This window comes from Lates calcarifer, linkage group LG11, assembly GCF_001640805.2.
Source record: "Lates calcarifer isolate ASB-BC8 linkage group LG11, TLL_Latcal_v3, whole genome shotgun sequence".
NCBI lineage: Eukaryota > Metazoa > Chordata > Actinopteri > Centropomidae > Lates > Lates calcarifer.
In genome coordinates, this window is record NC_066843.1 from 19,359,140 (window position 1) to 19,483,762 (window position 124,623).

General features: G+C 38.9%; 9 protein-coding genes and 1 long non-coding RNA gene across 15 annotated transcripts in view; 6 read left to right on the forward strand and 4 right to left on the reverse strand.

Annotated features, from left to right (window-relative positions):
* LOC108898592 (NACHT, LRR and PYD domains-containing protein 12-like) overlaps positions 1 to 1,606 on the forward strand; it is a 14,910-nt gene extending 13,304 nt beyond the window's left edge. Inside the window, 1 exon segment of the mRNA XM_018698523.2 lies at positions 1 to 1,606. This exon segment is cut by the window's left edge and continues 837 nt beyond it. The gene's annotated coding sequence lies outside the window, so the exon portion shown is untranslated.
* A 12,966-nt stretch (positions 1,607 to 14,572) lies between these two features.
* LOC108898597 (protachykinin-1) lies at positions 14,573 to 17,731 on the forward strand. Its single transcript, XM_018698530.2, has 5 exons — positions 14,573 to 14,860; positions 16,640 to 16,736; positions 16,917 to 16,949; positions 17,102 to 17,155; positions 17,369 to 17,731. Exons 1-5 carry the CDS (start codon positions 14,735 to 14,737, stop codon positions 17,401 to 17,403), a joined length of 345 nt encoding a protein of 114 aa, XP_018554046.1. The 5' UTR covers positions 14,573 to 14,734; the 3' UTR covers positions 17,404 to 17,731.
* A 1,104-nt stretch (positions 17,732 to 18,835) lies between these two features.
* On the reverse strand, positions 18,836 to 40,028 carry LOC108898595 (histone acetyltransferase KAT7). 3 transcript variants are annotated; one of them, XM_018698529.2, is made up of 15 exons: positions 39,687 to 40,028; positions 37,611 to 37,755; positions 35,832 to 36,050; positions 33,717 to 34,001; positions 33,526 to 33,608; positions 33,033 to 33,119; positions 32,108 to 32,206; positions 31,915 to 32,004; positions 30,773 to 30,964; positions 29,055 to 29,144; positions 27,945 to 28,085; positions 27,384 to 27,477; positions 26,974 to 27,120; positions 24,398 to 24,504; positions 18,836 to 24,197 (listed from the first exon to the last, which is right to left on the reverse strand). In XM_018698529.2, exons 1-15 carry the CDS (start codon positions 39,699 to 39,701, stop codon positions 24,099 to 24,101), a joined length of 1,893 nt encoding a protein of 630 aa, XP_018554045.1. In that variant the 5' UTR covers positions 39,702 to 40,028; the 3' UTR covers positions 18,836 to 24,098. The 3 variants fall into 3 exon arrangements, with proteins under 3 accessions (XP_018554045.1, XP_018554043.1, XP_018554044.1); XM_018698527.2 differs by having other exon boundaries at positions 31,894 to 32,004; positions 39,687 to 40,025; XM_018698528.2 differs by having other exon boundaries at positions 31,894 to 32,004; positions 33,717 to 33,998; positions 39,687 to 40,022.
* Positions 40,029 to 40,319: 291 nt separating this feature from the next.
* Positions 40,320 to 51,263, forward strand: aldh16a1 (aldehyde dehydrogenase 16 family, member A1). The gene is made up of 17 exons (XM_018698536.2): positions 40,320 to 40,639; positions 42,584 to 42,683; positions 43,072 to 43,198; positions 43,313 to 43,470; positions 43,584 to 43,661; positions 44,034 to 44,221; positions 44,337 to 44,495; positions 44,586 to 44,744; positions 45,014 to 45,170; positions 45,317 to 45,392; positions 45,556 to 45,661; positions 46,479 to 46,615; positions 46,844 to 47,014; positions 48,632 to 48,836; positions 49,022 to 49,207; positions 49,375 to 49,500; positions 49,673 to 51,263. Exons 1-17 carry the CDS (start codon positions 40,550 to 40,552, stop codon positions 49,850 to 49,852), a joined length of 2,403 nt encoding a protein of 800 aa, XP_018554052.1. The 5' UTR covers positions 40,320 to 40,549; the 3' UTR covers positions 49,853 to 51,263.
* A 2,649-nt stretch (positions 51,264 to 53,912) lies between these two features.
* Positions 53,913 to 55,953, forward strand: LOC108898591 (ferritin, liver middle subunit). The gene is made up of 4 exons (XM_018698522.2): positions 53,913 to 54,228; positions 54,653 to 54,799; positions 55,248 to 55,373; positions 55,504 to 55,953. The coding sequence occupies exons 1-4, from the start codon at positions 54,127 to 54,129 to the stop codon at positions 55,657 to 55,659; spliced, it is 531 nt and encodes a 176-aa protein (XP_018554038.1). The 5' UTR covers positions 53,913 to 54,126; the 3' UTR covers positions 55,660 to 55,953.
* Positions 55,954 to 57,173: 1,220 nt separating this feature from the next.
* On the forward strand, positions 57,174 to 70,827 carry syt5a (synaptotagmin Va). The gene is made up of 9 exons (XM_018698521.2): positions 57,174 to 57,315; positions 62,907 to 63,070; positions 64,695 to 64,876; positions 66,199 to 66,285; positions 66,490 to 66,657; positions 66,772 to 66,939; positions 67,029 to 67,146; positions 67,271 to 67,404; positions 68,534 to 70,827. Exons 2-9 carry the CDS (start codon positions 62,914 to 62,916, stop codon positions 68,741 to 68,743), a joined length of 1,224 nt encoding a protein of 407 aa, XP_018554037.1. The 5' UTR covers positions 57,174 to 57,315; positions 62,907 to 62,913; the 3' UTR covers positions 68,744 to 70,827.
* A 2,295-nt stretch (positions 70,828 to 73,122) lies between these two features.
* On the reverse strand, positions 73,123 to 78,833 carry tnnt1 (troponin T type 1 (skeletal, slow)). 3 transcript variants are annotated; one of them, XM_018698531.2, is made up of 12 exons: positions 78,698 to 78,833; positions 78,418 to 78,435; positions 76,548 to 76,568; positions 75,962 to 75,983; positions 75,748 to 75,808; positions 74,826 to 74,942; positions 74,528 to 74,605; positions 74,091 to 74,204; positions 73,892 to 74,001; positions 73,643 to 73,733; positions 73,458 to 73,498; positions 73,123 to 73,347 (listed from the first exon to the last, which is right to left on the reverse strand). In XM_018698531.2, the coding sequence occupies exons 1-12, from the start codon at positions 78,816 to 78,818 to the stop codon at positions 73,302 to 73,304; spliced, it is 840 nt and encodes a 279-aa protein (XP_018554047.2). In that variant the 5' UTR covers positions 78,819 to 78,833; the 3' UTR covers positions 73,123 to 73,301. The 3 variants fall into 3 exon arrangements, with proteins under 3 accessions (XP_018554047.2, XP_018554049.2, XP_018554050.2); XM_018698533.2 differs by lacking the exon at positions 76,548 to 76,568; XM_018698534.2 differs by lacking the exons at positions 76,548 to 76,568; positions 78,418 to 78,435.
* Positions 78,834 to 86,340: 7,507 nt separating this feature from the next.
* On the reverse strand, positions 86,341 to 95,611 carry pih1d1 (PIH1 domain containing 1). Its single transcript, XM_018698535.2, has 11 exons — positions 95,534 to 95,611; positions 94,407 to 94,489; positions 93,050 to 93,107; positions 92,733 to 92,921; positions 90,007 to 90,068; positions 89,011 to 89,092; positions 88,777 to 88,873; positions 88,325 to 88,351; positions 88,067 to 88,145; positions 86,892 to 87,035; positions 86,341 to 86,457 (listed from the first exon to the last, which is right to left on the reverse strand). The coding sequence occupies exons 2-11, from the start codon at positions 94,485 to 94,487 to the stop codon at positions 86,422 to 86,424; spliced, it is 855 nt and encodes a 284-aa protein (XP_018554051.1). The 5' UTR covers positions 94,488 to 94,489; positions 95,534 to 95,611; the 3' UTR covers positions 86,341 to 86,421.
* LOC127142960 (uncharacterized) lies at positions 90,075 to 92,312 on the forward strand. The gene is made up of 2 exons (XR_007814092.1): positions 90,075 to 90,453; positions 90,512 to 92,312. It is a non-coding gene; the product is annotated as an uncharacterized LOC127142960 (long non-coding RNA).
* A 9,389-nt stretch (positions 95,612 to 105,000) lies between the features above and the next one.
* On the reverse strand, positions 105,001 to 112,642 carry LOC108898602 (uncharacterized). Of its 2 annotated transcripts, XM_051073779.1 has the most exons (6): positions 112,430 to 112,642; positions 110,510 to 110,539; positions 110,134 to 110,160; positions 109,630 to 109,736; positions 109,454 to 109,492; positions 105,001 to 106,911 (listed from the first exon to the last, which is right to left on the reverse strand). In XM_051073779.1, exons 1-6 carry the CDS (start codon positions 112,578 to 112,580, stop codon positions 106,834 to 106,836), a joined length of 432 nt encoding a protein of 143 aa, XP_050929736.1. In that variant the 5' UTR covers positions 112,581 to 112,642; the 3' UTR covers positions 105,001 to 106,833. The 2 variants fall into 2 exon arrangements, with proteins under 2 accessions (XP_050929736.1, XP_050929737.1); XM_051073780.1 differs by lacking the exon at positions 110,134 to 110,160.
* Positions 112,643 to 124,623: the final 11,981 nt, after the last annotated feature.

Sequence of the window (124,623 nt, forward strand, 5' to 3'; positions counted from 1 at the left end):
CAGTGGCTGAGAAAACTTACAAATAGCTTTTAAATAAGGAAAGAGCTTCAGTGAGCAGCACTCCTTAAAGCTCACTAATTAACACATTATATCTTGTTTGTTTCTGTACAAAAAAAACTGTTTGTGGTTTTACAGGGGTTATGTACTGAGCTATTTCTCAGCCAGGAGCATTTTCATGCTAAACTACAGTGCTGGGTGTAGTTCATTGACACTGAGGTTTAAAAGTCCTCGCATGTAAATGTGTTAGAAGGTCAATATCAGCTCCACATTTTCCATGCAGTGATAAAAAACATTATTCTTATAGTTTGTTACCCAGTTTCACTGTTGACTGAGCTTTTGATCATTTTTTCTCATGTGCTCAGTACTTTGTAAACTCTAAATGAAAATCTATTTGAATTTCTGAAGTTTCTTAAAGATAATAAAGGTTCTGAGCAATCAAATATGCTAACTGTTTTATGTGAGTGGTTCTAAGGTAGTGTTAAGGATTATTTAACCTACAAAGCTATCATGCATTCTTAAAAAAAAAGTGAAAAACATGTTTTGAGTACTCTCCTAACACATTAGCAGTTCACTTGTGTCCTATATGACTCCTGGGTACCGGTGCAGTGTGGGAGCTTTTTTTTTCCTAGCATTTGATTCTTTAGTGTAACTGTTATTCAGTTAAAGGATGTCACACATGCTGGCCACCACAAGATGGTGGTGTGGCCCAAATATCTAAAAGGTGCATTTGAACTCAGCAAGTTCCTGTGCTTTCTTAATGGAAGCAAGCTGACAAACAGAGTGAAAAGCCTTTTTAATATATGGATTGAAATGGTTAATTAAACATTATTGAATAAATAAGACATACACAATGTAACACATTTTCTGGCATTTCACATTACATTGTAATATTATGTTTCCTTTTTCTTTTTTCTGATTCTGATTAGTTACTGTAAAGTAAATACATATACTGTACATGAAATAGTTTCATGATTTAGTTAATAACATCCCTTATAAAGAAATAATCACTGGACAGTTCGTGATAAATTAAGTACAGATTGCAATTTTATGTAGAAGGACATTTCATCATGTTTCATTACATTTTTATACAGTCCTGTTTGGAGTGCATGACTTACAGGGTTCCTCAGTTAATGGCCAGTGTTACAATTCTCATCTTTTTCATCTCACATGCTGTAGTTTCATATGTTGAGTGAGATACTGAGGAGATTGCTCTTAGAAGAGAAGCTATTGAAGGACCTGTCTGCCAGTGCATTGTGGTGTGCTTCCACCCCATGCAGGTAGACAGTGATGAAGCAGCATGCTTATGCTTTATTGTGGGATCCACAGTGTCATAGCACAGCAGGGATTCAGTTGTTTTTGCTGAGCAAATGTGGGTGCAGACTGTGAGCGTGTGTTCCATTCAGCCAAACAAGGTTATAGTTAATAGTGCTTTTAAAGAAATCCAGATGTAGTAGTTGTTGAAAAGTTTCTATTTGAGATTAAAGCTTCATCTCATTTTCTTACACACGTTACTATGTGGAGTTACATTTTGATCTTTTGCTGATTTCAACTTGAATCACATTTGTGCTGACTGTAACCTGAGAATATAGTGTAATGTGCATTAAAGTCTGCCACACACACAACAAGGTCTCATTTCATTTTAGAAAAGCTAATAAAGCTGCATTAACAGGTATTTTTGTATTAACTATGGATCAAATGATTCTGTGTAATATGAAAGCTCCTGTTTCTGGTAATGAACCCACACTGAATAATCACCACACTCCACAGTTCCATGCAGCTGTACAGAGATTTTTAGCCTCTTTTATTTCAGTGTTTTTAGTTTCCTCTGCTGTTATATGATTAGCCAGTCTAATGCAGAGTGTGTGCATATAAAACATATTATCTGCAGAAAATGTTCACCTCTGCCCATCACCTCTTCATCATTCACTCACCAGTCTTTCCCCACCTTCCTTCTTCATTGTTGATGCAGCTGTGTGTTGTTTAAATTTAACTGATAAAGCCAATCAATCCACTTCCTCATACCTTATGATTCTCACATAAATAACACTCCCATCTACCTCCTTTGTGAACATCACCTGGTAAATACAATCAATCAAGTGATGCCAGACTGGATCTCCAAATTCATTAGTAGTAATAATAATGACAGTATGCAGAGCAGATGTTCACCCAACAGTCTTTCACCAAGGAGTCATAAAGCTTATATAAAGGTTAGTATGGGTTGATTAGGATACACTACAGGACATGAACTTGAGGAGCTTGACTTCAACTTTATTGCATCTTCTATACTTTATTGACTCATATTAATGGTAAATAAATATCTTACTTTCAAAATCCACCGGGCCACAGTGTGCCACTTGCATTGTACATAAACTCCCCATTATCATTCTGCTAACATGACGCCACTGATGTTGAATAAATGTTATTTAAAATGTGACTAAAATAAAAGTCTAAAGACCTTTGATTTATGGAGCTTAGGGTGTATGAGAAAGTGCCATCAGCATGGAATAACTTTGTTAACGTCGTCATGTCCATCAGTGAAGAACAAGGGAAAACATAGGCTGGAGCCTATCGCTGACATTGTATGGGTCACCAGTCCATCACAGGGCCAACACATAGAGACAAAACCATTCACACTCACATTCACACCTACAGACAATTTAGAGTCACCACTTAACCTGCATGTGTTTGGACTGTGGGAGGAAGCTGGAGAACCCAGAGAGAACCCACACAGGCACAGAGAGAACATGGCAAACTCCACACAGAGAAGCCTGCTCCTTCTCTAACCCGGAACCCAGAACCTGGAACCTTCTTGCTGTGAGGCAACAGTGTTAACCACTGCACCACCATGCCGCTCCACCTCCAAATCAAAATCAAATAAATATAAAATCAAAATGGAGGAATCTCTGTTTTTTTAAAATGTATTTTAAACTGCTTGATTGATAATGATGCTGATCCAGGTATCTGGTAATATGTGCAGGAGTGTCTCTGATGCCTCCCAGGTGGGGCCCACATACACATGTTGACTGGTAGGGTGATGCCAACTTCAGGGTTGGCCTACAAAAATACGGCAACTCTGCACCACTGTTATTGAGCTTTGGTAGGCAGATTTTGTTGCCTTCGGACAGGACCAGACTAACCAGCTAACCTGCCGCTGGCTCCAGCTACATACTACTTGTAAAGAATGTGACAGTGGCATCAATCAAATAAACATATTTCTGAAATGTCAAACTGTTCCTTTGATATTTAACGTTTAAATTTTTATATTGGGAAGATTAAGTAAAACATGTCTGTAATTAATTGTCTATTTATTTTCTGCTTCTCTTTCTCTTGAGCAGAAGCAACTTTTTGAACAGTAATGAGTGCAATTAGCAAACACGCCATCATTTGTTTTGTGGAAGTGATCCCAAGCCATGATGCAATGAAGAAATTAGAGACATGTATCTCTCCTTCTTATATAAATTCAGTTCACATTCTAATACTTTTTAATATATAATTCAGTGGACCTGGGCTCCACTTAAAAAGCCAGTGTCTCAATAGGATTTATTCAGTAACACGTGGATGTAAATTCTGTGCACATGCATCAATGAATTACATGTAAGCTTACACATGTGGCCATCCAAACACATTCATTACACAGATGCACATGCTAATAATACACACACCCTCACTTGACATGTTTATGTGCACAAACAATGAAATGCCCTCACACACACACATTGCACGCATATCTCTTTCTCTAAGCCCCAAGCAAAGCAAAGATCACTGCAGCAAATGATTGAGCGATCTAATTATCAAGTGGGGGAAAGCATCCAGTCATGTTTACAACCAGTATTCATTACCTGTAGTAGTGCTGCTTAAGAGGAGGGATTTCAGCCAGGACCTGTAACATATGGAGCAAATTAACGCGATATGGATTCAGCGCTCCTGGGCTGAGACTGGGACGACAAATTTGAGAAAGATAGATTCACACATTGTCACATGCATGCATAAACATACATAAAGTTGCATACTCTCTTAAGGGAGAAATATCTGCTTTTGCTCCTATTTCATAGAGTGACAGCCAGCTTCTTTGGCTTTGAGGAATACCCTTTTTAATGAGTCTGTAAGTATAAGGCCAGCTGTCTGACCAGAGAGGAAACCAAAAGGAAATGGAAGACAATGCCAGTATCAAGGATAGAATTTGAATTAAAGAAACAAATGTTTGGCCACTGGCTAACACAAAGTACTGCAATTTGAGTTGTTCAAAACACTGGAATATAGTGATATATATATATATATATAATATATATATATATATACATACATACATACATACATACATACATTAGAAATTGCTCAATTCTAAAAATGCAGGGTCCAAAAGTCTTTCCCATTACAGTGGATGGCAAAATGGTCTCACCTCAATTTTAAAAAATACTATTATGCCTCATATCAGTGGGCAAGTTTTGGTATATACACTTTGCTTATTCTATTTACCTGACTATTACTGTATTTCCCTGTAAGTCACTCAGACTAATGGACTATCCTGAGGTGTAGTGGTGTGCAGGCATACAGTGTATACCCACCTCTGGGCAGGAGGATTTACCATGTACCTACCTACAAATAGCCAAATATACAGTACATTCAACCAAAACCCCTCCCTTTTTTACATTTTGCCATGTTGCAGACTTATGCTAAAATCATTTACATTTATTTCCCCCTCATCTGTCTCTACTCAGTACCCCATAATGACAAAGGGACAAGGTGGATACAGTCACATCTTTTATCATAGAGTCCTGGTTGCTCCATATTTCCTCCATTTAAGATTTATGCGGGCCATCATGCTCTTCGGAACGTAAAGAACAACATAATTTTTTTTGTAGCCTTCTGTAGATCTGTGCCTTTGACCACTTGGCTTGGTTTTTGTCCAGATATGCACTGTCAGCTGAGAGACCCTACATAAACAGGTGGGTGCCTTTCCAAATTCATGTCCAATCAATTGAATTTAGCACAGGTGGACTCCAGTTAAGGTGCAGAAACATCTCAAATATGGTCAAGACAAATGGGAGGAACCTGAGCTAAAGTCCAAGCATCACAGCAAAGAATCTAATACTGATATTAAGTTTCATTTTAGTGAGTATTCAAAAAAATTCTAAAACCCTGTTTTCACTTATGGTGTATTTAGAGTAGACTGATGGGAGGGAAATGGATTTAAATAATTAAGTATAAGGCTGCAACATAAAAAAGATGAAGGGGTTAAATATTTTCTGAAAGCACTGTAGTGAAGTCATGTTCAAAAAGTTGTCTTGCTGTGAAGCAATGCTAAATTCAGGGGAGCAGTTTAAGTGTGCCAATGCCTATTTCTTATTCTTATTGTCTGTGTTAGTGCCTTGGTCAGTTGCCTGCACCTTGCTCATATGGGTTTACATCTGCTATATTTGCTGTTTAGTCAGAGAAAGAGAGAGAGAGGGAGAGAGAGAGCTGAATGAGGTCAGATAAGAAGGAGAAAGGGGAGATGAGTCTGATCAGACAAATAAAAGCTGATTGGATCTGCAGTGAACTGATTGGCAGCATCAGAGGAATCTGGCTCTTGTCACTCCCAGGTCTGGACCTGGGTGTTCCTTTCAATTTTTTTACCAGCCCCTACTCATTTACAACACGGCTACACAGAGATGTATCCTTTTCCTTTTATTATACCAGTGTCATTCTGTATTGTTTGATATACAGTGAGAAATGGAGGACAAATGGAGGACAGGATGATAGGCCTGAAGTCACGAGCAGACCAAAATCCAATGAGTCATAGACATATTCCAAACATTTGTCATGCATGAATCCAGTGGTCGTCAGAATAAAATATAATACAATAAAACCCTGAACAGATCATAGATTATAAATTGTAATTGCTTTGTAACAATCCCTAGTCACAAAGTCATACTAAAACCAAAAACACAAGAGAAAAGCATAAGGAATGGATCTAAGTGTGTTTGTCTGGTGGCTCTAACTTAAAGTGCAGATGTTATGCTAAAACATAATAGTCAAATCCAGGCTAGCCTGTATTCCCCTAGCTTCTGTAATGCAGGGTAATCTCTCATTCAGCATCTTTTTAAAAAAAGATGATGAATGCGTCCTGGAGTTTACTTTCCCTATTCTACCACAGCAGTTTTTATAAGAAACTAGCAGACCAACATTAACAACTGGTGAGGCTGCTAACGTTTTGCCTGGGACATGCAGGTTTAGCCTCAGTCAGCACAATGTCATGTATGTAGACACCATATGTATATTTAAAACCTTTTACAGGGTTTATATTGTAAGATGATTAATGTTAGCATTAGCTTACACCAGATAGCTATGGAGTCTGCTAGCAACAATCATTACATCAGCTGACAAAATTGGCAAGAAATGATAAGTTTTTTGTTTACATCAGTGTGAAACCCATGTGAAGACCCATTGTTTCAGAAATTACTCCACATCTGTAGTGGTACATCTGCTGCTGTTAAAACTTTATATCGTATGGGCTGACTGCAAAAAGCGTGATCAGTGCTTTAAAGCTGACAACAAAAATAAGATAAATATCCACGATTACAGTACGAAATGAATTTGTTGCAGCCTATGTTTTGCTTGTTTCTTTGACTGCATTATTTTTTCAATTCTTCTTCTGGGTATCATTATTGTGATTTAACATTATCATTATTATGGTGATCAACATTCTGGCTTTATTGGCTCTTAAGCAACAGAGTCATAAGGTCATGGAAGAAAGAGTAATAAGCAATTAGCCTTAAATGGATTAGAGAAATTTTGCAGTGTATTTGCACTTCCCACCAGGTGTGTTGTCTTTGCTTATCCCTGGAGAAAGAGGTGACAGCCAGAGTGATGTCTCTTATTTTGCTTGCCAAAAACTGCTCCCTTGGTGGTTAACTAGATTTAAGCTTAGCTGAGCTTCATCTTTGTCCACAGACTGTTCACATGAGTCACAGTAGATCCCAAAAGCAAGCAAAGGAAGGATGGACTGGGAGCTAGGAAAATTGAAAATGAATTTTGAATAATCTTTATTTTATATTTTAAAAAGCCTGTATTGGAACTCTAAAAGTCAAATAAGAACAGGCAGAAATAACACCTGTTTGTGTTATACAAATTCATCTGTACAACTTTCACATTACATCCATTGACATCCATCTTTAAGAGCCGCAGAACTAAAATGACATGCAGTGACATTCCCCCCTGATGATCATCATCGTGTTATGGGCTGATGCCACCAAGATAATGTCACCGCTAATATGTTGTTAGGGAAAACCTGGGACTCAAATCATGGCTTTAAGAGATCCACCTTAAATCAAAAGCCACATGTTGCTCATCTCATGCAGCTCATCCTGAAGAGTCAAATCCCTCCCAGAGCTCAGAGCAGACAGTGATGGTTCTTCTGTGACAACAATTCACACACTGATTTTCTGAACTTGTAGCATGTTCATTTATGTTTTTATGTCAAAATGATCTTTGCTGTATTGTATATATAATTGGCTTTCCCACTGTTGGCCCTGCCAATAAATATGGAAAGCAATGTGTTTTGGCTGAGAATTGATGCAGTGGTGCTTGAATCAGATATGAAACCTAGCAGTGTTAGTGGTATAATCTGTCCCTAAATGTCTCCCCTGAGACCTTTATTGGCAAGCAGCTGCTGAAAGTGACTGAAGCTCAAAGTAGGAGTGGAAGTCTGTTTTCTTGGTAGACACTGACGACCACCAAGTGGCATCGATATAGTGCCTGAGAGATGGTGAGATCTAGTTAGAGAGATACACAGGGATGATACTGGCCTTTTGTTAGAGAGTTGTCTGTCATTGGACGTGTCAGTGATTCTCATTTAAAGGACCAAACTCAGACCTGTGGTTGTCTCAACCTCAGATTGGGATTATTATGCTATTTAATTTTTCCACACAGATTATTGGATTTTTTTTTTTTTTTTTTTTTTGTCTACACTAATGGTGTGTAGTAAGAATACAGGTTTGTCAGCTGGTCTGTCATTTTGGTTCAGACTAAATTTGTTCACATTTTCACCTACATTACAATTATTAACAAACACAGCACATAAATCATTGTCTTGCTCTTGTCCATACTGAAGACATCATTCCAACATTCATTGTGTAGGTTAGAGGGGAAAAAAACGTTTGAGTCACTAGGCTAATGGCATCAACTAAAGTTAATTGGAGTCTAATCAGTGAAACTAGATTACAGGTGTGGGTCTGAGATACTTGTAAACAACACTCAAACATTTTGAGTTTACTCTTCACAGGAAACATCTGCTGGTGTGTACCATGCATTGCAAAAAAGAGATCACAGAAGTTTTGCAATCTGTAATTGTTCATTTGCATAAGGCTAGAAAGGGTCATGGAGTTTACATATTCATTCAGTCCACAGTTAGACAAATTGTCTCTAAATGGAGATGATTTAGCACTGTGGGCACCCAGCTAAGATGACTCCGAAGGCACAACACAGATGTAAAAAAGAAACTCAGAGTAAGATCTAATGGTTTAAAGGAGTCACTGATGCTGGTTAATGTCTCTGTTCATGAGTCTACCATATGCAAATGATGGTTCATGGTTTCACAGAGCTTATTGTCCAGGGCAGGACACCATGCTCTGCTATATATATATTGTAAATAGAGCACTATATACCAACATGAAAATATAAGGAAACATATACAAACATAATGTCAGGATGAGCTGTCTGGAAGCTGAAGCCCAGTAGGAGGAAGACAATGACCCGAAACACTGAAGTAAATCTTCTACAGAATAACAGAAAATCTGAGCTGATGCAGTTTGTGGTTATTTCTGCCAAAGCAGGTTCAAATACGAGGGTTCACTTTTTTCACCAGCGCTGTTCAATGAGTATATTCTATACAGACATGAAAGATTAGAATTGTTTGTTATTGTGTAAAGAAAATAAATAAATAAATAAATAAAATTGGTATCTGATGAAGACATATCTGATGAAAATGCAAGACAACTGTAATAATCAGCCTCCAGTGACTATTGCTTAATATATCCCCAGTCAGAGAGATATTCTGTAACATGTGTACAGACACATATATTATTTTTTCTTAGTGTTTGTATAAATTGAAGCCCAATATAGATCATCATTACGTTGCTTTAAACTCCTTGACGTCATTTTCAATCATTTCAACAATTACGTGAGTCACTTGATCATCCATGGTAGAATGGTTAAACATAACTGAGATAATGACTTGTTGAGTTTGTTCTGTGGACCGTGCAGCAGTCCAGCATCACGTCAAGGCAGGCGGTCTCTGGTGTTCAGGACAGTGCAGGTGTTTGACTACAGGAAAGATGATTTTTACAAAAAAACAAAATTCCCATACACTGTCTGAATGTAAATATTAGTCACTAACTGTTCTTGATTGTAACCACAATCTGATGTATTACTTTATGTATTAACACAATCATCAATTTTCAATTTTATTTAGGATCATAACAGAAGTTATCTTGGGACACTTTTCATACAGAGCAGGTCCAAACTGTACTCTTTACAATATGATTTACAGAGATCCAACATTAAAACTTGGCTGCTGATGGCAGCTTCATATTTAGTTTGCAGGTATGACAGTGGTAGCAGTCTCTCAGAGATAAAGTGAGTCAGCATATAAATGAACGGCTGGTGAGTATAGCTGAACATTTAATAAACCAAACAAGGGTGAGGTAGTTTTCTTATGTATATTAAATCATTTATATATATTATATTTTAATATGTTCACTCCATTGGTTTATGATAAAACACATACAAACCATTTTTATCAGCCTCAGCTGCATTTGTGTTTAGTGCTAATTACTAACAACAAACATTAGCATACAAACACATTAAACTAAGATGATGAACACAGTAAAGATGTGACCTGAAAATGATAAGCATGTTTGCGTTATTACTGTGAACGTGTAAGTATGCTGCCATTAGCCTTTTGCCCAAAGCACATCTGTCCCTAAATACAGCCCCATAGAGCTGCTAGCATGGCTGTTGACTAGCAGTCTTTCAAAAGCAATAAAGGTTTGGTGATGTTGAGGTCATGAAACTGTTTTGTAGTTCATTTATAGATTAACATTAGCTTTTTCTGACTGTATCTAAGCTAAAAATCATAAAAGTTGTCTTCATTTGTGAAGATTATCTTGAACAAAATGTTTAAGTATCATAAACCTTTGTTAATCACAAATCTTATTTTTTAAATCCCATTGACGTTTTTGTTGAGGGAACTAGGGTGATGCTAACTTCCAGGTTGGCCTACAAAAATACGTCATCCCTGCACCATTCTATTACGAGTCCATCAAAAATGATTCTGAAGCTGTTATTTTAAACTATTACATGATGTTGCTCTAAGCCTTAAAATGCTTGATGCTTTGGTTCTCAATAGGTCCTGATTGTCAAAGGAGACTGATTGCAGCTAGTAAGTAACAACAGGAGCTAGTATTAAAACTCCACCTGCTGTCATTAGAAAGTGGATAAATGAATGACTGATCTGTGATCAGCTGAAGTTTTGTAATGGATGTCTCAGTTATAAGATGGACTGATGGAAGGTAGGCAGGTATGGAAGAATAAGACACTTTGATTAGACTTTGGACGTATGTTGCTCCCATAGGGCACGTAACAGATTACGTGGTGACCTTATTCACATTTGAAATGCCCAGAGAAGCATGTTAGGTAATTAATTATGATGAATTTCTTTACTATTACTTATAAGACAGTTGTTTGATGAGGGAAAAACCAAAGTAACGTGTGCAGCATAAAGAACAACTTTTTTTTGGGTCAAGATATTGCAGAACACTTAACAAAGACTTAGATGAAGTGGTGGACAGCTGGTTTGTCACTTCAACTAAAAGGGGAACAGATGATCAGGGGGAAATACTTATCAGATTGGATGCTTCAAGCCTGTCATTATCTGTCTGATATATGCAGATACATGCAGACGGATGAGCAACAACAAAAAAAGAGCAACAGGAAACAGAGATCAAGTTTGAACGACAGGGGGAATGAAGGAGAAGGGGAGGAATAGAGTCACAGATGGAGGGAGAAGATAGGGTGCATAGCATATAAGTGTGTATTGCAGGGACAAAGGTAAATTTCAAAATAGCAGAGAAAAAGGTGTGAGAGAGAAAAAGTGAAATTTTGACTAACAGTGAGTAATGGTCAAAAATGAAGGAGCTGTGTTGAGTTTTTTGTAGAATATTCATGTTTTATTAATGGATTGGATACAGAGTCATGGTAAATAAACAAATTCAGCTGTGTCACATTTTCACATGCACTAATACTCATGTTTCCCACCTTCCTACCTTGTGACTGTTTTACACCTATCCTGACTCACAATAGGCCTATTTCTATTTCAAGATAGTCACATAAGATGCAGGCTTAAGCTGCAGGCAGTGCTGGTCGGTCATTTCATTGTTGAGACTTTGCCACATGGAGATGTGCAGGTCCAACATGTGCAGCTCCATCCTGACCTGTGCAGGTTGCTTGACAACCTAATCAGGTAGTGTACTGAGATATTAGTCAAGATGCAGTGTGTGTGTGTGTGTGTGTGTGTGTGTGTGTGTGTGTGTGTGTGTGGATGTTTTATCCACTTCTGGGAATTATACTCTTACATTACTGTGTGTATCTGCATCTGTGTGGAGCCCAAGTCTAATTTCCTCTATCCCTCTCCAGCCCTGACTCCCAGTACACCAGGAAGAATTGCAAACCCGTGTCTGATTATAAAGGTTAAGAGTTAGCATGGCTAATTCCTGTAGAGCTGTTTGTGTAGACAGAAAATATGCACTGGTTCTTGGAAAAATGTTGATGCAAAAGTAAAAGACATTCTAACTCTCTTCCTCTGTGATTGGAGCACAATTTACGGCACAAACCAAAACAGAAAGAGAACAGTGCTTTTGTTTTCCCCTGTAGTTATTACTAGCTTTCCCCTGGTAGTAGAAATGGCAGTCGGTGGAACAACCAGAGTAACTGGAAACTACCCAGCAAAAGAAAAAGAGCCCCATTGACTGAGGAGGCAAAGAGGGCGAAGAGGGAGAGTGATAGTAAAAGTAGTGATAGTAGTAAACCTTGAGTGGGCAGTTAGAGAGCAGAAATTCAGCCCTGGACTTTTCATCCAGGACTGACTTTATGGATTTTTTAATGGTCCACTGGCCCACTGCCGGTTTGTCCTAGTAGTCCCTATGGTCAGGACTAGCTGCATGGAGAGAGCTCTGGGGCTCGAAAGGGTTCAAAACCTACAGTCAGTTGGCATTATCTCTACTGGATCAGTAACAAAAATCTTGTGGTTGTTTCTTGCTTTGCACAGTGCCAGACTGATAGCAGTCGCAACATTGTACTCCAGTCATACTCAGACGTCTGAACTTCCAAGTTCCTAGATGGAAGTTTAAACTGGAACGACCCGAGAGGTCAGATTTCCAACTCGGCAACCCCACTAACCCTAAGATAAGAATTCAAGATGGCTGCTACTCGCATCAATGGTAAAGAACACTCTGCTAATTTTACTGTTGCAGTTCTGTCTTATTTGTTTTACATTAAGTCAGTCATTAATTTTTATCGGTTAGCATGTTGCTATGCTGTTTGCATGTGCAAAATACCACGCAGAGCGTTGTTATCAACTGGTATCACTAACAATGGCTAGCAGTGACAATGGCTAGTCTGGGATACATTTGAATCGGTTCACAGTCATGGTTTAACATTACATTTTGTTTTTTTCAAACAGTTAAATCTGAAAGTTCTAAAGTGTTTGCAATAAAATCTAATGTTTACAACTGAGGCATTCTTCAGGTGGAGTGCATATTTGTTCTGAGTAACTATAAAGGCTCTGTGAGCATCCATGTTTTTCTGACTTCTTGACTGGAACATGGTCAACTCGTAGGTGATGTCAGTATCGACCTCCAACTTCTGATGTAAATGGAATGCAGCATTATACAACTTGGAAACACTACACAGGGGAAAGTTTCTGTCTCTGAACTTATTGCACTGGTGACTGGAAGCATCATCTACCCCACATCTCACCACTTCCCCCTCTCCTCTCCTGTCTCCCTCCTCTCTCTTAACCCAACTGGTCTGAGTCTGGTTCTGCTCGAGGTTTCTGCCTCTTAAAAGGAAGTTTTTCCTCGCCACTGTCACCCAGTGCTGCTCCTGGTTGGATCTGTTGGGTCTCTCTCTGTAAATATAATAATCTAAAGAGTACGGTCTAGACCTGCTCTATATGAAAAGTGCCTTAAGATAACTTTTGTTGTGATTTGGCGCTATATAAATAAAATTCAATTTAATATAATTAAATTCAAAAAAAGTGATTTTTGCTTCTAAGAATGTTTTACTTGAAAAAAAAATTCTAGGCCCAAAAAAGTTATAAGAATCCTGTGACCCCTCAGATTTACCCATGGACCCATATAGGATGGGAGATGGGAGTCACTGTGGTAGTGACATTAGTTTGCATCATTGAGGCCATGAATGCACAAAGAGAAGAACGTCTCAGTGCTTACAGTGGTAACAGCCCAGAAAATCTACTGTTAGTGATGCTATGACTAATTTTCCATGCATCTGCAGTATCACAGAGATGCTTATCTAAAAAAAGATAAGCCTGTTGTGATGTTGTGATCAAATGTCATGTTGTGATGTCGTATTTTTTTTAATTGTATAGCAAGTGTTTGTATATGTATTTTATTGTTTGTCCATTTTTTTTTTTTAATTGTAGATGTATTTTATTGCCTTTTTACATCATGGCCAGGAGACTACAGATGAAAACTAGCCTTCTGGCTAATTCTGGCTTTTTTAACCATGTATAATCATGTGTTTTATGAAATTACACTGTCCCCTTTTAAATAAACTAAACTAATAATGCAGTAGTTCTTGTGTTGGTAGCAGAGTGAGGGAAAGATGGATTCTTGTCAAAGACCGTTGCTGCGCTTATCATTTAAAGTATATTGCCTTCATGCTACCGTGGCACCCACCTGCAGAGTCCTACAAACAAAGCATGAATACATCACAGCTGAAAATCAAATAGCACCTGGAGAAGGTGACATAAGCCATAAAGATGACACAAAACATGATTCCGGTCTGGTTCTGGTTTGAAGGCAGAGCTGAGATTGAAAATATAACAGTGTCAGTTTTTATTTGTGATTTGGTTTGGCATATTATGGTTTTCACCCCGTAAAATAAAGCATGTCCTGTCTTTGCCTGTGGCCCCCGTTTTTTTTTTTTTTTTTTCCCTTTCTTGTTTTACATTGATCTGATAACTCAAACACACACACACACACACACACACACACAGGAGTGTCATACATCAGCTTTCATGCTCCACTCTGTTCATTCATGCAATATTATGCTACTTGCAGATCAATCAATCATGAGGGCTAAAAGAAAAATCAGATGTGAGTAACAGAAACAAACAAATCAACAGATCCATCCTTCACAGTTTGGGAAGTGGTCAGTTGGGTTTAGATAAGATGAAGTTTACTCACCGTCTACGCACATCACGTCTGAGTCAGACGAAGGAAAAAAAAAATCTGGACTGCAGGATAAATTCACTGGAGGAAGTGGGGAGGAGCGAGCGGGAGGGGGGGTGTTATAAGAGTAAACGGAGACCTTCACTCAGGAGCAGCGCACAAAGTGCAGAAGAAAATCCACCTTGTTTTGGTTTGAAGTGATCTGGCTCCTGTATGCGTCCGAATCGGGGAAGTTTCTCTTGACCATCTGCGGCCACTTTTATTTTGGCAATATTTAGGTGAAGATGGAGGCTCTGAAGTTTGTAGTGGTCCTGCTGGTGGTCGTGTTCGTGCAGGTTTTGGGCGCGCTGGGGACTCCGCTCTCCGGCGAAGAGGACGACGGGGACATCTTGACCGTGGAGAACTGGCAGGTAAAAGAAACAACAGCAGAAACGATGTTAGACATAGATTTATGGATTTTTCTTGACTTTTCAGCTCTAAATCTAAACACATCTTGACTGTAAAACACGTCTATGTAACTTAAAAGGAGATTTATATAAATTTTACGTTTTTATTTTACGTTTTTATTGACATATAATAGTCATCTAAAATTTGGACTTTTGCTGAGAAAGTTTCCATCTAACCTACACTACACGGTTTCTTGGTTTAGTCTAGATTCCTGGGTCTAGATTTAAGTCTAAAACAAAACAACAGCAACAAAAAACAAACAACAACCCAAACAAACAAACAAACAAACAAAACAAAAACAAAGGAGTCTTCTTCTTTTCTCCCACTTCCTGTTTGTTTTTACATGCCATTTCAGCACCACGGAGAGCGTCAGCCAGTCACTATAACACACTGGCTCTTTGTCAGGAAAAACATCAACATCAAAAGTATATTAGAAAAACTCTCTAAGCTTTAAAAAGTTTTTTTTTTTAACCCTGGTGTTTTGTTTTCATTATTGTTTGCCATATTTTTCAGCGATTTCCTTTCCCCTCCACAAACGGAACATTTAGCGAATCAGCCAAAACTCATTATAATTCCACCATAAGAGGAAATATTTCATGTTTCACATGTTGCATGGGCTATGAAGAAATAAGCTTTATATTCCTTTTGTTGCCAAAAGTGATTTTCCAACTAAGAAATGTACAGTCTGTTATCCTACGTAGCGGTTTGCAGTTAAACTCCGGAGAGATCTGTCTGTTCGCACAGGACTAACATGACGTCAACACAAGACTGACGCGAATTCGCCGCGCGAACTGAGGCGAACACGCATCCACGCGAATTGAAAATGTTTCAACCTGTGCGAAAAACAAAATCGCGTGCATCCCGGGGATTTATGGATCTGTTTGATAAGCGTGCTGAGACAGGAGGGAGATAAAAGAAAACAAAAAACAGAACCACCAGTCGGGTGAGTTCTGCGATCCAAAACACACACACACACACACACACACACACACAGCCGGATCCTACCTGCCTTATTACCTCTGCACAGTCAGTATAACGGCTGCTTGGGGCAAATTAATACAAACGGTTCTGCGGTCAAATTCACGCAAATGACGCGAAGCGAGAAAAAAAATCACTTCGCTTCCTGATCTTAACAACACCTTGTAGATCACTCATGACATCCGAAATGACTTATTTGGGATTTGGGATGGGTAGAGCTGCGTAAATGGTACTGTCAACAACAATCACTGACACAGAGCAGATGAAAATCAATTGTATTACACCATATTTTACAGCTGGAGTCTGGAGACCCTCCAACAATTATAAACAGTCATTTTCTGTAACAGACTTCTGAAAGATTGAAACTCATCAATTGAAAATCATGTTTATTAGCAAATGTTCTAAAGTTGGGGAAAGTCTTGAAGTATCAAGGAGTCTCCAGGACTCTAAGCACAACATGAGATGAGTTGTTGAAGAGTTTTTAACAGGCTGTTCGAGACAGTTTAGAGGTGGATAGTGGACAGTCAACTCATTGACAGTATTTACAGCACTATCATTTTTGTTCATGTACACAAGCTCATTACATCCTGACCTGTGTGATCAGCTCTGCTCAGTTTCAGCACCAGCTCTCCCTGTCCAATACAATGGATGATTTAAAGGAGGAACTGCTTGAACTTCATAGATTTGTGTAGCCAGCAAAGCAGCCATCAATCGCATCTGCCATTTGTATATGTGTGTGTGTGTGTGTGTGTGTGTGTATTCAGGGCTACCCGCTAGAGAGAGGAATAACCATTCGGCTGGCAGACCTCATCAAGCGGTCCAAAGCACAGCAGTTCCACGGGCTGATGGGAAGAAGCTCGGGTAAACAAACAAATAAACAAATACATGGTTGTACATTAAAGGGATTTTATATTTGACTTATCGTATTTTTGTATCGTGGTTTTTTTCTTCTCATCCGTACAATATTCCTTCTGACACTCATGATTTCCCTGTTGTACTTTTTATTATCACTACAACACAGTTATTCATCCTTTATTTCAGGTGTGTCTCAGCCTGTGAGGCTCGGGAGGAAAAGTGAGTATAATTACACTGTAAGAAAGACATTAGGGTTGTTTTGCTTTTTCCTCTTCACTTTAAATTATCACCAGTGTTGAGATCATTTAGTGTCCTTTAACAATCCTGAGGGTCTTTTTTCTTCTCTATCTCTGTCTTTCTGTTCGTGTCAGGAAATAAAGGGGAGATGTTTGTAGGACTCATGGGCAGACGGAGTTTAGATGGAGGTAATTCAACACTTGCTGATCTTTGTACAATTATTTGGGCAAGAGATTTTATGTCTCAGTTTTCTTGAAATTTTCCACATATGTAACCAATCCCATTTTCATATATATTATTGTCCTTCATATGATTATCCCACCAACTCTCCTCTGCTTGAGAGACAGTTAGTTTGTCTCGACTCCTCTAATATTTTGCTCTTTTTCTCTCTTTTTTCCCAGACGTGGAGGAGGGGTGGAAATCTGACTCTTACTAAAGATGAACATGGAACTTCACCTTAACCATTCATACAGCTTTGATTCAACCATAATGTCCGATACAGTCCTATGTTGTTGACCAACAGGACTTAAGAGTATTACACACTCTGACCAGGACAGATGTTCTAAACGTCTGTTCCAATTAAAATCAACTTAATTAAAGCTGCTACAAATCACTGAGATCATTGCTTATCCATCACGGTTGAACTATAATCTATATTGTTATCAATAATATTTAGTATATTTAAAACTATGTACATGTAAGCCTTATGTCTTTTAAGGGAGTTTGCTTATTTCATGCCAAATCAATTAAAGCTGATTACATTAGCTGATTGTGTCTTCATTCTGTGTTGCTACACTTAAGGATGATGCTATTGAATTCAGAAGGTTAGTAAATGGAATATTCAGTGTTATTGGTGTGGACCAGCATGATAAATAATTTACTGTACTGCTGATTTAACATTTTCATTGTTGGGGAAAAGAATCGTGACTTCATAGTAATGGCATAATGTTGCAGAGGAATGAATAAAGCCTTACTTTGTTCACATTGTTGTCTTCACTTGCTTTTGCTCTGAAAGACTAAATACACATATACGCACATAAATCTGGTCTGACCACAACTGAAGCAGCAGAGGCCAAGATATCTTGACTTTCAGTCCCTAGAATGGCTCAAAATCCCAAAACACTGGATCTTGCATTTCCTGTTCTGTGAATACACCAATGGAAGGGTTTGAAAAACAGTCACATGACAATAATATAACTGATAAAAATCTTCAGCTCCAGTGATTACCTCAGGCTTGGTTATCTCAAACAAGTCGCAAAACTTATTACAGATACATGCCAAAATAGACTTTATATACTTAATAGTGGTCCCCATACTTTTTAATTGTGACCCTTTAATACAAAGTAGCCTGTTCTGTGATCATTGTCTCCCTCTCCAGAATTACACACCTCAATAACTGTTGCACTTTTTATCATGTAAAATCTCTTCACTGTCAATATTAAGGAGAATTACATTAGCATGTTAACATATGATTGTATTCATGTGAATGTCTTCACATTGAATGGACAGTGTGTGTACTTGGGAGATATTTTTTCAGGACAGAGTAGAGAAAGCTGCCTCTGCTGCTCTCTGTTAACTGACTTATGAGACCTCTCCTTAAATGTGGAAGCTGAGACCAAGTCTGAACACTGGGCGGTCCAACAACCATGTCCATCCAGTTAAATCTCATCACCAACACAAAACCCTCTGCTGAGTGGAGGCATGTCTCATCAGGTTGGACAGATGTACATCTTAGGGAGGCAGAATGGCACCTCCTTTGTTAGCTTTGTTCATACATTCCTGACTGGTCCCACATCATCCTTCACCCACTCTGCTCTCTCTTGTGCTGTTGCCAGGGGGAACCCCACACACAACACACAAACAACACATCAAGGCAAAGCTCACTATTTGCATTTATTGGAGGGGAAGGCAGGGGGAGAAGCAAGTACAAAAGCACAACTGAGCTACATATCAATGCCACGCTACTTTTGAGTGTCGCTGCTTTGTGTGCTTAGTTTAAATAGGGAGCAGTACTACAACAGCTCGCTGGCCTATGGAAGGTGGATGGAATGCCTCTTGTTTCTCTAAGCAACTGTGATCCTGTTCAGATGTGATAATAACCTGCCAGATGCTGCCTATCTATAGCTGCCACTGGCACAGAGGATAACAGGAAGACAAGATGAAAGAAATGAGAGAAATAAAAATGGATTGTGATCTCAAGACGGACAGATTACCTTAACAGGACTCATCTTAAAGAATAACGATCACTCTTAGATACTTTCACTGACTGATTTGTAATGTTGAACACATTCCAGATGTTGTTTTTGACAAAGTGTTGTTTTATTGAGTCTTTGCCAGTCGTGAAAAATGTTAAGGTCCATTTTCTGCTACTGTCAGAATATATTTTCTCTGCTTCTGATGGATTTCTCCCTGTATAACTGTTTACTGTTGATCATTTAAAATCATTCCATCCTACCTATGCACATAATACCTCAACATGATTTCAGCAAAAACAAAAGTACACTCAAGAACAAAACTGCCCCAGTCACATGTGAAAGATCATCTCAGGCTGTGTTTTAGGATTTTTTCTTTGAAATTCCTCCAAGAAGTAAGTGCACTTTCCTGTAAATGCACTTAAGAACAGGCAAAAACACTCTCTACACTCACAACAGTCATGAGTTACGTCAGTCATTAAGACATGTCGGGGGGGTGGTGGTTATTGAGAAGAGGTGCTAAAAGGATAAATGTATCCTCTGAAATGCATACACTGTTGGCAATGATTCTGAGTTGCCAGTCAGTGACATGACACATGAACTCCCTCATGTTAAGATCTTAAAACAGGCAAAACAACCACAGGAATAAAGAAAATATGAAGATGTAAAATACAGACACGTTAATCCACAGATGGCAGAAAGAAAACATCACTATGGCATAAAAAAAGAAAGAAAAAAACCCACAACATATCTTAAATGTTTTGCACTTTAAAGATAGCACAAGAAAAGCAAATGTAACTTCAGTCTGTAGCTAGTGAAAGAAAATGATTCCTCCACATTTGAAATTATGACACAAAGCTACAAAACAAAAAAAAGAATTCTGGGGAAAAAAAGAAAAAAGTTGATTCAATCTGACATTGTTGGCTACACACCTCCAATTTCACAGCCAACTGCTGTCGAAGCTTACGCACAACATATCGTGTGACATTTCAGAGAATACACTTATTTTCTTTCTTGTCGAGTTAGATGAAAAGACTGATGCCACTCTCATGTCTGTACGGTAAAAATGCATCTGCCATCAGAAGCCACTTAGCTTAGCTTAGCATAGCATAATGACTGGAAATGGGGAAACAACTAGCCTAGCTCAGTCCAAAGGTAATAAAACCTGCCTACTATCACCTCTAAACCCCACCAATGACAACCCTACACCTTGTTTATTTAATCTGAACAAAAACCAAACTGCAAAAATAAGTTGTTTTTTTGGGGTTAATGTTCTGGAGCCAAGCTAACAGTTTATGAACGTGTTCAGCCTTTGTACCATTTTGTTACACCTGCTGGTTATAATTCGTAATGATAAATAAATTCAGACAAGAGGGTGGTATCAATTGTCTAACTCTGGATAAGAAAGTGACGTGCCTATTTCCCAAAATGTTAACAAATCCTAAAAGCTTGTTACAAAGTTTACATGTTGATCTTAATCAATAAATATGGAGATTGTCAATAAAATAAAACCAGTCTTCTATCAAACACAGTGGAATAAAAACAATTACAAAACTGCTGCTGACCGTGTTCACTGGTCTAATACACAAAGGTCATGCTTGTATTTTCCTAAATGCTCGCAGCAAAAATGATGGCGGTAACAAATAGTGACAATGTGCAAAAGCGACACATTTTGATTCAATCATGTCACTTTTGATAACAGGAGATAAACCTCTGAAATGAAAATGACCTGTGTCATTGTCTTTGTTGGTGGTGGTTGGATTCTCCCTCCTGTACCTTTCAAGAGCTTCTAAACACATTCAAATCTACAAATAAATTTTAGATAAATATTTCTATTCACAAGGAAGCCGGTCCTATAGAGTAGACATTCCCCTACCAGACTTTGTCTTTTACGTTCTACGCAGTTAACATATCTTTTTTAAGAATATAAATAGCACATTTAAAAAAAAAAAATCTAATTAAAAAAACTTGCTGGCCAAACACGGCTACATATTTTCACACGTTAACACACAGAATAAAAAAAAAGAAAACAAACTAAAAATGGGCCGTTCTAGCTTTTATACAGTGGTAAAACCTCAGAGGTAGAAAAAGTGTAAAATATCATTGAGAACTTTATATATCTTCACTGTTCAGAATACAAGTGTAGACATCATGAAATAACACAGCTGACACTAAGATAAAACTTAAAAAAAATAAAAAAGTGGGGGTGGGGGACAGGAACAAAAGGTCCCATCTTTGTGACATAACAGTGCAAACACGGCCAATGGCAGCTATAGCTTCCTGGTTATCTGACTTGTGAGATGGGTTAAACACTGGACACAATGTGTGTGTTTGTTGCATGACAGAGAAGCGGAATTGATTTGTTCTGAGTTCAAACAGCCACTGTTTGGTCTGTGTGTCATTTCATTACACATAAAGAGAATCTGTGAGGTAAAAGACTTGACCTGATACCATCTTAACTCCTCATACCATTTCAACCATTATAGTGTTTACAGACAAAAATGTACAAAGTGTACTGTTAATGTTAGGTCGTATTTTATTCACATGGGGATTACTAAACAGCAATATTTTTTATAATATTTTCCAGATTTTCTCTTGTGGAACTGATCAAATTCATTTTCATCTTTTCCAGTTTGTGTGGGAACTCTCTATTCAGTCATGTGACCTGGGTGTTAAATTGAGGTCAGGGGTTCCTATTCTTAGAAACTTGATGCATTTTGAGCCTTGGCCGTGTCCTGTTTAATCACAGCCAGCTGGTTTGTGTCTGCCAAAGTGTGTTGAATGAGTCAGTGTGCTGCCGACATGCGTTCTGTCTTAAGCACAGAATGAAATGCAGCACAGGTTCGATACCGGCTGTCACAGATTGAATTAGCGGATGTGCCTGGTGGTCTGTGCTAATTAAGTGTCTGGGAGGTGGAGCGCAAACAACGCACAATTACTTTCACTTTTCAGATAACAAATGAGGTTGAAGAGATATCACTGGCCTTTCTACATAGACCGTCATCACTGGCTACTGGCCCATTATTTTACATTTTAGTCCACTGTACATTGGACAAGAATCTTAGCTTAAGCCTGAAACTGGAAATAGACAATTTAAACAAAAATGGTAAATACCTGCCTCTCCTCTATGGAACCCCAACGTTTTAACAGTAAACAAAAATTTTTTAAAAACATTGTGAAGCATGTAATCTTATAAAGAAATTGCGTAAAATATGAAATGAACAAACAATCTGAGAAATAACAGGATAAAAAAAAGAAAAATATCATTTAAAATAACAAAATATTACTGAATTAATTTTATTTCAAATGCCCTTTTTTCCCAATGACACTTTCATTCATTGTCTGATGTGTGTGATTTTATTATACAGTGTCACTTTTGATGACAGTGATGTCACCACGCTCTCATCTTTCAGCCAGTCATGGCCCCCTGCCTCTCTTAAGCTAGCAAACTCAACAACTGCTACGAGAATTAGCCAATTAGCACCTGTTAGCTTGAACAACAACAATGTCGAAGTAATCTGAATCATCCAACAAGAGGCTGCTGCTGTAAATAAACACAGTTAGACACAGTAATGAAACCTCTTTAGCTATTACACCCTAGCTCATGCTACATACCTAACCGGCTAACTAGCTAGGCCATTGTGTGAACTTGGATTATTACTCATTATCAAAGTAAAGTACCTCTGAATGAACCAGCTAATGTTAGTTGCTGTCAAAACCACTGGCTCCTCACTTTGATGCAGAGTAATAAAGCTCACAACCCACACAAACTAGTTAGCCAACTAGTTGTGTTGCATGTGTAGCCTTGTGAAACTAAATACATAAAACAATATAGTTACTGCCTGCTTATTCAGTTTACTTACAGCAGTGAGCAGATAGTTGATACAGAATTACTTTGGCAGTATTGTTGCTCTAGCTAGCAGGAGCAAACTGGCTAAATCTGATAGCAGCTGTTGAGCTTGTGCCAGCCTGATCTTTATATCACTGGAAACCTGATTTGTTCTACATGTGTGATGGTCAGGGTTAGGGTAGCTGTGTCAAGAAGTAGCCACAGTTTGCATGTGCATAAAACAAATTGGGTTTCTGGTGCAGATCGGTCAATGACAAGCTTGTTAGCTTAATTATAAAACAGGAAGCATGTGATAACCTTGAAGGTGAAATGGCCGTGACGTTGCCACTGTTAGGAAAATGACATGGAATTAAAAGTTATGAAATGAAGAACGTCATGAAATAAAATGTTTTTGGGAAAAATGCAATTATAAAGCAGTCTTTTTAAGGGTGTTTTAAAATAAAAAAGATTATATTACGAAATAAAGATGAACTCCTGTAAAAGCTGTAACTTAAGTTGTTTCACCAGTTTTTCTTTCATTTGTATGTATTACACAATTTATTCATGTGATTATTTATTTGTAATTTATTTATTTATTTAATCAATTCACTAATATTGATCACATTGGGGCTCTATACTCTGGCTAGTCATATAAGGGCAGTTGTTCTTGCATTTTCAAAAAAAAGGATGCTACACTTTTTTACATGTTGGTACAATTTTAAGAGTACAGTTCATTATGAGGCCCATGCTGATCTATTGATGGAAACTCTCACTACAGATCAGTTAAATTTTGCAAAGTCATATCTTACAAACTTACTACATATGCCTGTTTGAATACAGGAACAAATGATATTTGCTTAATTTGTTTCCTGTGTTGTTTTATATTATTTATTGGACTGTGGTCAGTCTCCTGAGCCATAACAGTGACAGCTTGAACCCAGAGTAACAGTTACCTCTGTAAGTGGATGACTGTGCTGCAGCTGCTGAAAGCGATTTGTACAAGAGTGCGTGTGAGGGTTTAGGCTCAGGGTCTGTGAGCATGCCAGTGTACAGAGGAGGATCTGTTTGTGACGTGTTTGTGTGTGTTTTGGAGTGTGAATGGAAGTTCCTCTATGTCCCTTTAGGCGGTGTCCATTTTAAGGCTGTGGGATCAATCGTCTTGCTGTTACCACGTTTGGTCTCCTTGGCCTTCCAGTCGTCAATAAGGTCCTGCAGGAGAGAAAAAACACCATAGCTGCATATACCAATGAAAAGCTATGTGAAAAATTTGAAATGTAATTGTTTTCTTTACCTAATAAAAGTTTTACACTTTTTGACCCAGACTTACCTAGAGCCTGTATTATCTAGTAACTGGAGAGAATAGCATGAAGGAAATTCTAACTTTTAAATTTGATCTTTTTGTTTCTTACCTGTCTCTTTAAGACCAGGTGCTTTCCCTTCCAGTATTTGAGCATCTGGAGAGACTGCAATGTGCTGACAATATCCACTGGGTTCACTGCTGTCTCCTGACTGATCTCTGTGAACACAAGAGTGGGACCAGAGTTAGGAGGGATCAGAATTGTCTGCTTGATAATAATGGGGAGGTACAGCAATCCTATCTACTCTCTGAGGTTGAATTTAGTTAGGTTAGCATGTTAACATTTGCTGATCAACTCTAATCACTGGAAAAATTTTACATTTCACCTGATGATACTGCTATAGATGAAAAGTTAAGGATCAACAAAGTCATTACAATTCATCCAGTGGGGGACATGAATATCCAAACCAAATTCCCTGCCAATCCATCCTATACTGGTGGAGATCATGCTTATACTGACATTGCCTCCTTAGAGCCTGGCCATTAGGCAGGCTAAAAACTAGAGAACAACAAATGACAACAATTACAAAACAAACATGAAGCTGTAAGATGTTCGATGGAATTACAGTCACAATTACACAGGTGACCCCTTGAATGTGACAAGCTGCTTTCTGAGGTCACTAAACATGAACTGGTGAGCCTCCACTCTGTCAGTTTAGATTTCAGAATAGTAAAGATACTCACTGGATTCAATGAGCAACTTGAAACACGGATCATTGCTCTATGAAGCTAGATATTCAAAGAAACTATAATCAATTTTAAAAATCAGAAATAAGAATTTTAATTTATTTTTACTTAACAGCAGCATCACTTGTGCTGTGCTGTTTCTATGCAACTGACAAACCACTCAACATTATAAAACTTTAGCTGAAGTATGACACATTCACAGCTCTTCTTGAAATGTGTGAACACAGCGGTGTGGTTAGAACTAACCAAGAGGCTATTGAATAATGACAAAACCCACTTTGCACAATGTCAATCTCTACAGACATGGCAGAGAATGGCAGAGCCACAGCAGTCGAATAATGGCAGCACAGTGAGAGCACATTTTGAGTGTGGACTGGGATAACTTAGAAGAGTCATTTGTATTCCTCTGTGTGAGCTGAAAACATCTTCCTAAAATCAAAATAACATGCAGAAATTTTTGAAAAGACGCAAAACTCAGAAGAAAAGAGGGGGAGGGGGAAGCTCGGACATGAAGGAACAAAGTGTTATTACTGAATTATTTGCTGTTTTGTCACACTGGTTGCTGTCTGACCCTGGTGGCAATCCATTCGCTGCATTTTCTACCTCTTTATTTAGTATGACAAAAATAGTGAATAGTGAATAGTGACTCATTTATACCTATGTGCAATATTATGTCTTATTCAGCTGCAGTAGCCAAATGAAAGTATTTAAAACTCTACAGTGTTTACCATAGAGGTATATCTAATTATACATAATGAAAATACAGCTTGACACATGGACACTGAGCAAAGGAAACAAATAATTTCTGTCTTGAAGGAAATATTTGACTCAATTTAAAGTTAGAAAAAGTCATTTAAGAACTTAAAGGTACCATGTGGTGTTTTTGACCAACAGTAGCACTATGGAGCAATGTTTTTATGAGTGGGTCCTGCACATGGTTTCATGTTATTCAGTTGATTGACAGTTGGTAACAAAAACACACAACAAAATGTAGCAATGCACCAATAAAGACAATGAAGAAGACGACTAGCTGTGATCACCTGTTAGTCAGGTCATCACTTTCCAGACTGAAATATCTGAACAAGTATTGGATGAATTGCTATGACATTTGGTTAAGACATTATCCTCAGATTAAATGGTGATGATTTTGGTTATCCCTTCATCTGGTGCCTCCATCAAGTATAATTTTATTCCATCCAATATAGTACAAAAACAAATAACTGCAAAACTATTGACATTCCCATTAACCTCTATTGTACTTTATGTTACATGCTAATAAGCAAGTATTAACATGCTTGACTGAGATTGTGAATATGGTTAACATTATACCTGCTTAACATCAGCACTATCACTATGACCATGTTAGCTTACTAATATCAGCATTTTACAAAAAAATCCCCAAAGAGTTTCATTACAGTCCAACAGAGCTGCTGGCGTGGCTGTAGACACTTAACTCTTGTTTTTGTTTTCATTACAGTAACAGAGATTTTTTCAGGGACTACAAACAAAATGTACTAAGCATGGTGTTCACCCCAGTCCTCTGAATGGGTTTGGCCTAGTTTTGCACGATTGTAAGTCTTGTGTGCATCCACCTTCATTTATCACCTTAACACTGACTTGGTGTGGCCTCAGTGCTCTCTGATCCATTCATAAACATAGACTCATATGAATGCATTCAGACACATACACGCACGCACAGTCTGGAGAACTGCTGACCTATTGGGGCCCTTAGATTCCTTCCTGACATTACACAGTTTATTTTAAAGGTTCTATTTCTTAGGAATTACTGAGTTAAAACCATTATCAAACTGACCTGTGGTTTTATTTTCATTTCAGAAATTGAAAATGTTTGCTGTGATTCAGAAATCTGGATGCCCAAACGTCCTCTCTCTTAAAATGTTCCTGTCTCTCTCCAACATTTTGGAGAGTGTGCTCCCATACCTTTGATGGAAATCTCCTTGCCCTGAAAATTGTTCAGGTAACGCAGAAGCACCTCCTTCCAGTAACTCCTGTAGCTGATGAGGCCCAGATCAGACAGAGGACGCTCAGGTGAACCCACCTTCTCCTCTACCTTGGACAACAGGTAACCTGGAAGCACAGATCAGATAGAGCTTTTGCTGGCTTTACCCTTTAGCATTTTCTTCCTCAAGGATACAGAAAAAGGCAATAAAATAACAAGATTAATGACTGTAATATCTAAATCACAAGAGTGTTTTTCTTTCAGATTAGCAAGTGTTGCAGACAGCCTGTGTAAAAATCCCTGGCCAGTTTGTATGCTATTTGAGTTTATGAGACACACACATACAATACATACACAAAGATAAGTACACACACTGGGTGTCTGTACTCACTGAAGTCTATGAGCATCTTGCCATAGCCCTGTCTCATGTACTGTGGCATAGTGAGGATGCAGGACACGTTGTAGTTCAGGAAAGAGTTCTTTTCCTGCAGAAGGAGAGTAAATCTATAAACATGGTGATTTGACCAACAGAGGTTTTCTTAAGGCTGACAGCAGTAATATATGGCAGAGGATATATTTTATAGCAATAAAAAAAGGTTTGCTTTTTCCAGTCTTATTAGTTTTGGCTTGTATATTCACTTATGTTTTACTCATACCTCACATACTCACCTGAATAGGTTCAGACAGTGTATACGCAAAATGAAATTCTACATCATGTCCTAGGGGAACATGTAATAATCAAAAGCAATTTATGAACTTCCATTTGCACTAGTCTATACAGCCCAGAAATAGCAAATCAGTGTTTTGTACAATACTCTCTCAAACCTACACCTCTTATCATCAAGCAGCTTGGAAAAACATTTTTCACTTTAGTTAAAGGTTTTTATTCAAGTAATTCAGATTGTACAGGGAAAAAATGAAGAGAACACTTTGTAATTGGCTCCACAGTTACCTTAGAGAAGTATCCAACCAGATGACACCCTGTGTTGTCAGCTTCAGTCATGACATAGAAGAGGAAAGGTTCAACATCGTAATACAGAGTCTTGTGGTCCAGGAAGAGTTTGGCCAGCAAACACAAGTTCTGGCAGTAAATCTGTGAGGAGGAGCGTCACAGACATTACAGTCTATCTAAGCTTACTGGTTCATGTCACACTGACACAACTGACCAACATCGTCTGTCTGTACGATAGCACACTGGTCAGCTATCCATCCCTGTCTTTGTGTAATCACAGCTGGACAAGCTCACACAGACAGTTATCTGTCTCATTAGGTTTACAGGAGTCTTACATTAAGTGCAAAAATTGGTTAAAAAAGGTCAGACACACAGGTCATGCTTCAAGCTAAAGGGCTAACACTACAGCAAACCAACCAGAAGTTCAATTTTTTACATTCACGGGAGCCACTGTAGGTGTCATAAGGCCTTCATGCAAGAACCTGTCAACTATGAGCAATTTAAAAGAACTTGTTGTCTTTACCAATCTTCTCATATTTAAAAAATCTACTTAGATACAAATAACACTTACAAGTGATCCAAGACTATTATACAAGTCAAGTACAAATAGTCTGCCCCTCTCTACAGGGAACTTAATCTAAATTCATTTTGACTGTCACATCCTCTCAACGACCTCCTATATAAGTCACTGCCTGCTAGCAAGATGTTTTTTAATGTCAAACTTTACATCAAACCATCCTCTCTTTGTTTCTGTCACAGTACATTGCTGCTCTGATTACACATCAGGCAGCTGTATTATTATTTTTTCTAAATGTTTCGAGTCCAGTAATACCATTACTGACATTGTTATATGTGTTTTAAATGGAGAGGGACATGTAAAAATGCCTCATACACCTCCTCATAAACAGGCGACATTAGTTAAGTTGAAACAAGTAATTTAGGACAGGTTTACCAAGCCCCAAGAGCCTTTGCTGAATCTAACTTGGGACACTTACATGAAAGGACATGACAAAATAATTTATGATTTAATTTATGATAAAAGTGTGAAAATGTTCTTGGTATGAGGTCCTCTTCTGGAAGGTCAGGATGACTTGTGAAGCACTCTCCTACCTTGTTCTTCTTTCCGTCCACTTCAAAGACAGAGATGTTCCCCTTCCTGTAGATCTCGTCACCTGGGGGATGCTTCCACACACACTTAGCCTTAAATGCAGCAGAGACAAACAAGGAGGAAAAACAAAGCTAAGGTTAGTCGTGGTCGGTCATCTCTGGTCTGGCAGGCTTAAACTGCACAAAGCATTGTCATTGGCCGTCTCTTATTGGTGTTAGAAATTCATAATTCTCTTACTAATACTTCACTGCAACTGTTACAGTCTACTATAACAACAGTGACCTGTTTCAGATCCCAGATCCAAACCATTACATTCAGCAGAGCACACAGTCCTCTTCTTGCATCTCTCACTCAAATACAGCAACAGTGTGAACTGCATCAGAAGGGCACAGTTATGAACTCTATCTAAATAGAGTCTGCACGGTATGGGAATAAAATTATGAACTGCCTTAGGCGTTGAGATAGTAAGGTTGTGGTCTGAACTAAGGGAATAGTCCAGACTCATTTTTGTGCCACAGTCCATTTTCACTTTAATGCTTCAACATCACTGAGTGGAAGCTTCAATTTTTTTTGCTTATCAGTCAGAGACATTTTAGCTAAGATGAAGAACTGCTGCCTAACCACCAGGAAGAATTTGCAGTTTTTAGTGGTGTTTTTTTCCATTACTGAAATTAGCAATGTGCATTTTTTTGTAATGCAGTTCTGTGTTTAAAACTGTAAACTGAATCCTATTATTGAAGCTGTACACACCTGAGGTCCTAAACAGCACTTAGAATTATAATGAATAAATGCTATAATAACTCTTAAAAAATTAGCTGAGATGTTCATGACAGGCACAGAAATTGCAGTTTAGGACAAAGAACCAGAGTTCAACAAGAGAAATTATGTAAGACATTTTCAACATTTCACCAACAGTAATTGGATTAATGTAGTGGTGGTCAAACCAAAACCATTCCTAATCAAACACAAAGCTCATGTAGTCTGTGAAACAATGCAGTAACCGGCAAAACTAGAAGACATAACAGAGTGTTTACTGTGTTGTATTTGCCTCCGTCTATTTTTATCTACTGTAACACTAGAAATGAAGGTGGGTAAAATCGTGGCCATAAAAATAAACCTGACAGGACTGTCCATTTTGTTTACATCTGGCATTTAAAAAGTACCAGTGAAATGAAGAAAGCCAGTGCCACCTATTTTTAAAGCTGCATTATAATGACAATTCTCCCTCAGAAGCTGTGAACACAACATACATAGTATCCCCTTTTAAGATGATCTGGCAAACTTGTTAGGTGCAAATTTACACATCAAACTGAATATATCAGAGTTCTTTCGCTGAAAACAGCTGCCTCCTGTGGCCAAAAGCAACAACATAGAGGCCGTGAGAAGATTTTTAAAAAGACACTATACCTTAGTCTGGGTACTCGTTCAAAAAACATCTAGCAGCAGTGAGAGCAAACCAAACCCAGAGCTGAAAGTCACTATAAAACTCAGTAGAGCTAAGAAAATGCAGAGTTGGGTGTTAATTCTCTGTGGGTTTGTCACTACGAGCATCCCCTTACACATCAAAGTAGTCATGTGATCAGTTGTCAATATAAAATTACTGATAGCAACTATGAATAAAAATATTACATTTAATAAGAACCACAGACTTATTTAATTTAAGGCATTCTCCAACATTTTCAGGCTCTGGAGATGAAAAAAAATGAGAAGGCTGCCTCACCATGTGCCTGCGCAGAATAGTCTGGCTCTTCATATACTTAAGGCAGAACTCGCACATGTAGAGTCTCCCCAGGCGGGCGTACTCCTCTGGGTATGGAGAGTGGTACCAGGTGTCCAGCTCATAGCGACCAAACACGATGGTCTTTATCATGTTGCTGCCCTCTGACACCTGACCGGCAAGACGGAGCTTCTCCTGTACAGGCAAGGACAGGAGGGGCAAGGACACGAGGAAAGGAAGTGAAAAGGTATAAAGAGGACAATGGAGGACAAGAGGGGGAAGGTAAATGGGCAAGAAGAGGGGAGAGAAGAGAAAGAGGAAAAGACCTCAATTATTGAGGGAAGAGAATCGGGTGAGCCAAAGATCAAATTTGGAAAAACCTCAGTGGAGGAAACCAGCTACAAAAAATTTAAATATCAAAAATAAAACAGTAAAACGATGTAAGAAGAAAAAATTAGGATGAGGAAAAAATAGGAAAAGGGTCAACATGAAGGTATGAAACAAAGTTCCTCATGTTGTGTGCAACAATTTTTTTCAGACAAACTGCCAATAAAACCATAACATGGTCATAAGAACAACTAACAGAAGATTAGACTGCAAGTTAATTTAAGATCATTTAAGACTAGCAGCAAACCACGCAATTATAACTTTGACCAAAAAAAGTGTAAAAAATATTCACTGTTCACTGATGGATTACATATTTAGAGTTTTTCAAGAAGGCTTTTATTTTGTAGAGAAAGCAAAACCAATAACACCTTGGAGAGCCTGTTATTAATCTAAATCTATTATGTGCTTGGAAAAATTGTGGGCAGTGTAAAGTGAGAGGCTTAAACATGCAGAATTATTTATGTGATAGTTCGAAGCAAACCTGATTAAAAACAATGTTTTCTCATCTGAATGGTTCACAAAGTAACAGATCAGGAGAAAGACACAAATACAGAGTAACAGGAAGTGACTGTCCAAACTACCAAAAATATCTCAGACTGCTCCTGTGGCTGCAGAGGAGGGTTTGCGGACTGAAACAGAGAAGAAGAGGAATAAGGCAGTAAGGGGTAAAGGGACAAAAAAGAAGGGGAAGGAGAAAAGAGTAAGGGAGGGAGATGATGATGAGTTTTCTCTCTTACAAGGTCGTCCGAGGCACGTGCCTGCGCTTTCCTGAACAGCTCGAGGTCGTAGTCGCTGGTGATGTTCTCCAGCAGTGGCTCCCGGCTTGTCCCGTGGCTTTGACGGTGCTCCTGGCGGTGGGGCAACGAAGGAGGACAGACTCAAAATATAATATGGAAAGATGCATTTGCTTATGCGTTTGACATACAGCAAACATAATCATGTTACTTTTACCATGTACTTTTCCTTCTGCTCTTTATTGAGGCCTGAGTTCCTCTTCCTCCTCAGCTCTGTCACCTTCTCCTTGTAGCGCAGCTGACGATCTGATGGGGCCTGAGACCACACAGAGAAAACACTTGAGAAGACTTTACACTTGTACTCTGACCACTTTACTTTTTGAGGAGTGACAATGGTAGAGCAAAAAACTGATCAGTACCTTAAATTTAAATGTCTGATGATTATACTGTATATAAAGAGACAAATGTCTTGCGTATTAATTCACATCAATACTAATATAGATATTTTATGACTCTGATGATGATTAAAAATTCAGGTCAAAAATTTTAAGGAAATTCTACTCATGTTCTGATACAGTGATCTATACACATGGTTTCACAGACAGTAACCTGCCTCCGTATTATTTATTGCAGGATGTGTTCTGTAATATTTTCTGTATATTTCTTACAGTATCTTGTGTATATACGCTTAATAACATGTCATTTTAATCTGTTTTCAGGGTCCCTTTTAAACACCTGGCCATGAACAATGATAAATTAGCCTTTTAAGCTAACTCTGGCTCATGTTTGTGTTTTCTCTGACGATCAAAAAAACCTCTCCTTGTGAAATAAACATAAACTACATCAGACAAGGATGCAGAGGAGAGTCCTACTACACTAACGGTGACTATTGCTGCAGTGTGAAGGAATTCCCCTCCACATACACACACACACACACAAAGAAACACAACTTGAGTTCATGATGAAGTGAACTGGACAGGTGAAACCAAGGAAGGGTCACAGCCTTCACTTGGATTCCCTTGCTCAGTAGAAAAAGAGAATTACCCCACAAAAAGACAGAATGTGTCCCTGTATCTGTTCTATGTGTGAATGCGTCACTATGTGTTATGCTCGTCTGATTAACTCGTGCGTTTGTACGTTACCTGGTTTCTTGTGGAATGTCTGTTCTCGTCCTGACGGTGTGACAGCGTCCTTTCCTCAGCCTGTTTGTCGCGCGTTGATGCCTTGCCCTGACAAAACATCAACACTGTCTACCACCAACAACTCACAACCAGCCCCGCAGCAGAAACATCACAGCAACCACCTCCATGTTCCTGGAGGCTTCGCAGCTTGACAATTTCAATTTGAGTCTGCTGGCCTCCTTCAGTTTCATCCACTGGACACTTAGTCGCAGTGTGTTGGCTGGGATGTTGCCACAGCAGAATCCTGGTTTGACTACTGAATTATATTAAAGATGCTAAAAAGTAGTTTGAAGAAAAACTGAAGGAAAAATGTAGCATATTTTTACTCCAATGTGGCAGGTGGCTTTCATATTCAGTTCTTAACCTGGAACTCTTTTGATATACCTTTGTCTGTGTGTGTGTGTGTGTGTGTGTTTGTGTGTGTGTGTGTGTGTGTGTGTGTGTGTGTGTGTACCTTGCATTCATCAGCAGAGAGGTTGTGGTAGAGAGGACACCCAGATATGGAGAAATGTCTCTCATGCCTTCCTGTTAGATGACCTGTCAAAGAGAGGGAAACACAGAAAGACACAGAAAGCTCAGAGATGGTCTATAGAAGCAGGACATCTGATCCAATAAAAAAATAACTTGCAGTGTTTGTGCCCTCACCCAGCGAGTTGCACCCAGGTGTGGGACACTTCATGTTGAAGTTGTAGCTCTCGTGGAAGCGCCGTCGTTTGGGCCGGTGGGAAAGGTCGTGGGCGGCGGCCTCTTTGAGTGACAGCTCTTTAGCCAATCTCTCGTCCTCCTCTTGTGAAACTACAATATCGTTGCTAGAAGACACAAGGTCGTTGCTTGGGCTGGAAACCTCGATGTCTGACTCGGAGGATGGGGCGTTGCCTGTTGGGGTGCGAGGAGGGGTCTCGTCCCGGTCTGCCCCCTGCTTTAGGTCTACTGAGCCAATCAGGACAAGAAAAATATACTAATGATTAAAACTTCTATCTATCTAAGCAGCCTAAGTAGTCATACAATTGTTTTGCCACTTTTTTGTGATGGAAATATCTAGCCGCTCTACTGAAACAAATCTACCTTCAGAGAAACCTCTGTAGGTTGCAAACATGACCATGTACCAATGCAGTTAACACCCTCAGTGGCTGCCAGCAGAGAAATTCAATAGTAAAGACTGATGTTACTGCAGTAGAAGACTGGGGCTTGAGCTCAGAGGCTGGCTGGTGAATGGGAGGACATCTGCAGCCCTTCCTTATTTTTCCAGATACACTGGGCTATTCATGATGTCAGGCAAATCTTTTTAAATCTGAGACTGTAAACTTTGAGGTCAGACTGACGTCCCTGTGAATCACTGCAGGTAGGCAAGAAAAGGGCAAAGGAAAAAACGCGGTACCAATGATGAAATAAATTTTGTTAAAGATTGTGATCACAGTAACTAATCACAGTTGTTTGCCTTGATGACCAGCAAAACACTAATTCTACCATTCAGTATTTTTAAACGGATATTTTGAGTATTATGTTTCTTCTATTATGAATATTCTAACACATGAGCATTCAGAGAGCTAAAAAAAAGTGCTAGTTCTAAAAGTCCTAGTTACCTGCAGCATTAACATATTTTATGCCAGACCTAAACAGTCTGGTACAGATGCCAATGATAGCTAGGTGTGGTAGATAGTGTCCTCCGTGACAATTCGTCATGTGCCAAGGAATTAACTCACAATCAAATAAAAACCAACCCCCAAAATAGAGATGATGAGCAAAATAAGACACATGCTACCATCAAACAAGTCACTGTAATCATAGTTTGGGCAAATACACAACATACATAATGTTATAATATTTAGAAGTTAAAAAACAGATATGGTAAAACTGTATTTTGTTTTTATTTAAAGAAAAGTCAGTTCTTTCATTCTCAGTAACCTCCAAATAAACAGATAGCACATTTTTAAGTTTATATAGTGCTACCAAATATGTAACTGTCTTCAACTTAAGTCTACATTTCCAAAAACCCTAAATGCCTCTTTTACTTTTTGTTGTGTAAATACACTAGGTCTGTGAGAGACTGACATAATAAAAATAATGGTATCATGACACTTTTAACATTGTTTCACAGCATGACTCAGTTTTATAAGGTAAAAAAAATGTAATAAACAGACAATCTAAGTACAGATGTATCTGCTTTAACAGATGGAGATCGTCACTTCCTCTCAATGTCTGAAGTTAGATAACAACAGCTCCTGGTCTCCATAAGGTTATTCATTCATTCCAGTGACAAAACACAAGTCCAGGATATGTTCTGAGACATATTTGTCTTCTTTATAATCAGGAACACACTGTATTCACAGACAGGCCTGATGACATTAACTGAACAGCTCCACAATGAATGAATGAAAGACACAGATAGACGCCCTTCCTCCTCCTCCTCCCCATCCTCTCTGTTTGTGTTTTCATGTCATTCCTTGTTTCATTCCCACATCAGTCTTTTCTTTTACTCTCCCTTTCATCCTCTCTCTCCTTCCCTCCATCCTTCCCTGACTTTACTGCTCTCTTCACTTTTCTCCCTCACTCTTTTCACTTGCTTCATCTTTTCTTTCTGTACCTCTGTTTCTCCTCTGTTTTAACAAATTCATCTGCTTGTGCTTTACCTCCTACAACCTAAAGAAGGTGAATGAATGCATTAAAAAGCACCTACATCGTAATGTAAATGTTGACAGCATCCCTAATGAAGTGTACAGATCTCATTTTAAGACATACAAGTAACACTACAGATCTCACCATTGGCCTCAGTGTCCGAGCCAGACGACCTACTCTGACGCAGTGGGTATCTTTTGGCTGTGGTGTTTGTCGCCCCCTGCTGGCTGCGTGTGACCCTGCGCCCAGAGGAGAAGACAGACGCTGCCACTGCTGCTGCTGCTGCAGACTCTGCTGCTGAATCCAGGCCTTCATCAGGACCCACAGCTGCAGGAGAGCTGCTCCGTACTGAGCTGCAGTTATCTGGAAGAGAAGAGAATTATTACTCATTACTTCCACAGCTGCACTTTTTAACACTCCTGTACTCTGCTGTGTTTATCTGTTGGTTATAATTATCAGCCACATGTCAAAATTCAATTTTTCATGCAAAACACGTAACCTCATAAAATGTATTAGAACTGAAAGTATCAAGCTTTATACAAACTTATCCTGAACTTGCTTCATTATGCTGATTAAAAGGTTAATACACCAATATTTTAACACTTAGAAGCTTACCTTTTTCATAATGACCACTTTTACTTTGGATATATTATATTGCTAATACACAATCTTTTTTAACAGTGTGACCAAGAGGCATGGCTTTGAATGCAGAAATTAAATGAGTAGCTGATAAACTGATTAGTCAATCCACAAAGAAATGTACTAAATTACTATGGGGAAAAAAACATAACAGCAGAAACTTAACAGAATACATGGATTCAAAATTTTCCAGACTGAGCAGTCTGTAACTGGGTAAATCCAAGCAGAAATAGTATGAAGAAGACAGTTACTTGTTGCGAATGGCCTCAGTGGTTACGAAGAGCCTAATCCCACCACAGAAAAGAAAACCGAACCTCTGAATCCACTTCTTTTTTGGAGCAAACTCTGTGCTGTGCCTCTGTGAGGACAAGGGCAACGTGGCCAACTTCTCTCAGTAACAAAAAAGCAGAGGAGGCAGTGTCTGGCTTTCTTTCTCTGTTGTAAATCCCCTCTGGCAGCCACAGCAGAAAGAGGTCACACAGGGGTGTTTGTGTGTCTGTGGTGGGGGGAGGTCAGGCTGTCTGAACCCATTCATGCTTTATCACTGCCCATATATAATAGCTACTGCTTAACTGTTGAAGTGAGAGGGGCTTGAAGTCTCTCTGTGGTCTAAGAATGAAAACATTCTTCCTCATTAGAATGACTCACATAAACTAACTTATGCTGCATGTAGACAGATTTGGCTTGACAATAAATATAAATAGAGATAAAATATGTATGATTAAAAGAAGACAGTAAAGTTCACTACAAGTCAAGAGTAGAAAACTAGACTGTGATACAACAAATAGGTTTTATTACACCCACAAGACAAATGGCAGGAAAATGGTACTTCTAACTTTCTGAAGTTTACAGTGAGATAAAAGGTCAAAGAGCCTAGGAAAGGTCTTCCTAAAGTTCTGAATACACTGGTGTTAATGGTGAAATAAACTGTTGTAATTACACTGTGTGGAAGGTTAATGGGCCTACTGGATTTTCCCTCCCTGCAGTAAATGGGAAGGTTTGATTCTCATAAACTGTTTTGAGGAAAATTGGAAACATGGAATCTTCAAAGTAAGAACCTTGCTATTACTTCAACAAATGTATGAACCTGAATGCATGTAAACCACTGATGCTAACCCAAGTATTTATTCCTTTCTATGCAATAAAAGTCCCTCATGTTTCTTCTATTCCCACATGTTTCTGTAATTCATGCCTGTGTATGATAAATACTGTATGTATAACTGGTTTATGTGACTCCTTGTACCTGCTACAGTGGATTATTTTTCAAAAACTGTACATGTTTACCTTGTGAGCTCTGACTGAGGCGCAATGACGCGCGAGTCAAGCGCGTGCTGCTGCGTCTGTGCGCGCTCTCGGAAACTTCGGTGTGCTCGAGGTCAGCGGAAAAATCCGAGTCCTCCGTCCCGTCCGAGCTGCTGCCTGCGGTCCTCTGGAAACAATAGTTATTGGCAATTTGAGCGATTTAGCCAAAAGTCTGCGATAAAACAGCGCAGCTGTAGTTTGAAAAATTCAGTGAAGCTGACTTAAGTAAAGACTTGTGTTGTGTTGTTTGTTTTTACCAGTGGATAATTCAACAAAGATCCCATATTTGGGGAGGAGCATCACCCCCATCACATCTCCTCCGGCTTTGCACCCACTCTTATCACGATGGACGAGTCAATAAATACTCAATCCTAAACCGGCATCACCACGGACAGTCCTTGAAAAAAGCCGACTGCGTCTATTGTACCAACCCGAATTAAGCACAACGCCTGACTGTACCTTCCGCGTGAATTCCCATGTTGTAGTCTGTTAATTCGGTTATTTGTTCAAAAGACTATTTCAAAGAGCGTCAAACAACTCAGTAAAACCAAATGCACTCATGAATTGTCCCGTTAACGTATTTTGCAGCACAGTTTGTTGAAATTACAGGCTGCCAAGCTGCCTAGCACACGGCATGAGTGGGGTGATGCTGGTAACGGAGGCGTAAGAGGGGCTCACCCTCCACCGCTATAGAGACCAAAATCCGGCTGAGTGGGGGGTGGGGTAAGGAAATTCTAGCAGTAGCCAACATGTCATTTGCATTTCACAAATAACATACCGAGAGCCGCATCTTCCTTTCAAATAGTAATCCAAATGTACCATCATAGGGCTGCCTATTGTACATTTATTCATACGGTAAATTAATATTATATATATTTTCTGCATTTTATACATACTATTTTGTTCATAATCGTATTGTTTTTACTATTTTAGGTGCAATTTCATATTTGATAAGCTGACACTTGGGTCCACTCAGGACGCTACGTTTAATAAAAAAGATAACACTTTTTGTCAATTGTTTGTCAGGGGAGTGATTACTTATTACAACAGCACTAGAGACGGATTCGATAAGGATACTAAAATGACGTAAAGAGTAAACAAATCATAACACTGAGGAGTTATAGTGAAAATTAAAGCTATTACAGATGCGAAATAAGTTCACGAGAGTATACAGCATAACCCAATAATAACGCTTTATACAAAACAATACTCCAAGCCAGTGCGCATAACTGTACTTTATGTGCATTATGGTAGGCCTAATAAAAACACCGATAACGTCGCTGTTAAGTTACTTTTAATAATAATAATAATAATTAGAAAATCATTTTACAGCACAGATAGGTAAATCAAACAATATATAAGTGAACAGAAAATTACAGGAGAAATACAGTACACTAACGTTACTCTACAGCATGGACCACTGGCGCACATTATGGTAAGCGCATTTGACAACTTCACAACAAGAAACGGAGCCGTTGATTTGCATACGACCAATTAAATTAAAGAGGAGGCGGGGTTCGAGAGAATCTAACCAATGGGCGCAAGACCTTCCCGATTCCGTCCAATCACAGCGTTGTTTTGGTACAGACGCTTAGTTTCATCCTCGCACCCTGGAACAGCCTGTTCCTTTTTCATCAGTTAAAGCTGCCGTTATCGACGTTAAACGGAGGGCAGCGTTTCTCCATCGGTCTGCAGATATCTGACCAAAAGTCGCAAACCCCTAATTTTCAAAGCCCCGGTCTCTGTACTCTGAGGAAAGGACACTTAACAAACAACAACACATTCTTGCAACTCAGCAATAAACATGAGCTAACGTAGCTTTTAGCAGAAACACAAACGACAGCTCAATTGACTCTACCAACACTGATTTTCAACGTACATCTAAAACTCGTTAACGGTATCTTATAGAATCGCATTTTAACTCGCAGGCGGTCACAGGTTTTTGCACACAACTTGTGTGTTACCTCTACGCTGGCTAACATTAGCAATGACGTTATGTTGTGTGTCCGAGCTGCAGTCTGCTCTTAGGGCTGAGTCTGCTGCAAACATATGCCTTACCTTTCTCCGAGGCATTTTCAAAGATGTGACGTATCTCCTCTGGCAGATTTTTATCCCGTACTTTGGGAGCAATTTATCTCAGGTTGTATAAACAATAAGAACAATAAATGATCAGCTTTTAACATGAGCTAACTCAGCTGAAAAAAGCGCATCAATTTCTCCGCACTTCCTTGAGAGTAGAGCGCAAGTCCGTTCGTTTTTCAGGTACGTTGACAAAATTCCTCCGGGAGGAACATACAGCTAATGTGGTTCGTTCGCTTCAGATATTTTAAATCATATTTCAGCGCGCTCGATCGGAACATGGGAAGGGTGGAGAATTATTCAGACTTTTAAAATTTTCAAATTATTGAATTGTGATAATAGTTTAGTAACTAAAAGCCTTGTCTAATTAGCTGTTTACAGTAATAACTAATCAAACAGGTGTTACAGAGTGTGACCACCCGCTTAAACACAAAACGTATTAAAATTAAATTTAAAATATAGCAAAAAATTGCTGTTGGTGGCTTGCAAAAACTGTTGACATTACTTTGTGTGCTTAAATACACTCTAATAAATGAGCCTTTAGAAACTGGACACAACACCGGAAGTAAGGAGAAGTGAATTATCTCGCTCCGCGCAGTTCATGGTAGTGCCGCACATTCATTTGTACCGCCAAGTGTCAAGGATTTGGAGTGGGAGGGAAGCTAGCACGTTGCATTTGACGTGGAGTGAAACCTCAGTTGTCTTCCTGCTGGCGTTTTCACTTTACTTACTCGTAGGTACAATTTTACAAGCGTCAAAGCAAAGTGTCTCTGCTCGAACGCCGCCCAGAAACGAACACAGAGCGCCAGGGAGATTTGCCTCCTCGCCGATTTGTAACTATTATGGCTGGTAGCGCCACCAAAACAGTGCACGATATTTTTCAAAGCATGGAGTACGGACCAGCAGCAACTTCTAGCACGGCCACTGCACAGGTAAAGTTATCAACCGAATTGTCAACGGAGGAAAAGATGCTGCGGTTATAGTTGGCATAATAAAACTATATCGTGCTGCTTAGTGACAAATGTCAAGTATTTCTGCTCACTGTGGTTAGCTTTTACGGTTTGACCCATGTGAAGTTCATTAACTGTTAGCTGACTGTAACTCACAAGGCAAACATGTGACTTAGAATGTGCATAAGTTAGTTATGAAATGTCAAGCGTGAAGCCAAGTCGGACAAGTTTTCACTTAACCTCCTGATCTTTGGTAATTGTCTCAGTATCATTTGCCCCTCAGAATCAAATCAGATCGTTAAGACTTGAATTCCTGATGTAGCAGTTGGTTTGGTAATTTGCTGGTGGTGTAGATGATTATTGGTCCATACAGTCACTGTATGTATGTTGTAATACACGGTATCCTGGTTTTAATTCGTTTTCTATGAAACAGCTCCAAGATTTTTCTGCAGTTTATCTAATCTCTACTGTATTTCTGCCACAGTAACAGACCGGTTGATCATATGAAAACATGGCTGTACAATATTATAATGTGACATTACATTTTTGGTGAATTTTCCCTTTAAGTTCCTTCCACCTTGACCTAAAATAGAATACATCCAATTCACACACAGACAAACTGCGAAAGACATGCATACAGGGTTATATTCCTCCCCTGCAGCCTGAGAAGAGTCAGACAGAGACTATTTGATGAGTCTCTGAAAGCGTGTCACATTTTTTTGGGATTGTCCATCTGAACATAAATACACATATGAATACATCAATTCTGTGGTTCAGCACGTGCGCAGACCTGTGTATCGAACCGGTGATGTCACTGAGAGAAATAACCTACCTGTGCTCCATAAAAGACACATTTCATTGACCCTTACAACTTCTGTGCAAGTCCTCAAACCCAAATGAAATTAAAACCTAGGTTTAGACACATTAGCGATGTCAGTATGTGAACCTCCTCTTGGTCTAACAGCTAAACTCAGCATTTCACTCACTGTTTGATTGAGCAGCTGAGGATGTTTGTTCCAGGAGGAGAATCACACATTTATTAGGAAGTTGTGATGCAGGTTTGGAACCCTTTGATGACTGCTGGGGAACAGAAATAATATGCACAGACTCAGTAAAAACCCTTGAAATCCTTCAACTTTGTGGAAGTGAAATACTAAATCACTGGAGCATCACTTTAAGTCATTAATTAATTTAACTTAACAAAACATTCTGTGAGAAAAGAAACTCAAAAATATGTTTGACCACATATCAGTAGTCAAAACTAGTTTAAGAGTATATCAGAGCAGATTTGAATTAGTTCTTGTTGCTAACTGTAGATGTGCTTGGTGGCTCAGAGAGAAGGTCAGCTCTGTACTTTGGTCTTCTGTCTGTAAATAGTTGACACACTCCGCCTGCCCAGCTCACCTTTTATCAGTCACTGTCCTGCAGAGGTGGCGTCTTCCTGACCAATAATACGTGAGCACAGGTTTGGCATGGACAGACTTTATTTTAAACCAGGAGATATTTTTGCTCTTGGTGTTTAAAAACATAACATGAAAGAAAGCTAATGTAGATTTTTTTCTTGTTTGTTAATGCAGTGAAAGGTCATTAAAATGTGTGATAGAAAATAATAATGGGAATTAATACATCTTGCAGCACCTTTCTTGAAGGCGTCCCAAGATGTCATAGCATCTTCTTAGGTAGCTACTGGCATACACACTACTCAAATTGTTACATGCTTTCCTGAGCACCTCTTCTTTGTGATTTCAGCAGGTCCTAATGTTCTTCCTGTATTTCGGGTGTACTTACAGCTGTTTTTAGAGCTGCCTACCTGGCACCAGATCACCTAAGATGTATTTTGTTAATAGTGGAAAAAAAGAGATGGTTTACCATGTTTTAGGCTTTCTCCTCAGCTTGAACACTGTCTGTTCATTTCCTCTCCATCAGGCCTGGCTGGATCACCATTCTCGTTCTCTGGGACTGTTCATTGATGGCAAGTTTGTCCGTCCAGCAGACAGACAGACGCGCTCCCTGGCTGATTCTAAAGGTAAAAGCAGCCTGAATTTGCAGTGCATAGAAAGCCAGTGATTTGGGCCATTTGTTAGAGAATGTTGTTACAGTATTGTAGATGGTAGATAATCCAAATACTTTGACTCTTTTAAACCCAGCAAATGCAGAATGCTAACATAACCTAGATATGATGATATAATGTGACATATCACGACAATTAATATGCATGCTTGCTATTTTAATTGCTGTTGCACACAGTCAAGAACACTTAAATAACAAGTTACTCACTCAGCCTATTTCTGAACATGCTTGCTAGTGCCTGAGAGGTATAAAGAAAAATAAGATTACCTGCATCAGCCTGGTGTTAGAGAAGACTCGTGCTTAAATTGACTACATGCAGCCTATTTTACCTCTCCGCTCTCCAGGTGGTAATGTGTGCAGCACTGTGTGTGCCGTTGAGGACGATGTTTCCCAGTGTGCCTCCTCAGCTGTTAATGGCTACAAAGCCTGGAGTGGGATGACCTGCTATAACAGGGCTAAAGTGCTGCTCAGGTCAGACACACTCAGCACAGACTGTTCTACTGTAGAGATTAAAAGATCCTCCCAGTGTTTTTTGCATGTTTTAGCCTCTCTAACGATGTGTGTTTGCCTGTCCATCAATAACAGGTTGGTGAGCATTCTTGGGCAGCATAGTAAGTGTTTCGCAGAGCTGTGTGACCTATGTCAGGCCTCCTGCTCGCCCTCCACCTTGGTCAGACTGCTGCAGTACTACAGCAGCTGGGCTCAGCTCAGAGACACTCTCATCACTAACTGGACACCACTGGGTGAGGGACTGGGTGTTTGTTTACATAGAAGCATTTAGATTTAGATTTCATTTTTGATGGAGGGGTTTTTTGTTGCAGGGATTTAACTTTGTTTGGCTTTCCTTCTTTTCCAGGTGTGGTGGCAGTAGTCGTCTCAGATGACTGCTCGCTCTATTCCCTTATGCTTAAAGTCCTGCCAGCACTGGCTATGGGTAAGAAATATACCCACATTATATTTTTTTTTTTTCTTGATTCATAAATTAATTATTTGGTCTATAAAGCAATAAAACACCACAAGACAGTAAAAAATTGCCATCATTGTTTCCTAGAGCCCATGTTTATGCCATCAGATGTCTTGCTTTGCTTGACCAACATTTCAAAGGCCAAAGATATTTCATTTGAGAAGCTGAAACCATAAAATATTGCCTAAAGATGTTTAACTGGTTATCAAAGTAGATGCACATTACTTTTCTGTTGATCAACTGTAATCGATAAATTGTTGCATCTGTAATAAAACTCATATTTTTGTTTGTTTGAACTGTTGTAAGTGGTGTTTTGAGTAACTGCCTCCTTCCTCCTCCCAGGCAACTCTGTCATCATTGTCCCTGGTCGGACCACCGCCCCTCCAGCGCTCCTGTTGGCACAGCTTTTTACAAGCGCAGGACTTGCTGCTGGGGCTCTTAATGTCTTAACAGGAAGTGATATGTTGCTAGGTGCCAAAGTGGCCCAGAACCAGAGCATCAGCTATGTCACATACAGTGGCAATAAGCAGGTGTGTGTGAGAGAAACTTGGAGTTACCCACCTATACATGTGTTATGATATTTCCAAACTGGTGCTTAATGTCACCAAAACTTCCTAAATCAATACGACAATGCTTCTCTTTCAGGATGGGGTAATGCTGTGTAAGGCCACGGCAGGGATGGGCGTTCCCATCTCTATATCCCCCTGCATCGGTGCCACATGTCCCTTCATCATTTTTGAGTCAGCTGACCTTGACAGCGCTGTAGATGGAGTGATAGAAACTGCCTTCAAAAAGAAGAAAGAGGTGATTCATATGAAAAATATCCTCATGTCATCACATCAGACCACATCCTGCAGGCTCTTTAACAATCCTCTCTTCCTCTTACCTCTCCAGGTCCACTGGGTGTTGTGCGTGCAAGAGAGTGTGTTGGACAGTGTTGTGAGTCGTCTCAGGCTGCGTATGGCAGGGGTGAAGTGTGTTGGCCTGCACAGTGATGCAGACAGGGCCCAGGTGGACATGGATATACAGGAGGCTCAGCAGCAGGGTGCCACGGTTAGTCAGAAAAACGCTGAGAAACACTGTACAGTGACTTTCAAGATGAGTGACTGTTACTTAGATGATGCAAATTAACCAGATTTAAATGTTTTATGCTTAAAATATGGTCTTAAACATATGGATGGAATCATAACCAGTAGCTGCTAACACCACATGAGTTGCAACCTTTTTATTTTTTTGTTTTTTTTAGCTACGTCCTTAATAAACATTGATTTATTTTTAGTTTGTTTAATACTAAAAAACATAATTTTTCTGTCTCTACTCAGTTGATTCAGTCCTGCGCTGCCCCATCTTCAGGTGCCCTGTACCCTCCCACAGTGCTCTGTGGGGCCGCCCCCTCCTCTCCATTTGTAGTCAGCCCATCTCCTGGACCTCTGCTGCCTCTCATGACCTTCAGGAGCAACACAGAAGCAGTGGCCCTGGGTAAGGAGGCCTCCGTGGATGCAGATGCGAGAGTGAACAGCAGTCTCTCTGTTCAGTAAACAACAGAGAGGAATATTGCATTACATTATTTTGTTTTAGCAGTGAATTTCTGCTTGAACCACAGTAATGGTCTTTGTTCTACAAAGGGAACCACAGTCCTCATGGCCTGGCAGCCTCCATCTGGACTGAAGACCTCACCCTGGCTCTGGAGACAGCAAAGAGGTACACACAGTCACACACTCATAAGTCTTCCTACTCAATCACTTTTTCTTTTTCACATGTAAACCTTTATTTTGATAAATCTCTCCAGTTTTTTTTCTTGGACTTCTCCATTAAGGGTCTAATTTTATCCACTGATGTTTTATTCTTCTTCCTCACTCCCCAGTCTGTCGGTTGGCTCAGTGTGGGTAAATTCCCACTCTGTGTCCGACCCTTGTCTGCCTGCCTCTGGTCACAAAGACAGCGGCAGCTGCACCGATGGAGGACAGGAGGTGGGTTCAGTAGTTTCTCAAGCAGTTAACACTTTGACAGGAGACATCTTTGGGGGCCTAAAACTGACTGAGATGTAGTAAAGGACTTATTTCTATGATCTTTGATAAAGACCATAAAGGCCATGCACTTAAAGATGAAAATGATGGGACGCAGCATTAGCTACCTAATTTTGTAAGCATTAGCTTGTTGGTTAAAATGCTCTAGCTTGCTGTTAAAAGAGTTTATAGTGAAGCTACAGCAGAATGCAGCACAGGGACACAAAGAAACTAAGCAATCGAGGCAGAGATATTCCAGCAGCTCCAGTGTTCTGCGAGGTCAAAGGTCAGAATACTTGTAATTTCAGTGTCACACAGTCTGAAAACTCTGAGTGTTTTACACACAGTTTTCTGCTTTGTATCTAAACACAGATATTCACCTTTTCACAATTTGTCCACAGATTTTATTCACACAGTCTCTCTTGTTTTTACAAACACAAATCAAATATGTGTACAAACTTGAATTTCTCATGCAGATTAATTGTACAGGTTTTGCAGAGTTTGATTTACTATGGATTTTTTTTATTAACTTTACTCACAAGTTTAAAATCTTTTTGACCCTAATTTGAGCCCATAGATTAATTACATTTATATTGATATTAACCAGTGGTGTATTCATTGTATACTCTATATGTTTAAATGTGTGCCAAGACTAAGACCAAAATAAAACTATGGACATTCTAAATAAAATGAGCTATTGATATTGAGGTAATATTTTTTTAAAAATGTAACACAGATGAGTGTTGTGCTGTGTGTTCACCTCCTGTCTGCTTCCTGCCAGGGTCTGTACCAGTTTCTACGCCCGTCCTGTTCTTCCTCTCCTCCTCTTCCTCGCTCCTCCCCTGTCTCTTTGGACTACACAAAGTTTGGAACAGCAGCATCCCCAGCTATCATTCCTGATGATTCTGATGCTTCCAGGTGGGTTTGTACTGCTCTCTTTACCTCAAGGCATGTTCATAAGGTGTCAAAAGGCACAACAGCTGCACACATAAGCACATCATAAATATATGGTAACTGTCAGCATAATGTAATGGAGGCTGCTTTCGTCAGTTAGTATGAAACTTGTTGATTCTGACTTGAATCTGATTTGTTGGGTGCATATCTGTCTGACATGCACCACTCTCTTTCCCCCTCCTCTCCCCTCAGTGCCCCTAAGTCCTACCTGCAGTTTGTTGGGGGCAAGGCATGTAAATCTGAGTCTGGCTGCAGTGTAGCTGTGCAGCCACCAGGAGGCGGCAGTGTGTTAGCCTATTGTCCAGATGGAGGCCGGAAAGACGTCCGTAATGCTGTGGAGGCAGCTATCAAAGTCCAGCCTGGGTGAGGGAGAAAATCCAGCAAACACACACAGACAACAACACACACATGCTAGCAAGCTGGGATGTCAGTGTCCAACTAAAAAGCAGAAATGCATATTGTGCTTGCAAACTCACAAAAGCAGAGGACAAATTTACCTTTTCCAGAAAGGGGGGCTGACAAACTTTCAACCAAAATCACACAGCCTCAGTTAAAAAAGAACCCAAATTAGAATGGGGAAAGAGTCAATAAGTTAACACTACTAAATACTATTCAGGGTAGTTCCCTCACTCATCATTTACAGTGTATAGATATCCTTAACTCATAATTGGTTAATGTGTTTATTCAGCTGTCATTGAATGGAGGCAAAACACACTTGGCAACAATTGAAGCTTAAATGCTAAATATATAGATGAGAATGTAACTGAGAAGGTTTTTAGATGTCTATTTTACATATTAATATTTGTTCAACAGTGTTCAGTGATTATATTTCAGTGTGTTGTAAATGTGCATGAACTGAGAGAGAGACATTATAATGAAGAAGAACTAGAAGGACTCTAGTCGCGTATCTCTCTGCAAATTAATGAGCTTCACTATCAACTGCAACAGTAAGGAAATCAAACAGTGTTTCAGACAGATAACTTTGACTCTGGTTCAGTAACTGACCCTGGATTAAAGTGATCTCTGTTTCCCCTCATCTCAGGGTTAACAGTTTTCACTGAAGCTGTTTTATGGAACGAAGTTTTGTATCACAGTATTTATTCAAGGATATTTTGATCATAAACCCGACTGATATTTGAGTTTCTGCTGAAACTTGACTGTGTATTCATTCAGTCAGTTGTTTCACTACAGAGCAAATTACATCTTCAGTTCTTTTAATACTCTCCTAACATGTCAGTGACCATAACAAAAAGATTATATTATAATCTAAAATTCTGCTTTAGTTGCACAGTTTAATCCTGTTTGATGTTTTCCAGATAGAGGCCACTAGTGTGTTGTGTGTTGTGCAGTTGTGCAATTTGGCCCAGGATGAAACACGCAGTCTCAGTCTCCTAGTTAAAATATATCTACTTTTGATGCCAAACCTCAAACCTGCTGATTTCAGCCAAAAATCAGTGGTGAACTTTCACCCCTTCACAGTAGATTTATTCAGGCTTTCAGACTTTAACAAGGACTCACATGTGGGAAGGTATTTCACAATCCAGTGGGCTGTTTGTGTTTATAACCAGTCAAAGTCCAAATCAACACAGTATATCAACAAAGTACACAGGTATCAAACACTGTTGATACCAACAGTACCTTGTTGATACTGATCTACTTTGAAATCTACAAAACTACACAGCTCTTCTTGTCAGCACATGGAGGTCATAAAAGTACAGCAGATGCCAGTCAAGGCAGAAGGCAGTTTTTCCTCACCACTGTCGCCCAGTGCTGCTCATGGTGGGATCTGTTGGGTCTCTGTCTGTAAATACCGATTTTACGGTCTAGACCTGCTCTATATGAAAAGTGCCTTGAGATGACTTTTTTTGTGATATGGCGCTATATAAATAAAACTGAATTGAATTGAATGCTCACACAGATGTTTCACGTGTTCCCCAAGGTTTATTCATGAATTTCTTCTACATTCTTCCCCTCCTCTAGCTGGATGAAAAAAAGTCCATCTGCACGTGCCCAGTCTCTCTACTCTCTGGCCAAGGGCCTGGAGGCGAAGAGGCGGGATATAGCCGTGTCAATCAACATCCAGACTGGTCTGTCGATGGATGAGGCTGAGAAGGAGGTAGACCTCAGCTTTGCAAGGCTCAGTGACTGGGCTGCTTACTGTGACAAAGTGCAAGGTGGAACTCTGGTGAGGCCTTTTATATACACCTACATATCTATATCTATATGTGTGTGTGTGTGTATATATATACATATATATATATATATATGTCTAATATTTTTTATGTACAAAATTTCTAAAAAAAACCTGTGTTGAAGACTTAGATTCATAATACCCATAATACCCTGAGCAAATGTTTCCATCTCCTTCAGCCCATACCACAGTCTGGCTCTGCTCTCTCCTTCCCTGAAGCCCTGGGTGTCGTGGGGATTGTCCTCCCAGAAAAGAACCCTATCCTCTCCATGGTAACGCTCCTTGGGGCAGCCATCGCCACTGGCAACGCTGTCATCATGGTCCCCAGTCAGAAGTATCCACTGCCAGCCTTGGCATTCATTCAGGTAAGTGTTAAGACGTTCAATGTGCTACGCAGCAAGTTGGTTCAGGGAGGAGGAGAGCATCTGTATTTTTCGGGCCTAATGTTAATGTATATTTACACTGAAAACACCTGTATACACCTATTAATGTATCTGTGATTTCATCTTAACAGTCCATTTCCCTCCTTTAGGTGCTCCAGTCATCAGACCTGCCAGCAGGTTTGGTAAATATCATTTCAGGAGGTAGGGACCATCTTACAGCGGCTCTGGCTAATCACAGTGTCATCAAGGCCATCTGGTACTGGGGCAGTGCTGAGGTGAGGCCTACACACCAACAGCATACACCAGTGTTCAGATTTTGTGAGGAAATGGGGAGGGCACAGGTGAAATGAATAATACGGAAGAGACTGAAAAACAATATTTAATTCTTATCATCTGCCCTACCACGTGTCATCCTTTCCTCTCCTGCTCTCTGATCTCCTGCCATAGGGCTGTCAGTACCTCCAGTACACCTGCACCAGCCCTCTGAAAACCCTGCACCTCTTCTGCCAAAAGAATGAGGAGGACAAAGATGGCGGGAGGGACTGGACTCAGTCTCATCCCTCACTGCTGGAGGAAATGTGGAGGAACGCCGTCCAGTGGAAGAGTGTGTGGATTCCCACTGCGTAGAAGACAGAGGGAGGGAGAGTTCCAGATATCCACTGTTTGAACAGCAGACCGTAGAGTTTAACTGTGACCTGTAGGGTGTAGATAGAAACAGAACAATCAAATACTAACTGATCATGAAAATCAGAAGATGTCTACGAAATTTAAAGTGAACAGACAACAAATGCTCCCAGTAACCAAGCCTGACCCTCCTTAGATACATTTGCTGAAAAAAAAAATATATATATATATTACTAGCATATATATTGAATATATTAACATTTGAGTTTGAGAATATGGTGGGAGGGCACCACAGAGTCTAGGGTGAATTTTGGAATTTACAACAACCATGAAACACTTGATGTAGATAGGAGATTTTAAAAAGACCACACCAAAACTTAAAAATACTTCAATTGATAAAGGTCACATGTTAGTAATATTGCTGACATATAAGATGATTGTTGTGTTGTGAAGGAATGCGTTCATTACTTTTATATATCTCCTTGTAATCTATACACAGAACCACATCTTATTTTCAGTTGCAGAAACATTTGAGAAAAAACTACAAGAGTATTTCAGTGAAATGTAATGGTATTGCATCTTCAGTGTTTTTAATAGTATGGATGACAATGAAGGACAACAATGGCTACACAGATAATACTAACCAGTAGGATCAGTTCATTATTGGTTTGCTTCATGTGATGACCTGATGTCTTTCTACCTCTAACTTTGCTTAAGTAAGTATCCTTACTCTCAGGTCAGTGTTTGTCTTCCCCTTTCTCAGTCTGCAACTTGAAACCTCATCTGCCTTACAATTCTGTCTGACTGAACAAAGATTAATCAATCCTCTTTCAACTCAATCCAAATATGATGATGTACTGTACTGAATGTCTTTATTACTGTACAATAATACTGCCTTTAGCCATGGAAGTACACTTAATATTCTGTGGTGCAAACATTCCTGTTGAAATTCAGTTCGTCTCCATGTCCAAGTTCACATTATAAAAAACAAAACACGAGTGTTACTGTCACTGTCTAAAAGCCATAATTAAAAGATGAATGAATGAATGAATAAATGAATGAATTTCCTCATTTTCTTGCCATGTTTATAGCCTTGCCATTGGCTCAGTTCTTGGGCTGTTGTTTTGGTCACCACTTTTGATTGTAACAGCCGTTGAAAGGTTTTCCATGAAAATGTGACATTCATGACAGAAATTTAACAGCATCTCCCTGCCTCCCATGATGGTTTTGTGCACTCATACCTCAGAGTAGCCCAGTATAACTTCATTTCACAGCAGACATCTTGACTTTGTAAACAGATGATATAAGTAATCATAAAATACTTTAAGAAGTGCCAGAATGGAGATGTCATTAAAGTTTCAATTTCACCTGTGCATGTCCTGCTATTACAAATAAAATAAACCATAAATTTAAACTTGGCTCATTTTATTTCTTGTTACACAAACGCTACACTGAAGCACATCCATGTCCAGTTATTGGTTCCTTTTTTCACTTTCTTGTTCCTTTTTCTAGTCTCCCAAACCGGTTCTATCCAGCAGAGCACATGAGGTCACCTTAAAGTAAGACAATCCCTCGATCACAAGACCAGATCATATCACTGCCACCCTGAACAGACAGGACAAAATAACAGTGATGTTGCGCTCGGGAACAATCTAAGTCTTTTAATGGCTCTTTTGTACAAATAAAGGAAACTGAGTCTCTGAGTGTGTCGAGACCTTCTTTTTATTGTAGTGGCCAAATTTCACTGCCTCCCCTGAATGAATTCCCCTTTATGCAGAGTCAGGCTGGGAAAGGCAAGAGCCCTTATTCCCATCGCTGTGTAACAGGAAGGACGACCTTGAAACTGAAATGCTGAGTCACAACAGTGACACAGCACAATCCACTGTTGAACGAGGTACTAGTTTTTTGACTGTGCTGCATGACTCAGCACAAGGCACAGGTGCTGTTTAAACTGCTGAGGAATTTGAGGAAGTAGGATATACATTAAGAAGCCAAACACATTGTGCTGTAATGAAAATAAGACAGTAAAACATACAGTACTGCATGTACTGACAATAGATCTGAAACCATTAACCTGCATGTCTTCCTGTTTTTAACCCCTCCTTCTTTTTTTACACTGACTGTTTCACAGAACAACCACAAGGTAGTAGATACATCCAGTAATGCTTGGATTTGGCCAATTGTGAAAACATTTTTTACTGATATTAAAGATTTCCCATGCAGAGTGAAAACTTTTATAAACGTGATGTAACATTAGAGAAAAATGTCCACCAGGAAAGAGCAGTAATCTGCTTCTAAAGCCAACAAATCATCTGTGGGTTTCTATAGAAGTTTCTAGAACAATATCCTCCTACAGTTTTTCCAATTAAAGGGTGGTTCTGTGCATACAGCCACACCAGCCATACTATATTTTCAGTAACACCTGTCTTGATATGAAAAACTAGTGCTTTCATGTTAAACTGAGGAATGTGTTACATAATTATCCAGTCATCTAAAAAAAACTACACAGAGACTGTTGGAATGTGATTGTATATAACTTCTAGCTCAGGAAGCTATGCTAAGTACTAGCAATAATGGCACAAATATAATAAGTTGTGTGTGATGTATTGTTTAGTATCAGTAAATGGCATTAAATTACACACTATTAATAATTTCCCCCAGAAGAGAAAATCTTTTTCATTTTAGCGACAGACGTTGTCAGCCTGTGTTGTGCCGTAATATCACATAAAGGTTCGCTTATTCTCCTTAGTCTACTTTAAGTTAGCAGCTAGTCTAGTTTTTTTTTTTTAACTGATAACATAGAAACAGTGCATACTGTTCTTACTATAATTATAGTTTTAGCACTAAACAGTATATTACACTAATACTATTCTATTACACCAACTTACTCTCAACAAGACAATTAAAATTATAGTTCAGGTGGAAAATTAGGTTGGTGCTGAACTAAAGTCAATGGAAATCTAAAGCATATACAGAATATTTAGGTTATATATATATAACAACAAACTCAACCCAAATCTCATTGTGTGTTTTTACCTCCTGTTAGAACCAGATGAACTGGGTTTGCCACAGAGGATCATGATTAAAAGAGCATATAGACTATTTTATTGTTGAACATATCCCATTTAGCAAATGTTTCACTCCTAGTGTTTCAATATTGTGAATACATCAACTTTCATAGCACACTCCTCTTTTTTGTTGTAACAGTTGAATCCTATCCATTTTCTAACTGCTCCTATTCAGGAATACACTTCAATAGTTACAATTCAAAATACATTTCTTGGTCTTCATGTTGTTTAATCAATGATAGCTGTTTTCGCAACAGTGCTGTGATATTGAGCAATGCAATAAAATTGACCTTGGTTTTAAACACATCAGCAGATTTTAGATGTCATGTACACCACTTGACCTCATGTCTTGTGGTGTATATGACATCTAAATGACATTTATGAAGAAGAAAATGTTCAGATTATCCAGGTTTTATGTTAAAGTATAGGCCCAAAGTCAATATTTCTTACTACCACAAAAACAAAGAAACTAATTGTTGGCCATGAAGTCTATGGTTATGCTGCAGTGTTACAAACTCTTTGCAGTTAAAAGCACTCTCCTTTGTGTTTGTATTTGATAATAAACTGTTTGTTTCATGTCTTAGTTTTTTTTTTTATTTGGGTGGATATATTTGTTTTCTGTTTTGTTGTCATTTTTTGTTTTCCATTCTCATGCTGTTGATATGTATGTAAATAAGGGGGTAAGAACATAACAGCTCACCTTTAAAAAGCACAAATTACTCACTTAAAACGACCTATTTGAATTTCAATTCAAATACAACACAGTTACTTATTTTTCGAAAGAGGAAAAAGTGCTTCGTCATTGCTGATCTGTCAGCAGGTGAGAATACGTGAAACATTAAACCTACATTTCCGAGAATTGAGAGAAAAAAAATGCTAATTCATTTTTTATCGCACGGCTCATGTGCTATGAGCTCAGTGATTCGTGGAAATGTGGATAGTGACGCTGTGTCTGTCACGAGGTGTGCCGTGGGGTATAAATACACGGAACCTCCCGACTGCCATTTCACACCAGGGAAGAAATCTTGAGGAGTTCTTGCTTCAACAGTGCTTGAACGGAACTTCTTCCTTCGTCCCGACGCTTATTTCAACTACTCTGCCTTGCATCGAAGAAATACCTTTTTTACTTGAACACTACTGAAAAAGTCGACGTAAAGCTCTATTTTTGTACCGTTTTGCTAATAAAAAGCACAAGAAACGCCAGCCAAAATGGAGTCCCAAGTGCGTCAGAACTACCACCGCGACTGCGAGGCCGCCGTCAACCGTATGGTCAACATGGAGATGTTTGCCTCCTATACCTACACTTCAATGGTGAGAAAAACTACATTTACAAATTGTTTGTAATAGTATGTATTCATATACGTGCGCTTTTACTGCATTATGTCTTCATAGTCAATCTGTTACCTACGTTAACTTACTGGCTGCCTTTAAATTAAAACACAGAGGGACAGAGGGACTGTGTATCACCGATTGACTGGTAGCCAGATAAGGAGTGTGTTTGTGTGTGTGCTTGTTTTTGTCCCCACCCACATCACTAAAAGTGCTGCATCATGCTTATGTGGCTTGTCTGTGTCGAAAGCAGCTAGACTATCCAAAGTCATGACTCATGTGCCTGATCACTGCTTGGCTGCATAAATACTGTTTGTCACGATGTTTTTTTTGCCAACTAATGATGGGTGATGTCTCCTAATAACAGCATGTCCTCTGACTTCCTCCCCTCCTGTCCCTTTCGCAGGCCTTTTACTTCTCCCGCGATGATGTGGCCCTTCCAGGCTTCTCCCATTTCTTCAAGGAGAACAGTGATGAAGAGAGGGAGCATGCTGAGAAGCTGCTGTCCTTCCAGAACAAGAGAGGAGGGCGCATCTTCCTCCAGGACATCAAGGTCAGTGAGAACTGGAAAACTGGGCCTGTTACAACTATCTCACCACACCCAGTGAGTTTAGAACAGAAACTGTGAAAAACATGCAGTGCTGTGACACTCCTTCACTCCCATTGTACACCATCTAGAAGTGTTCACTAAGATGTTAGCACTATACAGAATTGGCCCTAATTTGTTCACTGTCTCAATATATTGACATACAGTCTGTTTTACTGTTAATACATCTCACACTTGTCATTTACAGGCTAAATCAGGTCTGAATTAATTAATTTCCTCAGCAATCATTATCAAATAACAGGGCTAATCCTCTGAGCCAGTTAGGAGACAGAGCATGGTGGATAGTGGTGACAGTGGTGTGGAAACTGTTGACTCAGATCATTGTGCAATGTGTACACAAGGCTTAATGTAATGAGAGTGCAGTCTGTTATAATTGAATGTTTTTCTTCTGTAGAAACCGGAACGTGATGAGTGGGGCAGCGGGCTGGAGGCCATGCAGTGCGCTCTGCAGCTGGAGAAGAACGTCAACCAGGCTCTGCTGGACCTGCACAAGCTGGCCTCAGACCATGGAGACCCTCATGTAAGTTGTAGGAAAAATCTGTCCATGATGACAAGACAAAGTTGTGTGCTCTTGAGATACATAAGTATGAGTAGTAAACTTCCTAATCATTTAACCAAACCACTAATTGTTCTTTTTGTCTGGTCCTTAGCTTTGCGACTTCTTGGAGACCCACTACCTGAATGAGCAGGTGGAGGCCATCAAGAAGCTGGGCGACTACATCTCCAACCTCAGCCGTATGGATGCCCAGAAGAACAAGATGGCAGAGTACCTGTTTGACAAGCACTCTCTGGGTGGCAAGAGCTAAATGCAAAAGCTGAGAATTTAGCCTGGTGTGAAAATCTTACCACAGGCCTTAACTAAACACCTTTCTGCTCCAGCTGTTCATTCACTGAGCGTAATCTATTTCTAATCTGCTTAACCTATGAAGTTGCTCGTATGTTGTGGTGGTATTGTTGTTTTTAAATGTCATATGGAAGGATGAATGTTGTTAGGTTATGACTTTGCCCTCATCACCTATGAGCCTCCTCTTGTGACATTTTTAACAAAGATTGTGAGTGACTTCCTGATCTGTTAATCCAAATAAACCTTTTGAGCTGGATTTTTGTGTCCGTCTGCATCAATTCAGATCGCTACCTTCTAAACCAACATTTTGGCTGTAATAGTGTACATTTTAAATTGACAGGTGGTCAAGTAGTTGGGTAACATATCTCTTGACTGGATCTTACATGTAAAGTTATTTAAACCACCAGTTAAAAAGGAAGGTATCTGTTTTGAAGTGAATACCTTTTGTTCCCTAAAATACCCACACACCGATCAACATACCACTTTTCCTTACACAAACAATAACATCTAGTCACCAAAACCTCCTTAACTGGTTTCTGGTTTTGTATTTTTTCACCTTTGACCACAGGGTGGTGACATTTCATCTCACTTGTTACCCACGCTCATCTATGGAAAACCCTTAGAGGACTAGTGGCAGTACTCCAGTTTCTGTTTGAGTTTTTGCTTATATTGTAGCCAGTCAGACAAGTATGAGTAGATGGCTTGCATATGTTCATCTGTGTCAGATTATGGTGTTACAGACTTTCAATTGTGGTAACAGTGAGCTGTTTCTCTTATGTTCATTTCAAACAACCCAAAACCATAGAATAAAAGCTGAGTTGGATTACAATGGCAGAGGCAGAAGAGATTTTAAGATGTTTTAAGTAAAAAGTATGTTGAGGCTAAAGATAATTTTCTGCAGCTTTAACAATAGAGTCCCTAAGCAAGTGGCAATGCCACATTGTAGAAATACTTTAATGTTGCTGCTGGTAAAGGTGGGGCTAATTTTAGTTACTTGATATACTGCTGGGAAGCCTGTGAATTTCCTTGTGGAGATCAATGACTGACTGTATTTTTGGAACATATGCGTTTGAGAGCACATATATAAAACTGGAGAACATAGGAGTGACTCCAAAAATAATGTATAAAAATCTATCTGACTTAAAATTTATTAAACCTACAATATTTTTAGCTACTTGAGGAAACAACTTTTAAAGCAGGTAAAAAAAACCCTCTAAAAATGGCATTAAATAATTTTGCACTTTCTCTAACACAGACACCTTGACTTGTATGTCATTCACTTGCTCAGCATAGTTACACCATATATAACTAAATCTTATCCTGATATACAGGTTGTACAGGAATATAAAAAAAACATTCTCAATTGTTTTGATGGAGAATATTTAAAGTCACAGTGTTAGATGAATTGCCTCTTAAAGATGGACTTTTTTGCAGTGTGGGTGGACAGTAAGGGGATATTGTGGAGATTAACACAGAAGGGGGAGGGGGAGAGACAGAGTGTGGGGAGTTGTGCACAAGGACATCTCTTTAGTCAGCGGTGGTGGATTTGTCAGGAGAACATTTGGATGCAAGAAAATAATAAAAGCCAAACAAACAAGAGGGATTGACACTAAATAGGGTGAGTTATACGCTGCTTTCGGTTTGTATTAATATTCATTTTGCATTTACAACTACGAGGACTGCCTTTTATTAATTATCATGGCTAAATTGTTATTCTAAAGTTGCTTATTTAAGAGAAACAGTCAGAAAGTTAAACTGTGTTCTATTCACAATAAATGAAAACAGAAAAAATCTAACAAAACTTTACATTTAAAAAGCTGGAACCAGGAAATATTTGGTGCTTTTACTTGAATTGACGTTGATTGTGATACTCGATTTGATGAAACATGATTAATTTTATGTAGGTCCATTGATGACTCATTTTAGCTATAGTTAATTTATTTGACTCTGTCTTCATACATGTCCATATACCAGTATTTCAGTTGTACGTTCTAACTCTGTTGAGAAGCAGACATTGTCACATGGGAGCACAAGGTTAAGTATGGATGTTAAAATTTAGTGCTCATTTTTATGGCACTGTGTGTCTTTTAATTAATACATTTCACTAAGAAAGTGCTTCCATCAGAGAAACATTTGATTTTATGCATAGTGAGGGATGTTTTTCAAAACTGTCAAAGATTAGTTTAAGTGGATTATAGGACTAATGCACGTCTATTTGCGTGTTCACGTGAAATCACCTGCAATACACCTCTACAACAGCAGTGTGTTTGTTGTGGAGGTTGGATTCTGCATGATTGTTTGTACCAAAGGCTACTACCAAAAGCTGTTGCTAAAACAACAGCAGTGATCTTGTCATACAATTCTTAAGCACATAATAAAAGCAATTTGAATACCAGAGGCACAGACATGTACATAAATCAAGAATAGAGCAATACCACAAATGTACAAATTTGTGTTATCTAAACAAAAGAAGAAATAAATTGTTTTATGCTAGACTATATTCATTACTCCTGCAGGAAGTTAGATGAGAAAATCTGCACCTCTCGTGTGTTTGCTACATATGTAGCCGGAGCCAGCAGCAGTTAGCTTAAGACTGAAAACAGGGAAAGGGCTACAGCTAGCTCTGTTTACAGTATTTAATTAATCTCACTATGACAACAAGGCTCCAGGAGGTCAATGCTACCAGCCACAAAAACTGTCAGGTACATAACCCCCAGTGTAAAAACCACATGTTGTTTTCATGAACAAGATACAACATGTTCAAAAGTGCATACAATTTCAACAATAGTTATTCCAACTTTTCAACAAAAGTCATTCATTATAAAAAAAATTAATTTCTTTTATTTCATTGCTCATTTTTTCCATCAGACTGCTAAAAATGTGATGGTTTCATTTTTGACGTTTCAGGTTGTCAACAGATTCCAAAGTTACTATCATGTACATACATGTAGTCAAGCTGAATGTCAGAGCCTTAATGGGGCCTCGGGTTCAGTTCAGAGCAGTGAGCTTTTAGACTGACAAAATCCCACCGCCGGCTGTTCACCTCCAATCTGTCTGGATGGAGATCAGACCAGAGCACCTTTAAATGGTGATGAATGACATGAGGCCTAATATACATTAATTTAACAGTAAATAAATGATCAAAATGAAATTTCTGTCAATTCACTAATCCATTAATTGACTCATCATTTAAGCTCTAAACCAGAACAATTAACACCAGTACCAGCTGGAACACTGTATTCTACAATCTCTTTTGGTCACAGTAAAGGTTAATTCCCACTATTGTAAAATAAATGTTGGGCTCCTATAGCAGTCTTCAGTTAGATGCAGCTGAAAGCTCTGAATTGTTTCTAAATGGACCTTTGAGCTTAGATCTCTGCAATATAATGTACATTGTTACCCAAAGTCAAGAGTGAACATGCATGCACAATGATGATGTACTGTAAACACACTTTTCTGCAGCTATAATCAGTAAAACAACACCTGCTGTATATGTTTGAATCCCACGTCTTTACTCAGGTTGGTAGATGGAATATACTGACTGTTGTAATCTTCTTTTTTGGGACATGATGTGGTAGTGTATAATTTTAATAAGATAAGAAATCAGCTGAAACGAGGCTCTTTCAGAACCTTCACTCAGCTCTTTGTGCCATTACATTGTGAGCGTTGGTGGTTCTCTGCCACACAGTGATTCATGTTTTATTGTTTATGATGTGAGTTTTGTTTAATATGTCAGACACTGTTCATGTTAATAGGAACAGGCTATTGTTCTGTTTTGACAGTCTATGCTGCTTGTATTTTTTTGTTGACGAGACTTTTTTGCCTGTGGCATCAGTTGTTGATCACACTTGATCATGTATCTCCTTTCGCTGTTTAGAACTAAAAAACCTTCCTAACTTAGCTTTTGTTCATGAAGCAGCCCAGAGCAGCACCACATAATCTTCTAACTATACAGTATTCTAATTTTTGGTTTTGCAAACTATGAACCAGGGAGGAAAAGTAAAATTTGTTGGGAGCATTTCACCATTGTGCAACCTCTGCACAGAGCCTTGTATTCTCACATCAACCTGACCAGGTTTCTGTCTCTCTGATGTAAGTTTTTGGCAGCAGTCCAGCCTAAATCTGCTGTGACCCAGATAACTACTGTGGTCATCATCCTGATTTTGGGGTGTTCTTAACTTGAGCTAAAATGTCATTACAGAAACAGCAGAATGACACAGAATTCAATGGGTGCTTTTAACCAAAGTACTTACAGTACCATCAGTAGGTTTAAACTGATATTGGACATTTTGATATCAAATTCACTTTCATTTGCCTCTGATATGACTGAGGCTACATCCTGTATAACCTGCCATGAAATGTACATCTCTTCTTAGTTCAAGTTTAAATGTTCATGTTGTAAATTGCCTATAACTTCAAAAACTTAGTTATGATATTTGGTTTGTGTTCACTGGATGCTACTAATCACTGGCTATGACAATGATCTGATTAAACAATATTTAATGTTCATTGTGGAAATATCTGGAGCTGCAGAGAGGCATTTGCTATAGAGAAAAAAGGTGTAAATGCCTTTTCCCCCTAAAAATCTACTCAATCTACTCTCATTTTATCTGAGCTGTTAAGTCTGTTTCCCAAAATGCTGAAGTGTTGCTTTTAGGCTTTTCATTCAGTTGCAGGTCAAAGACACTGGTATATTTATTAAAAGACCAAAATGAGAAGAGAGAATAATACTCAGCATACACTGCATGTGTTGCATTACATTACAGATGCAGTTCTCAATGCATGACCCACTGATGTGGCAAATTCAATCAGCAAGATTTCTGTATGTGTTTGTGTGTAGTATCCACCTCACCATCTCTCTGTCTACACACACTGAGGTCTCCCTCTCTAATCCTCTGCTTATGCAATCCAGGGGGCTGCAAGGGTCAACGCACAGGGTAACACAGCCTGCCAACTAAATCAAATCTCATTATGGAAATATGATGTGTATGTGCCTATGTGTGGAGGTATATCTCTATTTCAGCTGTCAGGAGGGAGGATTATTGACAGACAGAGGGAGACGACAGAAGGGAGGAGTGAAAGAGAGATGAGAGGCGTAGAAAGAGGAGGAGACCCAGAGAGGCAAACTGTCCTTAATTTGTTTAAGCTGAGGGATTTTTGGATTACCTTTGGCAATTAATCTTGTTACATTGCCTTGCAGCGACAGAGGGATGTCTAGTGTGGGTGGGGCCTGTGTGTGTGTGCATGTGTGTGTGTTTAAATGTCAGTGTGCCTATGAGTGCACAAGGAGAAAGGCATGATTACCACAAACTGATATCTTCTCATTTTTATTGTTTTTTTCCACGGTGACAGTGCACTTTAAATCTGATTTATATCTGCCTCGTGTATGCGTCATTACACACAGTAAAAACAAGAGGAACTGAAATATGGAAATGGAAAAAAAGCAAAAATTAATCATTTAATTTTCCACTTTGTTAAGATTGTCTGTGTATCAGGATGATATACTCAATATGGCATTTTGATGTGATTCAGTCAGAAAAACACAGGTGTAAATAATAAAACGATGTTGGCCAAAATGCATTTAGCTGCTTCAGTCTCAGGGTCCTGGTATTGTACGTGCTGGTTCATTGGCACACTTGACTAGAACAAAGCTATCATTAATGTCATTGGTAACACCTCCACTTTTCCTAACAACAAGTCGAAATGTTTGTGGAGAGGAGGACCTATCAGAGCCTATGATGTCCTCACATAGGTATGAGACTGTGTGTGTGTCTCTCCCTCGTCGTGTGTGTGTTTGCTTGCCTAATTGCTTTTTTGCTTTGAATTAGATGAGAAGATTGATACCAGTGTCTTGTTTGTACGGTAAATATGAAGCTACCACCAGCAGTGAATTAGATTAGATTAGCACAGAGCCTGGAAACAGGGGGAAAACAATCAGGATCTGTCTTTTAAAGAAATGAGATGTAACTTGTTAATTAGTATTAATTTCATCATACATAAGAGAGAGATCTAATTATTGACAATCAGGCAAAAAATTATTTCCTCAAAATGTCGGACTGTTCCTTTTGTTGCTGTAATTGACAGTAATTGGCTTGTTGAGCGTACTAATTATGGCAGCAATTTTACATCAATATTGTAACTGTCATACTACACCTAATTACAGGTAACTCAAATTATCAGTCATCAGGTTTTTAACTCACCTCATGATTTGTGTGTTTATCTGCAGTTAAATAAAATGACTACTAGAGTAAAATGTACAACATTTTCTTTTAAAAATGTAAATGGGCTAAGACTAAGATTTGTATGTAATAGAAGCAGACGCTCTACTTGAATAAATAATGCTTCTGATTAGCCAAAAAGCTATCTAGCCTGTTGACTGGTTGGTTTCTCTCCAGCTGGCTAATGAGCTAGCTTGTCGAGTTGCTATTTGTGCAAAACACAAATGCAATAGCGATAGGACATTTTTGTTTCTAAACTTCACACTAAATAATGTAGTCAGACTAATGTCTTTAAAATGCTCATAGTCCAAAACATACTGAGTTGCTGTCTCCTGAAACTTTTGCATAAAGGTTTGCATATGTTAATACTTGCTAATAGACAAAAATATTGACTTCAGTGTGTACTAAGTATTGTAGAATTTCAAATGTACTTGACTTTACTTGAATATTTTTGGTAGTTTGAGATCGTGTTTGTACGTATCATGTGATTAGCTAAGCAAATATGATGCTCTGTTACAGATTAAAATACCTAAAGGATACTGTAAAAAAATGAATAAAATGAACTCCACCTCATCCACAACATTTAAATGCTGCTATATTTTCATTGCAGGACTTTAAGCTAATGATTTTACATTGTGATGTTGCTATTTTTAAGTAAAGGATCTGTGTGCTTCCTCCACTGCTGGAATTTCACAGCATGATTCTACTTAAGCACTTCTCCTTGATGATGGTTGGTTTGTCTTTGTCAGATGTTTGAAATGAGGAGTGAATGAGATGGTGACAGGCAGGAGGGTGAAGCAAGTAACAGAGGATTAAAGAGATTATAGCCAGGTGAAAGGTCAAACAGGATGAAATCTGAAAGGACACATTTGTAAAAGAGAGAAACAGGGAGAAGAAACAGACAGTTACAAAGCCCACACTGATAAAGTTCTGTGATTTTAATGTCTTCAAAACTGATTTGAAGATCACTGTCTGCTGTCTTTTTTCACAGAGCAGCGATGCGATTGGTCAGCGTGGCGGGGGCGCGGCTCCGCAGGGCGGCCGAGGAGGAGGAGGAGAGGGAGCGTCCTCCTCCCCCACCCCCTTCACACCACTCCAACCATCAGTTTGCTAGCATGAAGAACAAGTTCTTCAATGAGCTCACACACCTGCCAAGTAAGCATATACACAGACATACGTAAATATGTAAAACATACACAAAATACACACAAAGACAGTGTAAAAACACCTCTGCATATGCTGTCGATACATGTGCTAAATTTGATGTGTTCTTAAAGACATTTTAGCAACATGAACTGGTTACTTCAATTAAAGGAGAGATCCACCAGTTTCACATATCAAAGTCAGTTTACCAGTCATGATGAGAACTACTCTACTAGCCTTTAAAAACAGCTGTATGATGTCTGCTGCAGCTCAGTCGCAGCCTTGTTAAGTCTGAGACAATAACCCTGATAATGGAATCTTGGGGCCAACAAAATTTGAACACACAGTCTGCATTACAAATATCTTGGCCTCTGCGGTTTCATATCACACCACCATCTAATCATCCTTTTATCTCATTTTCAATTGTGTTGTTTCATTTCCTTATTCTGTCCTCTCTCATTTCTTCATGTGCCCACTCTGCTCTGCTCTTCAAGACCATAAACTCAAGAGTAAGTCCATCTCGTATCTTGTACCATTGTGTTGTTTTAAAACAATACATGTAAAGTCTTGTACTGGTGGCAAAGTAGTAGTTCTGTAGTGGCACTCCTATTCTACAAATGTGGTCTAACAGAAATTACTGAAATTACTCTGAGGAGGGCAGCATTTTGCAGTGTGTATCTACCCTTCACCAGTGTGTACAATACATTTTTGTGAATGTGAACCATTCAGAAATTTGAAAAGCCAAATTTATCTCTAGCTTTATCATGATGATCTCTAGCAGAATTCTTTTCTTATCCAACAGTGGAGAACCAATTGAGTTTCAAGTTATCTAACAAAATTAAAGCTCTCAGTCTGTGCAGAAAGTGATACTGTACACATGCAAGCTGCACTTTTATCTCTCAGGAAGTTGCCGTTACTCTCTTACACTGTAGTGGGCATTGTTGACTAATCTACACAATTACATCTGACAGCTGTTGAGGACAACAGGAAAAAAAGTAGTGTGTATTCTAATTGCATTTATGTTCTAAGTGGGTTTTCTGATTATCTGTGTGAATGAGGCAGAAAAGGGAGAGACTGGGTCAACGGTCCCACAGACTAATGAGCCATTTATCAACAAAGAGTACAATAATGCTGCCACAGGCTACAATGTTTTCAATTTATGCAACAGACTTGCTAACATGCCAATGAAAGTTAGCACAAAGAAAGAAAGACAAACTATGGCTGAGGCTGATAGAAATGCCATTAAAATGGGTACTCTACCAACCTCAAATATTTGCAGCAAATGTTGTGGCAACCCATCCAGTACTTGTCAAGTTATTGCACTCAAAACCACAGCTGTCAACTTAGTGACAGCAGTAGAGGAAGAGTCAGTGGATCACAAAGGTATTTAGGATTTATCTTCTGAGAACAATGAATGTCTGTACAAAATTTCATGTCAGTCCATTCAGTAGTGTCAAATTATTTCCAAACATTGAAAATAGGTGGTACAAGGTTTTTGCATGACAACAATCTCACACTTTTGAATGTGTTTCTCCAAAAGTCATCACTAACGTAGCTCACTAGTGATAAACCAGACAGTATATTAAACCACACACCGCCAACCTGTCTTTCTTCTTTCTCTTGCTACTTTCTCCAGTGCCCATGTGGGCTGTGGGAGCCATTGTGGTAGTGGTCCTTGCCCTTGTCGCCTGCTTAGGATTCTGCATCTACAAGAAGTGCTTCAACAAGGGCAAGAAGCCCAAGAAGGTCCGCGAAAGGAAGGCAGGACGAGGGCGCAGAAAGAAGGAGAAGGAGGGAGAAGAGGGAGAGGAGAAGAAGGTGAGAAAAGGTAGAGGGGTTCTGTCCTGTGCAGTCCTGACATGTCACATGGTATTTTACTGTAAGTATGACTGCAGAAGACTCTTCCCCAAGTTAGCAGAGCTCACATAGTTTATTGTATTCAGCTGGTTTAGAATTCAACAGTTGAGGAAAAACATTATGGGCACAATGACTACAGTTCTCACAGTTTGTTTTAAAGATATAGTTTTAAATAAGTGCATTTTTCAAAATATTGAATCATTTCTTTAAGGTCAAAGCAGAAGATGAGTGTGTAGTAGAGTAAGTTGAAGGCTGTCCACACCCCCTATGGGATAACAGTTGGAGATGCACTGTTTTGTACATGACTTTAATAACTGGATCACTGTCCACAGCTGTTAGGCTTTTATCCAGATAGAGGCTAGTAATGGCTGAACTGATGATGCAGAGCATGTTCCCTTGTGACTGGGTGCATATTGGAAAAGCTCACAGGGACGGGCATTGACGTGGAGCAGAGATTCTTTGAGCAAAAGAGAAACATTTGCACACTGATTCCAAAGCACACATGTATTTAAGTAGACAATACTGTAGTTCAACCCCAGGTGGATCTTTTGTCAGGTCAGAATGTTGATGAATGGAAGCAACACCCACATACAGTACATACCAATCACTGAGATCAACTATAAGTGTTTTATATCATGTTCTTGGTTCAGTCCTTTCAGTGTCATAGAGTGAATTTCCATTCACTTATTTTTATCCACCTATTCAGTTACAATCTGTACCGAGCATGGATGGAAACTGGACAGAAATCTGAAGTGTAAAGATGTGGAGTCTTTTGTAAACAAATAAATAGATGGCAGATGAGTCTCAGTCTGGTTCTGCTCGAGGTTTCTGCCTCTTAAAAGGAAGTTTTTCCTCGCCATTGTCACCCAGTGCTGCTCATGGTTGGATCTGTTGGGTCTCTCTCTGTAAATATAATAATCTAAAGAGTACGGTCTAGACCTGCTCTATATGAAAAGTGCCTTGAGATGACTTTTGTTGTGATTTGACGCTATATAAATAAAATTGAATTGAAGTGAACTCAAGGAAGGAAGGAATAAACACATTGGTCCATGGTGATACTAGAGGTCAAAAAGTCTGTTGAGAGAACTTTTACCCATCTCATGTCATTTTCACTCCAAATTTAGTCTGGGTGGTTAATGTTGGCTCCTTTTGAGCTGAATATATTTGCCTTAGAGCAGAAGTCATAGTGCTTTGCAAAGAGTTCAAGTCATCACAGGAGAATGAATATGAAATGTGTAAGCTTGTGTCTGTTAACTATAAATACCATGCTGTGTGTCTTTCAGGAGGGAGAGGAAGGGAAGGAAGAGGAGGAGAAGGAGTACTTTGGCAAACTGGAGTACACACTGGACTATAACTTTACTGATAATCAGGTACGCACGCACATACACCTGCACATAGTATTTCAGAAGACTACTCACTAATATCATACTAAATACTGAAACAAAAAATGAATGAAAGTCTCTGCACTGATGATGCCCTTTATTTTGAAAAGCTTGCTTACTTGCTTGCTCACGATTTGGGACCGTCTGACTCTACAGTCCAGTTTATCTCCCATTCTCCCCCTCCTCCTCCAGCTGATAGTCGGCATCCTCCAGGCTCAGGACCTTCCAGCTATGGACATTGGTGGGACCTCAGACCCTTACGTCAAAGTCTACATGCTGCCAGACAAGAAGAAGAAGTTTGAGACCAAAGTTCAGCGCAAGAACCTTTGTCCGGTTTTCAATGAGACCTTCACCTTTAAGGTCAGTACATTGATACCTCAGATTATACCAGACATGAATAATTTTGATCATATTGTCACATTTTCCACAGACAGTCTAAAGCATTTAACCTTTTAAAATATTCTCCTTCTCCAGATACCTTATAATGAGTTGGGTGGTCAGACTTTGACGCTGCAAGTTTTTGACTTTGATCGTTTTGGTAAACATGACGTCATTGGTGAGATCAAGATCCCCATGAACACCATAGACCTTGGACAGCCAATACATGAATGGAAAGATCTGGTTGGAGGAGAGAAAGAGGAGGTAATGAAAATGACAGCCTTTATAAACATTTCAAGTAAAGCACTGTGCAGTATGACAACTCATCTATGTATATGTTTTGTCCCTAACAGCAAGAGAAGCTGGGTGATATCTGTATTTCCCTTCGTTATGTCCCCACGGCTGGTAAGCTAACAGTTAACATCATGGAAGCCAAGAACCTGAAGAAGATGGACGTCGGAGGACTGTCAGGTGAACACAGCACACACATATAGTATACTTGACTTTATCTTTGCACTGGTAATGGATGGCAGCTATGGCATCCCTACAGGCTGTTGTGATCTGCTGTTTATCATATCATCTCCCTCTCTCTCAGATCCCTTTGTTAAGGTGGTGCTGCAGCACAATGGGAAGCGACTGAAGAAGAAGAAGACGTCAGTCAAACAAAACACTCTGAATCCTTACTTCAATGAGAGCTTTAGCTTTGAGATCCCTTTCTCCCAGATCCAGGTTTGGACACTTTTCTTTTTAAAAAATCAGGGTTGAATTGAATGGTTCCGGGAATTAATTGTTTAATTGAATTAATTAACTAGTGCATTATCATGATTTTATTTAAATGGAAAGTATACATGCCCTTATCTGTTATCCATAAACCCATTGTTGTCCCATTGTTTTAGCTAATCACTGAAACTGTATTCAGCTAAAACTGCGTAAAATATTCAAACTTCAGATGTCATTCTATTGTGACTGCATTGTTAGCCATTGCTGTCTAGAAGTGGACATGTTGGTTGGTTGGTCCTCCACTTCAAGTCCAGACTCACAAGTGCTTGTTATGTTTACTGCTAATTAGCAAATAGTAGCATGGTAACATATTAACCTAAGATACTAAACATGACAAATATTATATCTGCTCAACAATATCATGTCAGTATTCTGATTTAGGGCATGTTTACAGGCTGATGTTAGCATTTAGTGCATAGCACCTCTGTTTGTAAGTACAGCCACATGGAGCTGCTAGAATGGCTGTAGACTTTGGCCATTGGCCAAGTTAAAGTTGAATAAAATTTTAATTAATTTATATTTTCACGTTGGAACATTGTTTGTTACTGCTAAGAGATGGTAGGGTGCTGCTTTCAGAAGATTGTGAATGTTCCTGAAAATAAAATAATGAAAATGAAATAAAAAAGACCAGATAGTTCTAAGGCATACTTAACATAAAAAATGTAAAAAGCCAGAATATTGCAGCCATTTGGGTCTATGTAAATCTACACTGTAGCATCAACACACTCGACACTCTTTTACCCATGGATTAAGAACAAGCAAATTATGAACTCCTATATAAAGTCCTTTGTTTGAAGTCCAACTCCAGTCAAAAATGTGTCTAGCTTATTGAAAGAAAGTTTATCTGTGCTCACTTTAAATCTGAGTTTAAATCATGCACATACCAACATGACTTTATGACATCAAGCTAGTGCGGAAGCTAATCCTATTCCAAGCTACACTAGTGTGCACATGCACTGAGAATAGGACATTATATTATATTCATACTATTATATTACCTCTACTTGAACAAAATATATACATACAACAGAATTTGGTCTTAACACAGCTTCTTCTCTTCTGCTGTCTCCACACACAGAAAGTTCAGGTGCTGATCACTGTGTACGACTACGACAAGCTAGGCAGCAACGACCCTATCGGCAAGTGCTGGATCGGCTACGGTGCCTCAGGTGTTGGGCTGCGCCACTGGTCAGACATGCTGGCCAATCCCAGGCGTCCTGTGGCCCAGTGGCACACGCTGCAGCCTGAGGAGGAGGTGGATGCTGCACTGAAGGCCCCCATTCGCTAAATACACTCAAATAGACACATATACATATATAGCATGATCTGCACAGGAGGGGTTTTCTTTCATTTCTGACCAAGCAACCGTAGGTTTTTATAAAATTACCTGTAACTTGAATAGTAATCTTTCATGTGCTTCAGTGTCACACCAACATTCATTTTGTAATATTTCATTTTGGGATCTATTTGTATGACTACATGTGTGCTTTATATTTTATTGAACACAAACCATAGAAATGCATACAAATTATGTGCACTTGCAACACAGTCAGATTTATACAAACCTATACACAGTACAGTGTATAGACTCATGCATACTCAAACTGCACATTTACACTGAATGACCACTTCAGTGACTCACATATTCAGAATTCAGCAGTTTAGTATGGCACTTTCAGTTGGCAGAATCACAAGAGACAGATTTTTAAAAACAAGTTTGTTAAGATCAATGAAGCAGAAGCCAAGATATCCTGACTTTTAGTTCCTGAAACCCTGGATCCCACACTTCCCATAATGCAGCTTGATAAACCACATTGAGAAAAGCCAAATGACATCAACAGAGTTATTTTCTCATATGTTAAAAAGCTCATCCAGAGCCACAGACATTATATAGCTTTATAAGCGGTACTTCCTGGGTTGAATAACCTTAACGTCATGTGTAAAATTGGTGGAGTACCTCTTTACTGTTTATTTTCTTGACCACCTTTACTTTTCTGAGTAACACCTCCTTCCATGTCACCAGTAGTAACATCAACTTCATTTTAACAATGTGGTATGATTAGATCAAAGGAGAATCAATAGCCATCATTACATTACTTAATGGTTTGTTAGCATTTTACTAAAACCCAAATTTACAATTCCCAAAAACCCTGTTACGTCCTGTAAGGTCCTTCCTCTCTCAGTGGTTTTACTGCAAGTTGAATTTTTATTTTCATCATCAACAAACTGCGATGACCTGAAAGGCAAAAGTTACATGACCAACAGTTTAGTCAAGCTAGCATGGCCGCTAGTGAGCTAATATGCTAGCATGTTTAATACCCATAAACTACTATTAGCTGTACACCGACCACATTGTGTGTTTGAACTAATGGAGGTTCTGATGGAGGTGACAAACCCACACATTAGTGAAGGAAAAGTGGGGGAGAACTCAGAACTGTAATAAAGAAAATGAAAAGCAGAATTGACCCTTAAGTGGTTGAAGTTTGCATGAAAATTCATTATGGGTAAAATTTCTGATTTGGGAGGGATGTTAGCTTCTTTCAGTTTCATCATCATTGTTTTTATATTAATATTAATAATATTAATTATAATCAATTATATTAATTATGCATTCTTTGTCAAAACTGAAGAGTGACTGGAGGTAAAAGAATAATGTGAGACAGGCAAACAGTTTCACTGCATTCTTCCCTTTGCTGTAGAGACTTTTACAAATTTTCCATGGATTATTGCATTGTGCACCTCTTCACTGATCAGTCTGACATTACATTTGTTTTTCAGTTGTCATATGAACTTTGCCTTCCAGGTCATTCTGCTGAGAATCTCCCCATTTCTCACTCACTCCACCATTTGTTACTGTGGGCATTACTCTCGAGGCATTACTTAACATGACAAGTATTTACACTTGAGCAACAGGGTTTTCTTTTGTTCCTTAGAGCATTTCAGCAGATATCCTGGCCAGAATTATGTCCACTCTGTGAGAAAGAAAATAGATTTTTTTTCTGTTTGAGTAATACTAATCTGCTCTTGCAGAGCTGGAATGTGAATACTTCCTCTATGTTTTCGTCTTGTTTACCCTGATAATCCTCTCATTTTCCAAGCAGTCTAAACTTTGTTTTTTCAAATGAAATTTGTTGAATTTAGTTACATGTTTTTATTAATTATTGGTCTGTCTCTTTGTGGCTCCTTCTGTGCTTGTCTTTGAATGAAAGGAGTTCCTGCTTGGAGTGTATGGTGGCTGTGCATATTGATGTGTGCGTGTGTGTAATGTGTATCATTAAAAAATGGAAAACCATTTGTGGTTTCACTTTCGATACATACTATGTGACTGCAAAGAAATAGCTGAACAATAAATTAAATGTTTCTAAACGCCAACAGATGGCTCAGTGGATGAATGGATTTGCATGCGTACACATGCTATAATACCCTCATGTGCAAAAATGATATCTTTTCATTTGCACACAAGTAGAAAGTCACACACACACACACACACACACACACACACACACTCACAGACACACGTACATGCATGTGTGTACTCGTAGAACATAAGATAACTTAGATAACATAAGATAACTTCCATTTGAACCATGAGATATTTACGACATGTCATGCATCAGAATAGGAGAATTCCCTTTTATACAATCAGTGGTATTGTTAACCTTGTGATCAGAAGAACAGAATCTTTTGCTGTGATTTTCTGAGGGTAACTAAATCCTTCACCTGATCCTTCATTATTGCTGCCATTTGTCCCAGAAATCCAAATACAAGTTATGCAGACTTTTTCTGAACAAACTGAAGTCTTGACGTTCTGCAGTCTTCACTGATACATTTGATTTCAGTGAGATCAGTGTGTGCGTACATGTGTATGTGTGTGTCCCGATTCAGTGTGGCGAGTCAAAGACTGGATTAACAGTGTGTCCTCTTTAGTCCTTGTCTCACGCAGTGAGCCAAACATGTGAGGCAGGAATTAGAGAGAGAAGGGAGAGGGAGGAGACGTACGGGGAAACATAATTAGTACAGACAGGAGAGAAGAGGAAACGGTAAAGACAGAAATCTGTGTTCCCAAATAAACAAAAAACACAGATAATAAAATACCATAAAGTAAGATCAAACAAGTACATGTGACAGTTTAATCTCACTCAGACTCTAAAGGTTAAATGTACCCCAGTGATGGCGTTCTTGTTTAATCAGGATGCAATGACAGTATTTACCTGCCTGAGTTAGCTCTTTACTGCAGTTGTATGTTACATGACGCTTGTAAGCATCATAAGTCAGTAGTAGATGTATTGGGCACGTACCTCCCTCTGTCCTGATCATAGCTTTCAAGGAGTTACTGAGCAAGTTAAGACAGTGGATTTGTGCCTGCTCTGCCTGTGCACCTGTCACAAAGGTCATTCAGGTGTGCAAGAGATTTTTGAAGACCAGCTTTACATTTGTACAAATAAAGACCCACTGGCTGTTCTTAGGTAAGTCACTTTTATTACATTCTAAAATATATGAAATAGCTAAGTTGTGTAATAACTTTACTCTTCCCTAAAGGAGAATTACATTGAAATATTGAAATTAATTATTAATATTGCACAACAAGGAGTCATCTAAAGGACAGGACACATTCACTTTCCCATGTCTATATATTTATGTTTCGTCTCTTCATCTGTTTGTGCTCATTCCTGTAGCTTCTATCTCTTCACATCTCTGGCACTCTGTCAGGGTACACTCTGCTTGTTTCATGCAGCAGGTGAGATGAACTCTGATATAACTGAAAGCCACCACTACAGCTAAGAGGCCATGAATCTTAAACAACATTCCAGACAGGCTAGTGTGCAGCTATTAACATCCATCTCTACATGGATACCACCACACAGGCAAACAAAAACAACACTGGCAACCAAACTGGAGCTAAAACAGATCACAGAGTACCATCCCCACAAACTGAGGGGCTATAGAGTTTATATGTTATGTTGGCAGGTTGCCATTCACACTGTACTTTTTAATACGGCTCAGAAACACAAACATCATCAAACAGAAAAACATATGTGGAGCTTCAGACATTCCAAGAGAATAAAAACCATATATGGAACTTCAGACACTACACAACCAACCTTACTATTCACTGCCACCTCCTCCTCACAACTCTATTGTGTGGTTATCACGTTACTATCTTTGTAATATACTGTAACTTCCCATGCTTTTTTAACCACTTCACTTATTGTTGTGAACATACTTAAAGAATAAATGCACATTTTTTTCAAGTCTGTGTTAAACAATATTCAGGCGACCAAACGGTACATAAACTGAAACAGGTTTAACTCGCTGTAATTATTCTGTTCCATATTGGCATTGAAGAGATCCCTTCCTAACCTCTTCAAATGTAACTCATCCAGAAAAAATTCATAGTCCTGTTCAGTATGTCTCCTTTGGGAAACTGACTTCAGAGCTCTCATGTTTGTTTTCAAATGAATCAGATTAACTTTGGATCCACTCCTCATTTTTACCATCTTTTCGTTCGTCATCTTCTCCCTCTGTCCCTCAATGATTCTCTAGATACACCCACTCCCAGTTACAGCCTAAAATTCCAAGCAGCTGTCTGCTGACTTGCAGTTTGAAAGTACAGGAGTGAAAAACAGACCAGTTGTGATCCACACACACAAAAAAATCAACACAAAATCGAGTGCATGTCATTTTATTATCAATACATCATATCAAGAAACATTCAATATCCTTCACACATACAGGGAAAGCCTAAGGAGTGGCTCTGGCGACCACATGCCATTCCTCCATTTCAATACTGTTACTCTTTATTTAATCAGTATGTCTTTGTTTTCTCTTTTTCAAAATTTCCTCCTTTACTTCCAGCGGCCGCCCACCTTCCCTTTGCCATGGCCTTTTTTACTGTTGGAGGAGGAGAGGAAGAGAAGTGAAGTAAAGAAAGACGTGTGAGTAGAAACAAGCAAACAGGATTTATGCAGTTTGTTATATTTTGTATTAAAGCAACTACTCACAATTTCTGAGCATGTTGGATTCTGTTCAGCAGCACAATGATCTGTAGTAGGCAAACAAAAGGAATTTAGAGGTAACAGGAAGAAAAGTAAAATAATCATGAAAGAGATAAGTAAGTATAAGCAAGTATAGATCATTTCACTCCTGTTAGTTTTCTGACCATTTCTGTAAGCAGTCACAGTTGTACCTCATATTTCTGGTGTTTCATGTGCTCCATGAAGTCAAACTTCTCAGACTCCAGCTGGTAGATCCAGTTCCACATCTCTTGGGCCCGTTGCCTTGGCAACACAAAAACACATTTACAAATCCCATTTTATCTAAATCTAAAAATGAATTAGTTTGATCATCCTCCAGTATATCGAAACCCAGTTTAAAGCTGCTGTAACGGTGTAGCATCATTGGTTAGCTATCTGAAATACAATTGGAGAAGACTCACCTAAGCGCATCCTCTCTCATATTGTCGATGCCCAGTGGCTGCCGTCTCTCAGCCAGAGTCTTCTTCTTGATCTCTCTGCCTGTCAGACGCTTGCCCCTCCTCGACTCAGCCTGAAGAACACACATAGTCCGCAGTCATCCTCTGAATCACCAGCTCCTAATCATCATCACCTTTGACACCTGAATAGCAGCTGACTGACCTTGGCCAGGAAGCCTCCAAAGTTTGCACCCATGCCAGATAGCACTTTCTTCTTCTTGGCCTCATCGTCAGCCTTCCTCTTGGCCTCCTCTTCCTCTTTTCTGTGACGCTCCTCCTGAAAGATGAAGGTGGATGGAGTGATAAAGGAGCCCAAAATTCATGTTTACATGTTGCATTATGTACTTAAAGGGGTTTGAGTAGCTTTTTATGTACTCTATGGATGAATATATACATGAACAGAAATTGTGGTTTTACATAATTTCATAACAGAGACACAATTATATTACAGTTTACTCATTGAATATGAACATTTTATGATTTGGCAATTGTGTTTTAAGTCAGTGCATCCTTAAAACACATATTTATAGCCTAGCAAAAGTATACTGTGTAGACTGGGTGATGAATAAGTCCATTTGTGTGTGTGTGCGTGTGTGTTACCGCAATCCTGTTCTGTCTGTCCTTCTCCTTCTCTGCTCTAACCCTCTGGATTTCAGCTCTCTCTGAGCGGCGGCGCTCCTGATAGAAAGCAAAGCAAAGAAGCCATAATTCTAATGCAATACGTAAAGTAAATGTAAGTACAAGTTAAGTATGTTTATTTTAGTACAGCACGCAAGTTGCTCCTAAAGGACATGAACCTATTGTGTTGGCCAATGTCTCTTTCGGCTGGTATCACATTTATGTTTCTATGATGTTTTGAACATCTTGTCAGGATGTGTTAGTATCAAATCGAGCTTACGATCCGTTCTTTGAGGCCAATAAGTTCTTCCTCATCCTTCTTTCTCTGCTCAAAGTGGACATCGATCAGAGTGTGCAGCTCCAGTAAGTCCTTCTCCATGCGTTTTCTGTGGATATCCTATTGGAACAAAAGAGTATTTATTTCCATGTAGGCAACACAGAATTTATTAGACTTGCTTCAACTGAAACTAATTATTTTACCAGTTGGAAATTATTTGATCCATACTCATATCTGTGACCACTATGGTGTCAGGCCTGTACCACTGTGCTTGTCATGGTCCCCATCCTCTTCCCCGGCTCCAGTCCAGTTTTTGTGTCAGTTCCGTCTTCCCCTCTCCCTGTATGCGTGTGTGTGTGTGTGTGTGTGTGTGTGTGTGTGTGTGTGTTTTCCTACAGGGGCGTGGCATGGCACCAGCACACCTGGTCCCTTGGACCCTTTCCCCCATACCTGATTCCTGGTCCTGGACTTTCCCTCACTCCCTGTTTGCTCACCCGTTTTGCCTTGTTGTCACAAAATTAAACCACTTTGTTCACTACTCCCTGGCAGTCCTGTTTCCTGACTCAGCATTGGGGTTCAACATTGATAACCCCTAACAGTGCTAAAACAAAACAAGATAGACTAAAACATCCTCCGCCTCCCGAGCCTTATGCAACTAACCCACCCACAAATATTTTTGCCTCCAGACCCAGCGGACTGTTTGGATCTGAATCCAGACTGAAAAAAGTTGACCTAATTGACTCTCCTCAGCCAGCTCGCAACACAAAAACTTCTCTATGCAGAGTTGGCAGTTTGATCGGAACTTGGCTATGTTGACTGAAACAAAGTAACACTGATAACTGTAGTTCTCTAATGATAAATGACACCACTTCAAAGTAAAAAAAAAAAAAGAAGAGAAATCTTAATCCCATTTTTCACAACTTACATCAAAATCCACCCTTTCTCCCTCAGGAATCTTTGGAGGAGCAAGTTGAGGCACCATAGGCCTGGAGGAAAGAAGAAAGCACAACACTTTAATGATGAAATGTTGACAGAATAATTGAAAGATCAAAATAAGACGAGGGGAATGTGACATTTTGGATCAAGAAAACAAGAACAACTGCAAACAAAGGCTAATAAAGTAACATGACTGAACATACTTGGGTTTGGGGCGTTCCTCCTCTGTTGATGAAAGAGAGAAAGATGGGCAAAACAATTGTCATAAGATTGAATAAAAAATGTTTCCCTTCAAATATGTGAAAGGGGAAATAGGAAATCTGAAGGTTAATAAAGCTCTTAATGTGACTCAAAGCACAGCAAGCATGGAACTGAAAAAAAGAACAGGCAACATAAAATAAAGCAATTATTATTAGTTATGAAAAACAGAAGTGCAAAGACATAATGTTTATAACAATAAAACACCTTCCTTATCAATCCTCTGTTACACTGAACCTCCTCACTATTAGAGTTTGACCATATTTATTCAGCTCTTTTAAAGAAAATCTCTAAAAAAATAATAGTGACTATAGTCTGGAAGTTATCGCTGTTAATTATTTAGGAAACCAATTAATTGAGACCAATTGCCAACAATTAAAATAGTCCTGAGTCCACAGGGATTTGAGAGGATCTAATTCTAATATGTTAGAAAATTAATATGGGGAACACATGTCTAAGTCAACTAATGTGGTGCTGAGTTTGAGGTGGAATGGGTTTTACTCTTCAGGGAACCACTCCACTGCTTCTCACCTTCCTCCTGGGCATCTTGATCTGACGTACCAGCCACATAAAGACAGTGAAAAATGGTGGGATGGTAACAAAAATAACACATGGGGTAATGAAGGAGTCAATAATGGTGGGTAATGATAGTGGTTGAGCAATGGGAGTATGGGAGGGAGGAAGGAAGGAAGGAAGGAAGGAAGGAAGGAAGGAAGGAAGGTATGTTAAAAGAATAAGAGAATGCAATGTATACAGAAGGAAGAAATTAAGGTGTAAAGAACACACCGGGAGATCAAGGAGTGAAATTGGAGAGAATGGAAAAAATTTAAAATTAAGGACAGAGAAAAAAACATGAGGAGAGGAGGAGGGAGGGGGTGTGGAATGATTGAAAGAAGCCCCAAGTTAACATTTTGATATTGCACAGGCAGGAAGCTCAAAGGAATAATTCAACATTTTGGAAAATACCTGTTTTCAGTTTCTTGTCAAGAGTTATATGAGAGGTTATACCACTCTCATGTCTGCACAATAAATATGAGACACTCAGCAGCTGGTTAGGTTAGCTCAGCACAAAATCTTCCTATGTGCACATCTAAACATAACTTTAGAGGTGCTGGCAGCTAGCTAGCTATTTCCCTGTTTCCAGTCTTTCTGCTAAGCTAAGCTAAGCTAATTGGCTGCTGGCTGCAGTTTCATGTCTATTGTACATCATATCAGTCTTTTTGGCTAACTCCTGGCAGGAAAGCAAATAAGGGCATTTCAAAAATGTTAAACTGTTGCTTTAAAACTAACATTTCCCATCATGCAATATGAGCCACACTATTCACTGGCACTAATACGTGCCACCCATATGGTTGTAGGGAAATGTAGTTGTCGTGTGGAACATTTTGTAAACATTTATTATTACATCATGCACATACTGACAATTTTGTACATGTAGATTTGAGTCATTTAAACATGTCTCTGAGGCAGAATTAATGTCATTGTTTAAGTTAAACCTTAATGGGCGGGGCTAAAGAACAACAATCTAATTATCTGTCAAGCCTGGTCAACCATGGATTTAATCGTGATGACTGCATAGACATTACCAGTCAATCATTTCTAGATATATTTTGACATGTGCTCCAAAATTTGGTGGAACTTTAGCCCTGCCCACTGACCTCAGAGAACATCATGTAGAACAAAAACAGGTATGTAAGTCAGGTATGTGCATGTGAATAATAATGGATGTCAGAATATATACAATGGTTGCAGCTGCAGAAATGAATAAAGCATTGTACAACTTTTAAAGGCAAAACATTTTCCAAAGCAGGTGTTGCATACCAGTATGACACTCCTATGATCTTGGACTGGTCAAACTGCAATAGTTTCATTCTCTCCAAAAGTTAGACAAGGCAGTTATGACTCTCTGATAACATTTTAGAAAGGAATACTAAAGCTGCCCCAAATAAATCTATAACTTATTGTGCGCAGATTACATGTACCTGCAGGCTGACAGTTCAATTATTGACTTAAGTGGACAAGATCATAAAAATATATTTGATTTCTTATACCTTTACAAAACTGGCTGCAACAGCAGGCAATGAGAAATGCAGTAAAATGTTCACAATACTGACAGACACAAAATGGCAATGTGCTTAGATATGTTATATGGCGTTCATCCTTATATATGTTAAAGTATTGTACAAGTACTGATGACATTCACTGCTTACATTTAGAATTAAAATATAATGCAGGTAAAATATATATCTAGAGTTTTTCTCAAAAGGATTGGGTGCAATAAAATTCTTCTTCTCTTCATCTTGTTCTCTTTAACATATAAATAAAGACATATCTAGATACACCTGCATTGGGTTTTAAGGCTAGTGATAAATGTTATCTGTGTGACTCATGAGGACCTTACCTTGGTACTCTTGCTGCTCTGATAACCCGGACCAGCAGTATCAGCCAATGGAAAAACAGGATAGAAGGGGAATTGTAGTTGTTAGTAAAGCATAACCCATGACTCAGTTATGAAGAAGGAGGGGGGGAATGACTGCTGAGCTCTATGAGAGCTTCTTCAGACAACAAGGAAAAACATTTTTTAATTTAATACCCACAATAGAACAAGATTTATCCCCAGACTTGTGATACAACCAGGCCTGTTTGTCTGCTTTGCATTCTGGGAGTCTTCCCGACCTTACCTCCTCCATCTTCCTCCACCTGCTCAGTTTCTTCCTCCTGCTCAGGCTCAGCCTCCTGCTCCTCCTCGGCCTCTGGCAGAAAGGAGATCCAGAATTTAGTTTGATGTCTATAAATCTTCATAGATATTGTTCATTGTGTCTGTGAGAGAAATAACATTGTGGGAAAAATATGGACACATCTGACTGAACTTACCCTCTGCCTGCTCCCTGGAGAGACAGGGAAAAAGGAATATTGGAACAAATTGTTCATCAGTTAACATCACAGTGATGCATTTGCACTGGAATAAGTGGATGATAAGTGATGTCAAATGATAAACAGTTGCAGGTGTTGCTCTACTTACTCGTATTCCTCTTCTACGTCTGACATGGCTGTAATAAAGAGAAACACATGTTAATTTTATCAAGAAGATAATGAGTTATGCTTCGTGTTGCATAAGAAGCATGTCAGGAATGGAATCATTTCAACTGATAGGGCAACTTGCTTAACTGATTCAAAAATTGCCACAAAGTCTGAAGTAGTACAAACACAATTAGCTGATTAACTAGTATAAAACATTAATAAAGGAAAAGTGCAGACAACAATTACTGTTTACAGCCTTTCAAATGAAAACATCACACTTTTATATTTGTGTAAATTGAATGGCAATCTAATTTATTTCATGGCTCTTTACCTACATCATTGAAAGAACACTTGGATTATGAAAACAAATGTTAGTCACACCCCTGTACTGAAGGCTGCAATCTCTCAGTAGAGCCTAAGGCCAAAGGGTGGTGATGTTGGTTGATAAGCTTGTTGTTTTAGCAGTTCAACACTTTGATCCTGAGCTATCCTAGAGGATAGTCTTTTAAATGACTATTTTAAAGGTGATCGTGAACTGTCCTTTAGTGTCTGAAGCTGGTACTAAAGGACAGTAAGCATTTCTCGAGCCATGCCACTATGTTCATCAATCTGTCTGCTCATTTGGTTGGCCTGCTGTTTTGGCAATACTGAAATATCTCTCTAAAATAACTATTGGAGAGTTTTCAGTGAACCTTGGTACAGGACTGGATTTGGATTTGTAGACAACTACAGGACGAACTGACATGAAAATTGATGTTCCCCTCAGGGTAAATTGTAACAACTTTAGAGATCCCTGAACTTTCCCTATAACTTACCATCTACAGGTCAAAATTTTAGTTTGTCCAATACTTTTTTTTAGGACCAAATACTCAACTATGGACATTCCCATCAGCCTCAGCTGCAGTTTGCAATTAGTGCTAATTAGCTAATGTTAGGATGCTAACATACAAAACGAAAAGATAGTGAACATGGTAAGTATTATACCTGCTGAACATCAGCATGTTAGCATTGTCACTGTGAGCATGTTAGCATGCTGATGTTAGCATTTGGTGCAAAGAACAGTCTCACAGTGCCAGTATCATGGCTGTTGACTCTTAGTCTTGTTATATGATTGTAACACTTAACTTAGTGTAACACTCCTTGTATTTGTAATGAAAAGTTTCATTACTAAATGACAATATCTGCCAACTACACAAAGAATTCCAGGACACAGTGCTCCTTATAATGGTTTCTTGCCTAAGCAAGTTGTCTTGATGTCCTAGTTTGACTGACTACAACATAATAAGAATGTTTGGTTACATTATAAATTAGCCTTAAGAGAACAGCAACCTGTATTAAAAAAATTAAACACTGAAGATCATTGTGATGTGAGTGCAGACTTGAAGGGCTGGCTGGTACATGAGTGAGTCATCATCACTACAGCCATGGTCTCTGTTCTCCTGTGATTAATCACTTTGGAGACAGAAAAACACATACACAAGCACAGAGAGAGAGACAATGCACAGTGAGATGGTTTTCACTATAAATTGTCTCTCTAAGCTGCCATTGTTCTGACATAAGACCACGCACAGACAGACATAGGCCTACACAGTGGGCGTACGCTGACAGCTTCATGGCAGCAGGCATGGGGGAGATTGATGGAGTGTCAACAGGTGAGAATGTGACGAGGGTTAAACACAGGAGGACCAGGGGAGATAGAGTTTCTCTCACTTTCTAGTTTCCCCTCCACCTCTCTCTCTACCTTTGTCCTCACTCACACTTTCTCCCTTTGTACTGGTCTTTCCGATTACAAGATGGGATGCTTTACTTTGAAACACTGTACATGTGAACACGATTAGTGCTGAAAGTCTATAAGCTATTTAGATTTTAGAGATGTGAGCGTACTGAAACTTAACACCTCTGTCTTAACAAGTGGTTTCACAGTTTGACATGTTAACTGAGCGACTGACAAGTGACTGATAAACTAAGAAAATATGTCATCAGCTTGGCTGGGGTGCTTTGACACAGGTCAAAGTTCCTTTTCACTCACGTGCCCAAACATAAACAAACATATTGCTATTAAAACCTCAAACAGTAAAAAAAAAGAAAAAAAAGAAAAAAAAAGTAACTTGTAAAAAGCAGTTTCTGCCAAAAGCTGATTGTTAATCAACATAAAATTCATCAGTCATCCCCTTTTCCCTCTGTTTCCCTCTGTTTTGCCTCAACACTTTGTCATGTCCTCCCATCTTCTCCTCCACTCTATCTTTCTATCATTAGGAAGAATTTATTGTGGCCCCGTGACTGCGTGGTCGAATTTATAGAGGCGGTAACTGTCGTCGAAAGCTCTGCCCTCTCTCTCCTGTCTGTTGTTGTTCCCATTGCTGTGCCAGACCTGGCAGCTTGGCATAGTTGGGCACCATAAGTCCTTTCAACAGGAAATCAGTAAGTCTCCAATCTTCTGCGCATTGTTATCGAACCTTTCTCTGTCTGTTTACACAGCACAGACAGAGAATAGTGTATAAAGCAATCAGTTCCAGCTGTCACAGTTTTAACTTCAATGTCAAAATCATTTACCCATTCCAGAGCCATAATTTGACTGATCCAAGACTGATACCACTCTCATGTCTGTTTGTTAAATATGAAGTTACAATAAACAGCACGTTAACAGGCAGAAACCGTGAAATGCTCCAGAAAGTTAATAAGCCCAGCCAAGAAATGGTCTGGATTTTCTCACCTTTTTCACTATTAATGTATTAAATAAGGAACCAATAATTTATATATGTATATTTTAAAAAACAAATGTGAAAACAATGTGAAATGGATCGCTCATAGTGATGAACCTACAGAGAGTTATCAGGTATCAGTGTGAAAAAAGCTTTAGTAATGTCATTGGACCTTTAGGAGTCACTTTTGGGCCTTGCTCAAAGGTCCAAAGTGTAATCTTAAATGGAGGGGTAAGGCCTATGTATAAGGGCATCAGGGCTGGAGAGTGGGAGAGTGGGGAGAAAATGATGGATGGATGAATGAGAGGTGCACATTTCAACACCTCTGTCAGGACAGTCAGAAACTGCCCAATTGGAGCTTTTGGTGGGGAGGGGAGGGGGACTCAGTGAACCAGGGGATTTAGAGGAAGAGTCAAGTTCCAGCAGGCGACAGACCTTAGCAGGGTTAATTTTAGTCAAGGACAATGTGTGTGTGTGGTATTTAAAATCCTTTCGAAAAAGCAACAGGAAAACAAGTATATTTTGGTGTATAGCTAGCCACCTAAAGTAAATTAAAATGTTAAGTTGTGTACTGTCTTTTTAATCTTCTTTTTCTTTCTAATCCTGGGAAACAGCCATTGTGTGGGCTGACACACCGACATCAGAATGTCATTATTAATAGTGTGACAGGTGAAAATGCGGCAGTGACAAAAGATACAACAGAGGAGACTCGCTAACCAGACAACAACCAGAAAACTTAACACTGACATGAACTAGCACTGTAAATGTAACCCCCCATCCCCACCCCTCACCCCCACACACACACAACTGCATAAATGACATTTGTGTATGCAGACACCTGTTTAATACCCTCCACTTTTCCTCTGAGTGCTAAAGTTAGCTAGTCTGACCTCAGACTGTTAGCATTTGTGTATATGGTTGGCAGTGAACACAAAGGCTACGTGCGCGCACGTGCACGCACAGACACACTGTACTCACAAAAGCAAAAATTAGCTGACATACCTTTGATTAGTTATCTCTTAAGAAGGGAATGCAAGCTAGCTAACAGTGCTGTGGTGCACGCGCAGAATCAAAATATCAAAACCTTCAAATATTTCCTGAATGCTTTTATGAGAGCCTTAGGACCAAGAATATGGACACAGTTTGGCACAGGTGGCTGGGTGGGGACCTCTTAGGGCAGTGTCAGTCATCATCCTTTGTCTCAGCTACAGAATGAAACCCTAACCTGTGTACTGGACCACTGTACATGCAAATGTTCTATTCTTACATAATAAACATGCTATGTGCTTTTCTAAATGTTTGAAATTGTATACTTAAGTCTGAGTGCCTGCTACACTAACACAGACACCTAGGCATATAGAGGTGTAGATGCAGATGTACGCAAGAGGTGGCAGCTCACACAAGGCAATCATATGTCTATCAACCCTTAGAAGCACAGATGGTTTTGTATTGTAACCATTCATTATTTTTATCTATTGTATCCAACATATATTGTCTATGCAGTATAAAGGAAAGATGATTTTTGAGTAACTTCAGAAATTAAGAGTAAAACAGACTAGTTTTAAAAGTTGTGACATTTTGTTTTCATTTCGCTTGTTTGTTTGTTTGTTTTGTTTGTTTTTCAAGTGTTCCGAGACAAAAAAAATGGCTAAATGTATATTAATATGGAGGATTTTTTATTTTTTGTTTTTAAAAGTCAGTCTTCCTTGGTGGTGCATTCAGGGATGCTCAGACACCCGTTTCTGAGATACTGAAAACTTATGCAGCTGAAAAATGAAGCCCAACAGACACATATATGGATGTAATACTGAAACTCATAGAAGTATAGTAACATTTGGTCAGGTTTGTAAGTTTTTTGTGTTAAAAATGTTGCTGATGGGCCAGTGACTGTCATGACGGAGCATCCTTAAACACACCAACAAGAAAGAGTTTTCAAAGCACTGACAAAACTGAATGCAACAAAGTTTCCACTGTGATAAATGACACCACAGTGAAATGAAGAGAAAACAGTAGCTTTCATGGAAAGACCATAAATTAATCTCAGAGTTGTTGGTTATATTTTCTTCTACTCTCATCCTATGACAGCATAAGCTAGAGAGAGCATGTAAAAGAACAGACAGACTTACCTGTATAAAGGTGCGGTATCAGCAGACACAAGAAACAGACAGAGGGACAGAGACAGGAAAGAGAATGACTATTGTACAGAAACAGAGGCAGTTTTATACAGAGGTGGAGGGGCACTGTCTGTGTGTGTGCATGTGTATGTGTGTGTGTGTGTGTGTGTGCTATCTGAATGACTATGTGTGTATGCATGTTGTGAGAATTACTGAGTGTCCAAGTATACAATACAAGAATAACTGTGAGTCTGTGTGCACAAATGTTCAGATTTGTGTGTGTGTGTGTGTGTGTGTGTGTGTGTGTGGTTAGGGCTGGGGGCCACAGGCGGATTAAGCGGAGGCAGAAAGATGAGCACCTCACAGGATTAGGGAGAACAGAGGGATGACCTCACTGGACAAATGGAGGGGTGCCACAGGGCAGGTGGAGAGGGGGGTGACAAAATGAAGAGGGAGGGTGTGACGGATAGAGGGAGGCAGAGCTGGCAGAGAAGAACTAAGGGCGGAGGGGGCTGGCAGTTTTAGAGAGAGAGAACCTTTCAGAAAGGTAAGTCCAGGCTGTCGAACTCACCATGAGCTTTAGCAAGTGTTATTATAAAGAAAATGGCATCCACAGCTTTCAAATCAGAGTTTTAACATCATCTATCATACTCCAGCATTTACAGACAGAGAAGATTGATAGTACTGTCACGTCTGAACGGGTAATATGAAGCTCAGCACCAGGATCTGAAACTGGGGGAATGTGTAACCTGGCTCCTGTCCAAAGGTAATGGCACTGTTGTGTTGCTCTGTGCCATTTGTTTTCCATCTGGTTCTGTTTTGGTCCCTTACGGTAAGCACTTGAATCTTTAACTGCTAAATGTTCCATTCTGTTCTCTGGCTCTCGGTGCTTGTCTGCTGAGAGCAGCTGTGGGCACTGAAGTGAAAAACTACAGATTATAATTCTAGCCTTTTCAAAAGAATGTATTTCTTTATTTTGTTTTTTTTACTTGTACAATCAGGGGCAATTCATGACCAAACAATGTGGTTTGGAAATACCAGTCAATGTCAAAGGGAAAACAGTCAACTGTCTACACCACCTGTGGAAAAAAATGATCCCATTTTTACTCCTGGACATACCCACTTCTCTACACAACTGCAAAGGAAAAATGTGAGAGCAGAGTGAGCCAGACCAATGCGGGCTGCTCATTCAACAGTAGAGAGAGAGAGTGGGAGGGAGGAGCATATCCAGAAATAGAGAAGTGACTGCCTCACTCATTTGCTTTTTCCATGAAAGGAGAGATTTCCAGTTCACGGAAAGAGCTCCAAATCGGCCTTATGAGAGAATTAAAATGTTCCCCTTCTCATCAAACACTACGGTCAAAGATATTTACTAAAACTCCAATTAATCTGGGTGGGTACATTTAACAGTTACCAAAATGTGTTAACAAGATTTGCCCTTTCTTGGTTGCATCTGTTTTCATTTAACTCAAGGTCCGCCTACTATTTCATGGCCTTCATCTGCAAAATGAAGGCAAGAAAAAGCAAATGGATCTTGAGTCCTACTTTGTCAAAAACTTGTGTTCCCAAGGTCAAAAATGACGTTTGTTGTCACTATTGAACTACTCATCTATGAATCACAGACACACCCTGTCTTTATCCCCAAAGGTACGCATTGAAAAATCTAATAAGTCTTTACAGCCAGTCAACTTGGTCCTTCTTTACTAAACTACAAATTCATGAAGAATCATGCAAATTAGATTTAATGGGCTGGTGTTTTGAATTGTAAGGATTTTAAACTGATTAAATGCCTGAAACATTTACCTGCAAAAACATTTTCCTGATTTCTCTCGTGTTCAGAACCTGTAGGTTTACTGTACCTCTGTTGATTCTGTGTCAAGCAGCAGGCAGCAGTCTGGCTGCCGAGAGTTACAGCTGGTAATAAAAATCTGGGTGTGGGATATAAAAGAGAAACACCCCATCTCAACAGTATCACTGAGATTCACCAGGGCTACTGTAGCGCTGCACACTCGCCAGCTGAGCAACTGCCAAAGAGGGAGAGACCCCCAACTGTTACTTTGGGAATTTAAGGCATGCTTGCCAAGAATATCCAGTTTTCTGATCAACATATTTTTTTCCCCCAGAATTAGTGTTATTTCACTTTTTACATCTTTCATTTGTACTCTTGAAGCAAATAATATGTCTTTTCCCAGAGCAATGTAATTCACTGATTGCAGATTCATAAAATGTTTTACTACATAGTGTCTGCAGATTTCAAAATGCCCTACTATGACCTTTGATACTGGATGATACATCTAAAGCCTATTTCAAATCCAGAAGATTAACAGTCAAAGTCAACTGGAAAATGAATTCCATTGGTCTGAATCTGCACCAACCTGTTACTGCATGAAGAAAAACATTTTACAGACTTAAGAAGCTGCTGCTGTTTTAACCTGCTCAGAGTCCTTGTGAATGGTTTTAAGTCATAAACCAAGTAAAACAGCCATCTGACTAAGAAACAACTTTTTATTAATACAACATCATTTTTGAACAAAAACACATAAATAACTGGACGTAACTTTTACAGTTTCATGAAGACACCACGGGCATAGTGACTGTAAGAATCTAAGAAAAAGAAAACACAGACAAAGTGCACAGTATGTTAAAAGACATAATGCACGTGTGTATTTGTTTAGCACATTAGTGTTTTGTGTTGTTTTTGCATTACTTATGTACACTGAATTAGAATATTATGTTTACTCACAATCATTCATATTCAGTTTTTGGTGGTGCTATGTTCTGTTCTTGAGTTGGTGTTAAACAGTGTGCTGGTGTCATGTGTGTAAGTGTGTGTGTGCTTGTTTTGTCATGACCGGACGTCTTTCCTCCTCTTTGGTTATCTGGTGCTTTATGCCATACTGTATGTATATTTTGTGTGCATTTTAGTTGTAGGTTGTACAACTATTAGAATCATAATGTGCATTTTATCCAGGTGTGTACACTGCTGTTTAACAGCCATCGTTCTGTGCAGTATATATATACATATGTGTATTTTGTACCTCAGTGCTCTTGTTGTACTGTGCCACGCTGTTCTCCTGGTCGATGAGGAAAGGGTGGAAGATGTCAAGGTGGAAGAGCGAAGGCCGGGCTGTCAGCACCAGCCGGTCTTCTCCAACATCCAGAACCAGAGAGCGAGACGATGGCTGCACAGGAGACAAATACACCAGGCTGAGATTGTCCTACACTGAACTTTCAACTGTCTCTGCACTTGTAATGTATTTGAGGTCATGAGATAACATACCATAATATGCTATGACATGCAGCCTCCCTGACTACATTTTTTCACAGATCATACAATGGTGGTTGGCTATGTGAAGCATTCACCTGAATTGAACTTTATACAATTGTGAATGCATGAGCCATTATCATTATTATCATTATTATTATCATACAGTATTATATATGACACAACACCAGCTGACAGAAAAACCTCCTTAAATCAGTTACTGTAGCTTCATCTGTCACGTTTTCATTCTAGTGCAGCACATATACAGTTTACAACAATAACTGTGACAAATGTAACACTCTAAATCTGTGTTAATTTGGTAAATTGCTGGTGGTTTGATTTCACACGGAAGCACAGGCTTCTCTCTTCTCTCCAATAACAACAGCTTTCAGTTGCTTCACAATTCACGCCTAAGAGCACAGCCAACAATTACTACAAGTGTTCCCTCTGAGCTGCACGCCTGCACAATCGCGCACTGCTCCCGCTTTCTCTGCGCACAGCAAAACTATGTAGCGCATACAATTACAGTGTGCGACAGCTGTGCATGTCTGATGTTGCTCACAGTGGTCCAAGGAATTCTCAGGGAGTTTGTGTGTATGCTCAGACACATGAAAAATTAGGGGAAACATTGATTACTACTGTACTGAAGCATTGACTGTGTTATGTAATATCATGCAAACAGCAGTGCCTGGTGGTATAAACTATGTAATAATGCAATCTTAATTTAACTTAATTTCTTTATTTCTTGACAGTAAATTTGTGTTCAAATGGTCTGAATTATTCAATATCTCCCAAACTGTGAGGCTAGGCTAAAATAGAGCCATGGCAATTTGCACCACTACTTGTGTAGTGTTTTATATAGTGTAGCGTGTGTGTGTGTGTGTGTGTGTGTGTGTGTGTGTGTGTGTGTGTGTGTGTGTGTGTGTGTGTGTGTAGTGCTCGTCTCACCACCCCAGGCAGCTTTATTTCTGCAATGAGGTACTCATGGTCACCAGCAGGAGGCTCCACAAGCAAAGTGAACTCTGGTCTGGAGAAAGTGAGAAATGACCGGGAAGATGAGGTGGGAAATAGGTGAGGTGAGAGAATGAAAAACAGGAAAAAACAGAAAAAAGAGACAGAGATAATATGAGCAGAGATATAAATGTATGAGCCAAGTTACTCTGACTTTCCATAGGAATCGTGTCAGGCAGATTAGAGGAACTTCACCTTTTGACCGTAGCAGTGGAGCTCTCCCTGTAAGAAAAGGGACAGGAGAATGAAAAATTTCAGCATCTGATAGAAACCACAAACCCACAAATCTTACACTCTTTGGAAAACTGTCTGTCTTCCTGTTTTTCTCTTCAAAATATACAGCCCTTGGCTTTAAAGAGGACTTAAGCTACAAGCAACTCAATACAAAGATCAGAGGGCAAGGTTTTTATCGAGATTTAACCACTTCAGCTTTCCTTTCGCAATCCGGCAAAACCATACCATGAAGTTGTCTGTTTTCTAAGAAATGTGCTCTGCAAACAGGTGGGTGTCTGTTTTATGTGTTTTATGCCTAAAATTAACAAAGTTTCTAAAAGACACAGACACTACTTTGGATATTGTTGAAGTCTTTGTGCCAAAACATCCTGTCAATCTGTTTACTGTGTATGAGTCAATTCAGAGGGACGTACTGAGGCTGCAGCTCTTGAATCACCGGCCTGCTCTTTGTCCGGATGTTCTGCTCATTAACAGAACCCAAGAACTTTCTGTTCTTGAGTACCTTCCAGTCTGCAGAAATGCAAATGAGACATTCATCAGCTGCTATTAACCTCAGGAATTGTTACAGTCTTTCTCATCACACACACACACACACACACACACACCACCACACACACACACACACACACACACACACACACTCTTACCTCTGCTTAGCTCTAAGCTGTACTTGTTTTCCAAACCCTCTAAGGAGACCAGAATAACAAACTGTTGGAACAAGGGATCCTTCTACAAGGTACGAGAAGAATTATCAATTGTTAATAAAAGTACAAATTGACATTATAATCTATAGGAATGTCTTAATTTCTGTTCCTATGTCTGTCAAGCTTTCTGCACATATGCAGATTGCACTGACCAAGAGCGGCAAACTTGATCTTGAAATGATTAGAAAGGTAAACTAAACAATCCCTTGTTTTCTTGCTAGCTTTCGGTTATATGGTTTTCATGAGTTGGCTGAAACTGAAAAAGAAAACAAACTGGCTGTGGTTGCTACAGAGTAAACTCCCCCAAAATACTATACAGTGGGTGTACTGTTGTGAACAAGGCTTTTATTATAACATAACCTACAATCCCACAAAATGTAGATACTTAAATGCTCCTAGGTCTTGGAAGTAGCACTGTGTGGGGTTACCACTCTAAGTAGTAAACTACTAGTCCACTGTGTTTGTAGCTTACATTAGAGCAGACAAACACACTAATCCAATCCTTACAGTTTCTGGTTAGGGTAAAAACTCCACTCTCTAAATTCTTAAACTGCAGACTATCGCTCATATTAGACTGGACTGGACTAGACAGGCACTATTGGGGTGAGAGGAGTGCAACAAATGTATTTATGATTTTACTTACACAGATCATCTTTGCATATACTGGACTTAAACTACTGAACCAGTTAAAGTTCAATTAGTTCAGGTCAGTTTGCAGAACAATAAATAACATTTAGCATTAAAAGATGACTGAGTCAAGTGTGATGTATTTTAAATAACTAACTTAAAATTATACAGATATCCACTTAAATATAAACTTCGAGGATTTAATATAAATTGTCCCAGGCAAATATTGTAAAGCATTTCCTCTTTTCTCTAATGGCAAAATAAAACTATTATATGGATGAAAAACGAGGCTACATACACACACAAACACACCTGACACCTCTGGAAGAACTCCTGATTGATGACCACGTCATAAGCTGTGCAACCCTGAGAGCCTGAAACACAGAGAGAGAGACACATGAATTCAGTCATTTCAAATACATTTTATAGAGGGAGGAAAAAGGCTGAATTTGATAAACTGCCTGTTATCAAGGTTTTAAAAGAGGAAAATATTAATAAAAGACTGGAAGCTCTTTGGACATAATGACTGATGTGGGAAAATGGCAGCTCTTGGAACACCACATCTATTGTGGGAGAAAGGGGACCCAGGTCAAACAAATTCAGTTTTTAATGCTTCCCCTCTGTTAGCACCACACTGTAAAGTTAAAAATTTTAAAAGGTTAAAGGTTAAAGGAATGACACTAAACTGGTTTAAGTCCTATCTATCTGATAGGCTTCAGTTTGTACATGTTAACAACTACTCCTCCATGTACACAGTTAGTTATCTTTTTTTTTTATTTTATCATTTTTAATCAATACTCCTCCATGTACACAGAAGTTAGACATGGAGTCCCACAAGTGGTCAGTGCGTGGTCCAGTCCTCTTCACTTTGTATATGCTTCCCATGGGCCATCATTATTATGAATCACTCCATAAATTCCCATTGTTATGCAGGATGATACATTATCAGGCTGCCCCAACAAGTCTCTCAAGACTCTGCAGCTGATTCAAAATGCTAGCAGCATGATAATTGACAGGAACTAAGAAAAGAGACCATATTTCTCCCGTGTTAGCCTCTCTACATTGGCTCCCAGTCAAATCCAGAATAGAATTCACTTCAATCTGAGAGAGAGACACCCTCTGTACCTTTAAGAGTAGGCTTAAAACTTTTTGATAAAGCTTATAGTTAGGGTTGGCTCAGGCTTGACTGCCGGGAGATCTCCCCTGATGCACTGAGCTTCTCTCTTTCTCTCTCTCCACTTAATATGGATTCATTTCCCATAAATACATGTCACTAACTCAATATCTTCTCTTTCCTGTAGTATTGTGCTCTTTCCTCTCTCTCTCTCCTCTTCTGTCTCTTTCTGCAGGTATTTCTGCCTCTGGAGCTGTAGAGTCTGATCTGTGATGAGAAGCTTCCTGCTGCTCCTTACAACTCCACTCAACACCTGCTGCTAGAATTAGAAATTACTTGTACTGCTATAAGTTTTATTGCTACATTAGCAGTTAATACTTTAATTATCACTACTATCATTCTATTAATGTATTATTGGTATCACCGTACATTTTTTACACGGAACCCGTGTTATGCTAGGCCATAGGCCATCTGCCTCAACCCAACGAGGCAGGTGGCCGCCCATCCTGAATCCGGTTCTGCTCGAGGTTTCTGCCTCTTAAAAGGAAGTTTTTCTTTGCCACTGTTGCCTAGTGCTTGCTCATGGTGGGAACTGTTGGGTCTCTCTCTGTAAATACCTATTTTAAAGCGTATGGGTCTAGACCTGTTCTTTATGAAAAGTGCCTTGAGATGACTTTTGTTGTGATTCAGCGCTATATAAATAAAATTGAATTGAATTGAACTGAATAGTGTAAACCTGGAGTGCGAGGCCACCAATGTCAGGAGATCACCGGGTCAAGGGAGGGCCTTAAAGGGCCCTCTAGCCTTTGAATAATCTGCTGGAATAATTTGTTAAGAATACACATTTATGAAAACTATTTCTAGTGTTTATGAGTCACCTAAAAACTTGTTATTTTGAACTTCCTAATTTTCCTTGACATGGTGGTTGAAATCAATTTTATTTTTCTCTTGTAATGCACAAATGTTTAGTCTGTCACACTAAAGCAAGGTCAAAGATTTTAGGTAGGTCAGACAATGCTGGCCGGTCCGTATACTCTGGCAAGGGTGGCAACAACTGTGGGCCAACTATTCAAAAAATATCTGAATTAATGAGGAATGTGTCAATCATACTGCACCTACAGCCGCATCCCTCCCCACTGTGGACACTTCTGAAAGGTAAGTTAAGCATTATTTGCTCCCTAGTCATTAAGTTGTTGAATCTCCTGATGATAAGACTTGCATTGGTACTATTTAGTTTGAGTAGCTGAAATTAGATTATTTGTAAAATAGCTGTGCTGTCATGACCCTACTCTTCAAAGAGCCTTTGGAGATCATGCTGTGCTACAAATCCTGTATGTTTGTAGCATGCATTTGCTAGCACAAAATTCAGTATTATGCATACAAAGCTGAGAAAACAGCCACAGGGAAGATTACATGAACGTCTGGCCTGAATATTCTATCTGCTGTCTGGTTACAACATCTGTAGCATCTGTCACTGTCTACTTGACTTGTTATGATGAAACTTCTTGTTGAAACTTCTGAAACAATCTTGTTGGTGACACAAGAAGAGTATCTGTGTGCAAAGCGTATCAGTTCGATTTTCCATTTAAAATTGAATAGGAAATTGGAAAAGTGAATTCAAGTCTATTTGTTATTTGTCAGATCAATGCTTCATGAACATTTCTCTTCTTTTTCGCCCAATAGGTCTCCTGTTTTGCTCCTTGCAAATCCAGATGTTTTGTTTATCCTGTTCTCTGTTGGCTGGTTCTGTTCAGCATAACGCTTGAATGTGAATTGACAGTGAATACAGCTAACCTTTAAACTACAAACAGTTTTATATTGTGAATGGGAATAACAGTCAAACTATGAATTAATTCCCCACAAAGTTAAGTAAGGTACTACATGTGCCTGCTATGAAAAAATATAAATTCAAATTAGCTCATACTGTTGTCTATTTCTGTGTGTGGCTCGCCAAGGCTCATAGGAACTCTGTAGCCACTGGGATCTTCTGATTGGAGCAGCTCCACAAGCTCCTCTCTAGAGAGTTCTGGAGGAGGTGGGACTGAGTTTGACTGACAGATGTTTACAAAGACTTTCTGCTTGTCTGGCTCTGAGAGGGTCTTCACACAGATGCCTGGGAGAGAGAAGAGAGAGAACACAAAGTAAACAAAGAAGGATACAAAGAAATGCTATTAAAATTATGCTCTACTGCATAGGTGTGATTTGTACATGTGATATAACTTGTATTATGAATACATTTACCAGGTTGTGGTCGGATTACTTTAGAGTCTGGATTTTCAGTCTGCATGTTTCCCATTGTCTAAGATAAGCAAAAGAGGAGCAATACTTCTGTTTATATGCAGTTACATCAAAAGAAAAACTATTGCAGGATAAAATGCTTGAGTATCATACAAACAAAGCATGAGGAAGCTCTGTTGCGTTATTGTGACAGTGCTGGCATGACAGAGTACGGAAAAGGTCATTTCAGAGTTTACATGGCTATTTTGCACATTGGAGTATCATCTTCTTTATACTCTGGATATTTCCAGGCAATCGTGACTCGAGGACAAAAAAAAAAAAAAGTGATGCGCTACGTTCTTCTATTGCATTTCAGTGTTTACATGAAGGGAATTATTCTGTCTAAACAAAACTTTGAATTATGTAGACATGGCATTCTTGCTTGGAGTTAAATGAGGATACTGATACCACCATCATCTAGGCTACAACCACTTAGCTTAGCTTAGTATTGTAAGAGAAAAATGAACAAATAAAAGATCATTCAACACGCGGCTGTCTTTTGTATTTTTTATTAAGTACTGTATAAAATGATAGAATATGATAACAGATCAAATACAGAGGAAAGAACAGAGTAAAATCAGAGTCAGTCAGTCTCAGCTGAGAGGACAGAGCTCATGCACAGAGTCTTCCCAAGAGCCATCACCACCTTGAAGTCTCACACACAACGACCCCCACCATCAACATAACATAGACTGTGCAATATGCCTCACTCTGTGCACTTTAATATTTAACTATTTAACTGTACAGCCTTCCTGTGCAATACAACACACCTCTGCAATACATTCACATTCACACTTATACCTCAACCCTGTTTTTTTATCTTCTTTATATATTTGTTTCTGCATATTTTGTATGTTTGCACTGGAAAGGAGAAGCTCTCCAATCTCGTTGTACTTTTAGTATAATGACAATAAAGGCACTCATTCTTCTTTATATTTAAAAATTAAAGCACAACATAGGAGGACCAGGGAAGAATTTTCCCACAGCCTTAAGTGCAGTCAACCCTAATTTCAAGTGATAAAAGTAACAAGGATGATGTCTCTGGAACAATTTGCTCTTTCACAGGTTTTCTGGATGCACCCAATATGAAGCACAAAGTATCAAAGGTTATAAAAATGTTAGAGATGCTAAGGTTAGCAATGGGACACATAAATGCATCAGAGAAGGTTCATCTAAATGCTGCAAATCAATAAAGCTTACATTGAGTCATTAAACACATCTTAATGGCATTTCAGCTCTACAGTCTGTTGCACTTTCAATCTATTCTTTATTTTTGCTTGGCAAAGGTTACGCAATCAAAATAGCTTTAAAGCAGTGTTACCTGTAACAGCAGCTGTTGATACAGCTCCTCTTGCTGCTGTAACTGCAGTTCAGAGTTGAGGAGTGAGGAGTCTGTTGTCATGGCTGTGGGCAAAAAATCAGACAATGACCCAACATCCATATATTAACAATTTTAATAGGTTTTGAACAAACAACCCCCTGTAATGTGAAAGGGTCACTAATACTGCTGCTGTCACTCTCAGCACCATACATAACATCATTATAGAGCAATAGGAAACATAAGGCCAACCCAAAAACAGTGACAAAATGTAAAGAAATGTCAAGTAATGTTAGTGTCGAAACTGTTGAAATTTTGATATGATTTAACAGGGCAAATGTGAGATCATTTGCATGGAATGGAATTTGCATTCACATGTGCACACATTATAATTTGTAATGTTTCTTATTTGAAACTTTTTTGGCTCATGTGCCAGGTGAACAATTTTCATTTACGGGACTTTTGAGTCCAGTGTCTCGGTATCATCTTCTTTATATGCAGTCTATGGTATCAACCCTGAAGAAATTGCATTAGTCGACCCCTAGACTTAGTACCAGGACTGACATTACAGGTGATATTAACTAAAAACTCTCAGCCCATACTTAAAGGTGGGTCTCACGGCATAAAATATCAAGTTATTTCAAATCATACTCTAATAATCCCAGTATTGAGTTTTTCATTAAGAAGAAAGCACGAAAAACATGCACGTTACCTTAGTAATATTATATTTTACCAAGCTCTAAATTTCACGTTATATTATGATTGTATGCACAGGTGAGCAGAAGAGTAGCCATGAGATGTGCTCCATGGGAACCTAGCTATTTGGAGTAGGACGCTGGTGTGCTCTCTTGCCTTCCTATCAAGGCTCACTAATACATACAACAACTACTGGTAAACATTATAAAGGTCGTCGCCTTGGTTAAACGTCTCATTTTAAGGTGCTTTGTCCATGCACTTGTCACATGTCAAGAGACGTTAGCTTAGCTTTAGCTTCCAAGCAATGCCTAGCCAGTCGACTAGCTTTGCTCTTTGTCTCTCCGCGAAATCATTTCACTCTCTCATATGTGTACTGTGTGTTTACTAAGTCGGTCCTCTCGCTTCTCAAAACACGTAAACAAACATTTGTTTACCTTTCCAACCGTGCCGGTAACTGTTGTAAGATGTCACGCCGACGTTCAGCGTTGCAACAACGCCACTTCCGATCTGACTCTTTCAGAATAAAAGCGTTCAAAAAATTCAAACTGACTGTAAACCTGTAGTAGTTTTGCCAAAACTGCACAACCTGTCAAAATAATTACCATTCATTCTGCAAGCGTGATACCTTCCACAGGTCTGCTGTACAGTTTCTATGAGTATTTATAGCTCCTCATTCTCCTAGTGTCTTATCCTTCTGTATTCTCACCCTAACATTAAACAAAAAATGACTCACAGAAATGTATTGATTTCATTTATTTGAAGAATTGTACAAAAAATCAAGGCTACAGTTCTTACAAAAGTACCAGATTTTGTATGAATAAAGATGAACATGAAGTTTATGATATGTGTTCATGTAAAATCCCAGTCTTAAAAGTAAGTAGTTAGAACTGGTGTAATAGAAGAAAAGTACAGATTTAGCTCTGAAATGTGCTGAAGTAGAAGTGTATGAAATGAAAACATGCAAGTAAAGAACAAGAACTTCAAAACTGCTCTGAAGTACAGAGCCACATTATTGTGCACAATGCACACGTGGGGATGCGAGAGGAACACTGGATTAATAATCAATATATACAGCCTCTGTATTTAAAAAAAGAAGGTATCCATCCATCCACCCATCAGCTATACTGTCCCCTAGGGGCTGTAGCCAATCCTAGCTGACACGGGGGGAGGCAGGAAATGTCTTTGTCAAGCTGCTAGTTTAATTGCAGGACTGCGGAACAGAGACAAACAATCAGCCAATTAACGTGCATGTCTTTGGGCTGTTTGAGGAAACCATTTGAACCTAGGCAACAGTACTAACTGGCATGAAAGGAGCATATTATAGCAGTAGTGGTAGCACATGTTCTGCAGCTGGTGCTGTCAGCTTCGCATAGGAAACAGCTTAACTATTAATACTCCACTGTCACTGTGGATACTTATTCCCTCAATCTCACAAAATGTCCATTATTTTCCAGTACTGTAAATTAGTACATATTTGTTTGCTTTTCTGTACACAGAACACTGAGCAGATTTTTAAAATGAAAACATGGGGAGAAAAACAAAATAATGACTAATGTTTTGTTTATGGGTACCTACAACTTAAATTATTAGATATGTGACTAACAGGAAAACCTACATGAATTGAATATTACAACTAGTAAGAAGTGAATGAGGGTGGTTAGAATGCAACACTGAGCAGTGTTTGAGTTGAGTGAATACTATCAAAGGAAAAGCACACTAGCACATTTACATGACCAGTCTTGTGCTGGGCCAGCCAAGTCCTGCATGAGTGGAAGACATAAACTGCGGTCTCACACATAAAAGACACAGCTTGTGCTGACATGAAAGATATACAGTATACTTTTCCAGCCTCCTTTCTTTTTCTCCTCCTTGTTCATTTGTCTGACAGTGGTGGAAGTACAATTACTCAAGTTCTGTTCTCCAAGAAAAATTGGCTCTTAAACTTTATTTACACTTCACCACAACTGAGAGGGAAATGTTGTTCTTTCTAATTCACTGCTTTTCAACGTTTAATATACAACACAGTTGTTAAAGAATAAGCCAGTGGTTTCCACCCTTCTTGACCTCTGACATCTTATGGTTACGTTTCAGGTATCTGTAAGTTGTTAATAGGTCCACCAAATAGTGATTTTCCCTCTAAACACATAGGTTTAATTTCAAATCAAAGATTAGGGAAAAAGGCAGAAGTCCAGTCTGCTTCACACTGATTCTTCAGTATTAATCATCTAAAGATGTCATTTATAAAAATCTATGAATCTGAGGGACCAAACCAGTTACTTTTACTTTAATACTTTAACCACATTTTGAATTTTAGAATTATACTAAAGTAGGATTTTTCATGCATTTTTGTTTGTTTTTTAAATTGCAGTATTGGTGCTTTTACTTGAAGGTACTGTATGGAGAAATCTGAAAACCCTGGTTATTTCTTACTGCCAGTGTTGTAGCAACGCAGAAGAAAGTCTTTGGCAAGGCACTTGGGAGCGAGCATCCTGAAAACTCGACCTCAGTCCTTTACATAGAAATCGATCTATAAAGTGTTATAGGCTATGAGGAAGTTGGGGAATAGCTCATTATTATGTCACATTACAATCTTTTCACACATTGGCAATCAAAGGAACAATTATTACATGTAAACTGCTTGAAATTTTTCCATACAGTACCTTAAAGTAAAGGATCTGAATATGTCCTCACTGCTGCCATGTGGGCATCAACTGAACTAGAGTTAAGCAGCTTTTTGCATAATGTAGTGTTGCTCTATGCAGATCATTTGGTACCAGTCCTTCACGGTTCCCCTTGTTTTGTAGCATAAGTATCTGCAGTGTTTGCTTGTCTGCGACTCAGCATTGTGTGTGTTCTGTCTCACAGAGAGAAAACAAAGGATCACGTAAATTCAAGTCTCATAAGCCATACACTTTGCCAATACTGGGTGCCAACCGCTGGGACTAGTGTTAAAGCATATCAACAGTAAAAGAACAGACGTTTTGGACTTTGCACAGTGACTGTTATAGAAATTACACATACAAGTATATAAAAAAAACAGAACACTATGAAGGGACCCCTCTACACATTTGTATACATGCGGCCTGGAGAAGCATAAATCCATCTAAGTTAATGGTGAAATATCACGGGATAAGTGAACGCTTTGACCTGCTGGTGGTGGTCATGGGACTACCATATTTCTGAGACGTCATATTACTTATTTTCAGCATTTCAGTATTTCTTTTTTTCCCCACGGATGACGTGCGTTCCTACAGTGCTCTAACCCTAAGCATTTGCCTTCTGCATGTGACAGAAGCCAGCTCCAGCCTCTGCTTGCTTGAGGGCATTTCTAATATCATCTGGAATAATGCTTTCAATTAATTTGAACAGCTTTTATACTGCAGTGTGACAAAATAGATCTTTGATGTCTGTTCCTGTCTTTTTTCAGACAGAACAAGTAATTCCTCAGTATTAAGGCTCATTCATGAGCTTGATACACAACCCTCTTTCTGTTTGCACACTGACTTACATGATCTTGGCAAGAGTACATAGTCCTAACTTTTAGAGTATTTTGAAAGTTACGCCATTTTGGTATTTCATGCTCTGTGCCTCAGCATATTCAATCTGAAAAAAATAATGGCTCTTACATTATAGCAATCTTTGAGTAGGTTTGAGTAGTATTGAATAGTATAATACAGACTGTGTGGTACATATAGCCCTTTTAACACACAAGTGCCCAAACTGCAAAAGTTCAAAAGTAAGTCACTGAGCAGCTGTATGTTGTTTCCACATTAGTTTGTGTAGCTCAGGGATGACTGAAAAATGTGACTGTGCAAGTGAAGAAAACAACAATGCTCAAACCAAAGCTGAAATCTATCAGGTACATCAAAGGTAGTTTGTTTGCCAAGTTGGTTATATTCTAAAAAAGCCGAAGTGCATGGGAAAACTGGACTGTAGACCGTGTAGCAGTAGTATTGTGGATGACTAGAAAATAAATGTTGGAGAAAAAACTGACTGCACAGCAAGTCAATAATGCTCTCCAGGATATAGGCATACATGCTAGTCAACAATAAAGAAAAGACTTCACAACCATAACCACAGAGGATTCACCACAAGTTGTAAATATTCAAAAACAGAAATGTCAGAATGCAGTTCATTAAAATCATACAAAACGTAACGAGTAGAACAAAGTTCTGTGTACTGATGAATCAAAAATCAACCTCTATCAGAATGATTCAAAGAGGAAAGTCAAAAAAGAAAAAGGAAACGCTCATGAGGTGAGGGCTAGGAGAGTGTCACCAAGAAAAGTACAAAGAGCTTCTAATGATATCTGTGCAATGTTGTCAGTATGGATTTTCCTCAAAATTTTAAATATGATGATTTAATTTGTCTTCATGCGTATCTGTCCAATTACTTTTGAACCCGTAAACTTTGGGCATCATGTGTTAAAAGGGCTTCATCTTCCACATAGTTCTCTCTATATTGATGTAAACCTATTCAAATTAAAGCTGAAACTCTGCACTTTACTCTGATGCCCATCATTTTATTTCAAACTGAATGTACTGAAACACAGAGCCTCAAGAAAATAAATCTGGACTGTATGAAACACTTGGTCCAGAAAATTGACATTCTATTTCATACTCACTTTCAAATTTCAGTCATAAACATCGATAGACATGAAGATTCAATAGCTTCTATACAGAACGCGAAAATTGTGACATATAAATACATCATCCCACCATACTATTTCATCCAGAATGACATTGGTAACAAAACAAATTAAGCTTTTCCCATCATCCCAAACTAGCATAATATAGTGGTGCAAAACATCCACCCATGGCAGTGTCTTTCTTCTACTTGTGAGTGCATCTTGAAAATATAACATATGTATCAACACCAACTCTGAACTGTTACCACTGACAGTGTTGGCAAAGATTTTCAGTCATCCAGGTCATGGTCATCCAGGAGGGGTTGACTCAAGGGCAGAGTAGATACTTGATGACATTTTACCTCTTATCCAAAAGGGCTTCTTCAATTCTGTCTGACTGGTGGAGAGCTCTTGATATTTAATCTCTATGGGGTATTTATCAAGACCACTGATGTCACCTGAAATATTCTCACAAACTGGAAACCTGAAATTCTCTAGACATTACCCAGCAGGGCTGTATGTGTGAATGTAAATGTCTGAGTAACTCAAACTGGACATTAAATTGGTTTAAACCTGACAGCTGCTGAGTATCAAGTCTGTGCAATGTCCATGTGAACCCATGTGTGAATAAAGCAGATAAGAATTCACAGCCAGCCAGTGGGTGCTTTGATAACGTTCTCTCCTGCAGCGCTGGTCTCCTGCACACTTCACCTGCAGGTGCCACCCCGCACCTAAACCAAACGAAACATTTACAGTCGGTGAGAACATGTCAAACAGAGACAGTTCATATGCAAAAAACAATTTTGGCTAATTAGTTCTACTGGTTGTAATAATGTCATTAAAGTCGTTGGGGGTCACCTGAGGCCAAGTGCAAATGACTGTCATTGGGATTTTTGGAATCACACAAGGTGTGTGTAATCATTAAATTTCCTGGGAAGGGATGAAAGGACAGTATTGTAGGTGGGGGATGTGGTATCATAGAACTCCACCTCCTTCACTTCTCATTCTCACCACCTGCCTTCCCTATCCTGGAACATGTATGTTGTCCTTAAATGAGCGCTACTTATCCTTCAGGTGTAGTTAAACTGGTGAATCTTGCTCTGAGGAGTCAGCCCTCCTGTCTTGAGCCATGAGTTTCCTTAGTTTCACTGATATACAGAGTATGTATTGGGATGCTTACAATACTTTAACTCTCCACCCACTGGAAGATCTGTTATTGTTGTTCTGAGAGAAAGTTTCAGTTTTGGTTTGCTACTTTGCTACTTCTTTAACCTAGTTGTTCTCCCTGCACTCAGCAGAGATGGGTTAGGGTTGACAAACTTCATGCTTTGATGAATGAACTAGCCAGACATGTATTAGTCGATTTTAACATCACACAAGTAATATTTTCTTCATTAGTAATTGAATTGGCTGCAGCATTGTGGACATGACAATGACACCTATCCTTTAGATTTTAGTTAGTGAGCATAGATGGGACATATGGTACATGATCTGCTGCCAGTTCTTAGTGGACCACGGTGCTGTGTAAGATGACTGACTATTTGTATAACCACGCCCATTTGTGGAGTGGGTTTTTTGACCTGAGATGAACTACAAAACTTTGACTTAATCATGTGCATGGAATGCAGTCTAGCTATCATTGCCAGAGGCACAGATAACTCTTTCTTGTTAACCTCAGCATGCCATTGTAATCAGTGAAAGGCTGATTGAATGAAACAGACGCCCATTGTTAAGACTTGTTCTTTCCCATATTAATGACTTTGGTACTTATGCAAGAACCACTCATATAAACAGATTTGCTCTCAAGTGGCACATATAGTTTGCCAGTGATGGGTATTCTGATGGGGAAATAGAATTTTAATGCTTATGTTGGTGGTATAGGTATAATAGACTACCTGACCTGCTTTTGGTGCTAGAAGTCAGATGTTCACCAAAGTCAGTAAGATTCATCCTCTGGGTACTACAGCCTAACCAACCGCTATCACCATCCATAGAGCCATGCTGCTAGTGTGGCTAAAAATATGCAGCCCTCTTGATTCTGATATTCATACATCTTTGTGCTGCATACTGAGGCGAATCAACTTAATTGATATGCTGTAAAAATGGTTATACATACAACACAAGTCAAAGGTTTGGACACACCTTCTCATTCAGTTGTTTTTTTTTAATGTTTATTAATTTCTACATTGTAGATTAATATTGAAGACATGAACATTTTGAAGGAACACATATGGAATTATGTGGTAAACAAAAAAGTGTAAAACCAGAATATGTTTTATATTTTAGATTCTTAAGTAGCCACCTTTTACTTTGATGACAGCTTTGCACACTTCTGGCATTCTCTCAATCAGATTGATGAGGTAGTCACCTGGAATGGTTTTCCAACAGTCTTGAAGGAGTTCCCAGAGGTGCTGAGCACTTGTTGGCTGCTTTGCCTTCACTCTGTGGTCCAACTCATCCCAAACCATCTCTGTTAGGTTTAGGTCAGGTGATTGTGGAGGCCAAGCCATCTGAGTCAGCACTACACCACTCTCCTACTTAGTCAAAAAGCCCTTACATAGCCTGGAGTGTATGGGGTCATTGTCCTGTTGAAAAACAAATTACAGAACTGGACTGGGCCAAGAACACAGAGGCTGTTTACAAGAAGGACCAGAGTCGACTCTATTTCCTGAGGAGGCTCCGGTCATTCAACGTATGTAACATCATGCTGAGGATGTTCTACCAGTCGTGGTAGCCAGTGCCATCTTCTTTGGTGTTGTGTGCTGGGGCAGCAGGCTGAGGGCAGCAGACGCCAACAAGATCAGCAGGATCATCAGGAAGGCTGGCTCTGTCCTGGGGGTCCAACTGGACTCTTTGTTGGAGGTGTCTGAGAGGAGGATGCTGTGTAAACTGCATAGTATCCTGGACAACAATGCTCCCCCTCTCCACCAGGTGATAACCTTGAACAGAAGCACCTTCAGCAACAGACTCATTCCCCCCTGGTGTAACACAGAACGCCAGAGGAAGTCCTTTCTTCCATCAGAGATGGATCTTTAATTCATCTACCTCTGGTTGTGAGAGGGACAGTGGAGACACTGTGTCCTGAGGCCATAATGCCACTTATCACTTTTTATGCAATTTCACTTTATCACTTTACTTCTTGTTCTTGTACTTATTTTATTCCAACTATGCTACTAAATTACAGTTTGTATTGTTGTACATTGTATATACCTATGTTACTGTAATCTTTGTGGCATTTTGTTGCATCTAGCTACTTGTTTATTTATTTTATGTCAGCCATTATTTTATTAGCTTTATTCCTATATATTCCTTATAATAGATTTATTCCTACTCTCTCTTCACACTGTATTGCTTTTCCACCTCTGTATTGCAGCTGGTGCACAGCAGTTTCCCTCGGGATAAATAAAGCTTCTTGAATCTTGAATCTTGAATCTTGAATGATCCTGCTAAGCTAAAACCAGATGGGATGGCATGTTGCTGTAGAATGCTGTGGTAGCCATGCTGGTTAAGTGTGTAAGTGTAATTTTGAATAAATCACCAGCAAAGCACCCCCACACCATCATACCTCCTCCCCCATGCTTCAAGGTGTGAAGGTGAGGTGCTGTTAACTTGTAGTTTCTGAGGCTGGTAACTCTAATGAACTTACAGAGGTAACTCTTCCTTTCCTGGGCAGTCGTCATGAGAGCCAGTTTCATCACAGCGTTTGATGTTTTTTTGCCACTGCACTTGAGATTACATTCAAAGTTCTTAAAATTGTTTAGATTGACTGACCCTCATGTCATAAAGTAATGATGGACTGTCATTCTCTTTACTTTGTTGAGTGGTTCTTGCCATAATATGGATTAGAACAGTAGTCATATAGTCAAATAGGGCTATTCACTGTATAGAACTGTGTACCAATCCTGCCTCTGCACAACTGATGGTCTCAAACACCTCAAGAAGACAAGAGATTCCACAAATTAACTCTTGGCAGGGCACACCTGTTAACTGAAAACCATTGCAGGTGACTACCTCATGAATCTGACTGAGAGAATGCCAGAATTGTGCAAAGCTGTCACCAAAGCAAAAGGTGGCTACTTTGAAGAATCTAGAATATAAAACATTTTCTTTTTGTTTACTACATAATTCCATATGTGTTCCTTTATAGTTTTAATGTCTTCAGTATTAATCTACAATGTAAAAAGTAATAAGAACAGAACAGAGACAAATCATTCAAACGTGTCGTATTTTTACCGTACTGTATCATCTGTTAGGTTTTGCAATGTCTAAATGGAAAAGTATGTATATAGACAGAAAGATAATGTACAAGATTAACATAACTTTTACTTGTGTATGGCAAAAATATGGCAGAGTCTTCTACAGCTACAGTAAGTTCATTCTTAAAGGGTTTGCCCTTTTTGAACCTTTTTTGATTTTAAAGTGAATTGAAACAGTTCCAAGTAGATTAAATTGAACACAGGTAATATTTATTGTGTAAAGTTTGAATTTTTCAGATTAAAATAATGAACTTTTGTCCTTTTATATTATTTTTCACCAGCACAGTGCACTCAAATATTGAAATCATTTAGCATTTGTTGTAATCTAAAGTCATCCTGGGACAAATGAAGTGGAGCTCTTTAAAGCTGCTCCATTCAATATATTTATACTAGCAGTGGCTCAAATGACAATATATAATGTGAAAGGAGTCACTAATAGTGAGGAACCCAGAGAGCAGCAACAGCTGTTCTCCCTGACAAACAAACACATTGCACAGTCTGCCTCTGTATCTGCTCAGTGTGTAAATAAGCAATTGTTAGCTTCGTTAATGTGTTTACAGCTTGTTCCCAAATGGCTAAAAATCTGTTATGCAGGTTTAATATGATTTTAGAGCATATATAATTCATATTTCTATAATAACAATGTGACGATGTTAAAACAAATCAAAATGGATCACTTGTGGTGATAAACCTACAAATAATTATAGCTGCTTCTGCCCTTGGCATAGCAAGTTTCAGCTCCTTGTTTAGCTGTCCAACCCACAACTTTACTGTTTTGGTTAAAAAACCAACCAAACAGTTGTGTAAAACCTGCACAGCACTAAACAGCAAATGGACATGGTTTGAGATTAGCTAACGAACATAGGGGAGTGTTTAGAAGCTAAAGGGTCTGATATTTCTCTTAGGGAACAGATGAAAATTCAGTTACTTAAGGTTTATAGAACACAAAAATACTGTGGTTAAATGGAGAAGCACAGTTTGTAATTTTAGGGTGGAATGAATGACCACAAAAACAATGTCAGAATAGAATGACTTTATTTGTTGAGCAAGTGTCTATTTCCAATTAACATCTGCCATCAGAGTAGTTTGAGAGAAGTTATGATCACATCATTTCACATATATAAACACAATGAATACATTTATTCACATTTTTACAAAACACACACATACAAAAATGCCACAGGAGTTAAATAATACAAATACAAACCAGAAATAGCTTACATGTTGTGATTACTATTCTCAACTTGGGGAGGCAATATCCATTTCATGTCTGTGCTGCCAAAATGAAAAATACTCAACAATTTCCATTTCCCCTCCCATACTGGATTTTGCGATTATATCCAGTTCAAGTGCACAAATCCCTGCAACATATGTAAAACCTCACCTGTACACACACAAATGCACTGTGACAGTCCTATTCTGTCTGTTTGAAACAGAATTAATTGTACGCAAACACTGTAAAACACACGCAAAAACATTATTCTGAATATAACGAGGGACAGATGGGGTGTAACAAAAAAGGAGTACTGCCTTTAAGATTACATGTTTCTTTTATGTTATCAGCTGTCATTATTGTGTGACAACAGGCTGATAAGAGTTCAAAAATGCATCTTGAGGGCAGAAAAGATGGTTAACTGGGATCAATACACTTGAAAGTCATTTGTAACATATCCAAAGAATATACGTACGTACACACACACACACACACACACACACACACACTGCTGGGCAGAAGTTTGTCAGGGGGAGAACCTATCCATTATAATTATAGCCATAATAATTATACTTTCTCACAACAACTATGGTATGTTTTCACAGCTTATGAAATAACTAGTGATAATGTCACAGGAATGACTACATACCTTACACTAGAGATAGGTTAGCATATATATAGTTTTCTGAAAGTCATTGCCTGCAATGGAAAAAAGGAAAAAACCTGGAACCAGCGCAGCAGTTCACTTCACATGCATACTTTTTCTTAATAATTTGGACAGTTGGACGGGATTTTAAGGAGGCAGAGGAAGTGACTGCCAGATGAAGAGGTAATGACAAACTGTGGTAATAGTGAGTAAACTGCAGGAGCATTATCCTTTTTAATTTTTCCTTAACTTCAAAGTAATGTTAAAGAAAAACTGCACGCACATTTACAAACTACCTCCACATTGTGACTCACAGTGAGTCAGTCAGGTCTCAACTGTTATGGTTAGTAGTGCTAACATATGTTGCCTGCATATCATGCATATAAGCAGAACTTTCTTTCAAACGTACGAAACAATATATATAATAATATAACTCCAGGGGTATTAAGTGTTGCCATGGCTAATGCAAAGAAACATTAGCTCAAATCTGTTTGCCAGCTTTACACTGAATGGAACTCCACAAGAATTTCCCTCACGGAATCAATAAAGTACATCTATCTATCTAACCAAAAGACAATGATGTTAAACATTTCATTCACCATTGATCAACTGTGTCTAAACCACCATCTCTATTATAACTGTCCCAGTGTGTTTCAACGTGTCCCAGAACATGCACAAATTCCTCAAAATGTATTTGTATATGAGTGTAATGTGACCAGGTGGTCCTGTTGCCCTTCATTTCCCTTAGGTTTTGTGTTAGGGTGATATAGTAGCTCATCATGATTACAGATTGCTGTACAGTTGAGTGAGGTGGCATCCTGTGGCTCGTCTGCTCTCACACCTCACGTTTCAAGCTATAGGTCACGTCAGAGTTTTTCCTCCCTAAAAGACATTTGCAAACCACAGACATTCAGCTCTCCTGTCTTGTTACCAAGCAGTGTGGAGCTGTCCTTGAAGCATCCTAATACTGTGTAACAGAGGCAATGTTGTCCTCAATATGGCGAGCCACCAGCGCATCCATTCCTAGTTGTCTCAGCTGACAATGTGACGTCGGAATGACACGCAATGGGCTTTATGACATAGAAAGACACAAGAGAATCATTAATTGTCCATCCATTAACAAGACCAAGAATCTACAGCTATGCTAGCAGCTCTGTGAGCCTTATTTTTTCCCACCTATGGTGGACAAAGATCCACTCCTAACTTGCCTGTAATTGACTAGTACTCCTTGCCTTCATTGTTAAGTTTCCTTTTAAATGTACAATAAATACTTTAAATACTTAAATAAAGCACAGATAATGACAAAAATAAAATGTATAACAAACAATAATGACCACTTTGTGTGAAGACAAATCACTCTCAAGATGAAAATTCAATACTTAAACCGTCATTACTGAATGTTTTTCTGAAATTATAAACACTAATTCTAATCATTCAATGGAATCTGAAACCCACTGAAATTTAACTCCCATCTCTGCAGCTCTAATGCAGTTTTTAATCAGTTTTTACACTTTTCCTGTTGCTAATAGGTTGTATAATCACAACTCTCATCAACTCCTCCATATAAAACTCAAACAAGCTCAAACAAATCCACTCTTCACTACCTGCTCCAATGATAGATAAGTCCATTACACAGAGTCTACGGAGTGGACAGATAATGGCCCAGGGCCTCTGTGATTGCTTAATGCAACATTACAATACATTAGTCACTTAGTGAAGCCATGAAAACACAAAGTTCTCTTTAAAGACTGTTGGGGAGAGTCAGAAAGTAGGAATGGAAAGTACTATATTAAATATTGTATGATGATAATCGCCTGTGGTTCTCACTTACTGAAAGAGAGATACGTTTTAAAAAAATACACCATGGTTTTGTCAGACTGGTATCTATACTCCTACCACTTCAATGCGACCAACTGTCAGTCCCAGAGTTATTACTTTAACATTTTGTGCAATGCACTTAATCCAAACAGATAGCTGACAGATTAACTGCTTTGCTTCAGTGCATAAACACAGCACTAACTGCATGCAGTGGTTGAGAATCACTAAAGTTAAAAACATTTAATACAAACATAGTTACTGAGATGAGTTGAGCAGACAGTAATAACTGTTCGTTTCAGTGAAAGCTGTTAAAGTTTTGCTTATGTTCTGCAATTCTAGTGTATTTCTGACCATACCATAATTTTTGGTTAAATTTGCCATGGTCCAGATGGCCAGTGTTATACTGTAAATGTGTCTCAGAGCAGTGTCAACATAACTTTTCATGCATGAAGTTGAAATTCAATTGAGGCATCACACAGATTTTTATGACATGAAGCTGTGACATCTTATTCTAGTGCTCTCTCTAAACATGGAAATGAGACACCTAGTCTGTTAATAATAAATTACATGTAATGCAAGATTAACTTGTCTATCATTGTTGTAATAATGTTTTTGACCTGACCCTGTGACAGAGCTGGTTAAACAATAATGTCAGATAGTTGTATCTTTACCCCCTGCATTCAGATTTGTCATCCTGCATATCCACTTTCCAGGATCAGATCATATAAAAATGACTGAATCCAGAGTAGTGATTAGAATAGGTAAAATTGCATCATTGAGTACAATTGAATCTAGAAATAATGTTTCAGAAAGTATTCAGACCTCTTCACCTTTTGCACACTTTACTGTAATTTTACAAGGATGTAAGTAGCATTTTTGCCCATCAATCCATCAATCTACATTCAATAATCCATAACGACAAAGTGAAAATGTATTTTTAGGAAGTTTATTAAAAGTTAAAAGCTGAAATCTCCATATCTCCTTCCTACAGTTGGCCGTTCAGCCAAACTGAGTTGCTGGGCAAGAAGAACCCAATGGTCACTCAAACAGAGCTTCAGAAGTCCTTAGCAGAGATGAGAGAACCGGCCTGAGGGATGGCCATGGCTAGATGGAAACCACTTCGAGTAAAATGCTTGGAGTTTGCAAGACAGCATTTAAAGGACTCCGAGAGCAAGAGGAAAAAGATTCTCTGGTTTGATGAGACAAAAATGCGACTCTGGGCAGAACTCCAAGCACCAAGTCTGCCAAAGGCTATGCGCTTCTCATCACCTGGCAACATCATGCTATGAGGTTGCTTCTCGGTGGCATGGACAGAGAGACTGGTTAGAATGAAAGAACAGATGAATGCAGCTAAATACAGAAACGTCCTTGAAGAAAACCTGCTCTTAAGTGCCCGCAACAGTCCACCATTCAGCATGACGATGACCCAAAACATAGAGTGCTGCAATGGCCTCAGGATAAGTCTCTGACTGTCCTTGAGTGCCCCTGCCAAAGCCCAGACTTAAACCCCATACAACATCTATGGAGAGACCAGAAGTTCACAGACACATCCCATCCAATCTGATGGAGTTTGAGAGGATCAGTCTGGAAGAATAGAATAAACTGCCTAAATCTATAACACAATGAAGTGTGCAAAATGTGATGTGGTCTGAATACTTTCCAAAGCCTATACTGGAGGCTTCGGAGGAAGCATTGGACTCCTTATAACAGAAAAACAGAATGTGAATCAGGCTGGGGGAAAAAATCATACACAGCACATTTTTTTACCATCATTGAAAATATCTGCAATAGTACCTGCATTGGCTGAGCTTCTAGCTCCATCCAGGTTACATTCTGAAAAAGAAAAAAATGCTTTGATGCACATTTATTCCTCAACATGCTACACCCACAATCCTTGTTGTTAAATTGGTTGTAATCTACTGTATTTGACAATTACATTTACACAACAAATACATTTTGCTCACACTCACACTCTGTGTGCTGTCTTGTGTCCTCCGTCGCATGCAGAGGTAAACCAGCAGTGGCAGGACCACATTAAGGATCACGGATATGATTAACAATTTCTCAAGAAAGACATCTTGATAAAAGGAGATTAGAGACAGAGAAAACTGCATATTAATCAATTACATTTAAAACTAGTGTGTGTCACTATCTTTTGGTTATCTTAATGACCATCCAATTCTAACTTATGCTACCTCAGGATACAAAATACAAATGCAAATGTAATTTGTATTCACTGGAGAACAAATAAATATCATTTAAACTATACAATGAATGATATGATTTTTTTTTTTTTTTTATTTTTTACTTTTTGTGATGACAAATTATTAATATTCTATTTCAAACTTCACCCTCCAAGTGCTTTAACTCCACTAATCAGATTACAGTGCCTCTGCTTCCAGAGCAGTTCTGTCAGTCTAACATATTTGTATCAACCAAAATCTGCAAATTCTTATTGAAGGAAGATAGCCTACGTTTGTTGTCTGTTCTGGGTATGCCTACTGAAAAAACAAAAGAAAAACCATTAATACAACTGCTAACATATAGTGTAATTATTTCTTTAATTATATTCTCTGTTTTTACAATACACAGAGGAGAAACATGCCCCCTCTTAGGTGTTTGAGCCTTAGTTGTCCTAGTTCTTCAAGTACAGCAATGACCTAAGAATCCTTTATCATTCATTCTTGTAGCATCTTGAAAATGCTACAAACTGATTATTATTTTTTAAAACCTGTCAAACATTCTTTGAATCCTCAAATGTGAGGACCTGATATTTTATAAACTCATTTCTCAGTGGACAATTTGTATTTACCCAAATATACAAATTTTAATGAGGAAAAAAAATCTTACTTTTTTTGTCATGAGAGGGACTTGGTGTGCCTGTGGAGAGATGGGGGAAAAAAACTTTTATCAGAATAATTTCTGTACTATTTGAGAACTCCTCAGTAATATTTTAAAATGTAGAAATGTCATCCTTGAAATATAATAAACAACAACGTCACAAGACTCAAGAGTGAATGGTTAAATTTGCTGCATGCTGTGCCTATTGTAAAAGAAAAGACTTGTGCAGCTAAAACAGATAATGGTGATAAATCATTTCTACCACTGGAATCTATGGAATCAAACAGCATGTGCTCTCAGCTCTCAGCAGGACATGCAAGTATGTTAAGGACTGGCAACATACAAGAAAGCAGGGCCCAATTATCTTCACACAAGCTATTAATAGCTACCACACAACAACAGCTATAAAGAATAAAACAGAAATTCTTCACTTAATATGTACTGGGTAACAATGTTAGCTGCTCTGTTAATTATGTTGTGTTAAATCCTGCTATGCTAACAATTTTAATACCAACAGGAGGAATTGTAAGAGGAGGAACACAAAGCATTATCTGAGGAAATGATGATGCACTCTGACGTAAAGTTATACAAGAAAATAATCCGCAAGATGAAGCCAAAGAATGCTAAGATGTGAAGCAGTCAGTCTTTTACTCCACTATTCAAACACATGCACTAATACACTACGTTAGTGTACTGGTACACTAGCCACATACTGTATAATTATCATTTATTGTTTTAACATGGTGTGGTTGGTTTCACCACTGAGTTAACTATTAACATATTGTAGCATTAGCGTAACATATTCTCATAAGGATTTGCTGAGTGTCTCTAACCAGATGTGCATTTGCCAGATGAACCACATAGTCCTCACCCTTGAAGCATTTTCTTATGTAAAGCTGAAACACATGTTTCAACAACACTTTTGATATGTCTAATAGTCTTTCTGATGCTCTGGGTTCTAAATCATACTTTCATTCATTTCTGCTTTACAACTTAAAAGACTTCAAGAATGAGGACTGGAGCAACATGAGACAGTCCCAAATTACTGTTGTGCTATACAAAGGCAGCTGGACTTGGTTTGAGGTTCTTGTATACATTTCACTTCTCATCTGAAAGGCTTCATCATCAGTTCTGTCAGACATTTAACCTCTTGTGGGGTTGTTAAGACCTTGAGAGTCGTTGAGGTTCACATAAGCCATGGTGTGAATGGGTTTAAAGCTATCTGGGGAGAGGTGTCATGGCTGCATTGTATTGTACATGGTTGATTAGAGGTGTTGCAATACATTCCCTCTCTTTCCTGTGCCATTGTTCATGTGAACTGGTTATTTCCCAATGGACGGATCTGTGAATTCTGCTCTGAACTGTGCACACAAAATTGCTTTGTCTGTGCCTGGGTGTTTTGAAGAAGACAGCAATGCTCACATTTTCGAGTGAATTAAGCCATGTACGTCAGACTGGAATGACCTTCGCTAAAGAAAAAGAGGTGGTCTACAACAACACTCATGATGCAGTCCTGAGATCCCTCCCTAGACAGCTTAGCACCCATATACACCATGAGTCGTGGTGCAAATGACCCACATGGTGGCCAAGTGGGTCAGTGGCTCAAATTTGACTTCAACGACTCTCAAGGTGTTAACACCCTCACAAGAGATTAAATGCCTGGGAGTCCCCACCAGTCAGTCAGACCTGAATAAACCAGATGAGAGGTGAAATGTCTTCAAGAACCTTGAGGAAGTCCATCTGCCTTTGTATAGCTTTAAGTAAGATTATCTGCACCCGAAGTTTTAGAATGAATTCAGACTGCTCATTAAGCTCTTAACAGGAAATATGTTTAAAGTTTCCTGATTTATGAGTTTAATGAAACCAGTGTGATTAACTAGTGGCCATGCTATAACTAATATTTATATAGCTTATCATCCGTTTCTGTACCTGTGACTGCTGTGGTGTTTGGTGCCGATGTTGTTGTTGCTGTTGTTGTTGTTAGTGACAATGCTGTTGGCGTTGTTGTCATTGGTGGCAATACTGTTGTCAATGTTGTTGTTGCTGATACTGTTTCAGGCAGTGTGGTCATTTCAGGCATGTGGTCATTTCAGGCAGTGTGGTCATTTCAGGCAATGTGGTCATTTCAGGCAGTGTGGTCATTTCAGGCAGTATGGTTGAAGGTGACAATGCTGTTGGTGTTGCTGTCGTTGGTGGCAATACTGTTGTTGATGTTGTTGCTGCTGTTTCGGGCAGTGTTGTTGGAATGTGACAATACTGTTGTGCTTGGTGCTGTTGCTGTTTGAACAAAAATTGCAGGCAACTCAATCAGTAAAACATTTTTACAATATGGGCTTTGCAGGCACTAAAAGCAAATATATGTTTTAGTATATCAGTAAGAAGAAGAATAGAGACTTGCAGAATATGCCAAATTTGGAGCAGTAGACAAAAAATAAATAAAATAAAATCAGAATTTAAAAGGTACAGGAAACTCAAAATTGTGGATTTACTGTATGTGTTAATTGAGTTGGTGGTCATGCCATTTGTTATAGGAGATCAAGATTATTTATTTTTTACCATTTGGGCTGTGTTTCATCATCAGACAGTCATTAGGCTAATCAGTGTTAAAAGAATACAAATGAGGATTCTTGTGGGATAAATATGAGACAACGAAAAAGTGCGCTTGCAGTACAAATTTTATCAAGAACTGGATACAAAAAATTTAAGTACAGTTTAGTGTAGGGAGAAATTTTGTGAAGCTCAGCAACAGTTATTTCTAAATGGAGTGTGAAACAGCTGCGATGTAAACACATACTGTTACAGCTGTAGGTACACGTGTAACACTAAAGATCTTGCCTGCATCGCTAGATTTATTTAATCCTTCTCTCATGACAAATATAGTCCACACAGAGTGAAATAAAAAGCTTGTTTTGTCATTTGTGGGTTTGCTGATTCCACTCTCAATATCCTGCACAAACACACTTTTGCATTTGCTTTCCTGTTGGGTTAAACTTGGTGAGGCTGCTCAGAAGTATTTCTAGCTCAGGTCATTCTTTTTATTCCATGTTTGAGTGTTACCATGTCATGCCAAGCTACATGACTTGTTGCTTCCGCAGTCTACCTAATTTTATTTGCATCTAATCAAACCTCCTCAGTGTCTGGACTGTCATGACAAAAGTGAGAAAAAGACAGCAGTGATTTTAGCCATGTCAGTGGCTCGACAACAACTACCATTCAGTTTTGTACAGACATTCATGGTCCCCAGAGTAAGAAGCCCAGTGACTTCGTTAATTGCCTGACTTCTTCTGTTGTGCCGCCACAGGTTTTTGTGGCTTTAGGTGAAATATCTTAACAACTATTAGACGGATTGTCATAAGACTTGGTACACACATTCATGTCTCTCCTTAGAATGCACTGCAGTTTAAGTTTAAGTTTGGTTATCCCATAGCTTTTCCAAGTCCACCATTACCAACTGAAAATTTATTTTGGTTAATATTTTGATAGGTCACTCAATGCCTGCAAAACTAATGATTTTCCTATCAGCCTCAGCTGTATTTGCATGTAAGCATGATGTTGTTTACATGTTGCATCATTTGGCTTAAAGCACCACTGTGCCTAAATGCTGCTGCTACCATGACTAGTCTTTTTTGGTCTTTTTAGTCATCATCTTGCATTTCCAGTGACTGTAAATGGTTTGCCCAATACTTAGCATGTATACCTACATAGAGACATGGAGGGAAAAGATCATCTAAAGTTTCCTGTACTGCTACTGCAAGATTAAAATTAAGAATAGCACTAAATACAGTATTGTCATCCATAGATAGAACATTGTTGCTAATGAGATACACAAGTATGTAATTTTGCTGTCACTAGACAGGACAACAAAAGAGAAAAGCTCTTTTTGTTACACTGTTTTCTGTATAAGATTTCCTCATGTAGAGTCGAAAGTAAATAGTTTCAGCACCACTGAGCTCACTAACAATCATTAACCTTCTTCACATAAAGCTCACCCCTGTTTAGACGGGATGAAAACTCCAGGAAGTGGGGAGTAAGAAAAATCAGTGGTTTTAAATTAGAATCAGAATGTTACCAATGAAAATAAGTGTTTCCATAATAACTGATAATTAATTAGAAATCAAAACAAAGACTACAATTCACAACAATTCTTCTTAAACATGCCCACACAAAAATGTGTGACTTACCAGTACGGCCTGTGTAGAGATGGCATACATTTTCTAAAAAGATGAGAATAATATTACATTGGTTGTGGTAGTAAACTGAAAAAATACAGATAAATGAAAAAATCTGAATTAAAATTAAAACATGATATAAAAGAAAAAGCTGAATTTTTGTTTTGTTTTGTAGCCCATCACATACCCATTCAGACAGACACAACAACAGCAAGTACAACACAGCCTCTGTACTCACCAAATTTGCAGACTGTGATGCAAGAAAGAGAGAAAAGCAAATATGAATCTAAAAATCTAAAAGCAGCTTTGAAAATAATTTATGTGTTGTTAGACTGTTAGAGTGTTAGAGAAGGATAAGTATGGCTGATACCTGCAGGAGTGTCATCCCCCATGACTGCTTTAGCTGTTAAACACAAAAGGTGAAGAAAGGGGATCTCGCCAGAAATATTCCCATTACATGTTCTATTCTGAGGTGGAAAAAGAAACAAGTTAATTAGATACAATAATTGACTCACTTCATTGTCAGTCTAACAAGGGAAGAAAACTGAAACATGGAACTATAGCATTCTTCACAAAAGTCACAGGCAAAAAAACAACAAAAAGCAGAAATGACATTTGAAGAAAATGACAGTAAAAGGTTTCTCACGTGTTTTAGACATGCTTCTAAGAAACACAGTTCTCTTGTGTCATTGCAAAGATGTTTCACGGTACATGCAATGCTGTCCTGCATTGGGAAAAGGACATATGTACACTTAGTCAAATGAAATTCAGTCCAGTGCCTACTTAATGCATTTACATGTAGTTACACAGAATTTCATTTTTGAACACTATGTTTATAGGTTACCTCGGGATCCTCAGTATTTACAAGGGAGATACTGTCTGATAGTGTCAGATTGCTCTGTTCGCTCTTATTCACCTTGAAAGTAGAACGGAGAGGTAGAGAAACATAATATATTATTGTTCATCTCTGGTCACTTATTAGCTAATACTTATCATTACTGTAACTGCTATGCTCCCAATCATAGTGAAATACTGACAGGTGTTTACCAAAACATAGTTTGCCAGGGTTCCTAAGAGATCCCAGAGTGATGTCATTTATTCATAGTTTAATTTTCATTTTTCATTCTCTACAAGTTATTACCCAAGCATGATTGTTTTGATCATTTTATATTGATTTGAACTGTACTTGTACTTACTTTAAAATTGAATAATTATTCAACAATTAAATTTAAGGGGAAAGGAAAAAAGGACAGTGGGACATATATTTCTATATGTCATGGAGAGGGGAGTAACGTCCTTTAAAACGGTTAAGATACAACTGAAATGACAGTGTAACCCTGTGTAAAGTAGTAGTTGTAGTTTATCTTGAGTTTATCTCACATACAATCATGTTGTGGGATATTCATTAAAAACATTCAAGTTTAGTGCAGTTTAACATAGTCACCAAGACATACATTATTTACATCCGTCTGACTAACGTTTACTAAAAACTACAGCAAACCTAATTACGGTCAGTTAAGTGGTATTAAAGGTATTAGAGGATTCAAAACAATTAGAAAGTCCTATTAGTATGGCTGTCAACTAAATGTTATCCATGCTTTTCTACCACAGGCAGCTGGGGCAGTCTCAATGCATCAATTAAACTCAGTATTTATTCAAATTCTCTCCCATAGTTCAGTGCATTTTCGTTTCTCTGCTCTTCTCCTGTTGTATTTCTGCCTCCTGCAGACCCTACAATTCTGCCCAGCGCCCATGTTACATTTAAAATGTATAAGTCTTATTGCTATCACTACTGTTAACATTACAATTGTCATTACTATTTTTATAGCTGTCATTATTATTATTATTATTCTTAATATTACTTTGTCTATTTGGAATCTTCATTACACTATGTATAATGATGTTCTTGCTTTGACACTCTCAATAGTAATCACAAAAAAGACACAGTGGCTATTCAGGTGTATAAAGCTTATATAAATATAAATATTGATTTGACTTTTTATTTTGCAGATGACGTGCAAAAACAAAAACACTAAGAAATGAACACTGAATCAAAAAAAGATGAACATTTACCCATGTCATCAGGGTGAAATAATCATCACAGTTTTCCACTGATAGGCCAACCAGCAACAGCTAGCAGAGATAAAAATTTACATCAGCAAGTTATATAGTATTGTATCAGTTAATGCAAACATCTAAAATGAAGCTGTGCAATCTACCGGTTCAGTGTTAATGAATTTAACCCTGTCCTAATGAACTGAGTACTCACTATTAGAAAGGTGATTGTGTTTGATCTCACAATGATGCACAAATGTACAATCTTTTCAGCTATTTCTCAAAACATTAATTATGACCTTCAAATCATGAAGGAGGTACGAGCTGCACAGGTGACACTTACAGAGAAAAGCAGGTACGTCACATATCTCCATGATGTCATGCTGCCAATGCAACCATCCAGACTCACACTATGGAAGAAGCAGCAAAAAGCAGAGGAAAGTCATATTATAGAGCAATATTTGGGTCTGTCATTGCTAACATCAATGATGAGCCATGTGGCTAAACGGTGTATATATGCAGTGTATATTTACAAAATTCAACTGGCTGATTGATATACAAGATTCAGTTTAAGAATATATCGCTAACCATTAAAAAACGTTGTGTGTCTAGGGAAATTAAGGCCACTTATGGACTAACACTATTGTAAAAATCATTATCATCAGTCAGTTCACACACATCAGATACAAAAAAAGGGAAAAACAACATAAAATGTCTGATGAATCTCCAGAACAGTGTCAATGCTCCTTGACTGTACAGATCTTTGAGTTCAGGTCATCTAAAAAGATCTAATTTCTTGCGGATCTCTACTTCTTTACAGTGCAAATAAAATCATGACTGCACATAAAGTCAGTAGTCTCAGGGCTCTATAAATAATACAAAGGAAGAGGAGAGGGACTGGTGGAAAATACCTGAGAACTCCACACAAAGTTCAAACATAATATTAGTTGCAGCCAGCTGCTAGCTGCATCTGGTATATGTACAGATGGTACATTGGCTGTATGCAATAAACACAGACCCAGTCTGCATGAACAATAAAGGTAAAAATTCATCAGCTAGTGTCTGAAATGTTATCTTTAACAGGTATAAATATCCATTACTGATAGATTTAAGATACTTTTTTTTCTGTGGGTTAATAAGGACTAGAAAAAGCTAGAAAAAAACTTGTTTTCTAAGTGTCTCATGTCCATCTTAATCAGCTGCACTTCCCCTTTAAATTATTCAAAAAACACAGCATGCACTGAGGTTAAACAAGGCACAAGTACATGATTAAGACAAGGAAGTGTAATTAACATTCCACTAATCACTACATCTCTGTGTGTTGCTGACATACAGCCACTTCACTTGGACCAATCAGGCCTGGGGACATCTGCTTAGCAGGCAGCAAGAAAATGATTCAGCAAAAAAAAAAAAAAGGAAAAAAAAAGAAGCAATAATTACCCTGAACTTGCATGTCTGCTTATTTCATCACTCAATTTCACAATATACTGATGTTTAACCAAGGTAGGATAAATGATATATAATAATATATAATAATAAGAATAAATACTCAAAAATTCTCATGTATTTTTATGGAACCAATCAATTTTAACTTTTTAATGGCTTTTTAGGATTTGTTTAGTATTTTGGACTGTGACTGTACTAAAAGAAATTGCACTTGAAGACCTAAGAGTGATTCACAAATACATGGGGTTGTCTGAAAACTTTTTTCCACCACTGTATGTGCTATGTGTTCTGCAGCTAGACCAATAAGAGACCCTGCCTCTAACTTTACCATTCAGTGTGTGTCTTGATGCAATTACATGGAGTCCTCTTTTAATGAGTAGTAAAGTATACTCATTCTTTATGCTTTTATTTTTTGATTCTTGGTGTAAAATACATATGAAGAGAAGGTTTTCACAAAGGTTACCACAGTGAATCTTCCAGGTGACTTTCTCCAATCAGAACTGATCTCTGAAAGCTCAGTCAGTCATGCAGATGATTGATATCACAACAGCCTAGTCTGAACTCTGCACCCTCGAATAAATCACACATTTCCTCAACTCCCTGGGATGACCAAGCGTTACACTCACAGTCTATCATACCTGACAGGAAACCAGGGTTACCTTAAACTGGATTCGGTGGGGAGGTTAAATTAGACAAACCCTCAAATTTTCACTTTTTTTGGTGACTGAAACAGCTAAACCCATGATAAGGCAGTAAGGTGGTTAGCACTGTTGCCTGACAGCAAGTGTTTATCTGTACATGTTGGCTCTGTGATAGACTGGTGATCTGTCCACTCGCCCAGTCTCAGCTGGGATTGGCTCTAGCCACCTGTGACCCCCAAGGGATAAGTGGTGTAGATGAATGATGAATGGATAAACCATAATATAGGCTTTTGATATTTCCCACAGCAGGGAGGGGTTATTGAAAGTGAGAAGTACATTTTTCATCCTTCAAAAGGAGTGTATCACATTTCTAGAAGTCTAGCACACACTGCACTTATGATACAGGTATGAAAAAACAATCAGTCTGGGTGTGGCATTGGTGAGGTGGTTAGAATGTGTGGAATGCGTGGTTAGATGACATTGCCATGTATCAACCATTTCTGTACAAATGGACTGACAAAGTCACCTGACTTGACAGAGGTGAATTTCAAGATAGGTGCCTGCCAACTAAGAAACTGAGAGGACAATTTAAAATCTTTAACCACTACAGCCGCTGTCGAAGCTCTGCAAAGACTTTATAAAGAAACCCAGCAGCAACAGCAGAAATTCATAACGGCCATTTCTTCACCATGTAAGACACCTTTAATAATCACAAGTCTTGGGTATCTCTCTTTGACACACAACACCAATTGAAATAGAAGCTTCCTATGTTTCAGTATGACTACCCCTCTGCTAGTAGTAGCAAAAGAGGAAAAATAAACTTGAACAACCCAGCTACATTTAGGTTTGAGGTGCTCATTGTCAGTTAAAGTCTCCTGTAGGTGTGACTCCCACATTAAGGCCATATCTACTCCTTCCCTTGTCACTAAAGCATAGGTCTTTCTTCACATCCCCTCGCAAACCCCATCTAATCCATGACACTTTAATCTTACATCATGGCATCATCATTTAGCAGTATGCCCATTGTTCAAATCATATATGTTATGATAAAGAAGTCCAAGACCCAAAGATATTTAATTGACAATGATGTAACGGTCTAAGTCTAAGTCTATAGTGCCACCATCTGACATTGGGTGAGATTGGGTACACACAGGGCTAACATGTAGAGACAAATAACCATTCACACCTGCGAGCATTTTAGAGGCACCAATCAACCAACTGTGGGAAGAAGCCAGACTACCAGAAGATAGAACCCATGCAGGCAACATGCAAACTCCACACAGAATTGAGGTTTAAACCCAGAACCTTCTTGCACCACCATGCCACCCAGAAACAAGAAACAGCTTGCCAAATAAACAATATGAATAGTTGAAGAAATACATGTTTACAACTGACATTCATTCAACATATGGTGGAGAAAAATGATCAAAAAAGTTGGAATGTGATGATGTCCTATTATGATTACTTTGAACCTGAATCCAACTTATTCATATGATACTTTGATCCGGAGTCCTAATACAAGCAGTTCCCGGGGGCGGGGCAGATGGAATGAAGGAAGGAAGGCTTAAAAAAGAAAAAGAACAAACAACAACCTCAGACTGTGTCATATCAATGTTACAGATTAAATGAGTGCATGCAGCAAATGTTCTCTCGGGTGTTGCAGAGGACACGTGAGGTGAGTTAGACTCCATGATTTCTTTTAACTTTTCAGGCACAGGGGGACGTCTTTGTCCAGCCTGCGGAGCTACACTCCCGCCAGTCCAGTCCAGGCAATTCGGTCAAACTCTCTACCCACCTGGCTATATCACCAAGAAGACCTACCACCCAGTGAGCGACTTCACCTGGCTTTGACGTCATTCTTATCAAATGTTTCAGCACAATCCAACAGATCCTGCTTGTCTCAGAAACATTTCAACACACAACACACACACACACACACATGCACACTGAATGAACCCCGAAACTACAGAGTTGAGCCTACCTTGTGATGCGGTTGGTGCTCTTGGTGTGCACTGATCCAGAAGAGCTGCAGTCATTCTCCTTTTGACAGCTTTACTTTCGCTTTCCACTTTTACTACACACACACACACACACACACCCCCGCCTCCCCCACCTCTCCCCCGTTGCAGGCTATGACATCATCTTGGAGTTTTCCAATGAGAGGCGGCGTCGCAAACAAAACTACTTGAGATAAACAAACACCTCCACCGCTGGGAAAGTTATGAACTCCCCCCCAAATTAGAGGCGTGGGTGTTCCTTAATATGCGCTGTCTGCCTCCGTGCTATTATTTAGAGTCTGATATGCAGGACCTTCCTGGGAGGGTCCCCAAGTGAAACAGGAAGTAAGTAAGTGATTAAACTGCAGTTATTCTTAAACTGTCAAGACAAAAGTCGCCTCTGTGGACCATTTCATCAAGACTGTCCTCTCAGCGACATTGGGATGATTGATGAGTTTGTGGCCTGCGATAGAAGGAGATGAGTCAAGGATCAAAGATCAAGGAAATCGTTTTTATCTCCAAGGGGCAATTTGTTTCACAGCCAGCAGTTTTACAAAACACACACATACACACACACACACACATATATATATACAACATATACAACATTCAAGGAACAGTACACCATGATAAATAAACAAGGACTTACATAGAGAGGAATAAAAGAGTTTTTAAACCTATTAGTCCTGCACCACAACTCTGCGGCCAGAAGGGAGCAACTTAAAGTGCTCAAAACATCAGGTGCTGATTAACACTGAGTGATTAATTAATTAGTGAAGGCTCAGAGAAGACAGTGGACAGGAAGAGACTAGAGACAAGCTGATCAAGAAAGCCAACTCTGTCCTGGGGTGCCCCCTCGACCCGGTGGAGGTGGCGGGAGAGAGGAGGATGATATCATCCCTGATGGACAACGAGCTCCACCCCATGCAGGACAGTCTGACAGCACTGAGCAGCTCCTTCAGCGATAGATAGGCTGCTTCACCCAAAGTGTGTGAAGGAGAGGTATCGCAGGTCCTTCCTTCCTGCTGCTCCTAGTACATCACATACTCACATGGACCATTTCACTAGGTTCTGCACTTTAATCCATCCTGATCCAAAACAGCTGCTATCAGTAGGGATGCAACGATACCACTTTTTTCCAAATCGATGCGATACTGATCTGAGTACTTGCCGATACTGAGTACCAATATGAGTACTTATTAATGCCATTACACTTCATACATTTATTTGAAAACGTGTTTTATTTTCATCAGATATTGTTTCATTCTCTGGCTGTAAGAAATTGTTGTGACTGACATTTGAACATTCCATTATATATGGCACTGCCACACATTTTACTCACATAGAAGTACTGTTAATGACATTTTAGCATTCAACTGCATCTTTTTTTAACAAACAGAATATCTTCAAGGCAGGAGTAGGCTAAGGCGGAATGTTTAAAATGTCCAACTATTTTCCGTCAGACTGCCACAGCATCAGCCACGCTGGATTCGTCTTTTTTCTATCTTTTCAGTCTCTGATGCTGCTGCAACAATGTAAATTTCCCCACTGTGGGACTAATAAAGGATTATCTTATCTTATCTTATTATGCAGCAAGTTTCAAGTTACAGACTTTTGTGGTATTTCTGTTTCAGGTAACTGAAAATTGTCAGTACTGCCTGAGAAAATGGATGGCATCGGCCTTCAGTCAGTCATCCGCAGAATGTGAACCTGTATTCGTCCACCATGGCCTGATGTGGCATCCTCCCTTCCACAGGATGAAGGAGAGGCTCAGTGATCAAAATTTTTGACAGCAATGTATTTGTCACCATGGACCACTTTCTGACAGTGTTGACTTGGAATGTTCCACAAAAGTAATTTGTTTCAAACTTGCATCAATTGGGGTTGAATTGCTGTAAACTGTAAAACTCATCTCCATCTACCTATAGGCCACAACCCTAAGCACGAACCCTTTAAAAAGCACAAAGTGAAAACTTGATCACACTCCTGATGTCGTGGTTTAGTTGGAGTGACCCCAGCGCAGAAACACAGACACAGCACACACGATTGCCGAGAACAGTCTTTACTGTGAACCAGGGGTAGATAGGAAAGAGAGTAAGATGGTCAGGGCGACAGGGTGCAGGTCCAGAGGGTGACCAGGCGTGAAGACTATTACAGCGATGTGAGAAGGGTGCAGACAACCTTCAGCAGAGGCAGGGCAGCAGCTCATGGATGCAGGCAGGGAAACTAGTGAACACAGAAAAAAATGAGAGCACTGTAGTTGAATGGGCAATCTGGCGAAGAGTGGAGGAGGAGCCAAAGCTTATTTACTGGGACTGATGAGGTGATGAGAGAAGGTGTGCAACCATGACCATGAGCTATGCCCTTGCCTCTGCAAACAGAGAACACACAAACACAGGGAGGAGCCACACAGAACTGGTATTTCCCACTGGCAGCATTCCCAGAAACATGTAAGAAATCAGGCTATCATCAGGTCTGTAGTTCTTAGGCTGTTAATTCCAATAAAAAAGCAACTCTCTGCAGCGTTCACATTTGTTAAGAAAGAGATAAGAGAAAGAAACAGTTTATTTTGTTTCTCACAGTCCTCTGTTTACCCTAGATCAGGTCTCTTCAAATGTAGCCAAAGATTCTGATCCTGAAGAGTACTGGAGGGGAGAGCACTCTGGGCAGATGTTACTCAGAACAAAAAATTTGTAAAAGGGCTCATATAATTCCCCCACATAAAGGAGGTAACAAGGCAAATCTTAACAAATATAAAGCAATATCTAAGCTGCTCTGTCTAGCAAAGGTGTTTGAACCTCTAGTTAATAGAGCCTCCATTGTGAACCCCTTTCGGTCCAGCTTTGGAACAGGGAACAGTATTATAACTGCTGTTATGCGACTTCATTCAGGACTAACATACATCAAAGCACAGTGTGGAACTTTTTTCGACTTATTCAAAGCATTTCATTCTCTAGACCACTGTTGGGTGGGTGGTTTTCATTTCAAGGCATTGGAAAATGATCACATTATGTCAGAATTCTTTTGCTACTCAGATGCCTATCAGACTTCTTGTAATGTAACAGATTTCTGGAACAGATTACACAACCTCCTCATCATTGCACTTTTCTTTGTTAGTTCATGTCCTCTTGCTTTTCATTCTTTTGTCTTGACTTGAAATCATTGTAAAGGAGGGTCTCCATGAGCCACTTATTCATGATGTCATGCTCAGGTGACCTCAGGTTTTCATTTTGCACTGCTGGAGCATTATATTATTATGAATAATATAATGTTTGATTTAATTTCATTATAAATTCAATTCACCCAGGTTCAGAGTGAGAGAGAGTGAGAGAGAGAGACAAACACACACAAACACACCTTCAGTAATGTGAAAGAGAGGGAAAAAAGTTATCTTAAAAGATTAATCATGTAATTGTGTACTACAGTATATAACATTTATATAATAACATTATACATTATAACATTTCCGTGCCAGACTTTTTGTTTGTAGGTGTTTTCTCCTCCTCTCCTGTGGGTGGGGCTTTTCTCAGGGATGCGTCGTCATTGGCTATTGACTTTCTGAGTGCACTAAAACGGAAACTCACACCACACAGTGGTGTATGATAAATATAGATGAAGATGAAGCCGGACAAAGTCATGAAGTATAAAAACAATGCCAATGACAGGAATACACTAACATTTAATATATTTTGGTGACATTACACATTACTCAAAAATGTACTGTTGAGCATACAGTATAGTCACTAGACCTACCCAATATGAATCCCTATGGTGATCTTAAAGGAATGTTAACTTGAAAATATGACCTAGTGACC

Bases quoted from the DNA above. Each gene is read 5' to 3' on its own strand.
- pih1d1 (XM_018698535.2), bottom strand. From the start codon at position 94,487: ATGACAACAGACTCCTCACTCCTCAACTCTGAACTGCAGTTACAGCAG. The intron at 92,922-93,049 runs GTAAATGTATTC...TCTCTCTCCCAG, and splicing joins AGTAATCCGACCACAACCTG to GCATCTGTGTGAAGACCCTC. The intron at 86,458-86,891 runs GTACAAAATACA...TCTTTTTCTTAG, and splicing joins AGTACAACAAGAGCACTGAG to ATTCTTACAGTCACTATGCC.
- LOC108898591 (XM_018698522.2), top strand. From the start codon at position 54,127: ATGGAGTCCCAAGTGCGTCAGAACTACCACCGCGACTGCGAGGCCGCC. The intron at 54,229-54,652 runs GTGAGAAAAACT...TCCCTTTCGCAG, and splicing joins CCTATACCTACACTTCAATG to GCCTTTTACTTCTCCCGCGA. The intron at 54,800-55,247 runs GTCAGTGAGAAC...TTTCTTCTGTAG, and splicing joins TCTTCCTCCAGGACATCAAG to AAACCGGAACGTGATGAGTG.
- LOC108898597 (XM_018698530.2), top strand. From the start codon at position 14,735: ATGGAGGCTCTGAAGTTTGTAGTGGTCCTGCTGGTGGTCGTGTTCGTG. The intron at 16,737-16,916 runs GTAAACAAACAA...CCTTTATTTCAG, and splicing joins GCTGATGGGAAGAAGCTCGG to GTGTGTCTCAGCCTGTGAGG. The intron at 16,950-17,101 runs GTGAGTATAATT...TGTTCGTGTCAG, and splicing joins TGTGAGGCTCGGGAGGAAAA to GAAATAAAGGGGAGATGTTT.
- syt5a (XM_018698521.2), top strand. From the start codon at position 62,914: ATGCGATTGGTCAGCGTGGCGGGGGCGCGGCTCCGCAGGGCGGCCGAG. The intron at 63,071-64,694 runs GTAAGCATATAC...TACTTTCTCCAG, and splicing joins TGAGCTCACACACCTGCCAA to TGCCCATGTGGGCTGTGGGA. The intron at 67,405-68,533 runs GTTTGGACACTT...CTCCACACACAG, and splicing joins TCCCTTTCTCCCAGATCCAG to AAAGTTCAGGTGCTGATCAC.
- aldh16a1 (XM_018698536.2), top strand. From the start codon at position 40,550: ATGGCTGGTAGCGCCACCAAAACAGTGCACGATATTTTTCAAAGCATG. The intron at 45,393-45,555 runs GTACACACAGTC...CTCACTCCCCAG, and splicing joins GCTCTGGAGACAGCAAAGAG to TCTGTCGGTTGGCTCAGTGT. The intron at 46,616-46,843 runs GTGGGTTTGTAC...CTCTCCCCTCAG, and splicing joins GATGATTCTGATGCTTCCAG to TGCCCCTAAGTCCTACCTGC.
- LOC108898602 (XM_051073779.1), bottom strand. From the start codon at position 112,580: ATGCCTGAAATGACCACACTGCCTGAAACAGTATCAGCAACAACAACA. The intron at 109,737-110,133 runs GTAGGCTATCTT...CCTTTTATCAAG, and splicing joins ACCCAGAACAGACAACAAAC to ATGTCTTTCTTGAGAAATTG. The intron at 106,912-109,453 runs GTACTATTGCAG...TATGTCATAAAG, and splicing joins TAGAAGCTCAGCCAATGCAG to CCCATTGCGTGTCATTCCGA.
- LOC108898595 (XM_018698527.2), bottom strand. The intron at 33,120-33,525 runs GTACACACACAC...ATGTTTTGTCAG, and splicing joins TCTCTGCTGATGAATGCAAG to GGCAAGGCATCAACGCGCGA. The intron at 27,478-27,944 runs GTAACTGTGGAG...CTCCTTCTGCAG, and splicing joins TGGTTGGATACTTCTCTAAG to GAAAAGAACTCTTTCCTGAA.
- tnnt1 (XM_018698531.2), bottom strand. From the start codon at position 78,818: ATGAAGATTTATAGACATCAAACTAAATTCTGGATCTCCTTTCTGCCA. The intron at 75,984-76,547 runs GTGAGAAGCAGT...TTTCATCAACAG, and splicing joins TCAAGATGCCCAGGAGGAAG to AGGAGGAACGCCCCAAACCC. The intron at 74,002-74,090 runs GTCAGTCAGCTG...TGTGTTCTTCAG, and splicing joins TTGGAGGCTTCCTGGCCAAG to GCTGAGTCGAGGAGGGGCAA.